We start from the raw sequence: 144,179 nt of genomic DNA on the forward strand, positions 1-144,179 counted from the left end.
TATGACTGTTTCAGACTGTGTGTGGTGTGATCTAGTTTTGCAAGAGCAGTTCAACGTATGAAAGTGAATCTGGCACTTGTGTGCGTGTGTTTTTATTTACACACTCGCTGACCAAACCCAGCATGAGTTTAGACCATGGCTTTTGTTTTAGGCTAGCAGATGTTTTGCTCTCACCTTGCCATACCTCATAAAGGGTGATGGCCCTGGACCCTGGGGCCAGCGTGCCGCTCACACACACAAATACGCTGAGATGCCTGCCCCTGTTGATCGACCACTTGCGCAAAGACTTGTATTCACACTTATTTGGAGACCCCACTTCGAAATGATGTGCAAAAGTGGCCATCTGGGATGTCTTCGTTCACTGATGAGGAGAGAAAGTGTCAAGGGCAGCACAATGTTGAAGTCTGAACGCCACAAAATGGACAGCGACATGGAAAAATAAACACACGGACACTCAAATAAATAAATAAATGGATTAGATTTTATATCGCACTTTTCTATTATTAGATACTCAAAGCGCTCACAGAGAAGTGAGAACCCATCATTCATTCACACCTGGTGGTGGTAAGCTACATTTATAGCCACAGCTGCCCTGGGGTAGACTGACGGAAGCGAGGCCCCTCCGACCACCACCTATCATTCATTCATCATTCATTCACCTTTGTGAGCGGCACCGGGGGAAAGGGTGAAGTGTCCTGCCCAAGGACACAACGGCAGTGATTTAGATGTCAAGAGGCGGGGAGCGAACCTGCAACCCTCAGGTTTCTGTCACGGCCGCTCTACCCACTACGCCATACCGCCCCCCCTCACATGCGCCCGCGCACACACACGTACACACACGGAACCAGAAATAGGAACAGCAGTGATAATATTTTGAAGTTCCAAAATTGCAATGTGACCTTGTTAGACATAACCATGCCCAATGCAAATTGCTATTAAGGAGTTTGGTTGTACAGTAACATCCCACACACATATATATATATATATATATATATATATATATATATATATATATATATATATATATATATATATATATATATATATATATATATATATATATATATATATATATATATATATACATACATACATACATACATACATACATACACACACACACACACACACATATATATATATATATATATATATATATATATATATATATATATATATATATATATATATATATATATATATATACATACATACATACATACATACACACACACACACACACACATATATATATATATATATATATATATATATATATATATATATATATATATATATATATATATATATATATATATATATATATATATATATATATATATATATTAGGGATGCAACTAACGATTAATTTGATAATCGATTAATCTGTTGATTATTACTTCGATTAATCGATTAATAATCAGATAACAGAGACAAACTACATTTCTATCCTATCCAGTATTTTATTGAAAAAAACAGCATACTGGCACCATACTTATTTTGATTACGTTTATTCAATGTCAGGTTGTGACGTTGATTTGACTATTGAAATTTGGTCATTTCCCAACCAGAATTCTACAACTCAAATACTACGTTGAAACAACTGACAAGACGTGGACTATGGTGTGTTTGTTTTCCCGAGATGCAAGTATAGCTGGACTGGACATGGCGTGAAGATAAAGACATGATTTATTTTTAACTCTAAACTATAAAAAAGGAAGCAAACAAAAGGCGCGCACAATGGCGGAGAACAAACTTGACTAATGAAACAAAAGACTAGCACAAAGGGAATTAACTATGAACATGAAACAAAAAACACTTACTGTGGCATGGCATGAAGCATGAACTATAGTAAACAGGAATCTCATGGGTAGCAGAGGTATGATAGTTAATGTCACCAGGACGATCAACAGAAAAAGACAGGCTTAAATAACAGTGACATGGTTAGTGACAGGTGCGCGAGTGCAAAGCGTGAGACAGGTGGGTGACATGACAGGTGGAAACTAATGGGTTGTCATGGAAACAAAAACAACGGAGCGTAAACAGAAACTAAAGAGTCCAAAAACCAAACATAACTAAACAAAACAAAACATGATCCAAAAGACATGACAACAACATGATTTTTAACTCTCTCTCTCTCTCTCTCTCTCTCTCTCTCTCTCTCTCTCTCTCTCTCTCTCTATATATATATATATATATATATATATATATATATATATATATATATATATATATATATATATATATATGTATATATATATATATATATATGTATATATATATATATATATATATATATATATATATATATATATATATATATATATATATATATATGTGTGTGTATATTGGCGATGTGCATTGCAACTGCTTTAGTGATCGCTCTGTGCATTGTGCTCCTATTTTATCATACATGAAACCTTGAATGAAGTACTCTACCACAGTATGCTGCTTTATATGCTGAAATGGGTTTGTTTTTTTACTTTGCAAGGTGCAGTCACTTGTTCAATGCCTGTTGCCGCAAATCTAAACCACAGACGACACATTTATTTTCCTGGGTACAAACTTGTTACTCTCGTTCGCATCAGCATCAGTCAAATTTGCTAAGTATGTATATCTCTGCTAAGGAAATAAGGTGGAAGCTACGGAAGCTGTTTGGAGCAAAAAGTACGCTGAAGGAAGAGGAAAAAAAACATTGATTTTTTTTTTTTTAAATAGTCTGCAATAAAATGAAAAAAAAAAAAGAAAACAATTTATCGCCAAAGCCTAACGAAGTATTGTCTTTCCAGCTGTCTTTGCTGCACGATCCCCTCATTTCTCACAGCCATGTGTATAATTGTGCGAGTTTGCATGCATATTTCAAATGTGCTAAATAAAGACGCAAAATAGTGGCCGCAGGACAGTTTAAGCATTAATAAATCACATTGCACGTGTTGAATAATTACCTTTGCATTTCCTGCTGCTCTCAGTGTAGTACAGGGGTGGGCAACCCAAAATGTTGAAAGAGCCATATTGGACCACAAATACAAAACAAATAATCGGTCTGGAGCCGCAAAAAATTAAAAGACTTATATAAGTGTTATAATGATGGCAACACATGATGTGTCTATATTAGCTGTATTAGCCTAATATCAAAATGACTTTAAAATTTTACGCGCAGCGTAAAACGTTTGGTGGACGAAATGAGACAAATAAGGAGTAGCATAAAACACACCTTTCTGTGGCAGCATCAAAGAAAGTTATACATGTAAACAAACTGTTGCGTCACAGTCCACACAATGGTGAGTTCAAGGGCCGCTGAAATTAGTAGGACAAAAACGGCGCTCTCCAAATACTCTCATCAGTGAAGCATAAACACAAACATATTAAACCAGGGGTGTCCAAACTTTTTCCACTGAGGGCCGCACACGGAAAAATTAAAGCATGTGGGGGTCATTTTGCTATTTTTCATTTTCAAACCATAACAAAATATATGCATTTTTTATTTATTTTACCTTTAGTGGTCCCGGGGACCATAAAGGGTGTCAGTCATTAAAATGTTAAAAATAAGTCAGATTATTATTTTTTTAAAATTATTTAGCACTTACAGTAAATCTCTATATCAACTTCAAGTTGATATAAAGTAATAAAGTAATACAAATACAAAAAAAATGTTTTATGACTTTTCTGTCAAAAACAACTTATTTTTTTCATAATAAAACTGACATATGCAGTATATAGTAATTAGAGCCCTAAAAGATCAATAATGCAGGACACCATTGATTTTAATTATTTCATATTTTTGAGTAATCACAGTGAAAAGATAAATAAAAAATCACTAAATCCAAATCCAAAAGGTGCCCCACTCATAAAGTGATACATTTTTATTAGGTTTTTATTTTACTTTCAACACTTAAGTTACGAGATCAACTTCAGATATATCTGTCGATTTTATGCTGGAACTATTATTTTGTTTGTTTTATGCACTTTTGTCAAAGAAAACTTTGATGTTTTTGTATGGCTACTACACAATATATGCAATATTTACCACATAAAACATTTTAAAGTGAAATATTTGAAGTAATTGGAGCCCTGAAAATAATTCATTATAACATGGATTTTTTGTCATTACTTTATTTTTTTGAGCAATGGCAAAAAAAGAAAAATGAAGAAAGACAAAAGAAAAAAAAACAGCCTGCATGGCAGCTTTTGTGTCAACATTGCAACTTTTTCTCGTTAGATTTCACCTCATTCCACTTTTTTTAATGTTATTTTTTATTTTTACAATAGTATTTCTAGAATGGGTGGCGGGCCAATAAACAATTAGCTGCGGGCCGCAAATGGCCCCTGGGCCGCACTTTGGACACCCCTGTATTAAACAGTGGGCTTTCTAACAATTAGGGAGGTTTGTGTCGTGTTTGTCCTCTTACAGAAACTATACTACAACAGAAAACATATTTTTCACCCCATTTTTTTACCATTTCCATACATTTTTGAAAAAGCTCCATGGAGCCACCAGGGCGCTGCTAAAGAGCCACATGTGGCTGTAGTGCCGCGGGTTGCTGACCCCCGGTTTAGTAGAACAGCTTTGTGTGGGCTATCAAGTTTGCACCTGTTTTAGTACACACCAAACTTTAGTAGTTTAAGCCCTTAGTATTCAGTGGGTTATTTGATTCCAGACGTTTTGTGACAATTTCTGTCAGTGTGCGGGTTTGCGTGAGTCCAATAATTGTTATTTCTTTTCATTTTTTGACTGAAATGAGGCAGTTTCACATTTGGACAGGCTGGTCTATGCCATCGAGATGTCGAGGGGATTCAATTCGGGCACCACTAGCTCAAAAATTGATGGACAGCATGACGGACAGATGAAGAATGTCTCATCTATGAAGTCATTAAGGAGCTTCCAAGTGTGTCAGAGTCATTGAAGGAGCTGAAACTCCTCACAGCCAATCTAGAGGCTGCAGGAGGGGAAATGGAGTCTTGAGCATATACCAATATTCAGTACAGTACATTATTTCTTATTCATCCTACTTTACTGTAATTACCAGCCATGGTGAAATATTTTAATATTTACAGATGTCTTATTAACACTCTGGATGCAGGTTTGACTGAGAGAGAAGAGGGCAGAGATTCTCATTAAACCCCAAGGGAGAAAATCTCTCCTTAATCGCGGAATAATTCCCCCGCTGTGTGGACTTTAGGTGTGTCAATGCCCAAGTGAGCCGCATGGCGGCATAGAGCCTGGCAACGTGTTCCAGAGTGGTTACACAAAGCTTAATGTTTATTTTTAAACTCTCAAGAGACCGACCAGAATAAGATTTGTAACCTCATGTGAATAACATCTTAACTCTGTATTGAAATGATAGCTATGACTGTAAACGTTACATAATGCTTCTTTCAGGTTTATAAAATGTTAACTCTGTGATTTTTTTTTCATATATTTATAATATAGATTACTTTTTATTAGGGGTGTCCCAATCCAATATTTAAATAAAGAAATATCTCTTGATAGAAGCAGTCCTGCAGCTTGTTTATTTGTGCTGAGGTGGACAGCCAGTTAAAGGCCTACTGAAATGAAATGTTCTTATTTAAACGGGGATAGCAGATCCATTCTGTGTCATACTTGATCATTTCGCGATATTGCCATATTTTTGCTGAAAGGATTTAGTAGAGAACATCGATGATAAAGTTCTCAACTTTTGGTCGCTGATAAAAAAAAGCCTTGCCTGTACCGGAAGTAGCGTTATGTCGCAGGTTGAAAGGCTCCTCACATTTCCCAATTGTTTACACCAGCAGCGAGAGCAATTCGGACCGAGAAAGCGACTATTACCCCATTAATTTGAGTGAGGATGAAAGATTTGTGGATGAGGAACATGAGAGTAAAGGACCAGAGTGCAGTGCAGGACTTTCTTTTTTCGCTCTGACCGTAACTTAGGTACAAGGTCTCATTGGATTCCACACTTTCTCCTTTTTCTATTGTGGATCACGGATTTGTATTTTAAACCACCTCGGATACTATATCCTCTTGAAAATGAGAGTCGAGAACGCGAAATGGACATTCACAGTGACTTTTATCTCCACGACAATACATCGGTGAAGCACTTTAGCTACGGAGCTAACGTGATAGCATCGGGCTTAACTGCAGATAGAAACAAAAGAAATAAGCCCCTGACTGGAAGGATAGACAGAAGATCAACAATACTAATAAACCCTGGACCTGTAACTACACGGTTAATGCTTTTTAGCCTGGCGAAGCTTAACAATGCTGTTGCTAACGACGCCATTGAAGCTAACTTAGCTACGGGACCTCACAGAGCTATGCTAAAAACATTAGCTATCTACCTACGCCAGCCCTCATCTGCTCATCAACACCCGTGCTCACCTGCGTTCCAGCGATCGACGGCGCAACGAAGGACTTCGCACGATCATCGATGCGGTCGGCGGCCAGCGTCGGATAGCGCGTCTGCTATCCAAGTCAAAGTCCTCCTGGTTGTGTTGCTGCAGCCAGCCGCTAATACACCGATCCCACCTACAGCTTTCTTCTTTGCAGTCTTCAATGTTCATTAAGCAAAGTGCAAAGGATTCACCAACACAGATGACCAGAATACTGTGGAATTTTGCGATGAAAACAGAGCTGTTTGTATTGGGATACAATGTGTCCCAATACTTCCGCTTCAACCATTGACGTCACGCGCAAACGTCATGATATCTAGACGTTTTCAACCGGAAGTTTCCAGAGAAATGTAAAATTGCACTTTATAAGTTAACTCGGCCGTATTGGCATGTGTTGCAATGTTAAGATTTCATCATTGATATATAAACTATTAGACTGCGTGGTCGGTAGTAGTGGGTTTCAGTAGGCCTTTAACATCTACACTGCAAAAACTGAAATCTAAGTAAGATGACATTTTTTTAAATAAGGGTGATATTTGCTTATTTTCTGTCAGATAAGATAATTCTTCACACTAAGCAGATTTTATGTAAGTGTTCTACGTGTTTTAAGTGTTTTGGTCCTAAATGATCTCAGTAAGATATTACAGCTTGTAGCTGAGATTTTATGACCTATATTGAGTAAAACATGCTTGAAACTAGAATATCAACTGTTGCAAAGCTGTGTCATTAACATCACAAGTATTAAACTACTTTTTTAAAGTAATAATTTCTTACTTCAAGCATGAAAAAAAAAATCATGATGCCGAGCCCGTATCAATATGTCAAGATAATGGCACTAGCATTTACTTAATGTAAGAATAGTTTTCAACATATTGACCAAAAAGGTCTCTTTTTTTTTTCTACCAAGAAAAGTGCACTTGTTATTAGTGAGAATACACTTATTTTAAGGTATTTTTGGGTTCATTGAGGTTAGCTAATTTTACTTGTTTTGGAAAGTCTTGACAAGCCGAATTTTCTTGTTCTATTGGCAGATAATTTTGCTTAGTTCAAATAAAATACCCCTAATTTTTATATATTTTTTCTTGTTTTTGAACACTGACTTTTTACAGTGTAAGGGCTCGATTTTATTAAATGTTTGCACGTACTAAAACCCGCACAAACCCGCTAGCGCACGCAAAGCTGATCTACCAAATCTGTGCGAAGTGGATTGCGTCTGTTAAGTGAGGAGAATAAGGTATGCCATCTATTTTATCTTCATTAATATGCAAAATATATGCTGATCATCAGAACGCCCACAATACTGCGAGGAGAAACTATGATTATACAGCACGTTCAATGTGATTGAGCATCACTCATCACCATTTTGCGAGACAGTATCACAAACGGCTGAAGATCGGCGCTTGCGCTACACAGACGAGACTCCTCTGTCCTACGTGTGTGTCAACATTTTGGTGGACGGGCCGAAATAAAAATATTAAACAAATCATCCTTTCTGCAATTTCATTTTATAATATTATAGCTGCTGGGTGACTTATGGGGCTAAATAAAGTTAATTCAATTGATGCGTTTTGATGTCTGCTGGCGTTATTTTTAATGTCGGTCGTTTTTTTTTAAATTAAGTTAGGAAATATAGTACTGGGGATAGGTTGATTGGCAACACTAAATTGGCCCTAGTGTGTGAATGTTGTCTGTCTATCTGTGTTGGCCCTGCGATGAGGTGGCGACTTGTCCAGGGTGTACCCCGCCTTCCGCCCGAATGCATCTGAGATAGGCTCCAGCACCCCCCTGCGACCCTAATAGGGACAAGCGGTAGAAAATGGATGGATGGATGGATTACTATTATATACCTCCTACATGAAAATACATCTTTCATTATGCATTTTCTTGCGTTTTACTCATTTCAGACGCACACATTTGCTGGTGATGCGATCCACAGTCCCGCGCACTGAATGTGAAAGGGATAGAAATGCGTGAGAAAATGTCAATGTGCATATGTTTTTCTAGATTACGAATCAGAGAAGGTGTTACAGATTATAGACGTGTCCTGCTGGTTCAACCCATCGTTCACAGCATGATAACATCAATGTGAAAAAAATGATTGTCTCCTTGATATAAGCACAGTATGCATGTAAAATCCTCCTTTAAATAAGGCGGTCTGCACCACTTTTCAATTGCACACGTAGTGTTTGTAGAGCACATGCAACATGCCCACTCCTGCTATTTCATTTTTTGCATACGCTGTGTAGACCGTGGTATTTGGGTTTTAGTAAATCAGACCCTAAATCAGTGGTGTCCAAAGTGTGGCCCGGGGGCCATTTGCGGCCCGCAGCTAATGTTTTATCGGCCCGCAGCACATCATTCTAAAAATACTAAAACATTTTTTAAATAAAAGAGCAAATAGGTGAAATGCAATCAGAATAAGTTGCATTGTTGAATCTAATAACACATTTTTTTAAATATAATTTCTCAAAAAATAATAATGACTCAAAATCAGTGTTGGTATGAATTATTGACTGATTTAAGGCCAAAAAGGACATAAATACAACAAAATAAAAAAAACATGAAAAATATGACAATTATTTAAAAAAAATACATACTAATTATATACTAATAATGATTATTATATTGAGTGTCATTATGAATATACTAAACTAATTACATTATATATTATCTGAAACTGATATAGAGATTTAAGTGTTGATTGTTTAAAAAAAAAAAAAAAAAGCATGACCTTTTTGAGTGGGGCACTTTTGGATCCCCAAGATCCACACCAATTTTGCTGTGAATTATTGACCTATTTAGGGATCCAATTACTTCACATCAAATATTCCACTTTGAAAATATTTTTGGGAAAAATATTGTATATTTTGTATTTTTTCCCTAAAAAATAGGATTTTGACAAAAAACTCATAGAATGTGCGTTTAATAAAAAAATAAAATAATGTATGACTTATTTTTAACCTTTCTTAAGACTGGAACCCTTCTGGGTCCCTAGGACCTAACTTGAGGGAGGCAAAAAAAAAGTGTATATTGTATAGGTTTTGAAAATGGAATTATATCAAAATGGCCCCCGCATGCTTTGATTTTTCAGTGTGCGGCCCTCAGTGGAAAAAGTTTGGACACCCCTGCCCTAAATGTATTCAAATAAGCACACAAGGTTTGTCTTTTCTTGTGTTTTATTCAAGTAATTTACAAAAAGGTAAATATAGTAGTCTTTAGGCTACTGAGAGGTAGCAGCTACACAACAGCTAAGCACACAAGCTAGACATACGTAATAAGCATGGCCGTAACTACCATTCAGGACACTGAGGTCATGTCCTCTGTATTTTTTAAAATGACAATAAGAAGATGATATGACTGACTGCAAATGCACTTTGTTAAGGACATTCGTCATCTCTCAATATACAATATGTGGTTCTCAAAGTTTTTTTCCATCAAGTACCACCTCGGACAACACTTGGCTACCCATGTACCACCATAATTACCATCATTAAAATACAGTAGCGTAGCAGGCCTGAATATTCAATAAAAACAAGGCAAAGGTTTTATTTAACTAGTACATTTGGGCGACTGTAACATTACACACAGTTTGAACAGTAACACGGTTTGAATATTTAATTCAGTGAAATCTTTGGCGTACCACATTAGCGCCGCCCTAGTGGCTCCCGGGACCTCTTTCAGAGATGTGTGAAAATGGAAAAAGATTAAGAAAAATAATAATTTTTTGTTTTGATATATTTTCTGTAGGTGAACAAACATGACACAAACCTTCCTAATTGTTAGAAATCCCACTGTTTATGTTGTACATGCTTCACTGATGAGAGTATTTGGCAAGCACCGTTTTGTCCTACTAATTTCAGCGATCCTTGAACTCATCGTAGTTTGTTTACATGTACAACTTTCTCCGATGCTGCCACAGAAAAACGTGTTTTATGCCACTCCTTCTTTGTCTCATTTTGTCCACCGAATGTGTTATACCAGGGGTGGGCAATTAATTTTCACCGGGGGCCGCATAAGCAACCCGAGCACTGCTGGAGGGCCACACGACAATATTTCAATTACATTTTGCTCAATATTATTTTTGATATACCGTAAGATAAATAATAATGATGATAATAATAATAATAATTAATAATAATAATAATAATTTAATTTAACCTAACTTTATACAAAAGCAGATTGCTTTTGATGGTCACTTTATCCTGCATTATCCAACATTTTTCCCCATCAGATTTGGACAACCATCTGTTGTTAAAAATAGTTTTTAATCATATTTATTTGATATTGTTTTTTATATTGGTTTTATATGTAATTGTTTTTTCTTTTTATTCAGTCATTGGTGGAGCTAAGGATAATATTTGAATATTGTTTGTAATATTATTGTGCAGCACTTTGGAAACATTTTGTTGTTTAAATGTGCTATATAAATAAAGTGGATTGGATTGTCACACCTGCCAGCTTGTCCCAACACGCATTTACCTCTGTGAACAAGTCATTACCTGTGGTTGTCTCTTTAATTGACTGCATCAGAGCTCTCATCCAAAGTTAGCGAAAAACAATCCATGTCTCCGGGCATTATCAGCGCAACAAAGTCCAATAAGCACTCCTTAATAAACTCTCCGTCAGAAAACGCCTTACTTTTTCTGGCGCTTTTGTGAGAAATGACGAAACTTGTCCTGACGGCTGCATCTCTGGGGGTGTGAAATATGGCACAAAGTCCTTGTTGGGTTTGCAGTTTTACCATCAACGCATCAGCCTCCCTTGCTCGCGCTTCATCAGACACATTCCGGTATTTTCCCTCGTGTTTCTTCGTGTAGTGGCGATTAAAATGATATTTAAACACAGCAACCTGTGTACCACACATTAAGCACACGGCTTTATCATTAATTTATGTAAAGAAATACTTGGCAGTCCATCTCTTGTTGGAAACACGCCAATCCTCATCAACTTTTCTTTTTTTAGCGTCTCATCACTTGTCTCTATGCACCTTCACTCACAGGTTCCCCCCGGACATACGGCATAAATAACACATTTCAAAATAAAAGCAGCACAGTTGTATTGCGCGCACGACATAGATGTTTTTTAAACTTTATTTTGTAATTTGTAATTGCGCCGTTCAATTCACTCACAATCGCACACGCGCATACGTCCACACGGAAGTAATACAAATAACGCTTTTCAAAACAAAAGCAGCACCGTTGTATTGCACACTCGACATAGATACTTTTTTAAATTTATTTTGTAATTTATGATTGGCCTCACGCGGGCCGGACAGGGATGTGCAAAGGGCCGGATGCGGCCCGCGGGCCGTACAATGCCCAGGTCTGTGTTATACTGTGCATGAATGCACACAGGTGAGCTTTGTTGATTTTATTGATTTGCTGGAGTGCTTATCAGGCATATTTGGTCAATCCATGACTGCAAGTTAATCGATGCTAACATGCTATTTAGGCTAGCTGTATGTACATATTGTATCATTATGCCTCGCTCGTAGGTATATTTGAGCTCATTTAATTTCCTTTACTTATGTCCTCTGTGTATTTAATGTAATATTTGCATCTCTCATGACACATTATCTGTATGTAATATTGGCTGCATTTCTCATCGTTGTTTGTGTGCCATGTTGTTCCAGACCACAGCAAACATTACCCAACTTGCAAAGATTGTAATAAATCCATTAGATGAAGACAGCCTGCCGTTTCCTTTAACTTGGACACACACATCTATACTTTGGCCATTCTGAGCCAGTAATTTCCAGAATGTATCTCATCCTGTGAGAAGCCTCTATTTTACTAATGATTTCCAATGTTGCAAAAATGTGTAGAATAAAAATTAAAATACAACATTTCTGTCAATGAAGATTTGCGTCAGCCTTTGATAGTAGGCTAATATAGCTAATATAGACACTTACATCATGTGTTACCTTCATTATAACACTAATATAAGGCTTTTCTTTTTTTGCGGCTCCAGACAGATTTTTATTTTTATATTTTTGGTCCTATATGGCTCTTTGAATGTTTTGGGTTGCCGACCCCTGCACTAGATGAAACCCACAACCCCCCAGTTTGAGAACCACTATCCTATAGAATACACTCGTGCTTACTATTAACACGAAGGCAAGTTTTTATTACTTTATTTTTGCTAGCAGATTAACATTACAACTGTTTATCAAGATCCACAATGATCCTTGCTATTTGCATGGATTACATTTCTGGAACCACCAGCGAATGGCCAAAAACACAGTGAATTATCGAAATGGCCATAAATATGTCTATTTTTTACACGGCTCACAATAATTAACGCCAAACACTAGTTATGTGCCCATGAGGCGGTGTCAAGATTAACAACTAACCGTATGCCACTCAGGGCAAATTAGAACATAACAGATTCGATTATGAAAATCTTTAGTTAAGAGGGGCACTCTAGTTAATGTTGTAATTTTCCATGCCAACAAAAAAAGCATGCCTGATAGAAAGCACTCGAGAGTAAGGCTTCATTTAAAAAATGTGATAGCTTGATGCTGTTACGACCCCAAAGCAGAGAAAGAGAAAATGCAAAATATAAAAGAGGTTTAATAACAAAAAGTGCACTCAAAAGGAGTGGAGAAAAACTAACAGTACAACACAAACAGGGAAAAGCCACATAAATAAACACAAATCCAAAAGTATGTGCAAAGCAGCTGCAACTCAGGTACTCACAGATTATACAGATAACGAGAGGTTAGCTAAAAGGGAACTCTGCGGAGTAAAGCTATGTAGGAGAAGGGAACAATAGCTGGAGGGATGCATAGCATGACAATCAACTGGCAACTAAAGCGGCTGACAGCAAGAATTAACGAGGCGTAATTGCAAATGCCTGCAGGTGTGTTTGGTCAGTGGTTCCACCCCGGAATGCCATTTCAGGTGCTGTAAAACAAGCCAGACCTGCTGCTCTAATGTTTACTTACCATTACATTGTCTATTGCCATTGTTGGTAGTTTGTCCATTACCATTGTTGGTATTTTGTCCCTACAAAATTATTGTTAGAGTGTAATAAGTGTTGTTACTTGTGGTAATTCCACCATCATATAACATTTGTATTATAATCCTTGAACAAAGTAACAGTGAAGCTCAATGTATTAATCACTGAATGGAGAACTGGGGATGGGATTAAATACATTATCTTCTTCCCACTCCCTTTTTAGGCAAAACTGGGTTGTCATGCTTACATATTGTACATTCCCTTTTTGCATAATAATAATTAATATTATTATATGTTGTCTACCTCGTCCTTTTTCTGTGTCATTGCCTGAAATAAATGAAAAACGCTGTATTTTTTATTAATCCCTCTTGTTCCCCTTCCCTATTTCTCGGGCTTAGTGTGCATCCGGAAAGTATTAACAACGCTTTAACTTTGGTCCACATTTTGTTATATTAGAGCCTTATTCCAAAATAGAATAAATACATTTTTGTTCTCAAAATTTTACAGACTATACTCAATTTGTTTCCAAATGTACAGGTATATAAAACAATATATACATTTTTTTTAATGACACTTACTTAAATAGTCACATATTTCACTCAATACTTTGTTGATGCATCTTGGCAGAAATTACAAAATTAAAGTATTTTTGAATATGCACGCCTATCTCTGTGCAAATTCTCCCATTCTTCTTTGTCCATTCCTCTTTGCAGCACCTCTCAAGCTCCATCAGGTTGGATGGGAAATGTTGATTTGTATCCAGGATGTCTCTGTACATATGCTGCAATCATCTTAGTCTAGTCAGGGAGGTGACCAAAAACCCGAAGGTCACTCTGTCAAGAGTTACAACATAACCATTTCTTAGTAAAAAGTTTGCCAAAATGCATCAAAGGCTGTGAATACTTATGGACATAGATTTTTTTGTTTTTATTTTAAATACATTTGTAAAAAAATAAACCTTTTCACATTGTCATTATGAAGTACTATCTATAGAATTTTGAGGACACAAATTAATTTATTCTGTAACCGAGGGTTTATAAATATCGCCTGTACTGTATAAAACTACTGTAGTGGATTGTCCGAAGCTTAAGCAGGCAACAAAAGTAGTTTAGTACAACACATTTATTTACCCATTATCAGAAGCGCAGGTTGAATTGCGTTGGCCGTGCAGACAGACCACATGTACTCCGGAGCAAACAAGACACACACAAGCCAAAATCTCTCTTTAGTCCCGGTCTTCTGCCATTTTTTATATGTCTCTTGTGCGTCACTGTTTTTTATCTCGTGCGTCATGATTGTTTTTTTTTGGTTTGTCTGTTCCAAAACAACCTCGTATCTCTTAGTCATATTTGGAAAATCTAAACATTCTGTAGACAGGTTGGCATAACTCCATATTCACCTTTGTCCCACAACTGGTCCATTCAATGGCACAACATAGAAGAGAATTGAAAATGAGCAGACATTCTTAATAGACAAGAAATATAGGTCAAAAGGTCAGAAATTCTACGACATACCCTCCTTCCAGGGTCCTAAGACCCTGGACCAAAACAATTTCTGATGTAGACCATTAACTTAAATCTCTACCACAGATAGAGGCAAAAACCTCAATGTTTTTATACGAGGAAAAAATTCCGTCTATGACCCTCCTTCAGAGCGATCGCTGTTACCAGCCTGCAGTAAAACCATCTCACAGAACACAATTAGTGGCCTACCCTTTGATTTAGTAAAGGAATAACAAATACTTTGATCATGAACATAATTAGATGAATGTATATAGACTTATGACTGTAAGACATTTGCAAAAATATTTTTTCCGGCATTTGCAATGAATGTAGTTACCAATATTGTTAATTACCAATTGATTTTGAACACACAACTGAATTTCGTGTGAGTCCATGTTCGATTAGTGCTCGTATAGATGGCTCGGTGGTGCCTCCGGCTGGTGGCCTGCCAACACCTCGTTGGGCTTTTGGCTGCCTTGGTGAAGAAAGAGATCCACTCAAACAGTCTGTCTCTGTCTCTTCTTGGGGTGTGGTTCAGTCCATTGGGCAGACTGTGCAATGACATGTGCGCGCTGGCCGCTTTGGGGAAAACTCAGGTAGAGTTGGAGCTGTGGGGGCTTTGGGGAAGGCTGGGGCAGAGTATGGGGCGTGGGGCTTTGGTCCAGGCCCTCGGCTTGCTTCCAGGCCTCCTCGCTGCTTCGGCACTCCCGACACTTCTTTCCACAGCTGCTGGTGTCCCGACGGACACATTGGCTGGCAACCTTAGTCGTTCTCGCCATCGCTGGCAAGGTGTTGTCTCTCCTCTCGGTTCCTTCCAGTCAGGTATCGGGTGTTGGTCCTGGATTGGCTTTGACCGTGCCCCTCTCATCGAGTGCAAGGGAATCTGGAGTGGCTGCTTTCATCCTCAAATCTGCACAGAGGAACTGGCACACAAATTCTACATTTTGCAAACTTACCATTTTGGTCCATGGTCTTTCCGCCTTCCTAGGAAGCTGCTGGTCCTGGGACTGAGGATGATAGCCTGCTTCCTTAAAATGGGTGCCGTTGTTTGACCTACTCTTTTTGGGGAAACCATGTCGGGATATTAGATAATTCACAAAACATTTAATTACTGAATTGGCACCCTCCTTTGAGGTTGGGGTTGCTTCCGCCAACCACTGCAATTGTCAATCTAAATCATTACGTTCCTTTATCCTTGTACCGGATTTATCATATCGATTAAATAAAACCTCAACACGCTCAAACTTGACCCAATCCAAACTCACCTCCCCCCTCTGTCCCTGAAACAGGGACAGTGTTAGTCGTAGTAATAGTAATAGTAATAGTAGTAGTAGTATTAGTAGTTTCAGAAACATCCAAGAAAAAGAAAAGGCAGCTGATAGTCAAGTGCAGCAAGAACAGAGGCGGAGGACAGGTCATGTTTGAGGTCACTGTTCGCTTTTGCAATAGTACTTTGATATTTTACAACACCTAGTGAATTATTGTGGCCTCAATAATTCACTAAATAGTTGTATTTAATTTAGTCTATCTATGATGGGACAATGCACAGAAACATTAAGTTCAGAAACAGATATGTTCTGTACCAGATTATATCTAAATAGCTACTTTCCATCTGTAGTCCCTGGCTAATTAAAGGGATCCAAAAATCAAGCAATACAATTATGACACTAATTAATCATAATAAATATATACATTCATAATAATCAATAATTAATCAAAAAATAATCATACTGTAGCATGTAATCAAATCTAGGAAAGTCATAAAATGCCCCTTCATGGACACATTCTTAATATACAATACAACCACACCTTATTTACATCATCACACAAAGACAATACATGCTCTTGTTCACATCTGTCATCATTCGTAACAACAACCAAGCTTTTAACAGCCATACCTCACAATTTACAACAAAAATGCTCTCATGGATAAATATAATACTCATTAAATTGATGTGTCTACATAATGCCCCTCTTAGTGACCGTGTGAGCAGCCTTGATTGCTCCAAAGCCACTTTTTAACTTCAAATTTTCTATTCCTTTGGATATAACGGGGAGAAGGCTAATTGGTCTGTACTTGTTGATATCTTGTTTATTTCCTGCTTTATGGATTTAATTATAGTAGCAGTTTCTCCATGTGGTAGGGAAAGTGTTTTCCGTTATTGATTTATTCATCAATTGTTGTTATACGAGCAATAATACAATCCTTATACGTTTTTAGGAAGATAGTGTCCAACCAGTATATATATCTTTAGATCGTGAGTCTGATAATGCAGCGAAGATTTTGTTTAACTTTGTTTCATTTGTTAATTCTAAAATTAGTCCATCCCCAATAAATGACAATTATTTGCACTGATTTAGAGGGACTTTTTATTCAGGGTTTGTACAGACTGGAGGAAATGTTCATTAAAATTATTACTTATGTCCAGACTGTCTGCGATAGTAGCGCCGTTGCTATTTAACAGAGGTGTGGACTCGAGTCACATGACTTGGACTCGAGTCAGACTCGAGTCATGAATTTGATGACTTTAGACTCGACTTGACAAAATGTAAAGAGACTTGCAACTCGACTTAGACTTTAACATCAATGACTTGTGACTTCACTTGGACTTGAGCCTTTTGACTTGACATGACTTGCTACTTACCCCAAAACCTAAAGTTTAAAAAGTTATTTGGGAGCGCTCCGTAGCTTTCATTTTGTACATGTCTGTCTATCAGTCTGTGTGCTGCGTGTCAGCGTGTGTGCTCTCAGTACAACAGCCAATCAAATTAGATCTACATTGTTTTCATCACACAGCATTCAGCCAATCAAATTGCAGGACAACCAATGAACAAGAGTTGTCAAACAACGCGCCAGTGAGAAAGATTTATACCAAAGTTGGTTTCGTTCGGGTATAAAAACTACGACTTGGTCAACAAAAAACTAATTGCCGTATGCAAATCACGCAGTTCGAATATTACAGACGGAGACGCAACAACTTCCAACTTCGTTCGACATTTGAAGTTGCACAAAGAAGGGTAAGTTTTGAATGTACGATAACGTTTATTGGCTAAGTAACATGACTTTTATTTGCTGTGTAGTTAAATCAGTGAGGCTGTAAACTCACTGCTAACGTCATAACCATAGACATCTTATAAGTAGACGCAGCATCGAGCGCTACTGCTTACTGGCGCAGACGAGACGCAGGGCCGCCATCTTGGAGTGGTGATCCGCTCCACTCAGTGCAATTCATTTGGCAGGAGCAATGAACTGTCAGCGCATTTAATTCATTTTACCTCACTGAATACCACTCATTTTCACGCGCTTTTTTGTCATACGTGTAGCTATGATAACGGACACATGTTTTATTATTCATAGTTTGCTTAACAGTAATATAATATTCTTATATGCTATAAGTGACCAGACGTCCGAGATCAAAACTGGGAATATAAGCCCAGAGAAGGGGGAAAAAATCGGTCAGCTATTTTTAAGTTGAAGAAACAATATAATTACGTTATATATACATGCGTATATCCTACATAAACAATGTATGAATACATTAGATATTTATATATCTTATAGACCGTATCTCTGTTGCTGCAGCAGCAGAGAGTTTATTCTGTCTTGACACTTTGTATTGATATTTTGTATTACATTCTTCCCTTAAATGATCATGTTTACAGTGATTGTTATATATGTATTTTTTATGTATGTCGCTTTGGATAAAAGCGTCTGCCAAATATTTAAACATATATAAACACCTGAAAGTCTTTATATCAGCTAAAACCACCAATCTGTTTCACTGGATTCAGAATAAAACCAAATGCTGTCTTACCCAACAATGTTAGTATTTGAATATTGTTACTTGAAGACTTATTCCTGGTTACAATTATACTGTTAAGAAAGTATTGTCTTATATTTTGCCTAAAATGAGAATGCATCATAATCAGTGGCGGCTGGTGAATTTTGTTTTAGGTGGGGCTGAAAGTTTGTAAACCAAACCCCTGTAGGGGCGTCATCCTCCCCCAGAAGATTTATTTGTGATTTTCACATACAAATATTGAAGATCTTTGCTCCTTCTCAACTCTGTGGTAATGTTATTTTCATAAAATACAACCAATAGTACATTAATGTTAAATCTTACTTGTGAAAAGTAATCCCCCGATTCCTATTTTCAACAGTCCGCTCATTTGAGCAGGAAAACGCTGAACACCAGCCCGGCATCTTTGTTTTCTACCTGTCAACTGTCAGTTTAGGCTGCTCGCCGGCTCCTCATCACCACTTCAAGATGCAATGTGCTCGCGTCACAGCAACCAATACTGCGTCTACTTATAAGATGTCTATGGTTATAACATCATTTCAAACACAGCTATATGTTGCGTCCACTGCAGTTTGCTACCTTATTCATACTTTTTGTCAAGTGATTTTTTTAAGCAGGGTTGCATGAGGTACCTACATATAACGTTACGTTAGTCAATGTATTACACACAGTAACATAACGTTAGACGGCGGTCAGCAGCACCGCGTATTTTAGCCACCTACAAAAAGACAAACATAGTCAAATAAAGGTCAGTTAAAATGTATAGTATATTAAGAATATGTGTACATATTGCATAGGGCCCTGACATCTAAAAAGTACAACTCTGTTCATTGTTATGTTCATGTATTTGTTATGTTTTTCATGTGTACGCACACATAAACACACATACAGTATGAGATGAGATCAATGAGATAAGGTAAGAACAGAATAGAAACTGCTGTGGAAGTAGTTACAATGCAATATGCCATGGAAATACAATGTTAACACTTTTGTACAAATAAGTACAGTTGCACTTGTTTTTGCAAATGTGTTTATTCTGTAAAGGAATGAGTTAAATGTTTAAAATTGTTTAAACTATTAAAATGACTGGTTAATAGTGCTATAATGAATTGCAATGTCAGTACTATTTTTGTTCCTGCTATTTCAAATGCACTTGTTTTAATAAATAAATACAGCGGTTTAAAAGCATACACAATCTGTGTAAAAATATTAGTCTGTGGTCAAAAGGACTTGAAAGGACTCGAAACTCAAAATGCAGGACTTGTGACTTGACTTGAGACTTTCCAGTCTTGACTTTGGACTTGACTCGGGACTTGCCTGTCTTGACTCGGGACTTGACTTGAGACTTGAGGGCAAAGACTTGAGACTTACTTGTGACTTGCAAAGCAATGACTTGGTCCCACCTCTGCTATTTAATGTTATAGTGTTGTTTCTTGTTTGCTCTCTTTCTGTAAGTTTGTATCTGGTTTTCCATAACTTTCTAATGTTCCCTTTTGCAGCTTTGATTAATTCTAAGTGAAAGTCAGCCTTAGACTTCCGCATAAACATTGTAACTTTGTTCCTCCAAACTTTTAAAATCATACGATCTGTATTTAGACCTGTTTTAAATGCTCTTTTGAGAGCTGAGTCCCGATGTCTTTATTAGAATCCAAATTGTTTTATTAATCCAAGGTATTTTTATTTTAGCACTCTTCTTTCTGGTTTTGTATTAGTGTATTTACAGATGATCTCTTTGATTTTTGTCATCCAATTGTAATTCTAGTAGGGCTGCTTATCCTTTGTATCATTGTAGAAGCCGTTTATAATATCCTTAAATTTATTTCTACGCGTCTTATTTAACCAGTCCAGATTAACGTCCCCCATGACGTTACTTCTTTCATACTATGCTGTTTGAGGATGTCTAAAAATGAATCAAGAAAAATGTCTTTAGCTGTGGTCGGTCGGTATACTACAATTACCTTGAAATACATTTCTAAGGAAAATTAAATTAAATTACATTTTAACATACTCAAATTGATCTTCTTTTAATGTTTTCCCTTTCATAAATCATAATTCCTCCCCCCTTCGTCACTCGATCTGTCTTTTCTGTAATCTTGTCCCCCGGGACATTAATTAGAACAAAAGGTGTTGTGGGTTTTAACCATGTCTCTGATAGACAAGGTAATCCGGATTAGAGTCTGACAGTAACTGCTGTATCTGTTCAGTCTGTTTCCTGTGGTAGAAAGTTTAATAATGCGGACACGTTTGTTACTGAATACTTTCTACAGACTTCTGTCTCTCTGCGACTTTGTGTATGTTATTAGCAACTATAAATATTTGATATGCTTAAATGTGTTATTTTAGCTCAGCTGTTGTGAGGCTGCTAGCTCCTTGTAGCCTACAGCAGGAATGTCCAAATTGTAGCCAATAGCTATGTTTTTAACAGACAACCAAAATAATTAAAAATGTGGTATTTGCGTATCGGTCCAATCAGCGGCAGCTACGCCCTGTTTTATCATTTGACCTAAATTTTTGGTTTCGTAGGCAGGACAGAGAGCAAAGGAACAATGTGGGTCATTAGTTGTCCATCTTATACCATGCTAATTGTTGTAAGGATAGTTCACATGAGCGGCCATACCTTGAGTCCCACCATATATAAGAGTCAAAAGGCTCTTATTATGAGTCGTCTAATTGGTGATCATACACTTTGGTGGTTTGGGTGGCAGGGCACACGGACGCACCTCAGTCAGCCAGTGCTAGGACAGTTGGAGCAGTCCCCGTCCTCCATTTGTTCCTGGGAGGCGTCCCCAGTAGTTGTCAGCTGATGTCGTGCTGTCAGGCAACATCAGGAAGTTCCTTCTGTGCGGTATTGAATTGTCAGGGCACAGTTCGTAAGCAGGTCATTACAAGGTGTGTGCAGGTTGACCACAAAGGAATGCTTCAAAGATTGTGTTGAACATTGTCCGTTGACACTTATGTCCAGCAGGGGTCTGTTTGTATCCTGCTGTTCGTCCTGCTGTGGGCGTCCTCTGTCACACTTGTATTTTTTGTGAGCATGTTCTGGCTACAACTTTGGAGCTTGTCTTGTTCAGAGAAGTTGACAGTCCCCCGGCTGCTTAACAGCCTCCACCCTAGCTTGACCTAGGACAACCGTGACTACCACCCAAGTCCGTCTGTATGGTTTTATGTTTTGTTGAGGTTTTTTCCCTCCAGAATTTGGAACTCAAATCATGTACACCCATCGTTTTCATATCCTCTCGGTTAGTTCAATTTTGCATATCACGTTTTAAAATCAGTCTTAACTATCCCATTAAATGTTAATCAATAACCCTAATTCAAAGATTATCCGTACTACTTCATGTGTATTTAAGTACCCTTTTAATTCACTTAAAGATTATCTATAAGTTAATTTAAACTATCATTTGTCTATCAGTAGGTTCGAGCAAGCTGTCATGCTTGCACTCTGACCTCCCGCTGTGCGTGATATTCTCCAAAACAAAAGATTGTTTTTATTCACGTTTTTCCTTATCTTTCAGCTAAATCTTTTAATCTTTTAACTTTTAACGTCCGCACTGTTTTTATTTTTGTTGTCTGCATTTTAATTTTGCTTTTATTTTCTTTCATTTCACTTTGTTGTCTGTGAAGCACTTTGAGTCTGCCCTTTGCATGAAAAACGCCACACAAACAAAGCTTCCCCGCCTTGCCTTGCCTGTCTCCGACTGGTTATCCAACCTAGTCACAACAAACACACAAGGCCATGCCCTAAGCGCCAGGCCTAATCACACTTCTCCTCTTTTTAAGACTTTACATATCGGCTCTTATTCTAATTATTAATGTAGGCTGTTATTTGTAATTATTATTCAACACTATTCACAGCAAACAGTTGTAAAGTTATAGTTATTCGCATTATACTCTCAAAATCTATAGCTAACTGAAAGCTGTTGAGATTTGGTTTGCCTCCTTCATCTCAGTGGCCTAGTGGTTAGAGTGTCCGCCCTGAGATCGGTGGGTCGCAAGTTCAAAACCCCGGCCGAGTCATACCAAAGACTACAAAAAATTTGGGAGCCATTACCTCCCTGCTTGGCACTCAGCATCAAGGGTTGGAATTGGGGGCCAAATCACCAAAAATGATTCCCGGGCGCGGCACCGCTGCTGCCCACTGCTCCCCCCACCTCCCAGGGGGTGATCAAGGGGATGGGTCAAATGCAGAGGACAAATTTCACCACACCTAGTGTGTGTGTGCCAATCATTGGTACTTTAACTTTAACTCTAACTTTATTCTGTCATGCCATTATCCTCTTCTAGCTCAACATCCAGAAGTATGGTGTACTGCAATGTCTAAATAAAAATAAATTACTCCAAATTAAAAATGTCAGACTACACTTTAAAGTTACCCGACTTAAACTTACTTTTATTAAATTAATTTCCAAACTAACCACCACCACAGCAGACATCTTCCTCAATCCTATCCCAATTCTCCCATAAATTAGAAAGGTGTTTCACAATAGCGGTTAAGTAGTTGTTTTGAGTAATAGATCTCAATATGGGGAAATTAATAAGACTAAATTTGCCCTAGTGTGTGAATGTTGTCTGTCTATCTATCTGTGTTGGCCCTGTGATGAGGTGACGACCTGTCCAGGTTGCAAAGTCAAATTGTGAAACAAAAATTAAAGTTGAATCAAGTGGAAATTGACAGAGTATATGAACTACATTCTTGAGAATAGTAATTGATCATTAATATGTTGGAAGCCGCATACTGAACATATTAAAGAAAAATATCCAAATCCATTGCCATTCAGTATAAAGTAAAACACATGCCGAATAAGCAATGTCTGCACATGTTATATTATTCTTTTTTTTTTTTCTTTTTTTTTTTCCATATGTAACATTGTTTTGAAGTTTGGGGAAATGTTTATAGAAGAAATATAGACCCAATACTTAAACTTAAAAGGCTCTTTTCAATAATACACAAAGCATTATTATTATGATCATACCAATCCATTTTTATAAGTCATAATGTGTTAAATGTTCAGATAATCTATTTTTAAAACAATGGCAATTATGTTTCGAGTAAAGAACAACAGCCTTCCAGTTTGTATTCTTAGCTTATTTACATTATGAGGAGAAAACTATCATTTACGGGGGATATTGATTTTTGAAATAGGTCAAGTAAAATAAAATAAAAATACAAATGTATTTCAGTTTTAGGAGTTAAATGGTGGACCATCCTCAGTGATGAGCTTAACACATGTAGTTTTTTGTTATGGTTTAAGAGACCCTTGAAAAGTAAAGTTTTTTGAACATTATAAAATATAGTAACAAATACTTTCATCTTTTAACGTTGATGTTCCAGGTAATTTAATGTCCAGTGAATGTATAGGATAGGTCAATATAAGCTTTGGCTTCCGCCTATTGCTTTTTGGGTCATTCTTTTTCTTTTCTTTTCTTTCTGTGTGTAAATGTGTATGATTGTTAATCTGTCTAATCTGTACTGTTAAACTGCTCACACAAATTGGTTGATGGTTGATTATATGACCAAAATAAACCTATTTCATCTATTCATTCATTATCTATCGCACTCATAGTTTTATTCCATTTTGCATGTAATTATTCCTATTGATTTCTTCCCATTTCACTCAAACAACTAAACAAACAAACAATTAAACAAACTTGCAGCTAACCACAATCAACAGCATACCATTTACGAATACCTTCATTTGTCACTTTCTCATCTTTTCTTCACTTTCGTTTTCCTTTACAAACAACATCCTGTATCCATCTCTTCCTTACACTTCACACAATGTTTCTATTTTCTGTTCTCCTAGAAACCATTCACATAACGTAAGGTTATAAACATCCTTTTCCCATATTTTCTCAAACCATCCTCTTCACCCTCAATCTTCCTTCACCTGCTCTCTCTTCCTCTCTCTCTCACTCTCTCTCCTTCTCTCACAATACAAACACAATAATCCAAAATAATCAGTCTTATAAAATTATTTTAGCTTTAGATATGATTTAGGGCAGTGGTTTTCAACCTTTTTTCCCAGTAAAATAAAGAAATAAAATACAGCATAATGTCATCAATTTCTGATTTATTAAATTGTATAACAGTGCACCATATTGCTCATTTGTTGTGGTCTTACTTGACTTATTTGGACAACAAAAAAATATAAGAATAACTAAAACGTTTTAAAAATTAAACAAGTGATTAAATTATAATAAAGATTTCTATACATATAATCAATCATCAACCTTCTTTGGATATTGTAATAGAGATCCATCTGGGCTCGTGAACTTAATTCTAAATATTTATTTTGTTGAAGTATTATTCTTCTATAATTTATAAAGGATTTTGAATTGTCGCTATTTTTAGAATATTTAAAATCTCAGGTACCCCCCCTTTTTGTCTGGGCGGAAAACACCATACCCTCCTTTGAGAACTACTGATTTAGACTATAAAAAATCCTTTGTCCCACACATCATTAGACTGTACAACTCCTCTTTGGGGGGGCTAGGATAACAGGGAATGCAAAACAATAACAGTGCAATAATTGTTTATATCATGGTCGTTAATGCCTAGTTTCTTTTATTTTACTGTTCTATTTTTATTCTCATTGTGATATTTTTCTATTGTGTTTCCATTTATACCCTTATTAGTTACTGTTTACTTTTTACTTCTTCTTCTTGAGGGAACTCTCCTGAAGGAATCAATAACGTGTTATCTGTCTATCTATCTATCTATTGTCAACCCGAGCACAATTCATGACGTCATGCTCATCTTGCAGACAGTTATTTCCATTTAGTTTTATTCTTTACATGTAATTATACATGCACCTTCATTTATCACTTTGAAATTTTGCCCTCCTTTGTTATTAATTTCAATTTTTGTTTTGCTGTTAGCTTTCGTTCTCATTCATTGTCTGTCTTCTGATTGGAATTTGTTTAACGCTTCTCTACGTTTTGTTTTGACTATGGCGCTGAGTGTTGGCGACTCTTATCTGTACTTCTTCAGACTCTATGTTTCACAGTTTGCACAGATGCCCTTAGATGTTTTACAATATAAATGTAACTTTTATTTTATTGTGTGTTTATTCCTAAAAAAAATTAAAATGTCAATGTATAATCAATTTATCTTTATCAAATTTAAATTCAATATTATTAATGTATTTGTTGTATAACTATTAATTCAAAGTTACAATGTGTCCTACTCTATGATGTGCGTGTGTGTGTGTGTGTTTGTCTCAATTTTCACACAGGAACTGGATGGATCAGATAAGCAGCAAGGCTGTTCAATACAGTATATTACACACATAATTAATGACTAATGAATTTAACAATGCTTAAATGTCCCAGTCCAAATGTATGTATTGATATTTAAATGTTTATTTATTCATATACAGTATATTTTATTTTTCCTATTATCAAAAACAACCTGTCAGCCTTCTCTTCAGATTGAGTACAGCTGTCCACTATATATATATATATATATATATATATATATATATATATATATATATATATATATATATATATATATATATATATATATATATACATATATATATATATATATATATATATATATATATATATATATATATATATATATATATATATATATATATATATATATATATATATTTTTTTTTTTTTTTTTTAAACTAGCTCAATGCTAATCTAATCCAATGCTACCCTAGCTCAATGCTATGCTAACAGTGTCACACCTCTTCGGCCCACTTCTCACGTGCAGCTATCTCTCACACGGCCTCGTCACACGCACACATCCCTTATCTTAAAATGTCTTCCAGCAGGGCCTCCTTTTTTTATTTTCTTACTGAGTCGCACGCACACACCTCCTTCCCCAAAAAGCGAGAGCCTTCTTGCAACCTATAGTGTTACACAGTTACAATCACCAGCACAGTTAAAAATAAATGCAACAGTCAACTATTTTTCTCCTCCAGAAGCACAGCTTTATCATATCAGAACCTTAATAATAAGAAACAAAGTTTATCATTCACTCTTAGATGGACAAATAGCCAAGGGGGGGAGGGAATTCTGGACTTCCCTGCTTAGGCTGCTGCCCCCGCGATCCAACCTCCGAGAGCGGAATAAGATAATTAAATGGATAGATCATTCACTCATATGTTTTCTGTACATAAACTTTGTCTACTTTCTCACAAGCACACACATTTTAGACAATTTCCCAACTTTTACAGATAGCGGGGCTGTGAGAAAAAGCGTGAAGGCATCTTCACCAGAGGGGGGAGGTGAGTTTGCGTGAGGGAGGGGGAATACCGAGAGGTATAATGTTTGCCTTTCAGAAGAGGGGAATAGACAATTAGAGGGGAATTAAAACAGATAAGAAAACAGGTGCTACACAAAAGTTATTAAATTACGCATATATCTAAATGTACCAACATAAACTGACTCACTCAATACACACGCATTTCAGCATTCATCATTATACACACACATTTATAAATTACAATACCACCCCATGTCCGAACAAATATAAACAACTAATGCACGCGTGCTTTTGTGGAATCGGCCGTCTCATATCACAAAAACCAGGTTCCATCATTGCTCATACAACGGCGATTAACCCGTTTCATTGGAGCAGCACCTGCGTTATCCTTCCTGACCAACACGGATAACCGGTCTAACGCCCAGTAGGATCACTAGGAATCACCCAACAATCCTACAGTACATCGTGTCTGGTCAGTCCATATAGTTTCACCAAGGCTTTACCATATGGAGCCCTTAACTCTATCCATCTATACTGCAGCAAATTTCCAAATTCGTGACAACTTGGCTCAGTTGATCTCCTTTACCGGAGTCACTGAACGATCACCTTATATCAGGCTTTTTACCCGGCTGCAGTTTCCACATAGACAGATACGTAGGACCTTCATAGACATCATAAATTTGTGTGGGCCAAATGTCACACGAGCTAGCAAACCTTGCCTTAAATTTCGCTGTGTCCAACTCCGGCTAACCTAATGTACTTGCAGAAAAAAGCATCCTCTGCCAACAACGACAGAGTATGAAGAGGTTAAAAGAAATGTTTCGTCTCACATAGTCTATGCTTTCAAAACACTCCAAACCACCAAAATTCTATTAACAATCCCCTTATAGCTAAAAACAAGAAATCACAAGTTTTCAACAAACACACAGACAAATGATCACATATAAAACAACTCAATCCAACCATAATTTACCCCATTCCAAGTTGTTTTTGGAGAACCTGACTAAACCTATCTTTTATCAAAAACAGATTCAGCAATTAGTCTTATCGATCCGGCTCTCTCCAGGCAGAAAATGTTTACACTTTAAAGCAAACTTCTTACCTTGTGATGCGCGCGTGCAACACACTGTCTGCCTGACAGAGAGAGCGGGAGCGGCTGTCGACCTGTAGCTTCTGGGCCATCCTGCTCGTGACGCCAATTTGTGTAGTGGATTGTCCGAAGCTTAAGCAGGCAACAAAAGTAGTTCAGTACAACAAATTTATTTACCCATTATCAGAAGCGCAGGTTGAATTGAGTTGGCCGTGCAGACAGACCACATGTACTCCGGAGCAAACAAGACACACACAAGCCAAAATCTCTCTTTAGTCCCGGTCTTCTGCCATTTTTTATATGTCTCTTGTGCGTCACTGTTTTTTATCTCGTGCGTCATGATTGTTTTGTTTTGGTTTGTCTGTTCCAAAACAACCTCGTATCTCTTAGTCATATTTGGAAAATCTAAACATTCTGTAGACAGGTTGGCATAACTCCATATTCACCTTTGTCCCACAACTGGTCCATTCAATGGCACAAAATAGAAGATAATTTAAAATGAGCAGACATTCTTAATAGACAAGAAATATAGGTCAAAAGGTCAGAAATTCTACGACACTACAAAATAACAAACACGGAGGCTCCAGTTCACACGAGGACCACTGTATTTACCTTCTTTCAAAACCTCCGCTTCACACATCATGACATCACTTCCGCTCTAGGCGCCTTCAAAATAAGAGCTCAAAGCATATACTGTAAAACAGCTTATAACAGGAACTTAACATCATAAAGAGGCATGCCCATAAAAATAGGTTACATACCTCCCCTCCTACAAAAAGAAACGTCCTTGTTTCAACACCATAACAGAATAACTGCAAAAACAACACAGGCAGTCAAAACACAGGAGTTAACCCACACACACAAAAAAATATATATGCATGTTCCCCCTCACACCACTGCACAGTCACGCATGCCACACTATTCCCACGTACACCAGAAAATTCTGATACACCATAGCATCCAGACCTACTATACACATATGAAACATGTGCCATCACAGTAAGAACATATTAAGTGATCTTGACAACCTCCAACCGAAAGCCCAACTTTTGTTTAATTTTCTTTCTATTTCTAAACAGCTAACCAAAAGTGACACAGTCCTTGAAACGAACTGGTTGTCTCACATTCCTCCCAGAAGGAGAAACAGTCTGCCGTGGCTCTCCGATGCCTGAAATCTGAACAGTCCCTGTGTCACCAGAGGTCAGCGGCTCGTCAGCCCCAGCACCCCCCTCTGGCGACCCCTCGTCCAACAATGAGGGAGCCTGACTAGGAGAAGTAGGCATGCCATTTGAAAAACCAGCAGCCATCGGTAGTGTGTACGGTTTCAATCTATCATAATGGACGACCTGCCCCCGTCCATCAAACTCCAAAGGGTTGCCAATATGATAGGTGAGTCCAGGTTCCCCTTGAGAGTCCAACACAGACAGGACCCTGTAGGGCCCCCTCTAGTGGGGAGCAAGTTTCATCCTGTCCTCTGCCGGATTACGTAGCCATACCAGATCCCCTACTGCATACGGCCGGTGACGCACAGCTCCATCATAGTACAGCTTTTGCTTCTCGTGAGCGTTGGCGCCACCTTGCCTGGCACCAGCGAAAGCAGTCTCCAGCCTCTCTGCTAAAGAGGCCACAAAATCAGCATGAGAAAAAGGCAAGTCAGAGCGCACCAAATGAGACGGCACCAACACATCCACTGGAACACGAGCCTCCCGTCCGTGAAGTAGATAGTACGGACTGTAGTTGGTGCAGGCATGCACAGATGTGTTATAGGCGAAAGCCACCTGTTTCAGATAATCATCCCACTCACCACTGCAGGCAAGCAGCGATTTGGCAAGTTGGTCGATCAGAGTGCGGTTAAAGCGTTCAACCATTCTGTCCGATTTGGGATTATAAGGTGTAGTGCGTGTCTTTTTAATTCCCAGGAGCTGACACATTCTTTGAACAATCTCAGCTTCAAACTGCCGCCCCTGATCACTATGAATCACTTCAGGAACACCATGCACCATCACATAGTCATCGAACAAACACTGCTACCGACTGTGCTGTTTGGTTAGAGAGAGCATACAAATTCACAAATTTGGTAAAGTAGTCTTCCACTACTAACACGTATCTATTTCCTTTAGAAGTCACTGGCAGTTCAAGAATGTCCGTTGCCACTCTCTGGAGTGGCCGAGTTACATGGACGCCCCCCATTGGTGCCCGATGCTTAGGCACCGGGGCCTTGCGGATTTGACATGGGATGCACTGTTCACACCACCGCTGAATATCTTTGAACATGAACGGCCAGTAGCAAGTTTCCCTTGCACATTCCCACACTCGTTCCACGGAAAAATGTGCCGATGTAGAGCCCCCATGTAGATGCTGCAACACATCAGAGATAAGTGAGGAGGGCATAACAACCTGACACAGAGCATCTCCGGTGAGGGGAGAGTTCACCGTCCTGCAAAGTAGTCCATTAACAACAGCGAGGCGGGGATATTCAGTCCATAATTTTCGAAGCCACCTAGAGCTACCTCTCATCTGCCCCTTAGATGGCCGAGAGCCACTTCTCTCCATCCAGTCCAACACCCGATTAATATCTGGGTCGGCCCGTTGTAGCCCCCTCATTTCCGTTCCGTCATGTGACAGTGCATGTTTGAATGACAAGTCCTGCGCCCCACTGTTCTTTTCCACACGCCGCTCCCCTGTATGGAGGTCAGAGGTCGGTGGGTTTCCCGTGGGTGTTTATAGCAGTTGAGTGACTGGTTGGGGAACACTGGGCTCTATATCTGAGCCTATAACATTCACTTGTGTGGTTGTCTCACCTGTGTTTACCAGACTAGGCTCAGGGTCTTGAGGACGCCGTGAAAGTGCATCAGCGTTAGTATGCCGTTTGCCGTCCTTGTGCTGCATACTCCAGTTATAAGGGTCCAGTTCCAGTATCCATCTTGCTCGGCGTCCCGTGGGATCCTTGTCAATGGACATGCCACGCAGGCCCAGCAGAGGCTTGTGATCAGTTATGATGGTAAAGGCAGCTGATCCTATGTAATGTCTGAATTGCCGTGTAGCCCACACTATGGCCCACAGCTCTCTGTCAAATGTAGACCAGCGCTTTTCTGGGGAACTGAGTGCTTGGCTAGTGTATGACACCACACGCTCCAGTCCGTCCTGGTCCTGAGCCAACACCGCCCCCACTGCTTCCAAAGAGGCATCTGTGTACACTTTAAAAGGGATGTTAAAATCAGGCATGGTGACAACTGGAGCAGATGAAAGCACCCCCTTCAGGTACTCAAAGGCTGTGTCACACTCACTTGTCCATTTAAAAGGTGTGTCTTTGCAGGTGAGGCGGTGCAGAGGGGCTGCACATTGGGCAACGTTTTTAACAAAGCGTCTGTAGTAAGAGCAAAGGCCCACAAAGGCTCTCACTTCGGTTTGGTTCTGTGGTGTGGGCCAGGTTCTGACTTTGTCTGTGTTTCGAGGGTCGGGCTGTAAGCCGTGGCGAGAAACAACATGTCCCAGGAACACTACATGATCTCGAGCCAGATGACATTTCTTATGATTCAGCCTGAGGCCAGCTGCATGGATCCTGGAGAAAACTTCACGCAAACTGGTGAGATGGGCCTCAAAGGTGGGGCTATATATTAACACGTCGTCAAGGTACACCATACACACTTGCCATGGGAGCCCTCTGAGCACCAGCTCCATCATGCGCTGAAATGTTGCAGGTGAGTTAGTAAGGCCCATCGGCATGGACCGCCACTGTTAGAGGCCCCGGAACAGGAACTTAACATCATAAAGAGGCATGCCCATACAAATAGGTTACAATTCTATTTCGGAATAAGGCTGAGCATTAAAAATGTGGAAAAGGTGAATATTTTCCAGATGCACTGTACCTGGCTGGCCATGCATAACCTGCATATTGACTGAAAAAAGGTAGTGTTTTTTGTCACTCTCACTGCCTCTGGTCTGCAAGTTCACATGTGCCGGTCCTCTCTGAATGCGTATATGAAGAGGTTGATTTAAGTAATATGCCAACTTTTTCAGATGTGATCACGCTCTTGACCTTCCCCGGCATCCTTCTGGGTGCTACTTTACCGTTGTATTGCTCAAGGGTTTATCACTCTGGCCGAGAAATAATATAGAAGCATGTCATTACTTCTTCTCACGTGTTTTGCATTATTTTTCCTTCCTCTTCTCTGTTAGCCGGAGGATTATTTTTTTTTGTACCCAAAAAAGATTAAAGGCCTACTGAAACCCACTACTACCGACCACGCAGTCTGATAGTTTATATATCAATGATGAAATTTTAACATTGCAACACATGCCAATACGGCCGGGTTAACTTATAAAGTGACATTTTAAATTTCCCGCGAAACTTCCAGTTGAAAACGTCTATGTATGATGACGTATGCACGTGACGTCACTCGTTGAAACAGAAGTATTCGGACACCATTGTATCCAATACAAAAAGCTCTGTTTTCATCGCAAAATTCCACAGTATTCTGGACATCTGTGTTGGTGAATCTTTTGCAATTTGTTTAATGAACAATGAAGACTGCAAAGAAGAAAGCTGTAGGTGGGATCGGTGTATTAGTGGTTGGCTGCAGCAACACAACCAGGAGAACTTTGACTTGGATAGCAGACGCGCTAGCCGACGCTAGCCACCGACCGCATCGATGATCGGGTGAAGTCCTTTGTCGCTCCGTCGATCGCTGGAACGCAGGTGAGCACGGGTGTTGATGAGCAGATGAGGGCTGGCTGGCGTAGGTGGATAGCTAATGTTTTTAGCATAGCTCTGTGAGGTCCCGTAGCTAAGTTAGCTTCAATGGCGTCGTTAGCAACAGCATTGTTAAGCTTCGCCAGGCTGGAAAGCATTAACCGTGTAGTTACATGTCCATGGTTTAATAGTATTGTTGATTATCTGTCTATCCTTCCAGTCAGGGGTTTATTTATTTTGTTTTTATCTGGAGTTAAGCCCGATGCTATCACGTTAGCTCCATAGCTAAAGTGCTTCGCCGATGTATTGTCGTGGAGGTAAAAGTCACTGTGAATGTCCATTTTGCGTTCTCGACTCTCATTTTCAAGAGGATATAGTATCCGTGGTGGTTAAAATACAAATCCGTGATCCACAATAGAAAAAGGAGAAAGTGTGGAATCCAATGAGCCCTTGTACCTAAGTTACGGTCAGAGCGAAAAAAAGATACGTCCTGCACTGCACTGTAGTCCTTCACTCTCACGTTCCTCATCCACAAATCTTTCATCCTCGCTCAAATTAATGGGGTAATCGTCGCTTTCTCGGTCTGAATCGCTCTCGCTGCTGGTGTAAACAATGGGGAAATGTGACGAGCCTTTCAACCTGCGACGTCAGGCTACTTCCGGTACAGGCAAGGCTTTTTTTTAATCAGCGACCAAAAGTTGCGAACTTTATCGTCGATGTTCTCTACTAAATCCTTTCAGCAAAAATATGGCAATATCGCAAAATGATCAAGTATGACACATAGAATGGATCTCCCCGTTTAAATAAAAAATAATAATTTCAGTAGGCCTTTAAATCACTGCGACCTTATATCGACTATCGTGCTTTACATTATATCACGATCAAGAACAAGTGTCCTCTTTCTCTGCTAGACTTGGCTTTCAATGCAATACACCGAGCTAAGTTCTTAAGATGGGTCATTGCAATGCTCACAATCTTGCCCGTATCCGACAGGAGGACAAATAGAAGACGACATTTAACACTCCTGTCGGTCTTTTCGAGTGTCTGTTCATGCCATTTGGATTAACTAAGGCTCCCGCAGTTTTTCAAGGTCTTAATAATGACGTGCCTCGTGATATGTTGGGTCGCTTTGTGTTTGTTTATTGGGGAGACATTGTCATTTTTTGTACCACACTGGAGGAGCATACCCAGCAGTTATGCTGTGTATACCTTGTGCTTCAAACGTTGCTTGAAAATAAGCTATTTGTTAAGGCTGAGAAATTTAAGTTCCATGCACCGTCTGTGTCTTTTTTTGGGTTCATAGTACAGCAGGGTCAGCTTAGACCCAATCCAGCGAAGATCCAAGCCATGGTCGACGGGCCTGTTCCTACATTAAGGTCCACCCTGTATTCAAGAATGGTAAGCCCAACACACTTTCCACACTACTTTCCTCTAATTCCCCACTTGGAGACTATTGCTCCACAGTTTCGGATCTTTGTTTGGTTGCAGTGGGATGTCGAGATGTAGGTGAAGTAAGTACTCAAGAATTCTTCTGCACCGGACACTTGCCCTGTGGCCGGCTTGTTCGTCGCTCCTGAAGTTTGTCTTAGTGCTGGCCTGGGCGAACAGCTCTATCAATCAATCAAAGTTTCCTTATATAGTCCTTAATCACAAATGTCTCAAATGGCTTCACAAGCCACAGCGACATCCAATACTCACATCCCACAACAGGGCAAACACTACAAAACCCAATGGGAACAAAGAGAAATCTTGGAAGGGACCGTAGATGTGTTGACCCCCTCTCTGGGTGACCGGTGCAATGGGTACTGAGTGGAGACGGTTAATAATGTGAGAGTTTAGTCCATAGTGGGGCCAGCCGAGGATCCTCTTGCATGTAGACACGTCCGGGCGCAGAGATGTCACCGACTGATGCATAAGGAGTGGTCCACCCCGCATCGCTATGCCAAGCCACAGCCTCCAGCACGACCACCACCACCAGTCTTTCGTCACGCCAAGCCACAGCTTCCAGCACGACCACCACCACCGGTTTTTCGGCCTGCCAAGCCGCAACCCCCAGCTAGGCCACCTCCACCTGCTCCACGCCCTGCTCCAAGGCTACCAACATGCCTAGCAGCTCCACGCCAAGTGCCACCAGTCGCAGCTCCACGCCAAGTGCCACCAGTCGCAGCTCCACGCCAAGTGCCACCAGTCGCAGCTCCACGCCAAGCGCCACCAGTCGCAGCTCCACGCCAAGCGCCGCCAGTCGCAGCTCCACGCCAAACGCCGCCAGTCGCAGCTCCACGCCAAGCGCCGCAAGTCGCAGCTCCACGCCAAGCGCCGCCAGTCGCAGCTCCACGCCAAGCGCCGCCAGTCGCAGCTCCACGACGCCAAGCGCCGCCAGTCGCAGCTCCACTGCGCCATGGGCCGCCAGTCGCAGCTCCACGACGCCAAGAGCCACCAGTCGCAGCTCCACAACGCCAAGTGCCGCCAGTCGCAGCTCCACGACGCCAAGTGCCGCCAGTCGCAGCTCCACGCCAAGCGCCGCCAGTCGCAGCTCCACGCCAAGCGCCGCCAGTTGCAGCTCCACGACGCCAAGCGCCGCCAGTCGCAGCTCCACGATGCCAAGCGCCGCCAGTCGCAGCTCCACGACGCCAAGCGCCGCCAGTCGCAGCTCCACGACGCCAAGGGCCGCCAGTCGCAGCTCCACGACGCCAAATGCCGCCAGTCGCAGCTCCACGCCAAGACCTCTCAAGCCAAGACCAAGACCCCTCAAGCCTAGACCAAGACCAAGTCCAAGACACACCATGCCAAAACCAAGTCCAAGACACACCATGCCAAGACCAAGTCCAAGACACACCATGCCAAGATCAAGTCCAAGACCAACCATGCCAAGACCAAGTCCAAGACCAAGAACAACCATGCCAAGACCAAGTCCAAGACCAAGACCAACCATGCCAAGACCAAGACCAACCATGGCCACGACAAGCTTCGCCACGACAAGCTTTGCCACGCCAAGACGCGCCACGCCAAGCTTTGCCGCCTGCTTCATCTGCTGCTTCTACGCCTGCCATGACGACGACGCCGCGCCTGTCTTCTCGTCGGCCACGGATATGGCCGCTACCTGGTCGTCCGCCACGCCAAGTGCGCCCACTTCATCGTCTGCCACAGATGTGGCCCTTCCCGGGTTGCCCACCTCGCCACATGACTATACCTCTGTGGATTCGGAGCCACTTGGCCTGGCGACCCACCGCCATGTCCCCCTCCCGCCCTCCCATGACTCTTGTTCATTTTTTTGTGTTGGGACATCTGGGATCTGTCTGTAAGGGGGGGGGGCTCTGTCATGTCTGTGTTAATCATGTTTTTGTTTTGCTTGGTTTTTGGACTCTTTTTTTAGTTCCTGGTTTCACTTCCTTGTTTTGTTTGGTTTCCATGGTCACCCATTAGTTTTCACCTGTCATGTCACGCACCTGTTTCACGTTTTCAGTCACGCACCTATTTTCACTGATCATGTCACTATTTAAATCTGTCATTTTCTGTTGGTCTTTCTGGCGACATCACATTCACCTTCTCCGCACATTTATGCTCTGCCCTCTTTATGATCACGCGTCTTCATGTCATGTTCTATGCCAAGTAAGTTTTTGTTTATTGTTCATAGTTTTTGTGCCCACGTGCATGTCTTTTGTTTCATAGTCAAGTTTGTACCTCCGCTGTGAGCGCCTTTTGTTTATTCCTTTTTATTGTCCTTATATCAAATTATGTACTCACCTCCAAGCCACGTCCGGTCCACATCATTTGCACCACGGGAGAACAAATCACGCCATAGACCAAGTCATGACATATACTCTCTAAATTACTCTCAAGATGACAAGCCAGCTTAGAGCAAGTGAATTCCTGCTGTCACAGATTTCTTGGTGGTCCTCCATGAGGACTAACGCCAAGGACTTGGTGGCTGCGTGCTCCATCTGTGCCCACAATAAGTCTTCTCACTGGGCGCTGGCTGGTTCTTAGGCCACATTCTATTCCCTCTTGTTGTTAGTGGACTACCCACTCTGCAATTGAAACACAGTTGTCCTGACCATGGTGGACTCTTTGTCCAAAACGTTTTCACTTTGCTGCATTACTTAATAATACCTGAGATTTATATAGCGCTTTTCTAAGTACCCAAAGTCGCTTTACATGTTAAAAACCCATCATTCATTCACACCTGGTGGTGGTAAGCTGCTTTCGTAGCCACAGCTGCCCTGGGTAGACTGACGGAAGTGTGGCTGCCAATTTGCACCTACGGCCCCTCCGACCACCACCTATCATTCACTCAACATTCATTCACCGGTGTGAGCGACACCGGGGGCAAGGGTGAAGTGTTCTGCCCAAGGACACAACAGCACGGTAAGAGGCGGGGAGCGAACCTGCAACCCTCAGGTTTCTGACACGGGCGCTCTACCCACTATGCCATGCCGCCCCAAACTTAAACTTAAACTCCCATCCTCACTTCCACAGGGGCCCGCAATTCTCAACTGCTGTCTGGAAGGCTTTTTTTGCAATACTTTAGGTGCCTCTGCCAGTCTGATCTCTAGATACCACCCTGTCCAATGGCCAGATGAAGCGAGCTAACCAATAATTTGAGGCCACCATACGCTGCATTTGCCACAAACAGCCTGCATCCTAGTCACTTAATCTACCATGGATTGGATACGCGCACAACTCTCTTGTCAGCTCTGCCACAGGGGTGTTACAGTTCCATTCATCCTACGGCTTCCAACCACCTGCATTTCAGTCATTGGAATCGTCTACCGTGCCGTCTGTTGCTGCCCATATTCGCTGTGCACCCTCGGCCAAGCGCAACACTGGAGCTGCACTTTTGAATGCAATCAACTCTTGGCGAACCACCATTGTCTTCGGGCACTTGATTTCAAGCCAGGACAAAGGCTGTGGTTGTCTTCCAAAGATCGCAGTTGGAGGCATTTGTGTCAGTGAGGGATAGGAGGACACTGGACAAACTGCTCGCCATCATGGACAATCCTGCCCACCCACTCCACCTGACAATTAAGGGACAGCGGAGCTCATACTCCAACAGGCTCCTTCAACTTCCTTCCCGCACTGTGCGATTCAAGAACTCCTTCATTCCACACTCCATCCAGCTGTATAATCACTCGCCATACAGCAATAAATTACATCTGCCTATTACCTGACACCTGACATGTTAGCTACTTCTCTTTGTTTTTAATGTTTATAATGTCTATTTTCTATTTCCTGCTGGATCTACTCTCTATTTTATGCTGCTGCTGTCACATATACTGTATATACTGTAATATTGTACATGGTCATTGGTATATATTGTATATATGTTATAGACATAATATAATATATCTGTATATATATTATTCTGTACACATATGTATATATTTGTATATATGTTAGATTTTTTATCGCTATATTAGTCTATTTATACCTGCATTGTCCTTTCCATCCTTACACTTTCCATCATTGTAAGTGAGCTACTGTTTTAAACAATTTCCCTTGTGGATCATTAAAGTTTGTCTAAGTCTAAGTCTAAGTCTAATCTACCACATCAATGCATGTTTTACATCTTAATTTACATCAATTACATATAGTATTGGTCATTCTTCTTTTGACGAGGACTCTGTGGCACGTTAGTCGCTCCAGTTATATGGCGGAGTCAGAGGATGTGGTCATTAAGCCGTGATTCATTGAAAACAAAAACACAACAATTACTTACATTTCCCTAAGTGATCTGTAGTAGTCAGGCTAATTTGGATTAGTCGCTAACCTAGCTCGGGAAACCTCGGCGTTTGCCTTTTTTCTGCTTCCTTTCGCATTGCTTGCGGCATCTGTTCCTCCGTAGGGGGACAACAGTCGAGCTGTGTGCAGCGCTGTATCCAAGTTCCTGTTGTTGTTGTAAATAATTCACATATCTTTGTTAGGGTTTAAACCAAAGATATTCAACTAATTTGTTTCAGGGGCTACTCATTGGCCTAGTGGTTAGAGTGTCCGCCCTGAGATCGGTAGGTTGTGAGTTCAAACCCTCGCCGAGTCATACCAAAGACTATAAAAATGGGACCCATTACCTCCCTGCTTGGCACTCAGCGTCAAGAGTTGGAATTGGGGGTTAAATCACCAAAAATGATTCCCGAGCGCAGCCACCGCTGCTGCCCACTGCTGCCCACTGCTCCCCTCGCCTCCCAGGGGGTGAACAAGGGGATGGGTCAAATGCAGAGGATACGTGTCACCACACCTAGTGTGTGTGTTTGACAATCATTGGTACTTTAACTTTAACTTAATTTCCAGAAAGCTGCACAATTTGTCTAATCGTGTACAGTATATTCCAGAAAACCTGCATCTTCTACAGAAGACATTTGATTTTGGTCTAATTATTTTGTCAGAATTAGAGGAGTGATTTGTTGTTTTTAAGGACCTTTGGCAAAAATGTGAGTGTCTCACAAGTTTTTTTAACTGAACTCGCAGGCCACCAGTTGAATAGTCGAAATGATGAAAAAGAGAGGTCCTAAAATGAAACCTCGAGGAACACTACTAGTACAACTAAATAACTGGAACTGGAACTGACTGCATCTGAAGTGAACACGCTACAGCAACACCTTAGTTACATAAATCACATTCTGAAAACATATACAACTGCCAAAGAAGGAGAGGCACTAAAGTGGTGCCTTAAGGAACGCCTGAGTTATGTAAATCACAAGTTTGGACCCCAGTGTTCTATATTTGCCAGCAATGTCCATGTAAGGCTGTGTGTGTGTGTCTATATGTTCTCACTGTATGTACAGTAAACACACACATGTTCAACTACACACACACAAATACCCAATTGATACAATGTCCAGGAAAATGTGCACATTTTCTTCCTTCAGAACAGTAAGTTAAGCAGTTAAATTGAGATATTCCAGGCGGTCAGTAGTCAGATTGTATTGGTTATGTTATAAAAGAGGCCCATACTTTTTAAAATGCAAGCTATTTATCTCTCAATTTGGTTTTATCTGGTAGGCTTCACAGGTGCACGCACACACACACACACACACACACACACACACACACACACACACACACACACACACACACACACACACACACACACACACACAGAAATGTGCTTGTGTATATGCACGTGCACAGACCCACCGCATAAACATTGCCGTCCAACACACACACACACAGACACACACAGGCCTAGCGCTTGTCATTACTCGCTCCGTCAAAGTAGATCATAGCGGCATTAATTGAGAGTGCAATCATGCTGGGAGTCCATGGTTCAAAGGAGCTGATAATAAGATGCGATAGGTCCAGCTGATGGAGAAGCCAGGCAGACTCACGCTGCTGTGTGTACTGAATGTCCTTGTGCGGTTTTTCATACACTGAAACGCGACAAAATTATTTAATAAGTGAGTGTGAGCAACTGCATTTGTATTTTGAGCTTAATTATACGGGGCTTTATATGGGCTGTGATTCGTGGTTTTCAGATTCATGCCCCGTTTGTTGTGCTTTTATGGTTATGTTATAGTTTATTACAACTTACATAACGGAACATCATCATCATCATCATCAACACAGGAACAATTCAACGTCAAAGTAGTCAGAGAATTATTCTAATTTAATTCTAACACTTCATTGTTTCTGCAATCATCGACAGTCTGTTCAATTCCCATATATGACATGTTCTTATATTATCATTTTCTAATAGGGAAAGACAACTAATGTGTGATACTGAATAGTTTATTCATTAATGGAAGTCTGCTAGAGTAAATAATGGCATGAAAAAACACTGCCTTTTTAATTTATGCCATTTTGTCACATTCAATTTGAATAGACTAGTAATTGATATACTCCAATAATATTGATCAATTATTCACAAAATAATACATTAAAAAATTTAAAATAAAACTGCCATAAGTATTGCAACAAAAGAGACACACATCGAGAAGTGCAAAAAACAACTTGCTTATATTGTAACGCAGATGCTCACAATTCCGGGGGTTTGTGAATGCGCCTCGCTTGCTGTCACCATCATTGGTGCATATTGAGAAAGTGTTATTGCAAATTTCAAATGGCTCGTTTGGAGGAAGTATAAAGTAAGGCAAGATTGTTTTAGCGAAATCGCCGCCATGCCTTCATGGTTTGATTTCAAATTTCCGGCACCTATGCACAAATACACAAAAACAGATACCATTAGGTAAGAAAAGTTGGTTTTGCATAATAGGTCCCACGGTATAGTAAACACAAGAACAGGTGTTTCATACAACGCATTTAATCATTTTAATTTATAATTTAACATAATTAGAATTTGTTAGTATTTTTGTAAATCAGATGTGGCATTAAATGTGTGGTCTTGAATGTTACATACAATTTTTTGAACAAAAAGTGGCTTGTGCTAAAAAAAACTAAACAAAAACAACTATTGACTCCCATTTTAATGATTTGGGTTTTGCCCTTAAATTCTTCCTGTATCCAAAGACTCACTTCCTGAGTGTGCATCTAACGACCAGGAGTAGGACTCCAACGCAGAAGAAAAATAATAAGAATAAAGACTAAAAGACTAAAAGACCACTCAAAAAGGAGTGAGGAAAAAAAATAACTAAGGATGCACAGAAAAGGTGTGAGAGAACAGAAAATGCATACAAAAGGTGTGGAGAGGAAACAGAAGCCACAGGAAACGAGAAGCTTGAGTGGAGCCAAAGCAGAGGAGATGAACAGGACTGGAAGGGTGAACCATCTGGAATCTATTGGCGCCGAGTGAAAGGACTGGAGAGATGAAGTAGTAAGGAGAAAATGAGTACCAGGTGTGCGCAAGTGGCTCCGCCCTGTAACCCAGATACCAGGTACTGAAACAAAAAGCAGACAGGCGGCAGCAGAGTTGCCAGATCATGACATTGCAAACAATAATTTAAAAAAAATAAAAATATATATTTTTCTTATTATTACAAAAAGAAAAATATTGATCTAATCACTTTTCTATCATTTATAAACTAAACTATGGTAGGTATTAATAGTAACGACACCTGGATCCATCACCCCGACTTTATAATTAGTATTTTTTTCATGCATTAAATTAGTCTACATTTTTTTTTAATAAGCCATTTTTTTTCTGGCAAAAGACCAGTATTGGCCCCCGGAAACGAAGCCTTTACTCACAAACCTTCAATGCTGAAGGAACAGATCTAATATGTGTGCTTAAAGGACACAAAACCAGTGTGTAAACTTTAGATTTCTGCCTGATCGGCGGAGGATCAAACACTTATTTGACTAATTGACTTCGAAATGCACATCCTTTGTGTGTTGATATTCCATCTCTGGTAAAATAAAGCTATGATGAAAATGGACTGATCAGCAGGGGATGAAATAATGACTTCCCTCCTGCGTGTAAATGTGTGCACGAGTGGTTGCCAGTTGTGTATTGTTGGCATTGCTGTGGTCAATCACACAGCAGAATCCAATACAAGTGCAACCTTCTGTTCGCTGAGGCGGGAGCTTTGGATAGCCTCCCTTATTGTTTGACGGAAGTTGGAACAAACAAGAGAGACATCAACACCGGCGGTGAAGGACAAGAAGAGATGAGAGGATTTGAAGGGCAGAAAAAGACCAGAAAGATGATAAAGACAGAGGATATAGAAAGTTAGGAAAATAAAATGGGAAAAACTGGAATTGAGTGGAACACAGAAAACAGGACAACAAAATGTCAAGAAGGAAAATGCAGGAGATATGAAAATGTGGATGAAAATGGAACAACCAACTGCATAGAGGACCTGCACTGTCTCAGACCGGAAGGTGATGCAAAGGTTGGGTTCAACCATCATGTGCATTGCAGAAACTTCACTTCCTGCCATCGACGGCATCTACAGGAAGCTTAAGGAACAGCTTCTTTCCCATAGCTGTCTCCATGCTGAACTCTGTGCCCCCATTTGGGTATCCATCCCTACACCACATTAGTAGGTAAAAAGGACTAATTAAAAAAGTTAAAAGTTAAAGTACCACTGATAGCCACACACACACTACGTGTGGTGAAATTACCCTCTGCATTTGACCCATCCCCTTGTTCCAACCCCTGGGAGGTGAGGGGAGCAGTGAGCAGCAGCGGTGGCCGCACTCGGGAATCATTTTGGTGATTTAACCCCCAATTCCAACCCCTGATGCTGTGTGCCAAGCAGGGAGGTAATGGCTCCCATTTTTATAGTCTTTGGTATGACTCGGCAGGAGTTTTTAATCACGACCTTTCGATCTCAGGGCGGACACTCTAACCACAAGGCCCATTACCACTGGTTCAATGCACTACTGTACATACAATAAATCATAACCATATCTGTATAGTTATTTTTAACCTGTTATAGTCCGTAAATACCCTTATCAACAGCATACTATTCATTCTCATTCATTAGCAATATGTACACAGTATATTCCATGCACATTATATCATGTATATACTGTATGTCAGGTACTCAATTCAATGCTTAAGCACTTAATTGTGAGATGCTAACTGCGTTTCGTTGTTCTGTACTTATGACATGTGCATGGACAACGTTCAATGTAATCATAAACATTCCATAAAATGGTGCCATATCCCATATTTTACATACATGGACAATATGATCACTAATTCTAAACACCTTTATGGATCAAATGTATACAAAAATATACAAATAAATCATATATGTCTGCGATGAGGTGGCGACTTGTCCAGGGTGTACCCCGCCTTCCGCCCGATTGTAGCTGAGATAGGCTCCAGCGCCCCCCGCGACCCCGAAGGGAATAAGCGGTAGAAAATGGATGGATGGATCATATATGTATATATAAACATTTAGACTAGCTGAAAATGTGAATTCAAACTTGTACTACCATACCTGAATTATTTTACACATCCACAGCAGAACAATTACCGCAATTTCCTGGCTCGTGAGGCGCACCTAATTATAAGCCGCACCCACGTAATTTTGGGAAAAATTTAAAATTGTTCAAATATTGGCGGCACAAGCCGCAGGTGTACACACTGAAACAAGAAATATTCAATATTTACACAGGTGAACCAGTGCACAAACACAAATATTTCAAATATTTCCCTTGAACAAAATACTAATCGCAAGCACTTGCCTCAAAAAATGACAAGTAAGTAGGGTTTTTAAATTACCGTATTTTTCAGACTATAAGATGCACTTAAAATCCTATTATTTTCTCAAAAATCGACATTGCGCCTTATAACCTGGTGCGCCTAATGTACGGCATAATTCTGGTTGTGCTTACTGACCTAGAAGTACTTTTATTTGCTAAATGGTGTAATGATAAGTGTGACCAGTAGATGGCAGTCATACATAAGAGATACGTGTAGACTGCAATATGATGGCAGTAAACAACACCAAAACTTTAAATGTTCCATTGAGAATATAGAACATTACACACGGCGCTCAAAAATATGTCAAAATGTTTTTAGTACAACTTCGGTAAGCTTTGAAGCCACACCGCTTGATGGATTGTCGGCGCATTAAACATACAAGTATTATTACGGTGTGTGTATAAGGACCGCAAAATGGCACCTATTAGCAGACATATTTCCTGGCGTTTTGTTTCACAATATTATGCAAAACCAACTTTTCTTACCTTCTGGTACCTGCTGATGCGTATTTGGGATCTGCACAAGTCCTGAAAATGTGCGCACGTCCGCAATCGTAGTCCATGCCGACGCCGTAGTCATAGGCTTCTTCTTTTTCTCGACCTTCTTATGTGGCATTCATCCTTCGCTTTTGCCATTTCTAGTATAAAGTAGCGTACATTTCTTACTTACATCTGTCAGTAGACTAGCTATCAAAGCACTAAAACTGTAGTGGGTTTACATAATTCACCCAAGGAACTTTAGTTATTAGAGAGTTCCGGTCGGACGGTTTTTCACGGAACACATTTCCGGCGTTGTTGCACTAGTGAGCCACAGATGAGGAGATGCTGCTCCGTTATTGATTTAAGTAAAGTCTGAATGTCATTAAAACGGTTAGCTCCATCTTTTGACACTTCTTCCACTCCCGTCCTTGCACGCTACACCGTTACAACAAAGATGACGGGGAGAAGACGCTGCCGAAGGTGAGCCACGTAAATAAGACCGCCTATAAAACGGCGCATCCTAAAGAGACACTCAGTAAGCTACTTGATAATGGTCTGTAAAACATAATCCATGCAACACTTTCACCAAAGAACCATTATTACAAGTTATGTGAACCACAAAGATAGTGTTTTCCATTTAGAAAAAATAATCCTAATATGACCCCTTTAAATGCGCCTTTTGTCTGAAAAAAGACCTGCATAGACCCGCTCATCGACAGTGCGCCTTTTAATCCGGTGCGCCCGATGGTCCGAAAAATACGGTATGTTTCTTTTACTGTATCTATCTTCTGACCAGCAAGCATGTAAACAATTGCAGCGTGACAAAGTTTACAATGTATATTAACGGACATTAAGCAAGTAAGAAATTCAGATTGACATAAACAATGGTATCTTACAATTTTTCTAAATCTCCTTGGACGCATCCTCGCTCATCCATGCGGACTGGACACTGGCTGAGAGTTGGTGGGAGGCCGAGGGTGGAGTCGGCTCTCTTGGTTGCTTTGTTGGGTCTGCTCCTGTCTCTGGCCATGCTCCCCCCAACCTAGCAGACGATGGCGTGGAACACCGCAGTATATGTTTTTTATTTGATTTTTTTTGTTGTTCTTTTACTTTTGTAGTCTGTATGTAGAAATGGCTGGTTGCAACACCTCTGCTCTTACAATGTCTTTAAAGGTCTACTGAAATGAAATATTTTTGTTTAAACGGGGATAGCAGATCCATTCTATGTGTCATACTTGATCATTTCGCGATATTGCCATATTTTTGCTGAAAGGATTTAGTATAGAACAACGACGATAAAGTTCGCAACTTTTGGTCTCTGATAAAAAAAAGCTTTGCCCAAACCGGAAGTAGCGTGACGTAGTCGGTTGTTCGCTTCCTCATATTTTCCTATTGTTTTAAACGCAGCTAGAGCGATTCGGACCGAGAAAGCGACGATTACCCCATTAATTTGAGCGAGGATGAAAGATTCGTGGATGAGGAACGTTAGAGTGAAGGACTAGAATGCAGTGCAAACATATCTTTTTTCGCTCTGACCGTAACTTAGGTACAAGCTGGCTCATTGGATTCCACACTCTCTCCTTTTTCTATTGTGGATCACGGATTTGTATTTTAAACCACCTCGGATACTATATCCTCTTGAAAATGAGAGTCGAGAACGCGAAATGGACATTCACAGTGACTTTTATCTCCACGACAATACATCGGCGAAACACTTTAGCTACGGAGCTAACGTGATAGCATCTGTCTCAAATGCAGATAGAAGCTAAATAAATAAATCCCTGACTGGAAGGATAGACAGACGATCAACAATACTATTAAACCATGTACATGTAACGACACGGTTAATAATTCTCAGCCTGGCAAAGCTTAACAATGCTGTTGCTAACGACGCTGAAGCTAACTTAGCAACTTAGCAACCGGACCTCACAGAGCTATGATAAAACATTAGCGCTCCACCTACGCCAGCCAGCCCTCATCTGCTCATCAACACCCGTGCTCACCTGCGTTCCAGCGATCGACGGTGCGACGAAGGACTTCACCCGATCACAGATGCGGTCGGCGAGACGGAGGAAGTTAAGGTGAGTTTGCCGGCTAACGCGTCTGCTATCCATCTCTGTCTTCCTGGTTGTGTTGCTGTAGTCCGCTGCTAATACACCGATCCCACCTACAACTTTTTTCTTTGCAGTCTCCATTGTTCATTAAACAAATTGCAAAAGATTCACCAACACAGATGTCCAGAATACTGTGGAATTATGAAATGAAAACAGAGCTTTTTTGTATTGGATTCAATGGGTCCGAATACTTTCGTATCAACCGTTAACGTCACGCGCATACGTCATCATACATAGACGTTTTCAACCGGAAGTTTAGCGGGAAATTTAAAATTGCACTTTATAAGTTAACCCGTGGCTTGTGTTGCAATGTTAAGATTTCATCATTGATATATAAACTATCAGACTGCGTGGTCGGTAGTAGTGGCTTTCAGTAGGCCTTTAATGTCCTTTGTGTTCTTTGATGTTTGATTTTTCCCTCTTACACACGTTTGTGTGCTATGGCTATAAGGTTTTTTTTTTCCCTTGGCCTCAGTCTGGACACCCTCTTCAGGGGCCCAGGCTTAGACTGAATTTTTTTTTTTTCTCAAATGCTGCTTTCCTTCGACTTTAAACAATTTTCTAGTCCAGTTAGGTGGCAAAATTAAATGGCTCGTAACTGCGGCTCTGTTCTCATTGTTCACATAAAAGAGCCATTCAGAAGAGTCTCAGCTAGTTCACAAACGTCACATCTGAAGCATCTCCTCCCATAAATGATGAACCATACAAAGGTTTTCGGTTTCTCTGGATGTCTCTCTTATTTCATTTATGGTACATTCAACAAAGAAAGCAGGTAGTCATTTGTACATTATAATATTTTCCTAATCATCAATGATTGCACAGCAAAGAGAAGTTGCATTCAGCAAAATTTCCAAGAACAGAAATCTAATTTAAACCAAGGATTCATTTTGGTTCTGCATTTCTCTGATTTATCAGTAGGACTTTTGTGTTGTGGGCTGTGGAGCTATATATATATATATATATATATATATATATATATATATATATATATATATATATATATATATATATATATATATATATATATACACACTACCGTTCAAAAGTTTGGGGTCACCCAAACAATTTTGTGGAATAGCCTTCATTTCTAAGAACAAGAATAGACTGTCGAGTTTCAGATGAAAGTTCTCTTTTTCTGGCCATTTTGAGCGTTTAATTGACCCCACAAATGTGATGCTCCAGAAACTCAATCTGCTCAATGGAAGGTCAGTTGTGTAGCTTCTGTAACGAGCTAAACTGTTTTCAGATGTGTGAACATGATTGCACAAGGGTTTTCTAATCATCAATTAGCCTTCTGAGCCAATGAGCAAACACATTGTACCATTAGAACACTGGAGTGATAGTTGCTGGAAATGGGCCTCTATACACCTATGTAGATATTGCACCAAAAACCAGACATTTGCAGCTAGAATAGTCATTTACCACATTAGCAATGTATAGAGTGTATTTCTTTAAAGTTAAGACTGGTTTAAAGTTATCTTCATTGAAAAGTACAGTGCTTTTCCTTCAAAAATAAGGACATTTCAATGTGACCCCAAACTTTTGAACGGTAGTGTATATATATATATACATCCACATTTATTCCAACACATTCGACATCTGCTTAGAAATTGTTCGTGCGTGTTTGACAAAACTGTTTTAAACAAGAAAGAGTGAGACGTGGAAAATAGAAGCGATTATTGCTTTCAGCATGAAACACTTAGTGAAGCACACTTGATGATGCATTAACCACTCAGTATTTCCTTTTCACATTTTGCATACTTGTTTAACAAGAGCAGTAAAAGTACACTCAGTGAAACACTATAAAATACTACCTCAACTAATGCTCAATTTTACTGTTAATTTAACAATATCTTTTTAATGTAGGTGTGTAACATGGTGTGGTGTGTAGGTGTATATATTGGGTTTTTACATGATTTTCAAACAGGGGTGCTCTGCAGGGTTGGTATAATTCCAAGCATAGGCGCCGATCTACATTTCTGCTAGTGGGTGCTCGGTGTGTGTGTGTATTAGTGTTGTCCCGATACCAATCTTTTGGTAACGGGACAAAACATATTACCAGGTACCAAAAGTAGTTTGGTACTTTTCGGTACTTTTCTAAATAAAGGGGATCACAAAAAAGGTCATTATTGGCTTTATTTTAACAAAAAAAAATCTTACGGTACATTAAACATATGTTTCTTATTGCAATTATGTCCTTAATTAAAATAGTGAACATACAGGATAACTTGTCTTTTAATAGTAAGTAAACAAACAAAGGCTCTTAATTTAGCTGCTGACGTATGCATTAACATATTGTGTCATTTTCCATTCTATTATTTTGTCAACATTATTAAGGACAAGGGGTAGAACATCAATCATTAATCTACTTGTTCATTTACTGTTAATATCTGCTTACTTTCTCTTCTAACATGTTCTATCTACACTTCTGTTAAAATGTAATAATCACTTATTCTTTTGTTGTTTGATACTTTACATTAGTTTTGGATGATACCACACATTTGGGTATCAATCCGATACCAAGTAGTTACAGGATCATGCATTGGTCATATTCAAAGTCCTCATGTGTCCAGGGACATATTTCCTGAGTTTATAAACATAATATACATAAAAAAAAAACGATAGAAGATTTTGTGATGTTAAAAAATATTGATGTAATCATAGTAGTATCGACTAGATACACTATTGTACGTGGTATCATTACAGTGTAGATCCACTAATGGCATTTGTTTATATTGTAGCGTCCCGGAAGAGTTGGTGCTGCAGGGAATTCTGGGAATTGGTTCTGTCGTGTTTATGTTGTGTTGCGGTGCAAATTTTCTTCCAAAATGTGTTTGTCGTTGTTGTTTAGTATGGTTTCACTATATGGCACATGTTTATGACAGTGTTGGCGTTGTTCATACGGCCATCCTTAGTGTGACATATATGGCTGTTGAGTTAGTATGCCTTTCTTTCGCTCGTGAGTAATGTATTCAAAGTCATGATGATTGTGTCATTAGTTCATTGGTTAGGCTTTGTTAATTATAGACATTATGATCTGTGACTTATCTATTATGTAAAGTGGACCATTCTCGCTATAAAATAACGACAAGATTGATTTTTCAAAAATTACTTTAAAGGGTGAAAGTTGCTATCAATTGTTGGCGCTCGGCATTATCCGTAGGTGCTCAGGCCCCGAAGCACCCACGGGATCGGCCCCTATGATTCCAAGAGCCCCTGACTGGCAGGTGTTGTTCGCAGGGCCGTCAAAGTGGAGGGGTAAGTGTCGATATTATAGCAAGCACAAGGTGACCCCGGGCTTTTGTAAAGTTTGAATATATTTTTACTGTCATTCAAATATGTAAAAATGACGTCATAAATGTTACTATAAAATAACTACACTTACAAAACTTCCAAGATAAGGTGGCTTGAATCAAAAATCTTTAACAAATTAAAAATACAAAATGGTTTGTTCCGCCTGGATAGTAGCGCACCTAAGATGGAACACATCACAGACGTCATAAAGTCGTCAAAGCTCACATTTAAACATTCACACACAGCACCCACATTTCTGAACACGGATAAAGTGGTAGAAAAAAGGTAGTAATATAATAAATCTATTTATGGCAGCAGAGGAGAAAAGTTATGTTTAAGTCTCACTTTTGTATCTCATTGCACATAACTGTGGTGCATTCAAAGACCCTTGGTTAAAGTTAGAAACAGAGGTGTCATAAGACAGGGGGAGACTTAACCTGCAGGAGATGCACTAACAATAATGATGTATTATTATGATTCATGACTGGTTATAAGATTATTTAAAATCATATTTTTGCCACTTTATATTGATTTGGTGGCACTTTCAAATTAGTCAAAGGGGTTTCTAGATATGTTTTAGATTTTATATGTGTTTTAAAAAGCTGGTTTTAACCAAAACTATGCAATAATATATTTTTTTATTTCTTGTAAAATATCAAGTGTGTGTGTATGGTACGGCGACTTTTGGTTTAGGGTGGGATTGGGATTAGGGTTGGCTGTGAAACAAAACAAACGTTTTTTAGAATACAGTATTTTTTTTCAAACCGTACAGATCCGTACAAAAACCCAGACAATCTGCTGAGCAACCTTAAATGGCAAAAAAAAAAAAATCTATATTTTTTACTACTTTATTTACATCAAATACATCAATTCACAATCGTAACAATTTAAAAGTCTACTATAGATTTAAGTTAAGTAACTCGTTTAAAAAAAATCAACATTTAAAAAAAGACAGTACTCAGTGGCACCGGCGTGTGTCAGAAGAGTGAAAGAAGTTGAAATTGTGGCGATAATACTCCCTGATTGTTTAAATGCACTCCTTGCTAGAAAAGAACTGACATAGTCTTCACGCATGCGTGGACCGTTTAGGTCTTCTGGTACTGATCGGGTAGTGATTTCTTCTGTTGTGTCCACCTAGTTTAGTGGCTTGCTCTTACTGTGTGTAACATGTTAAGCCTTGTTCCCCGGTCCTCCAGTGATAATACTACATGTAAAAAATAAAAAAAAATGTTTATTTGCCGAAATGGAGGATTATTGATTAACCGTATGTGTATGGAGACACACATGCTTCTTCCGTTTGGAGGACTGAGCATCAAAAATAGAAATTGATGGACCGTTCTCATCGATATCCACCCCTAATTGCTGCAGTATGTTCAGTATATATTGAACGAGTAAGTGAAATTGTTGGGTTTTTTTCCAAACACTGCTTTTAAAACATAATGTATCCTTATGTCGCATGTGTTTATTTAGCACTTTACTATACCTGAAAGGGCACCCGCTTTAACATTCACACACTGATGGCCGGAAGCTGCGTTACAAGTTGCTAACCACGACACATCAGGAGTAGTGTTGTCCCGATGTTTTGGTACCGGTACCAACATTATTTCGATACTTTTCGATATTTTTCTAAATAAAGGGGACCACAAAACATTGCATTATTGGCATTCATTTAACCAAAAAAACTTACAGAACATTAAACAAATGTTTGTTATTGCAAGTTTGTCCTTAAATAAAATAGTGAGCATACAAGACAACTTGTCTTTTAGTAGTAAGTAAGCCAACAAAGGCTCCTAATTTAGTCTGCTGACATATGCAGTAACATATTGTGTCATTTTCCATTCTATTATTTTATCCAAATTATTAAGGACAAGTGGTATAAAATTAATTATTAATCTACTTCTTTATTTACTGTTAATATCTGCTTATTTTCTCTTTTAACATGTTCTATGTACACTTCTGTTAAAATGTAATAATCATTTATTATTCTGTTGTTTGAATGCTTTACAGTAGTTTTGAATGATACCACAAATTTGGGTATCGATCCGATACCAAGTAGTTACAGGATCATACATTAGTCTTATTCAAAGTCCTCATGTGTCCAGGGACATATTTCCTAAATTCATAAACATAATATCAATTTAAAAAAAACTGAAAAAAATATTAATGTAATCATAGTAGTATCGACTAGATACGCACCTGTACTTGGTATCATTGTTTACATTTTGACGCCGGTGAGCTACGGTGTGTAGTGAAGCATGTTTAGCTATTCCTCGTCCTGCAGGGATGATACTTGTAAGAAACATACTTTATTTGTCGCCATGGAGACAAGGATTAGTGATTTAGAAGTAGCTACAACACTGCCGACTGGGGCTGGACTTTAGCCGCTATCTAGCTAGCCATGTCTTAAAGCACCTCTTCCTAAAGGCGTTTCAGTGTTATAACTTCACCTTTAACGTTAGGTTTTAGGCCAAAATGCGTCCATTTTCCCTTTTCTGTCTACACACTGTGACTGCTTGTAAGTACTCTGTGATTGTGCGCTGCCGAACATGCTCGTCTGCTCGTAAACCAGCAATGACACGACGTGACGACGACAGGGACGCAGGGGTGTGGCGGACTGGTACTTTTCAGAAGCGGTATAGTACCGAATATGATTTTTTTAGTATCGCTGTACTATACTAATACCGGTATACCGTACAACCCTAATCAGGAGCAAGGTGAAATGTCTTGCCCAAGGTCACAGCGGCTGTGACTCGGATGGTGGAAGCTGCATACGAACCACTCTACCGTCTGAGCCATTCCGTGATTATGTACTAGTGCAGGGGTGGCCAACCAGTCAGAGACTAAGAGCCACTTTTTTTTTACTGTGTTACTGCAAAGAGCCACATCCTACACATGGGCACACATGAACATCACCCTATCCCTTCCTCTCACACACACACACACACACACACACACACACACACACACACACACACACACACACACACACACACACACACACACACACACACACACACACACACACACACACACACACACACACACACACACACACACACACACACAGACCTCTGCTCAGCCAGATTTATTGTAAATGCCACACACCAACATGACTCCTCCAGTACTAAGACCACAGGCCAGTTATTTTCAACAATTAACATTGTATGCACTGTCTCACACACCCAAACTCTCAGTTCAACCAAGTCCACAAACAAAAATATAATATTTTTTCTGTTACTATGCATGTTGCTTAGTGGGATTTATGGCATTCCTTGTGACGCTGAAGATTGGAAGCCTTGAAATGCGCTAATGACGCCTGACATATAAGGCAGAATGGCTTGCCATTACGTTCAACAAAAAAATATAAACTCTCCCACTCTGTTAAAAATGTCCTGTTAATATTTTCGTTTTGCTGTTCTTTGTTTCCCTGCCATTTTGAGAGCGAACTTGTCACAAATTGTTTACTACTGTGATCTCACGCACATACACGTTTGACGTCACTCAAACCGGCTTCGGCTTCTTCTTCTTATGTTAGACTGACCATACGTCCTCTTTTCCCCGGACATGTCCTCTTTTGCGGGGCTGTCCGGGCGGGGTTTCTTAAATGCCTCAAATGTCCGGCATTTTGAGTTTGGGTTGCGTGTATTTTCATTGTACGCTTCCATGGTCGGACCAGGATGAGGTAGGGATTGCAGATGGTTGGAATGGGAGCAGCTTTGAGCAACACAGACCGCCGAAAAAGAACAAACAGTCTACAAAGAAAAAGGTAACTTTGTTCATATCATCAAAATGATTAATCACGATGACAGCGTGCAGCCGTTTGTCTTTCTCTGAAACAACGGAAAAGTGTGTAATGGAATATTTGACCAACAATAGTAAGGGAATCAGAACTAAAAGTATGGTACACAGACGGTAGAGTGTTTGTTATTCACCGTTGCTATAGCAACATACATTGGTAAAGGCTGGCTGAGTATCAATAATTGTCTCTGATTAAACACTATTTTCTGCAATCATTAAAGGCCTACTGAAATGAAATGTTCTTATATAAACGGGGATAGCAGGTCCATTCTATGTGTCATACTTGATAATTTTGCGATATTGCCATATTTTTGCTGAAAGGATTTAGTAGAGAACATGGACGATAAAGTTCGCAACTTTTGGTCGCTGATAAAAAAACCTTGCCTGTACCGGAAGTAGCGTGACGTCACAGGTTGTGGAGCTCCTCACATCTGCACATTGTTTACAATCATGGCCACCAGCAGCAAGAGCGATTCGGACCAAGAAAGCGACGATTACCCCATTAATTTGAGCGAGGATGAAAGATTTGTAGATGAGGAAAGTGAGAGTGAAGGATTAGAGGGCAGTGGAAGCGATTCAGATAGGGAAGATGCTGTGAGAGGCGGGTGGGACCTGATATTCAGCTGGGAATGACTAAAACAGTAAATAAACACAAGACATATATATACTCTATTAGCCACAATATTATATTTAATATGCCACAAATTAATCCGCATAACAAACACTTCCCCCCTCCCGTCCATATAACCCACCAATACAAATCAAACACCCGCACAACACACTCAATCCCACAGCCCAAAGTACCGTTCACCTCCGTAAAGTTCATACAGCACATATATTTCCCCAAAGTTACGTACGTGACATGCACATAGCGGCACGCACGGACGGGCAAGCGATCAAATGTTTGGAAGCCAAAGCTGCATACTCACGGTAGCGCGTCTGCTATCCAACTCAAAGTCCTCCTAGTTGTGTTGCTGCAGCCAGCCGCTAATACACCGATCCCACCTACAGCTTTCTTCTTTGCCGTCTTCATTGTTCATCAAACAAATTGCAAAAGATTCACCAACACAGATGTCCAGAATACTGTGGAATTTTGCGATGAAAACAGACGACTTAATAGCTGGCCACAATGCTGTCCCAATATGTCCGCACAATCCGTGACGTCACGCACAAACGTCATCATACCGAGACGTTTCCAGCAGAATATTTCGCGGGAAATTTAAAATTGCACTTTACTAATCTAACTCGGCCGTATTGGCATGTGTTGCAATGTTAAGATTTCATCATTGATATATTAACTATTAGACTGCGTGGTCGGTAGTAGTGGGTTTCAGTAGGCCTTTAAGAAACACCAAGGTGCTTGTTCCAGCACGCAGCCATGTGCTTTGTGAGCTAAGGGGTCCATGAAGTTACGTAACAACAAAAATGTCCACAGCAGCTTTAGTGTCAGATGCATGTGGTTGTCAGCCCAGAGGAGAGGCAGATAGCAGTTCTGTTGTTGACCCTCAGCCTCGTTAAGTTGCTCCTATTAATGTTCTACATCTCAGGTGTGTTTTTCTGCTCTTCTCCATTTTTCACTTTGCGCTTGTTTTGGTTTCATTAAACGACAATCTTGGGATCGCTTGATTGTGAGAATTATTCAACACTTTCCATGTTATTGGTGATTCAGATTAAATTATTTATTATTGTTATTATTATGATCATCTCAAATGTGAAGCGGCAAAAGTTAAAATAAAATGTTATGAAAATATTAGAGATGTCCGATAATGGCTTTTTTGCCGATATCCGATATTCCGATATTGTCCAACTCTTAATTACCGATTCCGATATCAACCGATGCCGATATATACAGTCGTGGAATTAACACATTATTATGCCTAATTTTGTTGTGATGCCCTGCTGGATGCATTAAACAATGTAACAAGGTTTTCCAAAATAAATCAACTCAAGTTATGGAAAAAAATGCCAACATGGCACTGCCATATTTAGAGCCCGCACGGCCCATGTAATTATTATTGAAATCACAAAGTGCTTTTTTTTTTTTTAACCTGCCTCAAAACAATATCAGTGCAATACTTTTCATAACATGGTTACTACTGTCTAGTTTCTCTTGTTATATTCTTATTTTACTGTTATATTTTTATTCTCATTGTTGCTTTTTTTTGTATTGTTATTGTAATATTTTTCTATTCTGTTTCCATTTATACCCCCATTATTTACTTTTTACTTTTTAAATTCGATCTCAATTCTGTACACTGCTGCTGGAATTTTAGTTTTCCTGAAGGAACTCTCCTGAAGGAATCAATAAAGTACTATCTATCTATCTATCCAAACAGCAGCTTTGAATTTGGGACATGCTCTCCCTGAGAGAGACTATGAGGAGGTTGAGGTGGGCGGGGTTGGGGTGGGTGGGAGTAGGGGGTGGCGGGGGATGTATATTGTAGCGTCCCGGAAGAGTTAGTGCTGCAAGGGGTTCTGGATATTTGTTCTGTTGTGTTTATGTTGTGTTACAGTGCGGATGTTCTCCCGAAATGTGTTTGTCATTCTTGTTTGGTGTGGGTTCACAGTGTGGCGCATATTTGTAACAGTGTTAAACTTGTTTATACATCCACCCTCAGTGTGACCTGTATGGCTGTTGAACAAGTATGCCTTGCATTAATTCGTGATGAGAACAGCCGGTAGATATTATGTGACTCGGACGGCACGCACGCTAAGGAAATGCCTTTAAGGTTTATTGGCGCTATGTACTTCTCCCTACGTCCGTGTACACAGCGGCGTTTGAAAACGTCATACATTTTACTTTTAGAAACCGATACCGATAATTATGAAACCGATACCGATAATTTCCGACATTACATTTTAAAGCATTTATCGGCCGATATTTTCGGACATCCCTTAATCACAACATCTTCTTTCGTTTCTTTTTAATCTATATTATGTTTATAAACTCAGGAAATATGTCCTTGTACACATGAGGAATTTGAATATGACCAATGTATAATCCTGTAACGACTTGGTATCGGATTGATCCCCAAATTTGTGGTATCATCCAGAACTAATGTTTAGTTTAGTTTATTAAGGATCCCCATTAGTCTACACCACAGTGGAGACTATTCTTCCTGGGGTCCAGGCAAAAAACATCACACAATCACAAAACAAACGATTACAATGCAGTACAACATGATCAAATAATAAAATGTTGTAATACAAAAATAGCAACAACGTAACAATGTAAAGCATCAAACAACAGGAGAATAAGTGATTATTACATTTTAACAGACGTGTACATAGAACATGTTAGAAGAGAAAGTAAGCAGATACTAACAGTAAATGAACAAGTAGATTGATAATTCATTTTCTACCTCTTGTCCTTAATAATTTTGACAAAATAATAGAATAATAAATTACACAATATGTTACTGCATACGTCAGCAGACTAATTAGGAACCTTTGTTTGTTTACTTACTACTAAAAGACACATTGTCTTGTATGTTCTCTGTTTTATTTAAGGACTAAATTGCAATAGGTAACATATGTTTAATGTACCCTAAGATTTGTTTTTAAAATAAAGCCAATAATGCCATTTTTTTTGTGGTCCCCTTTATTTAGAAAAATATCGAAAAGTACCGAAAAGTATCGAAATAATTTTAGTACCGGTACCAAAACATTATGTGATATAAACTCATTAAATACAAAGTGAAATACAGTATGTGAATGTTTCTGCTTGCCCCAACCCAAACATCCTAATCTGCAATTCGGCTCACCCTCTGCACCCGCCCTCAAGGCCATTAAAGGAGAGACTCCTCCATGATATCGGTGCAATGAGCCGCTCTGACATTGCTTCCCCCTTCCCTTATGGACACCTGGAGATTGTTGACTTTGTTTGGATTAATATCACGGCCGTCTCCATAGCAACCTGCTGTGTTTTCGTGACTATACTCTGCGAAATGACGCACAAAGTCCATGTAATGCCAGACAAAGCGACGGACAAAGGTTTACGGACACATACTTCCACAGACAATATACAAACAGGCATACACACACCCAGCCCCGTCATACGCCTTCGCCTTCATATGTCGTGATGTGTGCTCATATGTGCTTATGTGTGCTGAGGTTTGTTCCCAGTCCCACACTGTGCCCTGAACGGGAGCAGAGTTTGGGGGGTGGCTTTTTTTCTCCCTTCTCCCTCCTCGTGTTTTCGTTTTCCAATCTTTTACAGCACCTGTCCTGTACCACATTTCATATTATAGTTTTGTTTCCTGGACGGGTTGACTGTAATCAAATCACATTGTACTAAGTGCATTCACAAATAAATAATCATCTGTCTTCTCCGGTGATAGCCGTGGAAAAATGCCTGTAAATGCTGATCACTAAAAACAATTACCGGGCTGACAGAGGCGGTTAAAGTCAAAAGTAAATGTAAAGTAAGTAAATGCAGCACATCGAGCAAGAAGCAGAAGGTGACAAACTGTGACGCTAACCAGCTTGAAACAACACAAAAAACATGTGCTTATTAAAAGCCTACTGAAATGAAATGTTCTTATTTAAACGGGGATAGCAGATCCATTCTATGTGTCATACTTGATCATTTCGCGATATTGCCATATTTTTGCTGAAAGGATTTAGTAGAGAACATCGACGATAAAGTTTGCAACTTTTGGCCGCTGAGATTAAAAGCCTTGCCTGTACCGGAAGTAGCAAGACGTCACAGGTTGAAGGGCTCCTCACATTTGCACATTGTTTACACCAGCAGCGAGAGCGATTCGGACTGAGAAAGTGACGATTACCCCATTAATTTGAGCCAAGATGAAAGATTTGTGGATGAGGAAAGTGAGAGTGAAGGACTAGAGTGCAGTGCAGGACGTATCTTTTTTCGCTCTGACCATAACTTAGGTACAAGGGCTATTTGGATTCCACACTCTCTCCTTTTTCTTTCGTGGATCACGGATTTGTATTTCAAACCACCTCGGATACTATATCCTCTTGAAATTGAGAGTCGAGAACGTGAAATGGACATTCACAGTGACTTTTATCTCCACGACAATACATCGGCGAAGCACTTTAGCTACGGAGCTAACGTAATAGCATCGTACTTAACTGCAGATAGAAACAGAAGAAATAAGCCCCTGACTGGAAGGATAGACAGAAGATCAACAATACTACCAAACCCCGGACCTGTAACCACACGGTTAATGCTGTGCCGCCTAGCGAAGCCTAGCACTGCTGTTGCTAACGACGCCATTGAAGCTAACTTAGCTACGGGACCTCGACAGAGCTATGCTAAAAACATTAGCTCTCCACCTACGCCAGCCCTCATCTGCTCATCAACACCCGTACTCAGGGTAGCGCGTCTGCTATCCAACTCAAAGTCCTCCTGGTTGTGTTGCTGCAGCCTGCCGCTAATACACCGATCCCACCTGCAGCTTTCTTCTTTGTTAACCCGGCCGTATTGGCATATGTTGCAATGTTAAGATTTCATCATTGATATATAAACTATCAGACTGCGTGGTCGGTAGTAGTGGGTTTCAGTAGGCCTTTAAACTAAAGTATCAATGGAAGAGTGTTACATCAGAGATTTAGCAGTTATTACCAGGAAACTTACAAGTACATTGATGAAAGTTAGAAAGAGTCCAACTAACCAGGCAACAGATCACCTAGCGTTACAAGTGATGCATATATACACTATATTGACAAAAGTATTTGGCCACCCATCCAAATGATCAAAATCAGGTGTCAGTAATCCCTTGGCCCGGCCACAGGTGTATACAATCAAGCACTTAGGCATGGAGACTGTTTTTACAATCGTTTGTGAAAGAATGGGCCGCTCTCAGTGATTTCCAGCGTGGGACTGTTATTAAGTTAAAATACCAATGATTGTCACACACACACTAGGTGTGGCGAAATTATTCTCTGCATTTGACCCATCACCCCTGATCACCCCCTGGGAGGTGAGGGGAGCAGTGTGCAGCAGCGGTGGCCGCGCTCGGGAATAATTTTTGGTGATTCAACCCCCAATTCCAACCCTTGATGCTGAGTGCCAAGCAGGGAGGTAATGGGTCCCATTTTTATAGAGCGTAGAACTGTTATAAGATGCCACCTGTGCAACAAACCCAGTCGTAAAATTCCCTCGCTCCTAAATATTCCAAAGTCAACTGTTGGCTTTATTATAAGAAAATGGAAGAGTTTGGGAACAACAGCAACTCAGCCAGGAAATGGTACGCCACGCAAACTGACAGAGGGCTTAGCCGATGCTGAAGCGCATAGTGCAAAGAGGTTGCCGACTTTCTGCACAGTCAGTTGCTACAGAGCTTTAAACTTCATGTACCTTGTAATTAGCCCACGTGCAGTTCGCAGAGAGCTTCATGGAATGGGTTTCCATGGCCGAGCAGCTGCATCTAAGCCATACATCACCAAGTCCAATGCAAAGTGTCGAATGCAGTGGTGTAAAGCATGTCACCACTGGACTCTAGAGCAGTGGAGACACCTTCTCTGGACTGATGAATCACGCTTTTCCATCTGGCAATCTGATGGACGAGTCTGGGTTTGGAGGTTGCCAGGAGAACGCTACATTTCGGACTGCTTTGTGCCGAGTGTGAAATTTGGTGGAGGAGGAATTATGGTGTGGGGTTGTTTTTCAGGAGTTGGGCGTGTCCCCTTAGTTCCAGTGAAAGGAACACATTCCACAACCTTGTGGACAGCCTTCCCAGAAGAGTCGAAGCTGTAATAGCTGCAAAAGGTGGACATACATCATATTGAACCCTATGGGTTAGGAATGGGATGGCACTTCAAGTTCATATTTGAGTCAAGGCAGGTGGCCAAATACTTTTGGCAATATAGTGCATATGTAACATTGATACTAAGGGTAGTATCATATTGGGCTGCACGAATAATTTACATCAAGTTGACGTCGAGGTGTTAATTAGTGCGATAACTTAACCGCAAGAAGTTGAATGTTTTTTTCTTTCAGCACCTGACCGCGCTTAATCAACATTATAAATAACTGAACGCAGTGAGCCCCTTTTTTCAGTCATCTACAGTTTTTGTCTCTGAGAAAGGTACATTTCGGGCTGCATTGTGCCGAGTGTGAAATTCTGGTGGAGGAGGAATTATGGTGTGGGGTTGTTTTTCAGGAGTTGAGCTTGGCCCCTTAGTTCCAGTGAAAGGAACTTTGAGTGCTCCAGGATACTAAAAACATTTTGGACAATTCCATGCTCCCAACCTTGTGGGAACAGTTTGAAGGGGCCCCTTCCTCTTCCAACATGACTGTGCACCAATGCATAAAGCAAAGTCCATAAAGACATGGATGACAGAGTCTGGTGTGGATGAACTTGACTGGCCTGCACAGAGTCCTGACCTGAACCCGATAGAACACCTTTGGGATGAATTAGAACGGAGACTGAGAGCCAGGCCTTCTCGACCAACATCAGTGTGTGACCTCACCGATGCGCTTTTGGAAGAATGGTTGAAATTTCCTATAAACACACTCTGCAACCTTGTGGACAGTCTTTCCAGAAGGGTTGAAGCTGTAATAGCTGCAAAAGGTGGACCGACATCATATTGAACCCTATGGGTTAGGAATGGGATGGCACTTCAAGTTCATATGTGAGTCATAGCAGTAGGCAAAATACTTTTGGCAATATAGTGTGTATATATATATATATATATATATATATATATATATATATATATATATATATATATATATATATATATATATATATATATATATATATATATATATATATATATCAGTGGCGTGCGGTGAGGTTAATGTCTGGTGAGGCACGACTGCATCATCACAGTCAAATTTAAAAACATATGAACCTGCAGTGCAGGTGTACCTAATGTTGTGTCCCTGCGGTCGTTCGCGGCTCCTGCAGCGCGAGCATTGTTGTTTTTGCACTTTTTGGCTTCTTGTTAAGTGACTTTTTTTGGGTGGATTCGGTCTTGCACGTGGAGGGTTTGGGTGTGGGCTTTGGTTGGTGTGGCCGCGGTGCTCCCGTCGGGCAGTGTATTCTGCGGCGGAGGTGCTTGGCACCATGAGGCGGGGTTATGATACGAGCCTCACACAGTGTGTCTCCGCAGCAGATTTATGATCGCTCAGCACTAAAAATACGTTACACACATACAGTTGTTGACAAAATACACTGTACATTATATACCTCAGCTACTAAACTATGGAAATGTATAATATAATTCATATAGCAATACGGTCTCACTGCACAGCAGACCAGCAGTTAGCCGAGTCGCAATCCATGGTGAGGCACAACGCAGTGACGTGCCTCAACTGGCTGCTGATCACCGCACCGTCTCTTCTCAGTATTTGAACGGCAAATGTGAAAATAAAAATACAAATAATCTAAAACTGGTGAAGTTAAATGGAAAATAACTTTAGTATAGTCACTGGATACACATAACAATTTAATTATTTTTTTTTTCTTTTTTTTTTTTTTTCTTTCCATGATGGCAGGTGAGGTCCCGCCTCCCCTGCCTCTAGTGACGGCACACCACTGATATATATATATATATATATATATATATATATATATATATATATATATATATATATATATATATATATATATATATATATATATATATATATATATATATATATATACACTACCGTTCAAAAGTTTGGGGTCACCCAAACAGTTTTGTGGAATAGCCTTCATTTCTAAGAACAAGAATAGACTGTCGAGTTTCAGATGAAAGTTCTCTTTTTCTGGCCATTTTGAGCGTTTAATGACCCCACAAATGTGATGCTCCAGAAACTCAATCTGCTCAAAGGAAGGTCAGTTTTGTAGCTTCTGTAACGAGCTAAACTGTTTTCAGATGTGTGAACATGATTGCACAAGGGTTTTCTAATCATCAATTAGCCTTCTGAGCCAATGAGCAAACACATTGTACCATTAGAACACTGGAGTCATAGTTGCTGGAAATGGGCCTCTATACACCTACGTAGATATTGCACCAAAAAACCAGACATTTGCAGCTAATATAGTCATTTACCACATTAGCAAAAATAAGGACATTTCAGTGTGACCCCAAACTTTTGAACGGTAGTGTATATATATGTGTGTATATATATATATATATATATATATATATATATATATATATATATATATATATATATATATATATATATATGTATGTGTGGGAAAAAATCACAAGACTATCAAACAGGCCTGTTTCATGAAACCCTGTTTCATGAAACCCTCATGAAACAGGCCTGTAGAGATTAAATAGTCTTGTGATTTTTTCCCACACATACATATTACGCTCTACCACGGTATCGAGCACTATTTTTTTTGGATAATCCAATTAAGACATACATATATATATATATATATATATATATATATGTATATGTGAGATGTATATATATATGTATATGTGAGATGTCACTGTATGTATGTGTAAATGACATCACATGGACAAAGATAAGACCTTCTGGAGGAAAGTTCTGGTTTGTGTACATCTGCCCGTGTTTTTGTTAAAGTGTTTGTGTACGTGTGTACGTGGGACAATCCCGTTCTACCGTCGCAAAAGTCAGGCTCGTCACAATGTGATTAATGTTAAATCAGCATTGTTCCTCTTCTCCCTTACACAGCTGGAAGTGCACCCCAGAAGAATAAAATAAAGAAATATGACTAACAATAGCATAGAAATTAAAACATAACGCTTTGGGTGTATAGTCTCTTTGCGACCATAGTTTGTGGATAAAAAAAACTTGTCACTGAAATTATCAATAAACTTGTTTTATGTGTATTTTACAATATCTCAAATTCAAACCACACTTTAATGTAATGTCTTTGTTGATTGGTAAATTTTAACTTGAAATAAAAGTTGTCAGTCTTCAGCCTTCAGTAATGATACTTTGTTTACTGCAGAATGTTTGTGATGACAAGAAAAAAAAAAAAAACATTTTTACAGGTATAAAAGTTGTTTCTTGGCACAAAACATACAGAAAAAAAAGGAAAACCAAGGTACAGAATGTAGCGTGGTTTACCCATGCCGTTACACCTTGTAAACGCAATTACAGTATTTTTATGAAGAAATTGACAGTTGTCACCTGTTAGCATATATTACCTCAATCAAACATGCCGGAAATTTCTGTTACAAAATACTGTGGTAGTAAATAGTAGGCATGCAACGGTACTCGCTATAATGCACGGGACAATCCGACTTTAATTAAAAATAAAAAAAAATGTGTTATTAATCGAGATTGGATGATATGAAAAAATGTATAATACAATTACAAGTTTATTCAATGTTACTAAAAAAAATAAGCCTCAAACCGTCGGGACTTTTGCCGCAACATTCTGAAAAATATACTACAAATTCAGGCATTTTAGTAAGCATCGATCACAAAAAAAGCCAGTGATATCCAGGAGGAACATTATAGCAATGCACGCCACTAGAGATGTCCGATAATGGCTTTTTTGCCGATATCCGATATTTCAATATTGTCCAACTCTTAATTATCGATTCTGATATCAACCGATATCGATATTTACAGTCGTGGAATTATCACATTATTATGCCTAATTTTGTTGTGATGCCCAGCTGGATGCATTAAACAATGTAACAAGGTTTTCCAAAATAAATCAACTCAAGTTATGGAAAAAAATGCCAACATAGCACTGCCATATTTATTATTGAAGTCACGAAGTGCATTATTTTTTGTAACATGCCTCAAAACAGCAGCTTGGAATTTGGGACATGCTCTCCCTGATATAATCCTGATACCCACTACAACTATGGGAAGTACTATACTTTGACTTTCACAAAGTGAAAGCACTTTCACAAAGTGCTGAGAGAGCATGAGGAGGTTGAGGTGGGCGGGGTTGGGAGGAGCGGGTTTTGGGGGGTAGCGGGGGGTGTATATTGTTACGTCCCGGAAGAGTTAGTGCTGCAAGGGGTTCTGGGTATTTGTTCTGTTGTGTTTATGTTAATTTAACATTTTACTTTTACGGTGCGGACGTTCTCCCGAAATGTGTTTGTCATTCTTGTTTGGTGTGGGTTCACAGTGTGGCGCATATTTGTAACAGTGTTAAAGTTGTTCATACGGACACTCTCAGTGTGACCTGTATGGCTGTTGACCAAGTATGCATTGCATTAACTTGTGTGTGTGAAAAGCCGTAGATATTATGTGACTGGGCCGGCACACAAAGGCAGTGCCTTTAAGGCACGCCCCTAATATTGTTGTCTGGGTGGAAATCGGGAGAAATTCGGGAGAATGGTTGCCCCGGGAGATTTTCGGGAGGGGCACTGAAATTCGGGAGTCTCCCGGGGAAATCGGGAGGGTTGGCAAGTATGACTGGGAGACGCAACTGCTCTGCACTTCTCCATACGTCCGTGTAACACTCCGTACAGCGGCGTTTTAAAAAGTCATACATTTTACATTTTGAAACCGGTACCGATAATTTCCGATCTTACATTTTAAAGCATTTATCGGTCCGATATTATCGGACATCTCTACACACCACCCTTTCAGGTAACCACCGGCGGTTAAGTTAAAGGATCATTACGCACAAAATAAGTAATTTATGTCTTTCCATGATTAATATGATATTTTTTTGTGATTTAACGTATGAGTTAATGCATTAAATTTCACATTCCTAATTTTAACACAGACATTTCCGTGGGGCCTTAAAGGCCTACTGAAATGAAATTGTTTTATTCAAACGGGGATAGCAGATCCATTCTATGTGTCATACTTGATCATTTCGCGATATTGCCATATTTTTGCTGAAAGGATTTAGTAGAGAACATCGACGATAAAGTTGCAACTTTTGGTCGCTGATAAAAAAAGCCTTGCCTGTACCGGAAGTAGCGTGACATCACCAGAGAAAGGACTCCTCAAAATGTCCCATTGTTTTCAATGCAGCTAGAGCGATTCGGACTGAGAAAGCGACGATTACCCCATTAATTTGAGCAAGGATGAACGATTCGTGGATAAGAAACGTTGGAGTGAAGGACTAGAATGCAGTGCAAGACATATCTTTTTTCGCTCTGACCGTAACTTAGGTACAAGCTGGCTCATTGGATTCCACACTCTCTCTTCTTTCTATTGTGGATCACGGATTTGTATTTTAAACCACCTCGGATACTATATCCTCTTGAAAATGAGAGGACGAAGGACTTCACCCGATCATCCATGCGGTTGGCGGCTAGCGTCGGCTAGCGCGTCTGCTATCCAAGTAATTCCTCCTGGTTGTGTTGCTACAGCCAGCCGCTAATACACCGATCCCACCTACAACTTTCTTCTTTGCAGTCTTCATTGTTCATTAAACAAATTGCAAAATATTCACCAACACAGATGTCAAGAATACTGTGGAATTTTGAAATGAAAACAGAGCTTTTTTGTATTGTATTCAATGGGGTACCAATACTTCCGTATCAACCGTTGACGTCACGCGCATACGTCATCATATGTAGACGTTTTCAACCGGAAATGTGGCGGGAAATTTAAAATTGCACTTTATAAGTTAACCCGGCCGTATTGGCATGTGTTGCAATGTTACGATTTTATCATTGATATATAAACTATCAGACTGCGTGGTCGGTAGTAGTAGGTTTCAGTAGGCCTTTAAGCACACTGCGTGAATCCAAAGCATTTGCACTGTGCAACATTCATGCAACATCCACAGCTTCATTTCAGAGCACAAGAAAAAAAACACCCGATCATCATAGGTTACGGCTCCTATTCCAATAATTGGGAACAGAACGAGCTGTCATGTGCAGCACAGAAAGTATATTCTCTTACTTGCTACTGTGTCAAAAGCAGTTGATTATTGAATTTTGGCTAAACCTTAAAAAGGATGTTCATCTTTTACTTGAATTGCGTTCAAAATTTATCATAAATAAATCCCAGAAGTTGTTGAGAATATTAGCAAGTGGCCAACAACATGCAGCAGGTGACGGAACACTTAGACGTGCGACGTGCAGCACATCAGCACAATCTCCTGACAGCTAATCTAATGAAGTAGCTGTTCTCATCACTGGCCGCCAAGTGGCAACACTTTGTCAAAGCTCTTTAGCATCTCATCCTGATGAACAAGGCACCCTTTTGTGACTGCGAGAGAGACGGCAGGCTGTTAATCACTTGCAATGTAAAGACTCTCTGACTCCTGTCGCCGCACAGTGGGTGACAAGTGTGATACGTGCATCAGCATTTGAACTCTAACTAGAATTGTACCTTATATCTATATTTCTATAACAGACCTTTTTTTTAAAATTATTTTTAAACTTTAAATTAGGGATGTCCCGATCAACATTTTTGGACTCAGATCAGATCCGATTTTCGAATCCTGATCTGATACTTTGACAATAGATTAGATTAGTGACACTGTTTTACTAAATTAAATACAATAACACATTTTTATAATGCTTATCTTATTAAATGTAGACTTTGCTAGTATTGTTGTAAATCATATGATTAAATTGGTGGTATTCAATGCTAAATATATATATTTCAATTTACAAAATAAAGTATCTAGTGCACAATAACTTAACAAAAACTACGATTGCCTGCAATTTCAATAATTTGGGTTTTGCCCTCAAAACCTGTATCCAGATACTTACTCTTTGACTTTGTGAACAATTACAAACACAATGTGGTCCTGGTGGCTTCATCTGGCCAGGATCTTCAGCTCTCACTGGATCGGTTCGCAGCTGAGTGTGAAGCGACTGGGATGAGAATCAGCACCTCCAAGTCTGAGTCCATGGTTGTCGCCCGGAAAAGGGTGGAGTGCCATCTCCGGGTTGGGGAATAGATCTTGCCCCATTTGGAGGAGTTCAAGTACCTCGGAGTACCACGGAGTTCACGAGTGGGGGAAGAGTGGATCTTGATATCGACAGGCGTCTTCAGTAATGCGGACGCTGTATCAATCCGTTGTGGTGAAGAAGGAGCTGAGCCGGAAGGCAAAGCTCTCAATTTACCGGTCGATCTACGTTCCCATTCTCTCCTATGGTCATGAGCTTTGGGTTATGACCAAAAGGACAAGATCACGGGTACAAGCAGCTGAAAAGGGTTTCCTCCGTTGGGTGGCGAGGCTCTCCCTTAGAGATTGGGTGAGAAGCTCAAAGTAAAGCCGCCCAAAGAGGAGCTCAAAGTAAAGCAGCTGCTCCTCCACATCGAGAGGAGCCAGATGAGTTGGTTGGGGCATCTGGTCAAGATGCCACCCGGACGCCGCCTTAGGGAGGCGTTTAGGGCACGTCCGACCGGTAGGAGGCTACGGGGAAGACCCAGGATACGTTGGGAAGACTATGTCTCCCAGCTGGCCTGGGAAAGCCTTGGGATCGCTTGGGAGGAGCTGGACGAAGTGGCTGGGAAGAGGGAAGTCTGGGCTTCTCTGCTTAGGCTGCTGACCCCACGACCCGACCTTGGATAAGCAGAGGAAAATGGATGGATGGATGGATGGATGGATACAAACACCACCAAAAAAAAGTATAATAATAAGATCAAGACAAATAAGAATATCAATCTTATCATTTTGGTATCATTAATATACTCATACTACACTAGATATCGATTGTATTGACATCTCTGTCAATCCCCCCAAATATTACACTGAAGCTCTAGCGATTACCCTTTAATGTCATATTGCTCGGTGTGTGTGTGTGTGTTTAGCATAGTAATCATTTATTTTCCTCTATTCCTCCAGTGACTTGGAAGAAACGTTGTTTACTTTCCACCATGGTGGTGAGGGTTAGTATCTTAGAAGTAGATGGACGGGGTGTTCATTGCAGCTGGCTCTCAAATTGTGCAACCTTAGCAACAATAACAATTCCTATTGTTACCCGACAGAGAAGTAGTACAAAGGAAAAATCAAAGAAGTCTGCTCTCCAAGGTATGTTATTTTTACAGTCCCTCTCCACTCGCCACAAAGATTGCGGCTTCACTATAATGCACTTTTTTAAACCATATGTTTAGTTTAAATTAAGTCTTACTTATGTCTCATATGTATTACAGTTCTGGTGATTGAAAAGAAGACTTAAATTTCCGTTAAGGGTGAATAATGCTAACAATAAAAATGGCAGCCAATCTTGGCGCTATCTTCACTGCTCCAATCTAGTTGACCAACTTTTGGCAGAACACATTTTTTATGCACTTCATCTTCAGCTTCAGACTCATCAATACCATATCTCCACATTGATGAGCCTTTGATGTGAGCGATATAAAAAAAACATTGGGACCAAGTACCAGGACTCCAAAGAAGAAGTGAACACATTCTGAAACGCTTGTCACACTATAGTTTCTAAGGAAGTCCTGCACACTTTTCCCCCTATTACTTAAGAATTGATTGTGTATGTTAACTAGCCATGCAATGGTACATGCCCTGGTTTCTTTTCTTCAACAACATCAATTGAAGTTTATTTATATAGCCCTTAATCACAAATGCCCCAAAGGGCTGTACAAACAACAACATCCTCGGCTCTGAGCCCACATCAGGGCAAAAACAAATTCACCCAATGGGACAACGGGAAACCTTGGAAGGGACTGCAGATGTGTGCGGAGTGGATACGGTTAAAATATTGTGAGAGTCCAGTCCATAAGGAGGCCAGCAGGGGATCCTCCATCCCAGGTCCCTGCTTGGAACAGCTACCGCATTCTCCTTGGAAATTGATCCATGGCCACCTAATAACCTCTTCGCGCGGAAGACGGGAGCAGAGCAGAAAAGAGAGACGGCAGATCAACTGGTCTAAAAAATGGGTCTATTTAAAGGCTATAATATATAAATTAGTTTTAAGATGCAACTTTAATTTGCTTCTACTGAGGTAGCATCTCTAACTGTTACCGGTAGGGCATTCCAGAGTACTGGAGTCGGAATAGAAAACACTTTATTGCCAGCAGACTTTTTATGGGCTCTGGGAATTACTAATAAGCCGGAGTTCTTAGAACGCATATTTCTGGCCAGGACATATGGTACAATACAGTCAGCAAGATAGGATGGAGCGAGACCGTTTAGTATTTTATACATAAGTAGTAAAACCTTAAAGTTGCATCTTAAGTACACAGGAAGACAGTGCAGGTGAACTAGTCTAAAGTCGAGCAGCCGCATTTTATACCCACTGTAATGTTTTAATGCTAGACATAGGGAGACCCGAAAATAATTTGTTACAGTAATCGAGATGAGACATAACGAACGCATGAATAATAATCCCAGCGTCATTTGTGGACAGAATGGGACACATTTTAGCGATATTATGGAGGTGAAAGAAGGCTGTTCGAGTAACACTCTAAATGTGTGACTCAAATGAGAGAGTTGGGTCGAAGATAATACCGAGATTCTTTACCGAGTCGCTTTGTATAATTGTTTATTTGTCAAATATGGTATTATTATTAGTGCCGGTGTCTAGCAGAACCTATGATCAACATTTCCGTTTTCTTAGAGATAAGATGCAAAATGTTTCTGGGCATCCTTTGTTTGATTTCATTAAGACACGTCTCCAGGTGACTACAATCTGGCGTGTTGGTCAGCTTTAAGGGCATGTAGAGTTGGGTGTCTTTAGCATAAAAGTGAAAGCCAACACCATATTTGCATATGATGTCACCAAGAGGCAACATATAGATGTTGAAGAGTGCAGGGCCAAGAACCGAACCCTGTGGGACTCTGCACGTTACCTTAACATACTCCAAGGTCATGTTGTTATGGGAGACGCACTGTATCCTGTCAGTAAAATGGGATTAAATTAAGAAAAAGCTAAATTTGACATACCAATATGTGTTTTGATACGTTCTAATAGAATGTTATGATCGACGGTATCATCAAGTAGCAGCAACACAGATGACGCATCAGCTTCCATAGTTAGCAATAAATCATTAGTCACTTTTTCTGAGGGCTGTCTCAGTAGAGTGATTTGCCCTGAAACCAGACTGAAAGGGTTCACAGATATTTTTAGACTTTAAGTGTTCATTTAGCTGCTGTGCAATAATTTTTTCGAGGATTTTCGAGATAGAGGGAAGGTGGGAGGTTCGGTCTTTGGAGCAGATAATGAAAAAACGCTGTTTGAATGCTAGGGGAACAGTGTCAGAGGAAAGTGATAAGTTAATAACATTTAGCACTGATGGTCCTAATATTACAAACAGCTCCTTGATATTTTACCCAGGAAGTGGGTCAAGTAAACATGTTTGATTTGTGCTATCTTTGAGTCGCAGGAGTTCTTCTAATGTTAGCTCCTCAAAATGAAAGACATTGTTTTGGAGGGTATTATCCGTTGCACATACTGTACATTATAGTTACAATGTAAAGCTTACACTGTAAAGCTGAATGTTGAAAAACGTAAATGAAGCGCTGCTTCACTGAGCTGTCAGCTTAAAAGGAGACATATCTACCACTTATAAATATATTCCAACAAATATATCTACACTTCAAAATTGTTGCACAATGGTTTCTCTATCAAGAACCACTTAAACACTTTGCTGTCAACCAACCACATAAGTTGCGTGTCAAAATAAATAGTAAGATACTTTGACACTCAGCAGATCAGTCAAATGCACTTTAATTTGCCTGAGAATGAAACTTTTATTTTGGTGTGCAATAGACACAACTTAACTCACCATGACCTCCACACACATTATCATCTAGTTCCATCTTCTCACTGAAGGTTGGAGGTCATGGTTCGCCAGCACTGGTTTTTGAGCTGTTACTTTACAGTCCTGATTGCATTTATTGTTCCATCTGTGCCTTGGTCTTCCTTGTTTCCCTTTCCCCTCTATTTTCCTCTCCAGGAGTTTAGTTGGAAACAAATTATGTGTAATGCTGTATATTTTTCCTGCATTGTTGATGGCATGCAATTGGATTTGCAGATCGTTTTCATTTTCAGTAAGCAGTGCAGTTTCAACTGCATATATCAGGTTGTTGACACTTTTGGCCGTCCTTACAAATGCCTCTCAGAATTTCAATGTTTTTAAATATTTGTTTGGTGGAGATATTACACAGGGATGGGGAGAGAAAGCATCTTTGTTGCACATGTAACAGAGACCAGCCAGGCTGGGTCCTGTGTATGTTGGTAAACCTCACTGTCTGACAACCTCAAGATCAGTACTGGCTAGTGGGTTCATAACTCAGGGTTTTTGCTTGGTAAATAGCACGCTCGTCTATCCTGAGAACGACCCAGGTTCGAATCCCATCAGAAAAGCCATCTTCATATCTAATGTATGTGTTTTGTGTCCAGTATTAATGTATGAAACAGATGTGTATGTCTTTTTCCAAATCAATTTATCGTTCCATAATGGTTCTGTGGTACACTCAAAATTAGACCACCATTTCAGTTTTGAGAATTTATGTTAAGAACTGATGGTCATGTATTTATATTGTGTAATATTTTATTTTTCAAACATTATTACGCCCTGATATTGTTCTGAGGACCGGGGGTAATTATTGCAATGTTTGGTGTGAAACAAAATCTTAATACCGGGAAAAGGGAGGGCGGGACAAAAGTGATAGCGCCCACACCCGGACTCCATGGTTGAGAAGCACATTCGCCTAGTCGCCAGACAGATGTTGGAAGAAGATAGTATAGCGTCGGTGCCTCATTCATGTGTTAATATTTACTTACTTTTCAGGTGGGTACACCGTGAAAATCACAGAAAAATTCATGAAATAAAATGTTTTATGGCAAGTTTGATGAGCTTTTTGTTGGATTGTAGATGTGAAATGTTGAGTTAATAACTTTGTGTGACAAATCCTTTGTTTGTGAATGTCGCGGCAAACGGCCATGTAGTAAAATGTCAGCTGCCGTTCGCCCAATACATTATTGCAAAAACATGCATAGAGAGAATGATAAGTTTTGGCACTGAATACCTGACAATATGTGTATGGAACTGTTATTTATGTGATTGGAAGTTTGACAAAGTTACTTGAGTAAAGTTTAAAGTATAATATACGTGCTAATTTGATGTTTGAGTAGGGATGAGGATCAAAAACCGGTCAGAACCGATTCCCAGTGTACCAATTCCGTGGAATTGCTTGCCAGTTTGTCTAGCGGTTCTCATAACAGTTCTTCCGGGTGGGGATGACATGACTACGCAACGTACTTAGCAATGTCAATAACATGGTGTTGCCTGGGCGGAAAAAGTGCTCCAAAGTTTGCTGACATGTTACTGAAAAAAGACTGCAACAGCGCTACTTGGAAAAATTCCAAGTTTTCTATTTTATCAAGAGGACATGAGTATTACGCTGAAACATTTGAACATACAGCATGCAATGACTGTTGCGTTTTTGAGCCGCACCGACCTCATCCCAGGCAGCAGCAGTCATCTGATGTAAATACAACAGGTACTAATACCGCCAGTAATGTTAGCGCTATTGCATGTTAAATTGAAACATAAACTGTAAGCAATAAACATCTGCATTATATCAAAAGAAGGTTTGAAATATATCATGCAAATACAAACAAACGGTATGTTGCAAATTATATTTTCCTAAGTAGATGAAAAAGGTTCTTGAAAGTTTCAAAAAAGTTACGTAATGTTAGGATTCTTGAAAGTTTCAAAAATGTTACGTAATGTTAGGATTTTTAATATGACTAGTTGTTAAAGATCCCTAAATATTCAGCACAACAATTAAATGGGGTTGGAAATGTCCTCTTGGGCGGGGTGGAATTTGGCAACAATCACGTGGTGCCACCAGTACGACACATTTTCAGTTGTGTTCCCGAGGTCATTGCGTGTTTTGGCCATTTCTCACAAGACACCCTTTGCCGAGGTTGGCCCACTACAGGCTGATCAGACCTGGGTGTGTGTCGCGTGGTGGCACCATGTGATTATTTGGCAGCCCAAGCTGCATCCCTGCGCTTCAGCCACAGCCAGTGACTGCTCTGTTCTGCTGCGGTGGCAAGTTATTTTATTGCTTTCCATTGGGCTTGTCCTCTGATCCCTACTTCCTTCAGGAGCCTTGTGGTGGAACTGGTTCCAAAGCCTCTACAGCCCACCTCCACTGGACACACCTTCACGTTCCAGCCCTGTGCCTCTGCTTCAGCTGCTAAGTTAGCATATCGCAGCCTCTTCCGTTCGAATTCTTCATCAGCGTCCTCCCATGGGACCGTTAGCTCAACGATGAAGACATGGACCAGAGGACCAGGTCTGGGCGCAGGTTGGTCGCTGCAATTTCGGTTGGGAAGATAAGCCTCTGGCTGAGGTCTACTTGCATTTCCCAATCTCGGGCTGCGTTCAGTGGGCCTAAGTCTGGAGGTGTTGACTTGGTCTGCTGTTTCTCTCCTTCCCGGATGACAGTTGTTTTGCGTGGGAAGGTAGCCTGAGCATTTAGAGGCATGGCATTGGTGACTACTCTCTTATTCTCAAGTTCAGCAGCCAAGCACTTCAGTACCTGGTTGTGGTGCCAGGTGTATCTCCCTTGAGTCAGACTGGTCTTGCAACCCACCAAGATGTGTTTGAGGGTTGCTGGGGCTGTACACTGGAGACAGGCTGGGTCCTCTCCATACCAGAGATGTAGGTTGGTTGTAGAGGGCAGGACATCATATGTGACTCTAATGATGAAACTTAAGTCTATTAGACTCCATGCTCCATATTTCGTTCCACATGATTTTTCTCCTCTCCACGCCCTGCCACTTCATCCAGCTGCCCCGCTGGGCTTGGGAGACTGCCTTGGCACACCTGGCTGCTTCCTCCTGGTGCTTCCACCATTATTTTCCGCCGTTCGGATGCAGTTGCCTTTTGCCACGTGGGTGTTGTTTCTTCCAAACCAAGGACCCCTCTGCCATACTGGACATGCCCCACCATATCCTGGTGTCTGAGGGCAGTCTTTGCCACGGCAACTGCTGCAGATGGATTCCATTTCCTCCCTGCCGCTAGGGTTGGAGCAGAACCTCTGACGAATGGGTCCCGGGATTCTCTGAGAGTCATTTCCAGCCTTTATTTGGCACATCTGTACTCCTCCACCACGCTTGAGATCGGTAGGAAGAGGGCTCCGTTGCCATACAGGCCTACGCTGCTAAGACATCTCGGCAGTCCAAGCCATTTCCTCACTTGTGCATTCACCAGCCTCTCCAGTCAATTGGCATGGGATAGAGCGACCTCATAGATGGAAATTGGCCACGTGAGACGGGGCAGCAGCCCAAACTGAAAGCACCACAGCTTCAGCTTCCCAGGGAGAGCGGTGTTATTGATCTGCTTGAGGCCGCTGATTGTATCCTGCCTGAGTTGGTCCACCTGCTTTGAGTCTTTGAGTTCTGCGCTATACCAGCAGCCAAGGCTTTTGATAGGCTTTTCCAGAACAGTTGGTATTGGCTCATTGTTGATGTGGAACCTCTCATTGGTGAGCTGGCCCTTGATGATGGAGATACTGTGGGATTTGCTTGATTTAACCTCCATTCGTGCCCATTTGATGTTTCCTGGAGTTTATACAGCATTGGTGCATGCGTTTGTTGTTGTTATTGTCGTCATGTCGTCCATGTGGGGGGTCTCGTTCCGCTCAGATGGTTGGATTGGTGGCATGTCATCTGTAATGCTGGCTGGCACATGCCTCCGGCTGTCGGAGTAGGTCTTCCTCAGGTGCTTCTCTAGTTCCCTTATGGGTCCTTTGAGGATCCCAGTTTTCTCCTTGACGAAGAGGTCTTTGACAAACTTGTAGGGATCTCTGTAGAAGGCAGTCCTCGTTCGCTCTTTCTTCTTACCATGCTTTCTCAGGCACTCTGCTCTTCGCAGTGTTGCAAGACACTGCTTGATATCGCCCTGTGGTGCTTCAAGTCATTTCCTTTCCACTTCTGTAGCCTTTTTCCACTGTTTTCTCAGGCCCCTTCTTTCTTTCACAAGTCTTTCAATCTCTTGTTGTCTCCTGGACTTGAGAGGGGCTGACGGTTCCGTCTGTGTCCTAAGGTTCTTACTTTTCACCCCAAATAACTCAGCTCCATAGCTGTATGGATGTACATTCTTGTGTAATTTCCACATGTGTTATTTTGTTAAATTATACAGAATTGTTTTTATTTATTTATTTTCAAAGGGTTTTTTTTTGTGCTATGTGCCTCTTAACACCTAACTGTTGGCCTTGTGATGTCAAGTTAGCTCTAAACTAAACAAAATAGATGCTAATCCACCTGTAATTGTTGTTTTTTCAAATAAGAATTGCTAATAGAACCGATAAAGAACCGAATCATTAAGCAGAATCGAGAGTGGAATCGGAACCGGAATTTTTTAAATCAATTCCCATCCCTATGTTTGAGTATGCAGACAAATTATTGACCGTAGTTCAGGTCTGTTACAGTAAATTCCCTAGATACTGTGTTTAATGTCTTAAATGAGATACACTGTCTTTGAATGACCATTATTGTTGTGTTTAAAGCCAAATGATTTTTATGGTGGCATCACACCTATATGACACAGTATTAAATTGCAAAACAGCCAAAAACAGGCATTTCCACTTCAAACAAAATGAATTTAGATAAACAGAGTGTGTATTTATAATTTATCTACTCACACTCACATTTAAATACACAATTTTGTTTTCATACTATTTTTGTTTTATTTGAAAGCAAACCATTTTATATGGAGGCAGACATCCATCCATCCATCCATCCATCCATCTTCTTCCGCTTATCCGAGGTTGGGTCGCGGGGGCAGCAGCCTAAGCAGGGAAGCCCAGACTTTTCTCTACCCAACCACTTCGTCCAGCTCCTCCCGGGGGTTCCCGAGGCGTTCCCAGGCCAGCCGGGAGACATAGTCTTCCCAACGTGTCCTGGGTCTTCCCCGTGGCCTCCTACCGGTCGGATGTGCCCTAAACACCTCCCTAGGGAGGCGTTCGGGTGGCATCCTGACCAGATGCCCGAACCACCTCATCTGGCTCTTCTCAATGTGGAGGAGCAGCGGCTTTACTTTGAGCTCCCCCCGGATGGCAGAGCTTCTCACCCTATCTCTAAGGGAGAGCCCCGCCACCCGGCGGAGGAAACTCATTTCGGCCGCTTGTACCCGTGATATTGTCCTTTCGGTCATAACCCAAAGCTCATGACCATAGGTGAGGATGGGAACGTAGATCAACCGGTAAATTGAGAGCTTTGCCTTCCGGCTCAGCTCCTTCTTCACCACAACGGATCGATACAGCGTCCGCATTACTGAAGACGCCGCACCGATCCGCCTGTCGATCTCACGATCCACTCTTCCCTCACTCGTGAACAAGACTCCGAGTTACTTGAACTCCTCCACTTGGGGCAGGGCCTCCTCCGCAACCCGGAGGTGGCACTCCGCCCTTTTCCGGGCGAGAACCATGGATTCGGACTTGGAGGTGCTGATTTTCATCCCAGTCGCTTCACACTCAGCTGAGAACCGATCCAGCGAGAGCTGAAGATCCTGGCCTGATGAAGCCATCAGGACCACATCATCTGCAAAAAGCAGAGACCTAATCCTGCAGCCACCAAACCAGATCCCCTCAACGCCTTGACTGCGCCTAGAAATTCTGTCCATAAAAGTTATGAACAGAATCGGTGACAAAGGGCAGCCTTGGCGGAGTCCAACCCTCACTGGAAACGTGTCCGACTTACTGCCGGCAATGCAGACCAAACTCTGGCACTGATCATACAGGGAGCGGACCGCCACAATCAGACAGTCCGATACCCCATACTCTCTGAGCACTCCCCACAGGACTTCCCGAGGGACACGGTCGAATGCCTTCTCCAAGTCCACAAAACACATGTAGACTGGTTGGGCAAACTCCCATGCACTCTCAAGGACCCTGCCGAGAGTATAGAGCTGGTCCACAGTTCCACGACCAGGACGAAAACCACACTGTTCCTCTTGAATCCGAGGTTCGACTATCCGGCGTAGCCTCCTCTCCAGCACACCTGAATAGACCTTACCGGGAAGGCTGAGGAGTGTGATCCCACGATAGTTAGAACACACCCTCCGGTGCCCCTTCTTAAAGAGAGGAACCACCACTCCGGTCTGCCAATCCAGAGATACCGCCCCCGATGTCCACGCGATGCTGCAGAGTCTTGTCAACCAAGACAGCCCCACAGCATCCAGAGCCTTAAGGAACTCCGGGCGGATCTCATCCACCCCCGGTGCCTTGCCACCGAGGAGCTTTTTAACTACCTCAGCAACCTCAGCCCCAGAAATAGGAGAGCCCACCACAGATTCCCCAGGCACTGCTTCCTCATAGGAAGACGTGTTGGTGGGATTGAGGAGGTCTTCGAAGTATTCCCTCCACCGATCCACAACATCCGCAGTCGAGGTCAGCAGAACACCATCCTCACCATACACGGTGTTGATAGTGCACTGCTTCCCCTTCCTGAGGCGGCGGATGGTGGTCCAGAATCGCTTCGAAGCCGTCCGGAAGTCGTTTTCCATGGCTTCCCCGAACTCCTCCCATGTCCGAGTTTTTGCCTCCGCAACCGCCGAAGCCGCACACCGCTTGGCCTGTCGGTACCTGTCCGCTGCCTCAGGAGTCCTATGAGACAAAAGAACCCGATAGGACTCCTTCTTCAGCTTGACGGCATCCCTCACCGCCGGTGTCCACCAACGGGTTCTAGGATTACCGCCAAGACAGGCACCAACTACCTTGCGGCCACAGCTCCAATCAGCCGCCTCGACAATAGAGGCGCAGAACATGGTCCATTCGGACTCAATGTCCAGCACCTCCCTCGTGACATGTTCAAAGTTCTTCCGGAGGTGGGAATTGAAACTCTCTCTGACAGGAGACTCTGCCAGACGTTCCCAGCAAACCCTTACAATGCGTTTGGGCCTGCCAGGTCTGTCCGGCATCCTCCCCCACCATCGCAGCCAACTCTCCACCAAGTGATGATCGGTAGAAAGCTCCGCCCCTCTCTTCACCCGAGTGTCCAAAACATGAGGCCGCAAATCCGACGACACAACTACAAAGTCGATCATGGAACTGCGGCCTAGGGTGTCCTGGTGCCAGGTGCACATATGGACACCCTTATGTTTAAACATGGTGTTCGTTATGGACAATCTGTGACGGGCACAAAAGTCCAATAACAAAACACCGCTCGGGTTCAAATCCGGGCAGCCATTCTTCCCAATCACGCCTCTCCAGGTTTCACTGTCGCTGAAGTCCCCCAGTAGAACGAGGGAATCACCCGGGGGAGCACTCTCAAGTACTCCCTCGAGTGAATCCAAAAAGGGTGGGTACTCTGAGCTGCGGTTTGGCGCGTAAGCGCAAACCACAGTCAGGACCCGTTCCCCCACCCGAAGGCGGAGGGAAGCTACCCTCTCGTCCACCGGGTTGAACTCCAACATGCAGGCTCTGAGCCGGGGGGCAACAAGAATTTCCACCCCAGCCCGTCGCCTCTCACTGCCGGCAACGCCAGAGTAGAAGAGAGTCCAGCCCCTCTCGAGAGAACTGGTTCCAGAGCCCTTGCTGTGCGTCGAAGTGAGTCCGACTATGTCTAGTCGGAACTTCTCCACCTCGCGCACTAGCTCAGGCTCCTTCCCCCCCAGCGAGGTGACGTTCCACGTCCCAAGAGCTAGCTTCTGTAGCCGAGGATCGGACCGCCAAGTGCCCTGCCTTCGGCTGCCGCCCAGCTCACATCGCACCCGACCTCTATGACCCCTGCTATGGGTGGTGAGCCCATTGGAGGGGGAACCCACGTTGCCTCTTCGGGCTGTGCCCGGCCGGGCCCCATGGGGACAGGCCCGGCCACCAGGCGCTCCCCATCGTTCCCCACCTCCGGGCCTGGCTCCAGAGGGGGGCCCCGGTGACCCGCGTCCGGGCGAGGGAAATCTGGGTCCGTAGTTTTTATTTTTCATTGAGGTCTTCGAGCTGCTCTTTGTCTGATCCCTCACCCCGGAAAACATAGCTCCTAGGATCATTGGGACACGCAAACTCTTCTACCACGGTAAGGTGGCAGCTCAGAGAGGAGGGAGGCAGACATGTGAACCATAGAAATGTTATCTATTTTCATAATTGTGAAATAAAGAGACGGATGTCTGAAGAAGAACGCATAGCCTTGGTGCCTTGTTCCTGTATTAATATTTATCTGCTTTTCAGTGTAAGAGGAACACCCGCCCACCAACAAACATTCTCTTTGTTACGTCCGTCCTGGCTACTTGGACGGTTCCAATATTTAGGATACCTTCTCTTGTTCCTTTTCTGGTCATAAATCCACTTTGTGTAATTTATATTTCTTTCTCTGTTGTTGTTTTAGTCTGTTCATTATCATATGCAACAGCAGTTTCAATATGTGGTTTATCAGACTTAATGTTCTATATTAATTTAAGTTGGTTGTCCTTGGTTTCTTTGAAAGTCTGTCAAAGAGGGATTCATTCATGTTCTCTGGTGTATAACCTGTGTTGTATAGTAAGTTTTCTAGATTTAAAATACAATCCATCCAAATTGCTTTGAGATTTCAGTATTTCTGCTGAAATCAAGTCAGTTCCTTTTGCCTTTCCATTTTTCATGTTCTTGACTGCTCATTCAAGATATTTCTCATTGTTTTGATTTTTTTATTTGAGGTGGCAATCCTCTATGATCATTATTGTTCCTGGATGTATATTCAAAATGTTTCTACAATGTCTCCATCTTTAAGGAATATTCTGCCATTTTTATTTTCTATTTTAATTTACCTGTCGTAGCTCTGACTTTCTTGTGCAATGATTTCCTACAAGTTTCTGTATCAATTTTCTCAATCTCCTCACATTTCTCGTCCCACCATTTTTCTTTTGCTTCTTTACAAGACTGTTTGATTTCATTGCTTAGTTGGTGGTAATTTTATGAATCTGCATTTTGCAAGTTATTCTTCTTCAGTTTGATTGTGGGTTTCAAGAGCTAATGAGTTGTATATGTTATCTACAAAACCCATAACCAGTGGAGTTGGCACGTTGTGTAAATCGTAAATAAAAACAGAATACAATGATTTGCAAATCCTTTTCAACCTATATTCAATTGAATAGACTGCAAAGACAAGATACTTAACGTTCAAAATGGAAACTTTATTTTTTGCAAATATTAGCTCATTTGGAATTTGATGCCTGCAACATGTTTCAAAAAAGCTGGCACAAGTGGCAAAGAAGACTGAGAAAGTTGAGGAATGCTCATCAAACACTTATTTGGAACATCCCACAGGTGAACAGGCTATTTGGGAACAGGTGGGTGCCATGATTGGGTATAAAAGCAGCTTCCATGAAATGCTCAGTCATTCACAAACAAGGATGGGGCGAGCTTCACCACTTTGTGAACAAATGCGTGAGCAAATTGTTTAAGAACAACATTTCTCAACCAGCTATTGCAAGAAATTTAGGGATTTCACCATCTACGGTCCGTAATATCATCAAAAGGTTCAGAGAATCTGGAGAAATCACTGCACGTAAGCAGCAAGGCTGAAAACCAACATAGATTGCCAGTGACCTTCGATCCCTCAGGCTGTACTGCATCAAAAAGGGAAATCAGTGTGTAAAGGATATCACCACATGGGCTCAGGAGCACTTCAGAAAACCACTGTCAGTAACTATTAAAAAGCCATTTGTCAACATCACCCAGAAACGCTGCCGTCTTTGCTGGGCCCGAGCTCATCTAAGATGGACTGATGCAAAGTGGAAAAGTGTTCTGTGGTCTGACGAGTCCTAATTTCAAATTGTTTTTGGAAACTGTGGACGTCGTGTCCTCCGGACCAAAGAGGAAAAGAACCATCCGGATTGTTATAGAAACAAAGTTGAAAAGCCAGCATCTGTGATGGTATGGGGGTGTATTAGTGCCCAAGACATGGGTAACTTACACATCTGTGAAGGCTCCATTAATGCTGAAAGGTACATACAGCTTTTGGAGCAACTTATGTTGCCATCCAAGCAACGTTATCGTGGACGCCCCTGCTTATTTCAGCAAGACAATGCCAAGCCACGTGTTCCAACAGCGTGGCTTCATAGTAAAAGAGTGCGGGTACTAGACTGGCCTGCCTGTAGTCCAGACCTGTCTCCCATTGAAAATGTGTGGCACATTATGAAGCCTAAAATACCACAATGGAAACCCTGGACTGTTGAACAACTTAAGCTGTATATCAAGCAAGAATGGGAAATAATTCCTCCTGAAAAGCTTCAAAAATTGGTCTCCTCAGTTCCCAAACGTTTACTAAGTGTTGTTAAAAGGAAAGGCCATGTAACACAGTGGTAAAAATGACCTTCAGACAACTTTTTTGCAATGTGTTGCTGCCATTAAATTCTATATGATTATTTGCAAAAAAAAAAAAAAAGTTTCTCAGTTCGAACATTAAGTATCTTGTCTTTGCAGTGCATATTTATTGAATATAAATCACTATATTCTGTTTTTATTTACGAATTACACAACATGCCTACTTCACTGGTTTTGGGTTTTGTACTTTAACAGTGTATCTTTGTTTAAAGTCTTCATTCAGCAGCATGTCGGTATTGTATGTTTATTATTTCTAGCTTTACTGATCTTCTTTAATTTAATTTAAATTTGACAATTTACTGGGTTGCGGTTTGATACAAGTTGCCCCAGGATACAATCAAACATCCTTGATAATATGTCTGATTTCTGTTTTGACCATAATGTAGTCTATCTGATTTCTGTAGATGTCACCAGGACTACTCCATCAATCGGTGTTTCTCCTCTTTAGTTAGTGTCTCATATGCTAAACTTTACTGTGGTGTTTCTGTAAGCATTTCCAGTCTTCACATTGAACTTTGAACTATGATAATTTAATCTGAATCTGCGTATTGTAGACATTTGGTTATGTCTTAGATGTGTTTGATTTATTATCAATATGGTCAGTAGTTGGCCTGCATAATGTTGAAATACATATACTTTGCCTTCCTTCTGATCATTAGAATTATATCTGATAGGGGCCAGAATCCATTTACTGATTTTGCCAATTGTCTTTTTATCATAATTCCAGTTCCATTTACATATTAATAGCCTCCTGAGTAGTACAGCATATACTCATTAAATTGGTGAGTTCCGTTCTCTGTCCTTCTTGATTCACTTATTTCCAGTATGTCTTGCCATTTCCTTGACCAGATTTTCCACTTTTCCTGGGTAATACAGTGTATCAGAAAAGTATTCACTGCGCTTCACTTTTTCCACGTATGTTACAGCCTTATTCTAAAATGGAATACATGCATATTTGTCCTCAAAATTCTACAGACAATACCCCATAATGACAATGTGAGAACATTTTCTTAGACATGTTTACAAATGTATTACACATATAATACTAAGAAGTCACATGTACATAAGTATTCAGCTTATATATATATATATATATATATATATATATATATATATATATATATATATATATATATATAGCCTCCGCTCAATACTTTGTTGATGCACCTTTGGCTGCAATTACAGACTTAAGTCTTTTTGAGTACGATGCCATAAGCTTGGCACCTATCTTTGGACAGTTTCACCCATTCCTCTTTGTAGCACCTCTCAAGCTCCATTAGGTTGGATGAGAAGCTTTGGTGCACAGCCATTTTCAGATCTCTCCAGAGATATTCAATCGGATTCAAGTCTTGGCTCGGCATTTGCAGAGTTGTCCTGAAGCCATTCCTTTGATAGCTTGGCTGTGTGCTTAGGGTTGTTTTCCTGCTTAAAGATGAACCGTTGCCCCTGTTGTAGTTCAAGAGCGCTCTGGAGCAGGTTTTCATCCAGGATGTCTCTGTACATCGCTGCATTTAGCTTTCCCTCTAACCTGACTAGTCTCCCAGTACCTGCTGCTCATAACCATCCCTACGGCATGATGCTGCCACCACCATGCTTCCCTGTAATGGTACTCGTTTACAATCCTTATGAGAGAGACAAGAAGACAAAAGGCAGTTTTTTTCATTCTAACATGTAACAAAATCGGCTTGTTCTTGGTGGCTAGCATTGCAACTAATGATAGCAATCAATTCTACCTCTAAATCACTTTAAAAATGCATTCAAAAACCGTCAACAACACACAATTTATGTCCTGTAACCTGTATAATAACCAAGCTGTAGCAACATTGCTATTGTAAGAGCGAAGACTGAGGAACTGTTTATCCATCGGCTTGCTACGATATTAGCCGTAAAAGCTAACTACGGAAATAGATAAGCTAGCCTCTGCGTCAGCACGAAACGCGTTTGAGTTAGTAATGCACAACACGATGTAATAAGACAAAAATAAAACATGAACAATCATATTAAAGTATCTGCGAAGTATTAGCCCACATTTCATGTTTTCTTTGTACACAGCTAGCCAGACACCATATGCTGTCTGTCCTGATACACACATGACGTGGCGAGTGTATCATGATCAACATTTATAGTGTGAATCACTCGATGGACAGTTGTGTGTCTGGTCCAGCTGGCTGGGCACATTTTTTCTGATTTATTTGGGTAAGTAAACCATTTATGTCGAACAAGCTTGCCTCCAAGTTCCCCATTTATAGAGTCCTCACTTTCACCTCACTCTCTCGACTTCCGTCTGTTCCAACGTCTCACCCAGTCTTCGTGCTCGCTACTATAACCTGCAGTTAAAGGTCTACTGAAAACCACTACTACCGACCACGCAGTCTGATAGTTTATATGCCAATGATGAAATCTTAACATTGCAACACATGCCAATACGGCCGGGTTAACTTATAAAGTGCAATTTTAAATTTCCCGGGGAACTTCCGGTTGAAAACGTCTATGTATGATGACGTTTGCGCGTGACGTCAATGGTTGAAACGGAAGTATTCGGACACATTGTATCACAATACAAACAGCTCTGTTTTCATCGCAAAATTCCACAGTATTCTGGACATCTGTGTTGGTGAATCTTTTGCAATTTGTTTAATGAACAATGGAGACTGCAAAGAAGAAAGCTGTAGGTGGGATCGGTGTATTAGCGGCTGGCTGCAGCAACACAACCAGGAGGACTTTGAGTCGGATAGCAGACGCGCTATCTGACGCCAGCTGCCGACCGCATCAATGATCGGGTGAAGTCCTTTGTCGCGCCGTCGATCGCTGGAATGCAGGTGAGCCCGGGTGTTGATGAGCAGATGAGGGCTGGCGTAGGTGGAGCGCTAATGTTTTTATCATAGTTCTGACGAGGTCCCGTAGCTAAGTTCGCTTCAATGGTGTCGTTAGCAACAGTATTGCTAGGCTTCGACAGGCGGCACAGCATCCAGTGTTTGGTTCGGTGTCTCCTGATAGTAGTATTGTTGATCTTCTGTCTATCCTTCCAGTCAGGGGCTTATTTCTTTTTTTTTCTATATGCATTTAAGCACGATGCTATCACGTTAGCTCCGTAGCTAAAGTGCTTCACCGATGTATTGTCGTGGAGATAAAAGTCACTGTGAATGTCCATTTCGCGTTCTCGACTCTCATTTTCAAGAGGATAAAGTATTCGAGGTGGTTTAAAATACAAATCCGTGATCCACAATAAAAAAAGGAGATAGTGTGGAATCCAATGAGCCCTTTTACCTAAGTTACGGTCAGAGCGAAAAAAGATACGTCATGCACTGCACTCTAGTCCTTCACTCTCACGTTCCTCATCCACGAATCATTCATCCTCGCTCAAATTAATGGGGTAATCGTCGCTTTCTCGGTCCGAATCGCTCTCGCAACTGATGTAAACAATGGGGAAATGTGAGGAGCCTTTCAACCTGCGATGTCACGCTACTTCCGGTACAGGCAAGACTTTTTTTTATCAGCGAACAAAAGTTGCGAACTTTATTGTCGATGTTCTCTACTAAATCCTTTCAGCAAAAATATGGCAATATCGCGAAATGATCAAGTATGACACATAGACTGGATCTGCTATCCCCGTTTAAATAAAAAATAATAATTTCAGTAGGCCTTTAATCCTCCATATATTCAGTTTTAAAAATTATGAGGTTGTGAATCCTCAGTCGTCCAAAAATAGTCTTCTGCATTGTCTGTTATCAAATCTGCAATGATCAGAACACACGCGCCTTTGTTTCCGAATGTAGGAACACATATTTGTTGCCGGAAGTTGGAGGTGCGGTGCTATGGAAACGGAAATCAATGTGCTAAGGAAATCAGTCCCCAAATTGATCAAAATAGGGTAAATATTGGACATATTACATATTGTTATGAACATGTCTTTTACTACATTATATATAGACTTGCAGTGTGTATATAAAACGTTGATGGAGGGTTTTGTAGTTATTTTAGAGGGCTTTGAAGGCTACAATGGTGACTCTCATTAGCCGCATCTTCAAAGCGTTTTATATCACCTTTAAAATCCTTAAAAAATTTAAAAAAGACGTGTGTTTTTGTCTCTCATAATGATTGTGAACGATAGACAAATCCCCCCCCCCAAAAAAATTGCAGTTCCCCTTTAAGTTTGTCATGTTTTCTATTATTTTATCAGTTTGAAGAAAACTTTGTTGTTATATTTCAATGTTTTTGCTGCAGTTTTTTTTACACTTGGTGTTGCGAACACCTGTTGATAACATTACAAGCTAATTCCACTTGGTGATTTTTGGCATTTGTGGCCCTGAGTGGGGCTCAAAAGGCTTTAGACTACTGGTGTCAAACACAAGGCCGGGGCCCGCCACATCAATTTGTGTGGCCCCCGAAAGGGTGAAAACAATATGTGTTAATAAAGTACCTTATTTGTTCTTAATAAATGTATTAAAAAAATAAATTACTGCGTGCAATTACATATATTTACGCTTTAATCATCTCTAATAATAAAACAAAACATTTCAAAACAATGTTTTTGTTCAAATAAAGATGAATACATCGAGATGAGCCAGATGAGGGGGTTCGGGGATCTGGTCAGGATACCACCCGAACGCCTCCCTAGGGAGGTGTTTCGGGCACGTTCGACCGGTAGGAGGCCACGGGGATGACCCAAGACACGTTGGGAAGACTATCTCTCCCGGCTGGCCTGGGAACGCCTCGGGATCCCCAGGGAGGAGCTCGACGAAGTGGCTGGGGAGAGGGAAGTCTGGGCTTCCCTGCTTAGGCTGCTGCCCCCGCGACCCGACCTCGGATAAGCGTAAGATGGATGGATGAATAAAGATAAATACTTAAATATCTGCTTGACTTATGATTTCAATCCGACAAATTGTTCATGCAAAAATTTTACAGTACCATTTTTTACAGTAAAATCCACTTTCAATATAGAGTAATAATACATTATAAAAACACAACAACCGTATATTTTACAGCATAAAAAAACTAGCATGAATGTTTTCATTAAAAAAATTGTGGTAACGTATTTCCATTCCATTTAATTTCATTACATTTATTTATTTTTTTAATATGCTGTCAACAAAAACAAAAAACGGCAAATTTTACGATAAAATTGTGGCGACTGAGCTGACAGTTTTTAACAGTACAATCTAAAGATTTTGTTTTGTACAAAAAAAGACGTAATAATCACATACATAGACACTTATACACATGTTTTATATATACACAGTTATATTCATACTGTATATTACTCACTGTTAAAAGCGGCCCTCTGATGGCAAACATGACTGCAATGTGGTCCTCAATGAAAACGATGTTTGACACGCCTGCTTTAGACACAACATGTTATCTTTACACATATTCTCAGCCTCATCCCTACGAATACACTTTTTTTTTATCCGCATGTTCTTATGTTGCCTGTGGGAGTTTTCAGTCTTGTAAGATTGATGCTGGCACCATTGTGTGGTGGAATATACATTGTATTGTGGCTATGACTGAGCCACCTCAGGTTGTTGTCATGGCACCACTGAGCCAAAATGTGGTGTTCGCCAATGCAGTGTTTTTGTGCACTGAAAAAAAAAGCAATGAACGAAATAATAGAAATGTCTGGGGGACATGGTTTATCACACTTTTAAATAACAGTGCCGACATGTGATGAATTGCTCCGAAAAGCTCAGCCCTCGGGCCGGTAAAATTAGCTGCATTTTGTGATTGCTACATTGTTGGAGACTCATCATTACACTAGCACAACAGCAAGGTGTCAGTCCGATGGGTTCTGTAATTTTTCAAAATAACCATCATAGTGCTGTTTGCTAATCCTCTATTTGCACGTCCAATACAGCCTGGAAAGTTACTTGGGTATCGGAAGTTATGCATTTGCAATTTAAGGTTATACGATAACTGTACCCCCTTGGCATCCCAGGAGGTTGGTCCCCACATTTCTGCTTTTTCCCGTTTTGGGTTTGAGTTTTTCCCTGCCCAAACATGGGTTCCGGATTAGGGGATGTCAAAACAAAAATTGAGCTGTTTGGCCACAATACCCAGCAATATGTTTGGAGGAGAAAATGTGAGGCCTTTAATCCCAGGAACACCATCCCTACCGTCAAGCATGGTGGTGGAAAGATTATGCTCTGGTCCTGTTTTGCTGCCAATGGAACTGGTGCTTTACAGAGAGTAAATGGGGCAATGAAAAAGGAGGATTACCTCCAAATTCTTCAGGACTACCAAAAATCATCAGCTCGGAGGTTGGGTCTTGGGCGCAGTTGGGTGTTCCAACAGGACAATGACCCCAAACACACATCAAAAGTGGTCAAATAATGGCTAAATCAGGCTAGAATCAAGGTTTTAAATGGTAAATGGTTGTACTTGTATAGCGCTTTTCTACCCCTTTTTAAGGAGCCCAAAGCGCTTTGACAGTATTTCCACATTCACCCATTCACACACACATTCACACACTGATGGCGGGAGCTGCCATGCAAGGCGCTAACCAGGACCCATCAGGAGCAAGGGTGAAGTGTCTTGCCCAAGGACACAACGGACGTGACTAGGATGGTAGAAGGTGGGGATTGAACCAGTAACCCTCAGATTGCCGGCACGGCCACTCTCCCAACTTCGCCACGCCGTCCCAGAATAACCTAGAATGACCTTCCCAAAGTCCTGACTTAAACGTGTGGACAATGCTGAAGAAACAAGTCCATGTCAGAAAACCAACACATTTAGCTGAACTGCACCAATTTTGTCAAGAGGAGTGGTCAAACATTCAACCAGAAGCTTGCCAGAAGCTTGTAGATGGCTACCAAAAGCGCCTTATTGCAGTGAAACTTGCCAAGGGACATGTAACCAAATATTAACATTGCTGTATGTATACTTTTGACACAGCAGATTTGGTCACATTATCAGTAGTCCCATAATAAATTCATAAAATAACCAAACTTCATTAATTTTTTTTGTGACCAAAAAGTATGTGCTCCAATCACTCTATCACAAAAAAATAAGAGTTGTAGAAATTATTGGAAACTCAAGACATCCATCCATTTTCTACTGCTTGTCCCTTTTTGGGGTCGCGGGGGGTGCTGGAGCCGGGGTACACCCTGGACAAGTCGCCACCTCATCGCAGGGCCAACACAGATAGACAGACAGCCATGACATTATGTTTTTTACAAATGTATGTAAACTTTTGACCACGACTGTAAATAATCTGATCCATACTCGAACCCCTAAATCGTTATCGAATCGTGAGGTACTCGATGATTCCCAACACTAATAAGGAGTGTTTCATAACCTTGTTGGATAATACAAAGTGTTGTGGTTGAACATGCGAGGAGCATCATTTCAAGATGTTGTACGACAAGACGTTCAGACAGACCTCAGAAAGAGCCAAACTGTGAGATGGTTCTGACACAAATTATCAAGAAACAAAAACAGATGACCCATCCATTTTCTACTGCTTGTCCCTTATGGGATCGAGGGGGGTGGTTGTTTAATAGGTTCCAACTTTGCCACAATAAAAAAAACAGATGGTGATCATACATAGCATATCTTGCTGAAACAAGAAATAATATGAATATGCACTATATTGTAACAAGTAGTAATATTTGTCTTTACATGCAGGGCTGTAACTGGGATTTGACAAATACCGAGGTCAAAAATTAGTTGTCCTGGAGGAACTTTCAAAGGCTGAAATCATGTGTATCCCAGCACCATGTGAATTATATTACCTTGAGCAACACAATGAATTTCCAGATTAACAAAAGCTTTAATTGAGCTATAACTATCTATCACTCATGTAACATATTTGATAATCAGCATGATTTTGTAATAGTCCACTTTTTTATTGATATCCTGAAGTTTAGCAAAGTAAACAATTTTAACATTGTTAAAACAAATTTAAAAAACATGCCAAATGTTCAACTAAGACATTTATTGTGTTTCAAGCCATTTTAGTGGCCTTTTTTGTCTGCTCTTGCTTGTTCTTACTCTGTGTGTAACATGTTTAGCCTTGTCCTTCAGTGACAAGAATACGTGTAAGACATGCTGTTTATTTGCCATATTAGAGGTGAGGATTAAATAACTTAAAAAGCAACAACCAGCACCACACTAAAATGAACTTGAACTGATGAACTTGATCAAATAGAAGGAGGCAACATCACACAGCAGAAAACACACAACATGTAAACACGTGTACCCATACACACTTTTACCACGAGGAAATAATGAACAACAAATTGAAGTGAATTGATTGAAGTGACAAGCTTGTAATCCTGCAATGCCTCGTTTGAGGACAAGGAGACGACAGCCATCGAAACACATTCAATCGCTTCATTAACTAGCACTAACAAGATCTAGTGAGGGATTCAACAGAGCTGCCGTAACTGTTGCAAACTTCTGCTGCTAAGCTAAGAAACACAGCTGAACTAATGTTGCTTTGTCTGGGTGCTGACATCCCGTGTCACTTAGCAACAGGCACTGCCTTTTAAAGGCACATACACGCTCTTGTCTCATGAAACGTCCCAACTGCATAAGCCAGACATGTGAAGTTTTTTAGGTAATGCCATAATTACGTATTTTTCGGAGTATAAGTCGCACCTGCCGAAAATGCATAATAAAGAAGGAAAAATACATATATAAGTCGCACTGGAGTATAAGTCTCATTTTTTGGGGAAATGTATTTGATAAAACCCAACACCAAGAATAGACATTTGAAAGGCAATTTAAAATAAATAAAGAATAGTGAACAACAGGCTGAATAAGTGTACGTTATATGACGTATAAATAACCAACTGAGAACGTGCCTGGTATGTTAACTTAACATATTATGGTAAGAGTCATTCAAATAACTATAACATATAGAACATGCTATACGTTTACCAAACAATCTGTCACTCCTAATCACTAAATCCGATGAAATCTTATACGTCTAGTCTCTTACGTGAATGAGCTAAATAATATTATTTGATATTTTACGGTAACGTGTTAATAATTTCACACTTAAGTAGCTCCTGAGTATAAGTCGCACCCCCGGCCAAACTATGAAAAAAACTGCGACTTATAGTCCGAAAAATACGGTAATTATCTATATTTATTAAAGAGTTATTCCGTTCGTAAATCAATTACTTCAAAGTGACTATAATTAATTACTTTCTAAAATAAATTTTTCAAACACTGACCATAGCCTACCATGTTTACCTTTTGTAAATGACTTGACTAGCGTACAAAAAAAGTATTTTTAGATGTTAACTGGCTGTCCATTTTTGCACAAGCAAGCACGTCGTGCTTGTATCGGACATTTTACATGTAAGCCAAATATCATTTGATACTTGTTTTTTATTTTTTTTATATCAGACTGATGTCCAGTGAATAATGGTTCAGAGTCATCAAACCAGAATATACAGTAATAAGTGCAATATAATGAATGCAATGATGTATACAAAAAGAATGTTGTCTTTCCCAAAAATGTATCCCGAGAAAAAATGTGTATTAAGGGTCACATATGATTAATAGCTTAACATATTCAAACATCAGATGCATGTATTTAAGGTGATTTCAGATGAATTACAGCTGAAATATTCACAGCATGCGATTCATTATCGGACTTTGCATGGAGGAGCGCAGCAGGATTGCTTACATGTGGGTTTTAGGTTTAACTTTGTATATCTGGATTAGCTTTGACATTAGTGAACGTTAAATGCTTTAAATCTGGATTAAATTTTTTCCACATTTAACTCATACATTATTATCAAATGTGTGGCTTTGCTCCGATAGAAATGGCATTAAAAGCTTAATATAAAAAATAAAAAAAGCAGACAAGCCTAATAACCATTGCAAGACTTAGAAGAGTGATTTAGCCAGAATATTCATATTAATGTGGAATGGATCCGGTGGTTAAATTGTCATCTTCCAACCTAGAGGTTGCTGGTTTGATCCTGGGTACCATGTCAAAGTACCTTGAACAAGACACTGACCACCCCGGTTAATCCTGATGTTGTGTCATCAGTATGCAAATGAGTTAATCATGTCACCGAATTTGGTACTTTTATTGGTATCGACCGAATTCCATCTGTACTATCGGGTATCGATTCACGTAACATTAACGGTATCATGTTTTCATACCTTTGTTGCGCACGTCTGGTTGCAAACTCAGGGAAACAATCACTCAAGCAGCACTGAGTGCGAACTCAGTGGGACTGCCTTAAGTAATGTTACAATTTTCCATGCCAACAATTTCACCCTGACAGGCTTCAATTTAAGAAAAGTAGAATCGGGATAAATAGAGTTAGTAGTCTTACTAAGGATGTTCGTAGTCCAATTTGACTTGTTAGATTTTGCACAAAGTATGTACAAAGCAAACTATAACTTGCTACCCAAGAATGTACACCAATTCTACTCAACAAAAGAGGAAAAATATAACCTTGGAGGAAAATCTAATTTAAAACATTTTTACGCTCTTAACACTTAAAACCTTTAGCATATCAGTACGTGGAATTAAATTATGGAATGGATTAACCAAAGAAATCAAACAAAGCACCAATATCATTTTTTTCATTTTTTTTTTTTTCATTTATTTATTTATTTATTTCAGGCAATGACAAAGACGTACAAGTTGAAAACACATAATAATATAATTTAATATAGTGCATTATTGTCCAGTTTTGCCTGAAAGGGAGTGGGAAGAAGATAATTTATTTAATCCCACCCCCAGTTCTCCATTCAGTGATTATTCACATGAGTTTCACTCTCACTTTGTTCAAGGATTATAATACAGATGTTGTATCATAGTGGCATTACCACAGGTAACAATAATTATTACACTGTAACAATCATTTGTATCAACAATGTAGGAATAATGAATATACCAAAAATGGTAATAGACATCATAACAATAATGGTAATAGACAACATAGCAATAATGGTAAGGAAACATTGAGCACATGTTACACTTTGAGACAGAGTACAGCAGCAGGTCAAATTAAAGACCCTCATGTCTATATTTGAACCAGACCCCATGTTTGTATAATAGTTTAAATCGATTAATAGTTTGGCATTGCTTGTGTTGTAAGTCCAGTTTGTTTCATAGTTTTACTCCGCATACAGACACACAAAAACGTTTACGAGTGGTTTTGAGCTCTCGGCAATAAGAAATATCCAAAGCCTCTCAAGTTATGAGCTTGCACTCGTCTTATAAAAAAACATTGTAGATTAGGTGGCAATAATTTGTTAAAAGCTTTATATAAGATTATTAATGTATTATATTTAACAAGGTCATCAAATTTGAGCAACTTTGATTGCATAAACAGATTGTGAGTATGTTCGAAATAACCAACGTTGTGAATGATCCGCACTGCTCTTTTCTGTAATATGATCAGAGGATGAATTGTGTTTTGGTAAGTATTCCCCCATACTTCAACACAGTATGTAAGGTTTGGCAGTACCAAGGTGCAGTATAGAGTACGGAGTGCATTTTCATTGAGGTATAGTTTTGCTTTGTTTATAATTGAGAGGCTTTTGGAGATTTTTGTTTTAATGTGTCTGACATGAGGTTTCCATGATAGTTTACTATCAATTATTACTCCCAAAAATGTATTCTCATTTACGATTTCAATTTGGGTACCATCAATACTTATTTTCTGTTCAGACGTTATGTTGCGATTTCCAAACATTACTATCTTAGTTTTATTTATATTCAAAGATAATTTATTTGTGTCCATCCATTTTTTTACTATGTTTAGTTCTGTGTTTACTGTATTTATGAGCTCATTATAGTCATCACTACTGTAGAATAAATTTGTGTCGTCTGCAAAAAGTATACATTTCAGTATTTTGGATGTATTAAACATATCATTAATATATACATTAAACAGTTTTGGCCCCAACACGGACCCTTGGGGGACACCACAAGCAATGCTAAGAGTATCAGATAAAAATTTACCCATTTTAACAAACTGTACCCTCCCTGTTAAATAACTTTTTAACCAGTCACCAGCCAGCCCCCTAATTCCATATCTTCCCATTTTATCTAGTAGAATTGAATGATTAATGGTATCAAATGCTTTCTTTAGGTCAATAAGAATACCAACTGCATATCTGTTATGCTCCAGTGCATTAGTAATTTCCTCAATAGCTTCAGTTATTGCCATTGAAGTTGTTCTTTTGGACCTAAAGCCATACTGACCGTCATTGATTATATGATGCTTCTCAAGAAAAGATTCAAGTCGAGAGTTAAATTGTTTCCCTAAGATTTTTGAGAACTGAGGCAAAAGAGAGATTGGTCTGTAATTGGTGAAACCGTGTTTGCTGTCACTTTTGAAGAGCGGAGTTACTTTAGCGATTTTCATTTGACTTGGAAAGCAGCCAGTCTGGAATGATAAATTACATATATAAGTTAATGGTTTTACAATATTCAGGATAACCTTTTGAACCAATATCATGTTGATATCATGGCAGTCAGTGGAGCACTTACTTTTACACTTCCGCACAATGTTTGTCACTTCCTGCTCATTTGTAGCTGAGAGGAAGAATGACGAAGAATTCTGTTCAATAGTTGATTTTGTAACTCCATTGTCTGGGATACAACAGCCAATTTAGGACCAACATTTACAAAAAAACTATTGAACTTGTTTACTACATTACTCATATTATAATCTTCACCGTTTTCATCAATAAAGTAATCAGGATATGTCAACTTTGAATATCCTTGTTTTATTAGACTATTCAAAACATCCCAAGTTCCTTTTATATTATTTTTGTTTTCATATAGTTTTTTTTGATAATATAACCGTTTGCTTGTTCTTATAATATCAGTTAATTTATTTTTGTACTTCTTGTATCGTTGTTCGACTTCTTTTGTTTTTATTTTGATGAAAAGTTTGTAGAGATTGTTTTTCTTTTTACAGGCATTAATTATTCCTTTTGTGATCCAAGGGCTATTTTTATTTTTTCCTTTTATAAAATATTATTTTACGGGGCAATGTTTATTATGCAGGGAAGTAAAGATGTCTAAAAAATTACAATAAGCACTGTCCACATTAGGTTCTCTGTATACTGAAGTCCAATCCTGAACTGCTAAACTATTGTTTAGGGCACAGATTGTTTCCTCAGTTGTTATTCGTTTAGAGATTTTTGCCATAGTGTCTTTGGTTTTCTTGAGATGACAGTCATATAAAGTAAAAACAGGTAAATGGTCAGTGATATCACATATAAATAGGCCACTGGTGACTTGATTTCCCATAATGTTTGTAAACATGTTGTCAATGATTGTGGCACTATGTGTTGTTATTCTGCTTGGTTTGGTTATGGTTGGATATAGAGACAAGCTGTACATAGTGTCAATTAAGTCATCAACATGTTTTTGCTTGGTTGAGTTTAACAAATCAATGTTAAAATCACCACAGATAAATATGTTTTTTTGGTTCACAAAGGAAAATAGTTTACCCATCCACTCATTGAAAGTTTCTATGCTTCAACCAGGTGCATAGCACAGCTCATGAAGATATTTGTCTTTTTGTCATTTAGGATTTCCACTGTTAAACATTCAAATAATCCATCGACTGCTATGGTCATGTTTGTTAAAACTTTAAATGTAACAGATTTATGAATGTACAATGCGACCCCTCCTCCTATTTTATTTATTCTGTTTACACTACCGTTCAAAAGTTTGGGGTCACCCAAACAATTTTGTGGCATAGCCTTCATTTCTAAGAACAAGAATAGACTGTCGAGTTTCAGATGAAAGTTCTCTTTTTCTGGCCATTTTGAGCGTTTAATTGACCCCACAAATGTGATGCTCCAGAAACTCAATCTGCTCAAAGGAAGGTCAGTTTTGTAGCTTCTGAAACGAGCTAAACTGTTTTCAGATGTGTGAACATGATTGCACAAGGGTTATCTAATCATCAATTAGCCTTCTGAGCCAATGAGCAAACACATTGTACCATTAGAACACTGGAGTGATAGTTGCTGGAAATGGGCCTCTATACACCTATGTAGATATTGCACCAAAAAACCAGACATTTGCAGCTAGAATAGTCATTTACCACATTAGCAATGTATAGAGTGTATTTCTTTAAAGTTAAGACTAGTTTAAAGTTATCTTCATTGAAAAGTACAGTGCTTTTCCTTAAAAAATAAGGACATTTCAATGTGACCCCAAACTTTTGAACGGTAGTGTATGTATGTTAATTCATAGTCATTCAGACTAAAATCAATACCTTTATCACTGTTGAACCAGGTTTCAGTGATTGCAACAATGGTAAATGGATGACTAAATTCTTTCAAGTAATCCTTGATAGCCTCAAAGTTAGTGTACATGCTTCGACTATTGAAATGTATTATAGATAGACTATCTTCTAATTGTACACTGTTTTTATATTGTTCGCAGGTACAATAATTACAGTTTTTAACAATCGCAGAGAAAAAATTATTATCAGGGTCTATGTCCATATCAGTCTCTGTTGTGGTGTGCTCTTGATACTCACACATGTCCAGTTCTTTTTGTTGATGTTGGAGGATGTTCTGTAACATGTCCATATTAATACTTGGTGTGGTCTGTGTTCTTGGCAGAGGTGGGACCAAGTCATTGCTTTGCAAGTCACAAGTAAGTCTCAAGTCTTTGCCCTCAAGTCTCGAGTCAAGTCCCGAGTCAAGACAGGCAAGTCCCGAGTCAAGTCCAAAGTCAAGACTGGAAAGTCTCAAGTCAAGTCACAAGTCCTGCATTTTGAGTTTCGAGTCCTTTCAAGTCCTTTTGACCACAGACTAATATTTTTACACAGATTTTGTATGCTTTTAAACCGCTGTATTTATTTATTAAAACAAGTGCATTTGAAATAGTAGGAAAGAAAATAGTACTGACATTGCAATTCATAATAGCACTATTAACCAGTCAATTTAATAGTTTAAATAATTTTAAACATTTAACTCATTCCTTTACAGAATAAACACATTTGCAAAAACAAGTGCAACTGTACTTATTTGTACAAAAGTGTTAACATTGTATTTCCATGGCATATTGCATTGTAACTAGTTCCACAGCAGTTTCTATTCTGTTCTTACCTTATCTCATTGATCTCATCTCATACTGTATGTGTGTTGATGTGTGCGTACACATGAAAAACATAACAAATACATGAACATAACAATGAACAGAGTTGTACTTTTTAGATGTCAGGGCCCTATGCAATATGTACACATATTCTTAATATAGTATATATTTTAACTGACCTTTATTTGACTATGTTTGTCTTTTTGTAGGTGGCCAAAATTTGCGGTGCTGCTGACCGCCGTCTAACGTTATGTTACTGTGTGTGATACATTGACTAACATAATGTTAAGTCTAGGTACCTCATGCAACCCTGCTTAAAAAATCACTTGACAAAAAGTATGAATAAGGTAGCAAACTGCAGTGGACGCAACATATTGCTGTGTTTGAAATGACGTTATAACCATAAACATCTTATAAGTAGACGCAATATTGGTTGCTGTGACGCGAGCAATTTGCATTTTGAAGTGGTGATGAGGAGCCGGCGAGCAGCCTAAACTGACAGTTGACAGGTAGAAAACAAAGATGCCGGGCTGGTGTTCAGCGTTTTCCTGCTCAAATGAGCGGACTGTTGAAAATAGGAATCGGGGGATTACTTTTCACAAGTAAGATTTAACATTAATGTACTATTGGTTGTATTTTATGAAAATAACATTACCACAGAGTTGAGAAGGAGCAAAGATCTTCAATATTTGTATGTGAAAATCACAAATAAATCTTCTGGGGGAGGATGACGCCCCTACAGGGGTTTGGTTTACAAACTTTCTGCTGCAGCAACAGAGATACGGTCTATAAGATATATAGATATCTAATGTATTCATACATTGTTTATGTAGCATGTATATATAACGTAATCATATTGTTTCTTCAATTTAAAAATAGCTGACCGTTTTTCCCCCCTTCTCTGGGATTATATTCCCAGTTTTAATCTCGGACGTCTGGTCACGTATAGCGTATAAGAATATTCTATTACTGTTATGCAAACTATGAATAATAAAACATGTGTCCGTTATCATAGCTACACGTATGACAAAAAAGCGCGTGAAAATGAGTGATATTCAGTGAGGTAAAATGAATTAAATGCGTTGACAGTTCATTGCTCCTGCCAAATGAATTGCACTGAGTGGAGCGGATCACCACTCCAAGATGGCGGCCCCGCGTCTCGTCTGCGCCAGTAGGCAGTAGCGCTCGATGCTGTGTACCCTTATAAGAGGTCTATGGTTATGACGTTAGCAGTGAGTTTACAGCCTCACTGATTTAACTACACAGCAAATAAAAGTCATGTTACTTAGCCAATAAACGTTATCTTACATTCAAAACTTACCCTTCTTTGTGCAACTTCAAATGTCGAACGAAGTTGGAAGTTGTTGCGTCTCCGTCTGTAATATTCGAACTGCGTAATTTGCATACGGCATTTCGTTGACCAAGTCGTAGTTTTTATACCCGAACGAAACCAACTTTGGTATAAATCTTTCTCACTGGCGCGTTGTTTGACAACTCTTGTTCATTGGTTGTCCTGCAATTTGATTGGCTGAATGCTGTGTGATGAAAACAATGTAGATCTAATTTGATTGGCTGTTGTACTGAGAGCACACACGCTGACACGCAGCACACACGCTCATAGACAGACACGTACAAAATGAAAGCTACGGAGCGCTCCCAAATAACTTTTTAAGCTTTAGGTTTTGGGGAAAGTAGCAAGTCATGTCAAGTCAAAAGGCTGAAGTCCAAGTGAAGTCACAAGTCATTGATGTTAAAGTCTAAGTCGAGTTGCAAGTCTCTTTACATTTTGTCAAGTCGAGTCTAAAGTCATCAAATTCATGACTCGAGTCTGACTCGAGTCCAAGTCATGTGACTCGAGTCCACACCTCTGGTTCTTGGTGTGGGTAGCATTGAGATGATGTAAAAGTCACAAGCTACATTGATACCAAGTACTGCATCAATGTTAATACTTATCAAGATCTTCTATTTTCCTTATCACCAAGATTTTTGCTTCCTCCGGCGTCCCATTTAGTATGATGAAGATCTTACAGTTCGTTACCCAGGTTTGTTGAATCTTGCTTTGCCTTTTAAGTTGTCGTGCGACCCTTGCGATGTCAGCATTTTTCTTGGTCAAGTGTTCATTGATGAAAACATCTGTTCCTTTGAGTTTGCGTCCTTGCCTTAATAGTGCGATCTTCTTCTTTCTGTTTGCGAATCTCATGATGACAGCGGGTGGTCTCTGGTTCCTCATGGGCAGTGGGTGACAAGCCTCGATGTGCTCCAGGTCCATCTCTATCCCCCTGCTTTGGAGATAGGAGGCCACCTGCTGCTCCACCGACTGTGCCTCCTGCACGCTGGGCTACCCGCTGTCCGCGGCCACCGCACGTGCGTAATTGCGTGGCTTGATCTTGATCCCGGTGATGACCACATCATTCATGCGGGATTATTGCTCCAGCTCGTCCACTCGCTGCTCCAGGTCCACAATGCGCCGGTCTTTTTCCACGTTCTGGAAGCGTAATTGTTTCACCTCCTCCAGCAGGCTCAAAAGCTGCTCCTGGTGCTCCCTCACTGCAGTCACATCACCGCACAGGGAAAGGAGTGTGAGCCTCATCTCCTCGAACTCCTCCGATGTGGGGCTTTTCCTCGGTGCAGGCATCACGGTCTATCTGCCGACGCATCCAGCAACAGAAGGAAAAATCCACCTCCGTATCTCAGGCCGGTAATGCTAGCCGGCTCCGGTGTGCTAGCTCGCAGCACCGATCGACACAAAGCTACGAAGTGTCACGGCACAGTGACACAGCGAAGCCAAAAAAGCACAAAAGTACAAAAAAGTACAAAAAGTTGTACTAGCTTTGCACAAGGCGATTGTCAAACTCAACAGCCCCACTTCGAAAACAGCCAAACGCGCGCGAACTCCAAACCGGAAGTGACGTCAAACGTTGAATTCAAAGTTTTCCTACGATATGATTCAGTTGAAGTGTTATGGCGCACGCGCAGTCTGCGTCTCCCTCATCTGCGGGAGCACTTGGAGGATCCGCTGACAGCGCGCTCGGACACGCCCATGCTCGCGCTGAGAGCACCACACCCACGCAGCTACAAGCCTGCTGACGATTGGCAATCGACACACCTGCAACTGATGAGGGCGAGCCGCTTAAAGGACCAGTGGACCCAGGGATCCTTGCGGGAACTTAGTTCTCATTTGGTGACCCGTAAGCGAAGCTTGATGCTCTCTTGCTGTTGTTGTTTTCCCTCTGTTATTCTGACGTCCTTGTTGCTCTCCCGCAGTGCCTTTCCGAGTCTTCCCTCTCTGAGATCTCCCTTTGTTCCCCGGTGTTTTTGGACTACCTTCCCCGTTTCCCGACTCCTCGCTTGCCCCTGGACTCAGACGTCTCTCTCTCGCCCCTGAACACCTGCCTGCCCCATGGACTGCCTCCTTCGCTCTCATCCAACATCACGGTAATATACAACAGCTAACTACACATATAGTCTTACACCATACACACCTTGGATCTAGTTCACACTCCATTTCCTTAGTTTATTAAATTAGTATTGTTTGTTATTATTATATATATTGAATATTTATATATAAATAATAAATAACTGTACATACTTCCCCCTGGTGTCTGTTTGCCGTCACCTCCCCTTAGTCCAAACATAACATTAAGAGACTCTTCAAACTACAGGTGTTCACAAAGTGCACAGAACAAGAATTATGATGAACATCTTGAACCCTTTTTTTTTTTTTTATTGAGACAAAGATTATTTATGTATTTAAAATCTGTTTGCTTACTATGGTATATTATTTATGTATTATTTATTTGTTCACTGTTCTGTTACAGAGAACAATGAAATGGGATAACATTGCTATGGAATGAAAAGGGGTAGGCGTAAGTAACCTCTGCTTCTTCCTACTCCTTTTCGGACGTGCTGTAATGAAACCACTGAAAATGTGTGATGCATTACATTGTATTGTATGCATGTTCGAAATAAACTGAAACTGAAACTGAACTGAACTAAATTGGCCCTAGTGTGTGAATGTGAGTGTGAATGTTGTCTATCTGTGTTGGCCCTGCGATGAGGTGGCGACTTGCCCAGGGTGTGCTCCGCCTTTTGCCCGAATGCAGCTTGGATAGGCTCCAGCCACCCCTGTGACCCCGAAAGGGACAAGCGGTAGAAAATGGATGAATGGATGGATAAATGTGTATACTGTATGTAGTACTATACATTGGTCACTAGATGTCACTAGACAAGAAGAGTATACGATATCATCACTGCCAAATTTTAATCAAATACAATATTTTAAGTTTTACCAATTTTATTTTGTTACACACAGTCAAACTGGTTTTAAATGCTCAGATAACTCTGCTCCCCAATTGCTCTGCAAGGCAATTACAAGACTGCAAAGTGGTACCAGATCTACCACCCAAACAATGTCAAAAGGCAACTGTTGTGTTCCATTCCGTAGAACATCTTTTGCCCAGACTGCCTTTTTAATAAAAGGACCACAACTATGGAACTCTTTACCTGACACTTTGAAAAGTATACCTGCACTTGTTACTTTCAAAAAACAAACAAAATTATGGCTAGTTGAGCAACGATCGTGTTCCCATGTTTAGTTTTTACAAATTTTTACAAATTGGTTTTTATCTAGTCTGCACTTTGTCTGTGTTTTTATTATTATTGGCTTTTATCTAGTTTGCACTTTGTCAGTATTATTACTATTATCATTATTATCGACTCATCTTTGCCTTATTCTATTTTTTATTTTCCTATTTTAATGATGTTGGATCTGTGTTGTTGTTGTTGTTGGGGACAAGTGTTGTAAATTAGCTTTGGCTACAAACACTATGACACATTGGATAACTTTTTCAGATGTCTATGTTTTTGTACCTGTCCCTATTTCAAATAATAATATAATATACAATAATATAATAATAATAATAATAATGTTACAAGGATGTAGAAACAAACGCTACGAGAGTAGAAAAAAGAATAACGAGTAAGTCGAACGAAATGTGACTTTTTCAAAGTTAATAAAAGAAGCACATAAAAAAACACACATCTCAAATGCCACTTTTTCCACCTCAAAGAACAATTTTAAAACACTCCAACACAGTAGAGATTATTAGAGATTTTCCTGACAATAAATCGCTACTTTTTTCCGACACTTTGAACCCTGCAGCCTATTAAATAGGGCGCCTAATTTATGGATTTTTCCTTGCTAACGGCCCAAATGTTTTGTGTTCAACAAATAATTTTCATATAATGCCAACAGAGACACTGAAATGGTGTGTTCTAGATTGTGCTATGCTGCCATCTTTTGGATGAGTTTGCTCACTACAGGTGCTGCGGGTTGACAATGTACTGACTGTTTTGTGTCGGAAGTATATTCATCCATAGCCTTCTGCTCGAAAGGATTCTTCATTCATCACTTCTAGCAACGTTTGTAAGTTCTACAACATAACTAAAACAATTCATAATTACTAAACCATCTCATGTGTGACGTGTGTAGGTTTGTAAATTAACCAAAACGTCACTGTGAAGTTAGTGAGTCTGTTTAGCTGATTCGAGAGCTAGCTTCCGCAGCAAGTAGGTCCATGACAAAGACTTCTCTTTTGTTTGATCAGCAGTTTTACTGCCGTGTTACAGGCACCGTTTGGAAACAGTTAAGGTGTGTAATTGAATACTTACAAAATATTTTGTGTACCGGTATATGACTGCGGCTTAGGTCAGCTGTGGTTAATATATGTAAACATATTTAATTATTCTTAAATTTGGTGGGTGCGGCTTGGATACCAGTGTGTTCTATAGCCCGGAAATGACAGTAGATTGTTTAGTGAGGTCCTCTGATCGGCCCCTTTGGTTCTGGTGAAGCACAGAGAAGATGATCAAACTTGACTATCTAAAGTAAGTCCTGCAACCTGCAGCGTTCTCATCGTGTTTTGTTTGGAGTTGTTTCATTTTTCTGCCTGTTGTAGTTGATCTGCTTCCCTTCATACACCATCATGAGCGCTTCAAAGTAGTGATGTGCGATACGATACCACTTTTCTTTCCAATCCGATATCGAGAAAAATGCAACTTTTTTTATCGGCAATTTCAATCCGATGGTTAGTGTAGGAGGACAAACACGACGCAAACCTTCCTAATTGTTAGAAAGCCCACTGTTAAATATGTTTGTGTTTATGCTTCACTGATGAGAGTATTTGGCGAGCGCCATTTTGTCCTACTAATTTCAGCGGCCCTTGATCTCACCGTTGTGTGGACTGTGACGCAACAGTTTGTTTACATGTATAACTTTCTCCGACGCTGCCACATAAATATGTGTTTTATGCCACTCCTTCTTTGTCTCATTTTGTCCACCAAACGTTGTATGCTGTGCGTGAATGCATAAAGGTGATCTTTGTTGACGTTATCGACTTGGCTGAGTGCTAATCAGGCATATTTGGTCACTGCATGACAGCAAACTAATCGAGACTAACATTTCTGCCAACGAAGATATGCGTCAGCCTGCGACACATAGTCATTTTGATAGTAGGCTAATATAGCTAATTAGCCACTTACATAACTTGTCTTCATTAAAGCACTTATATACGACTTAAATTTTTTTGCGGCTCCAGACCGACTACTTTTTTGTATCTGCGGTCCAATATGGCTCTTTCAACATTTTGGGTTGCCGACCCCTGGCCTAGGTAAATAAGTATGGCACAATTATGCTGTGCTCAGTCATTCAGTCAGTCATTTGTTTATTTAAAAAATGACTGGCAGTTCAAATGAGTCACTCAGTGTTATAAAATATAAAGAGTATGTTTATTTGTATTGTATGCCATTGGGAGACACTACATACACAGTAGTATATAAGTACGATAGAGCATTTAGTGCAAAATACCTATGATTTTTTTATTGTTTGAGGATGATTCCCCATAAGCAGCAACGCCTGAAAGTCATTACTTTTAAAATGTTAACAGACACATTAGGTGTGTTTGTACAAAGTATCACATCGGTATCGTCAATACCATCCTGAATTTTACTCGATATTCGATCTACATTAAAATCATGTCCCTAAGCTTCTGTCTCCAATACCGCCAGTGCCTACCTGAATCATCCATACTACGAACTGAATAATCTGATTGATTGCTGGGGCCCTTGCAACTGACGCTCCGGTGTAACATTTACCCACGCCCCCTTCCCACCCGAAATTGCATTTTCAAGTTACAAATGTTGTTCTGACATCAATACAGAAGCTGTTATGCGTAATGTGATATTACAATAAAGTTCCTTAAATCACAAAACCATGTTGGTGGGCGATTACGAGCGGGAAACTCCTCCCTATTCAGATCAGGAGAAGCAGCATGGAATCCGTTGCCATGGCAACCTGGGCCAAATGGAGACGTTAACAGAAAACCCCTAATCTTTATTGAGGGGGACAAAGGACAGTTTGTCTGTCAAACAGGATGGGCATGTTTCCCTTCTTGGCTGTTTTGAGATTGTACATCTTTGTTTAAATCAATGACAGTAAAAAATAAATCCAACACGGTGAATCTGAAATTGACAGACACATGTTGAGTTTTTACTAAAGAAAAACAAATACGCTGAGGAAAAAAAAAGTTTCTTACCTTCACACTGCACCAATGCAAGTTATTTGTAAATATTTGGAACACCGGAAAATAAACCCGGCAGTCATTTTCCATAATATAAATTAGAGATGTCCGATAATGGCTTTTTTGCCGATATTCCGATATTGTCCAACTCTTAATTACCGATTCCGATATCAACCGATACCGATATATGCAGTCGTGGAATTAAGACATTATTATGCCTAATTTAGTTGTGATGCCCCGCTGGATGCATTAAACAATGTAACAAGGTTTTCCAAAATAAATCAACTCAAGTTATGGAAAAAAATGCCAACATGGCACTGCAAGTCATAAAGTGCATTATTTTGTTTAACTTGCCTCAAAACAGCAGCTTGGAATTTGGGACATGCTCTTCCTGAGAGAGCATGAGGAGGTTGAGGTGGACGGGGTTGGGGGGTGGTGGGTAGCGGGGGGTGTATATTGTAGCGCCCTGGAAGAGTTAGTGCTGCAAGGGGTTCTGGATATTTGTTCTGTTGTGTTTATGTTGTGTTACGGTGCGGATGTTCTCCCGAAATGTGTTTGTCATTCTTGTTTGGTGTGGGTTCACAGTGTGGCGCATATTTGTAACAGTGTTAAAGTTTTTTATATGGTCACCCTCAGTGTGACCTGTATGGCTGTTGACCAAGTATGGTTGCATTCACTTGTGTGTGTGAAAATCCGTAGATATTATGTGATTGGGCCGGCACGCAAAGGCAGTGCCTTTAAGGTTTATTGACGTTCTGTACTTCTCCCTACGTCCGTGTACCACTCCGTACAGCGGCGTTTTAAAAAGTCATACATTTTACTTTTTGAAACCCATACCGATAATTTACGATATCATATTTTAAAGCATTTATCGGCCGATAATATCGATAATATTGGCATTTAATCCAGGGGTGTCATAGGTATGGCCCGCGATATGAGTTTGCTAAGTATAAAAATGGGCTGAAATTTTTTAATGAAATAAACTGCTGTTTCTAAATGTGTCCACCGGATGTCGCCAGAGCAATTCTTTGTGTTCCCTACCACAGTTTCCCCAACCTTTTTTCCACCAGGGACCGGTTTAATGTAGGCATTATTTTCACATACCGGCTTTCTACGTGTGGCAGATAAAAACAGCCAAAAAATGGGCATGGAAAATTACCCTTTGGCTACAATCTGGCACATTAATGTGCAATGTCCCATATACTATATAACAAAGGAGTTGTAATATACATCTATTAACAAGCTTAATGGTGTTTTTAGTGGGACAGGCGAAACTTAAGTCGGAAATGCGGTACTTTATAAATTAATTCTTGTTTCTGTGCGGCCCGGGAAAAAATGTGTCACGGACCGGTACCGGACACTACCTACTTACGCTGCTTATTAGCGATAGTATACAAATTGATAATCTGCATTTCGTGTTGCATTTTTGACTGGGTACACATTTTTTGGGCGCACATAAATATTCTGAAATAATATGTATCCTCTTATAATTTCACATGTGATAAATGAAATGAGTTTTGTTGTAGACAATGCAACATACGTACAGAAAAAAACACATCATGTTATTTCATCAGTTAAGGAAAATTAGTAAATTACATTACGTTACATTTCATCTTCTGATAGAATACAAATTAACACCAATGGGAGCACTTTTAAACTTTATTTTAAAGTTTTTCACCTATTTCCACCTATTTGACTAACGAACAATATCACATAATTTATTCCGAAAGTATAAATAACAACTAATGAAGATGGAATACAATTAACTGCAACAAGTAAGTGTAAAACAACATTTAGATTTCTACATTTTTAGAATGTGATTGGTCTAATATTAAACAAAAAAACAATCTGAAGTTATCTTTATTTTTAAGTTATCATGCCATGATTTTACCAGTCCGGCCCGCTTGGGAATAGATGTTCCTCCATGTGGCCCCTGAGCTAAAATGAGTTTGACACCCCTGATTTAATCGGTAGATACAGTGGAATGGGGAATCATATAGCCCCATTCAACCCGGTTTACCTGACACAAGAAACGTGAGGAATTGGAGGTGGGGGGTGCACAACCCGCTTTATCTGCCATGTTATGTAGTGTTGAATATCTTAAAATGGTTTTGTGTCATAACGTGGACTAAGGGTTGTTTGTTTTCCTGAGATGCAATAAAAGTTGGAGCGGACATGGCTTGAAGGTAAGGACATATTTATTTTTTACTATAACAGAAAGAACAAACTAAAGGCGCGCACAAGGCGGAGGTACAAACTTGACTATGAAACAAAAACTTGCACGTGGGCAAAAAACTAAGGACATGAACAACAGTCGCTAACTGTGGCATGAATAGAAAAAACTTACTTGACAAGGCATGACGTGCGCAGAGGTGAACAGAGTGACAGGAGTGTGTGAGTCCAAACGTGGAACAGGTGAAACTAATGGGTAACCATGGAAACAAAACAAACTCAAACAAGGAAGTGAAACCAGGAACTAAGGAAGTCCAAAACTAACAGCATAACTAAACAAAACATGATCCGGACCACGGATTATAACAGTTTTGTGTCAATTCCAACTTTGACCACAGTGTTCGTTGCTATGTAGAGTGGTGATGATCAACCCCCCACCTTGAATTCCTTCCCGACTGAAAGAAACTGTATTTTGAACACCTCCTTTTCATCACCAGACTTAATAATTCACCCTCTCTTGGTGTGACGACTACTACAGAAATGGAGCCAATATCCCCGCATTGACAGTGTGGATAAAGACATGTCAAAGTATTTCATCACTAAATTGCATGTTTTTGTCACCCTGGTCCATGATTACTTTCAAACTGATATGGTTAACATTATGAACAAAAACTACATACAAAAGAATCATCATTTCCAGACTTCCCTTCTCTTTTATCTCATCTTTCATAGACACCATGGCCTGTGTTTCCTCATGCTCTTTTAGCATTTCCTCAATCCTCTTGAGGAAAACATCAGTAGAAGAGGACACCAAATAGAATACTAGTGACTTACCATTTTTTTCTCTCATTTTTGAGCGTCAGGTCTGCTCCTCTTTCTCTGTTTTTCTCCCAGGTTCTGACTCAGTCGTTCTCTTCTCCTGGGTGCTCCTGATTTTCGGGGTCACATTTGGCTTAAGTTTTTTAATGTTTTCTATCCAAGTTCTTCTTCTTTGAAGTTAAAATCAATAAACGGATTGCTGCAAATTACATTTCTCTCTCCTGGTCCATCCCATTTTGTGTGAGTCAATTTGAGTGGACAGCTCCATTATTTTCTCTTATCCCCATCATTTGGAATCAGAAATAATCAGAATCAGAAATACCTTATTAATCCCCGAGGGGTAATTAAGACATGTTTGCAGACAGACCCCATCTTTAGTTGTATTGCTACAACCTGCAACAATGCATCTGGCAGACATATTTGATCATTCCTTCAAATTCTTCATAAATATTTCATGATTCGGGATGAAGGTGCTACCAAAACACATACTACCAATATGAAATTGCCTCCAGTCTTCTGTAGGTGACTTAAGCAGGCATTTTGGAGCTAAAAGTGGGTGTTCCAAAATGTGCTGAAACTCGTTAAAAACAAGCCTAAAATTGCTACAGTGTATATTTTGGGATGGATTGTACCTGTAGACATATTTTTATGTCCAAAACTATGAATTATGGCAATGTTGTTAATATTGGAAGGGCTCGTTAAAGCACTCATTAATAGAATAATGATAAACAATTTTTATGCTTTTTACTTAAAATACCGGCCAAAAATGTGCAATGATGTATTGAATCAATAAATGCATGAATGTTTGCATGTATTAACGGGCAGCTTTGTTTTGATTTAAACAAAGAAAACTTGTGCTGATTAGTGTTGTCCCGATACCAATATTTTGGTACTGGTACCAAAATTGTTTCGATAATTTTCGGTACTTTTCTGAATACGTATAAGAAACCACAAAAAATTGCATTATAGGCTTTATTTTAATAAAAAATCTTACGGTACATCAAACATATGTTTCTTATTGCAAGTTGGTCCTTAAATAAAATAGTGAACCTACTAGTAAGTAAACACACAAAGGCTCTTAATTAGTCTGCTGACATATGCAGTGACATATTGTGTCATTTATCATTCTCTTATTTTGTCAAAATTATTAAGGACAAGTGGTAGAAACTGAATTATTAATCTACTTGTTTATTTACTGGTAATATCTGCTTACTTTCTCTTCTAACATGTTCTATCTACACTTCTGTTAAAATGTAATAATCACTTATTCTTCTGTTGTTTGATACTTTACATTAGTTTTGGATGATACCACAACTTTGGGTATCAATCCGATACCAAGTAGTTACAGGATCATACATTGGTCATATTCAAAGTCCTCATGTGTCCAGGGACATATTTCCTGAGTTTATAAACATAATATAATTTTTTTTTAAATGAAAGAAGATGTTGTGATGCCGATACTTTTCAGAGGTGGTGTAGTACCAACAATGATTCATTAGTATCGCGGTACTATACTAATACCGGTATACCGTACAACCTGCTCCTGAGGGAACTCTCCTGAAGGAATCAATAAAGTACTATCTATCTATCTATCTATCTATCTATCTATCTATCTATCTATCTATCTATCTATCTATCTATCTATCTATCTATCTATCTATCTATCTATCTATCTATCTATCTATCTATCTATCTATCTATCTATCTATCTATCTATCTATCTGTCTATCTAACCCAAGTGCTGATAACATTTGTGCTTCACTTTATTTTGATGGTATATAATGTGCTAAGATTTTACAGAATTTGTGGTGACAGTAATTAGAGGGTCAGAGCCATATACAGGTATATACATTTTTTATTAAGATATTTTTTTTTAAAGAAACATGCCTGATAAATGGTAAAGGTGGATCATTGTGATATATGGTATTCTAGGGTGTTAAAAAAACCAACAGTGTACATTGAACCGAACCGAAAGCCATATCACTAAACCGTAATTGTACTGTGTCCTAAATTGGATCAGTATTTAATGCAACGCGGTGTGAAAGTGTAAATACAAAGAATACAAAGACATTCAGTTACCAATCAAATGATATGAATTTTAACATATATATATTACCACAAACATTACACATGCATCAGCACTGGCTCATATTGGACCATCAAGTTTCATACTTCAAATTAAAAGTACTTAAATTGTCACAATAATTACAAATAAAGGATTAAACACTCCTATACAAAATAAAATGTATTTATATTGCCACTTAAGGGTTGGAAACGAGAGAATAGCTTGGATAAAGAATTAACAATACTGCTTGTCACTACACGATATGCACTGGTAGACACGGTCGGTCTACGCATCATACGTCATGTTCGGTGATGTTTGGATGTTTAATTTATATACAGTCGTGGTCAAAAGTTTACATACACTTGTAAAGAACATAATATCATGGCTGTCTTGAGTTTCCAATCATTTCTACAACTCTTAATATTTTTGTGATAGAGTGAATGGAGCACTTACTTGTTTGTCACAAAAAACATTCATGAAGTTTGGTTCTTTTATGAATTTATTATGGGTCTACTCAAAATGTGACCAAATCTGCTGGGTCAAAAGTTTCCATACAGCAATGTTAATATTTGATTACGTGTCCCTTGGCAAGTTTCACTGCAATATGGCGCTTTTGGTAGCCATCCACAAGCTTCTGGCAAGCTTCTGGTTGAATTTTTGACCACTCCTCTTGACAAAATTGGTGCAGTTCAGCTAAATTTTTGGTTTTCTGACTTGGACTTGTTTCTTCAGCATTGTCCACACAAAGTCAGGACTTTAGGAAGGCCATTCTAAAACCTTAATCCTAGCCTGATTTAGCCATTCATTTACCACTTTTGAAGTGTGTTTGGGGTCATTGTCCTGTTGGAACACCCAACTGCACCCAAGACCCAACCTCCGAGCTGATGATTTTAGGTGGTCCTGAAGAATTTTGAGGTAATCCTCCTTTTTCATTGTCCCATTTACTCTCTGTAAAGCACCAGTTCCTTTGGTAGGTCCAGAGCATAATAGTACCACCACCATGCTTGATGGTAGGTTTGGTGTTCCTGGGATGAAAGGCCTCACCTTTTCTCCTCCAAACATATTGCTGGGTATTGTGGCCAAACAGCTCAATTTTTGTTTCATCTGACATCACATGGACATAGATAGTAGTAATTCTGTAATATGAAAATAGAGGAGTAAAAGGGAACACAAATACAAACATGAACAAAGGGTAGATCTTACAAAATCAGGGTGTATTATCGCCACATTTCCAACCACTTTTACTCTTCTATCATTGCAATCAATGACAAACGGGGCGCCATTGACTCCCATCGCGTAACCATTTTTTTTTTAATGTTTTTTTTTTTTTTTTAACAAGGCACTTACTGTAATTTAAATCTATATCTAACAAAAATAGACTTTTAAATAATCAGTATTGTGAATTGATGCATTTAAAAAAAAAGATTGATTTCTTTGCCATTTAAAGGCCTACTGAAATGAATTGTTTTAATTTAAACGGGAATAGCAGATCCATTCTGTGTCATACTTGATCATTTCGCGATATTGCCATATTTTTGTTGAAAGGATTTAGTAGAGAAAATCGACGATAAAGTTCGCAACTTTTGCTCGCTGATAAAAAAAAAGCCTTGCCTGTACCGGAAGTAGCGTGACGTCACAGGAGCTAGTATTCCTCACAATTCCCCATTGTTTACAATGGAGCGAGAGAGATTCGGACCAAGAAAGTGACGATTACCCCATTAATTTGAGCGAGGATGAAAGATTCGTAGATGAGGAACGTTACAGTGAAGGACTTGAGAGGCAGTGATGGACGTATCTTTTTTCGCTCTGACCGTAACTTAGGTACAAGCTGGCTCATTGGATTCCACACTCTCTCCTTTTTCTATTGTAGATCACAGATGTGTATTTTAAACCTCCTCAGATACTATATCCTCTTGAAAATGAGAGTCGAGAATGCGAAATGGACATTCACAGTGACTGAACATGTAAATACACGATTAATAATATTCAGCTTTGCGAAGCTAAAAAAAATAGAAGCTAACCTAGCAACGTAGCCAACGTGATAGCATAGCAGTCTCAAATGAAGATAGAAACTAAATAAAAAAAAACCCTGACTGGATGGATGGACAGAAGATCAAAAATACTATTAAACCATGAACATGTAAATACACGATTAATAATATTCAGCTTTGCCAAGCTAAAAAAATAGAAGCTAACCTAGCAACGTAGCCAACGTGATAGCATCAGTCTCAAATGCAGATAGAAACTAAATTTTAAAAAAACCCTGTCTGGATGGATAGACAGAAGATCAAAAATATTATTAAACCATGAACATGTAAATACACGATTAATAATATTCAGCTTTTCGTAGCTAAAAAAAATAGAAGCTAACCTAGCCACGTAGCCAACGTGATAGCATAGCAGTCTCAAATGCAGATAGAAACTAAATAAAAAACCCTGACTGGATGGATAGACAGAAGATCAAAAATACTATTAAACCATGAACATGTAAATGCACGATTAATAATATTCAGCTTTGCGAAGCTAAAAAAATAGAAGCTAACCTAGCAACGTAGCCAACGTGATAGCATCAGTCTCAAATGCAGATAGAAACTAAATTAAAAAAAAACATGACTGGATGGATAGACAGAAGATCAAAAATATTATTAAACCATGAACATGTAAATACACGATTAATAATATTCAGCTTTTCGTAGCTAAAACAATAGAAGCTAACCTAGCTACGTAGACATCGTGATAGCATAGCAGTCTCAAATGAAGATAGAAACTAAATTAAAAAAAACCCTGACTGGATGGATAGACAGAAGATCAAAAATACTATTAAACCATGAACATGTAAATACACGATTAATAATATTCAGCCTTGCCAAGCTAAAAAAAAACAGAAGCTAACCTAGCAACGTAGCCAACGTGATAGCATCAGTCTCAAATACAGATAGAAACTAAATTTTAAAAAAACCCTGACTGGATGGATAGACAGAAGATCAAAAATATTATTAAACCATGAACATGTAAATACACGATTAATAATATTCAGCTTTTCGTAGCTAAAAAAAATAGAAGCTAACCTAGCCACGTAGCCATCGTGATAGCATAGCAGTCTCAAATGAAGATAGAAACTAAATTAAAAAAAACCCTGACTGGATGGATAGACAGAAGATCAAAAATACTATTAAACCATGAACATGTAAATACACGATTAATAATATTCAGCTTTGCCAAGCTAAAAAAAATAGAAGCTAACCTAGCAACGTAGCCAACGTGATAGCATCAGTCTCAAATGCAGATAGAAACTAAATTTTAAAAAAACCCTGACTGGATGGATAGACAGAAGATCAAAAATATTATTAAACCATGAACATGTAAATACACGATTAATAATATTCAGCTTTTCGTAGCTAAAAAAATAGAAGCTAACCTAGCTACGTAGCCAACGTGATAGCATAGCAGTCTCAAATGCAGATACAAACTAAATAAAAAACCCTGACTGGATGGATAGACAGAAGATCAAAAATACTATTAAACCATGTACATGTAACTACACGGTTAAAAATTCTCAGCCTGGTAAGGCTTAAAAATGCTGTTGCTAACGACGCTAAGGCTAATTTAGCAACTTAGCAACCGGACCTCACAGAACTATGATAAAACATTAGCGCTCCACCTACGCCAGCCAGCTCTCATCTTCCCATCAACAGCCGTGCTCACCTGCATTCCAGCGATCAACGGCGCGACGAAGGACTTTATCCGTGGGTTTGGCGGCAAGCATCGGCTAGGCGTAGTAAGTAGTCCTTGTTGTGTTGCTGTAAGTATTGTACTTAGCCGCTAAGACACCGATCGATCCCACCTACAACGTTCTTCTTTGCAGCCTCCATTGTTCATTAAACAAATTGCAAAAGATTCACCAACACAGATGTCCAGAATACTGTGGAATTTTGTCGAAGAAAACAAGAGGCTTTTCTATCGGGTCCGATGGGATCCAACCACTTCCGTTGCTTTTGTGACGTCACGCGCATAAATCATATCCAAAGTCGTTTTTCAACCGGAAGTGTGGCGGGAATTTTAAAATTGCACTTTATAAGTTATAGTTGATATATAAACTATCAGACTGCGTGGTTGGTAGTAGTGGGTTTCAGTAGGCCTTTAAGGCTGCTGATCACATCATTCAGGTTTCTATACGGATATGTATGGTATCAAAATAAGGAATGTTTTTTTTTGTATGTAATCTTTCATATTACATTGGTTTTTCAAATTATAATTACAAAAACTAAAACCATGGTACATCACAACTGACGTAAAACAATTTGACTGAAGTGACGTAGCTTCACACATGCAGGGACCGATCGTGTAGTAACACTGCACTGCAAAAAGTCAGTGTTCAAAAACAAGAAAAAAAAATACAAAAATTAGGGTATTTTATTTGAACTAAGCAAAATTATCTGCCAATAGAACAAGAACATTTGGCTTGTCAAGACTTTCCAAAACAAGTAAAATTAGCTAACCCCAATGAACTCCAAAATACCTTAAATAAGTATATTCTCACTAATAACAACTGTACTACTCTATGAGCACATATTTTCTATTGTTTCATTGAACATAAAACAGCAAAGTCCATTTGGCTGTCATCTGTTTTAATATGAGACACAATTGTGTCAAAGTCGTGATTTTTTTTTTTACAGGCTTGAAATAAGAAATTATTACTTTAAAAAAGTAGTTTTATACTTGTGAATGTTGATGACACAGCTTTGCAACAGTTGATATTATAGTTTCAAGCATGTTTTACTCAATATAGGTCATAAAATCTCAGCAACAAGCTGTACTATCTTGCTGAGATAATTTAGGACCGAAAACCCTTAAAACAAGTAAAAGACTCTAACATAAAATCTGCTTAGTGAGAATAATTATCTTATCAAAAAGAAAATAAGCAAATATCACCCTTATTTGAGATATTTAATCTTACTTAGATTTCAGTTTTTGAAGTGTGCTTAAACAAGCCGTTGACACATAGCAATGAATGAACTTCCTGATACCTACTATTGCTACTTATTGGCCGGATACTTGAAAATGTGAAAACTATGACCCTTGGTGGCCTGAAAGAACAGAAAAAGACAACACAGTAAGAAGATCTGAACCGAGGATTTTGTAAAATGTTGGGTCCTTATCGTTCCCATATTGTTAACAGGTTATATTAAATAGAAAACATATAGCAACATTTCAACATACCATATGATACAAGCTTTGTCATAATCAGCAAGCGACATACGGGGGAAGACTAAAGGGAAATAGTTCTTTCGTTGCTATGGCGATATGGAGCCATTTAGTTTTTAGGCAATTTGGCCGTAAGTGCTCTATGGTTAAGTGGTGTGTTTTCGAGTGGTGCGTGTGAGCAGGGAGAGCTAGTTTCCAAGGCGCATGTATGCTAGGTACTAATTCACCATAAGCCCCAGAGACTGTGCTATTCTGCATGAAAAGATCAGTGTTGCGTATTCACATCCGTCCCTCAGGGGTCCTTAGAAAGCATGTTTCGAAGAAGCCAGCAATTTCACACTGCTGTTAATGAGCTATGATTATGACTTTATTAAAACTAACAGACTTCTGTGTGTGTATAGACACGTGGACAGGGAAGTGTAAGTGTGGGCTGCTCGGACATAGACGTCAAGTCATGCGATTGCTGCCAATCTTTGGGAAAAGACTGAGAATGCAGCATGCATTAACTGTTTCGTATCCTATTTGGGGAATTGATATGTGCTGCCAACCTCGAAAGTGATATGAAAGACTTGACAGCATTATAAATCAGTACAACGGTGAGCCAGTGACAGCCTCTACGTGTACTCCAGCAGCTGAAAGCATGTTGACAACTCTTTATTCGCTTTATATTCCCTATAATTTTCTAGCTGTACTAGAATCCATCCATCCCATCCATTTTCTGCCGCTTAATAATATTATAGAAAATAGACACTTAACTAAAACATGTGTTTTTGACTTCAAACTGTGATTAAGCGCACACACATATGCAGCTGACTTGTCAAACCTTGAGGCAGTGGTTCTTAACCTGGGTTCGATCGAACCCTAGGGGTTCGGTGAGTCGGCCTCAGGGGTTCGGCGGAGCCTCCGCCACGGAGGTAAAGAGACATCCGATTTATCGTGTAAATAAAAACTTTTCCCTATCAGCGTATAATGGATACCCCCAAATAATGTTCCCTCTAATTTTCTATCTGATTTGCAGGTTTTTTGATTGATTGATTGAAACTTTTACTAGCAGATTGCAAAGGAAGAGAATACACAGTACAATACATATTCCGTACAATTGACCACTAATGGTAACACTCGAATAAGTTTTTCAACTTGTTTAAGTCGGGTTCCACGTTAATCAATTCATAGTAATGTGTGTAGGGTGTGTAATTTTTTGTGAGTTCATGCACTGTGTTGGTTTTGTTCTTTGAACAAGGTGATGTTCATGCACGGTTCATTTTGTGCACCAGTAAAACAACATACGACTTTTTCTTGAATTTAAAAAAATATATATCTATATATTTCACTAAAGAAGGGTTCGGTGAATGCGCATATGAAACTGGTGGGGTTCGGTACCTCCAACAAGGTTAAGAACCACTGCCTTAAGGCCTGTTGTTTTAGTGGCATTGATGTGTATTTTGGAGACATTGATGTGTGCAGCTCCTGGTTTTTCAGCAATTGAACATGCAAAAAATAGCACAAAATAAAGCCCCATTTAAAGATGTTTTAGTGTTTGAAGAATTGAAAAATGATCAACAGAGTTGACAAAAATACATACCTAATCCATCCAAAGGAATCACTATGTCTGTTTCAGTCACTATGTTATTTAGTCAGACAGTAATTACAACTTGTGTTGCCATCCACAGGAACAACAAAGGGTTCAGCCTACTCTATACAGTATTTACAACCTTACTAGTGTTCACTTCACAGCCACAAACAGTTCATCTAGTTATTTACATTATTTACGCTTTGGTTCATTCACACATTACATTCAAAATGATTCAACTATTCAATGTCAAAATGTAAACAGTAGAAATAATGAACAAAATGTCAGCTAATGTGTTGTTCTAAAACACCAATGAAAATGAAATGTAGCATTTAGACAGGCTATACTGTAGCAAAAGTCATCACATGTCTGCCACAATCATGTCTGTTCTTAAAGGGGTATTCCACGTCTTCCATGTCGAGAGCAGTTTTGGTTTGGGCGTAAATGGTAAACAACTAAAATGTTGGGCATTGTTTTATCCAAATGTTGCTAAGTAGACACATTGTGGGTTTCCTGGACGTCGTCTCCATCGCTAAAAGAAAAATCTAAGGAAGAGAATCCCTCTGCCATCTTCCACTAGTTTTTTTTATATATATAAATCGTCCGCTTGAATATTCCCTCTTCTCTTCTCCGACTCTCTCGTCGTCATTTTGGATGTGTGTGTCTGTTGTGATTTTCCTTCCTGGTTCGATGACCCGCCCTAGCTTGCCTCTGATTGGCCGTGTCCGTAATGTTTTGCCCTAATCTTAACCAATCATGACTCATTTTAGTAAACAAACCAACGAATCATAAATGTTCTTATACGTAAACCAACCAATCATCATTGATGTTTCCCGTAGAGTTAGTCTCCTGCCCGTGGAGTTGTTTCGCTACGTAGATTCGATTTTTAAGTTAATCATTTTTAATGGAACACCGTAGTTTTTACCTGCTGGATTATCAAAAACTGCACTCATTACGGGAAAACCGTAGTTGTTGGCAGGTATGGCAAAGAGACGGATCAACATTTTAACACACATTGTAGGTCGGAAAAAATGAAGAAAAACGGAAAATATTTGTTTATATTTTTACAGAGCTAAAAAAGACAAATTTCCGACTATAGACGGAAAAATCAATCATACCCCAGTCATCCAAAAGAACCACTATGTCTGTTTCAGTCACTGTTATTTCGTTGCTACAGTAATTACAACGTATGTTCACATCCACAGGAACCACATGGGTTAGCCTACTCTATACAGTATTTACAACCTTACAAGTGTTCTTGTACGTAAACCAACCAATCATCATTGATGTTTCCCGTTGAGTTATTTCCTATCCGTGGAGTTGCTTCGCTACGTAGATTATATTTTTTAATTAATCATTTTTAATCGAAAACCGTACTCATAACGGGAAAACCATAGTTGTTGGCAGGTATGGCAACAACTACGTCCTGGGCATGACGTTAAATAAATAATAATGATAAATGGGTTATACTTGTATAGCGCTTTTCTACGTTAAAGTGCATCTGGCGGTGGAGGCTCCTCTATGGGGTCTTGGGGCACTAGGAGGTTAATAATAATAATACCTGGGATTTATATAGCGCTTTTCTAAGTACCCAAAGTCGTTTTACATGTAGAACCCATCATTCATTCACACCTGGTGGTGGTAAGCTACTTTCATAGCCACAGCTGCCCTGGGGTAGACTGACGGAAGCATGGCTGCAATTTGCGGCGACGGCCCCTCCGACCACCACCCATCATTCATCATTCAATTCACTGGTGTGAGTGGCACCGGGGGCAAGGGTGAAGTGTCCCGCCCAAAGACACAACGGCAGCGATTTTTTTGGATTGTAAGAGGCGGGGAGCGAACCTGCGACCCTCAGGTTTCTGGCATGGTTGCTCTACCCACTACGCCATGCCGCCCCTTAGGTTAACCCCTTTACTACTGTTACCCCAGGTGGCCCTTGGCAAAGGCCTAGTACCTGACTGCCCCCTAGCCAGAGATACGGTGAAGACCTCAACGGCGGAGCAGGCGGAAGACGGTAGATTTAAGAACTACCACAACGGCTGCGATGGCGGAGGAAGGCTGCAGCAGAAAAGGGTCCCCAGTCGTCTTGGACTCCATGCCACTGGACCTTGACCCGATTCTGTCAAGGATCGTGTGGTGACTGTCTGTGCACCAGTCTCACCACGTTAAACTATGTCACGCACAGGCATCCTCCATAAAGGGATACACCCCTACCAGGAGGATCGTCATACTCGTTCAAGTGACCGCCGATGATGATGGCAAAGAGATGCATCGAGATTTTAACACACATTGTAGGTTGGAAAAAACAAAGAAAAACGGAAAATATTTTGTTATATTTTTACAGGGCTAAAAACGACGGATTTCCGACTATCGACGGAACAATCACATGCCTGTGTGTGTGTTTTGGTACTTCTAATCCCTTGTACAGAATACTGTTTCCCAATTTAACCTCAAATTCAAGTTTTCTTCAATAGTTAAAGAATGTTACACAGGTTAAAATCTTGAAAAGGAAGAACTTGATATTTAGATTTTTATCATACTAAATGTAATTAGCTACACATATTTTTGCCAAAATTCTCATCATCTATGGATGGAACAACTCAAGCGTCTCCCGCTTCATCACCTCTTTTTCCTTGGACTGGCCCCCACCCTTGTGAACAAACAGTTTTTGACTCATTGGACTTATCAGCTCTTTTGCTATAAAAAGGGTAAATAATTCTTCTTTTGGGCTATCTTTTACAGAAGCGTGCTTGTTGAGGCGCACGCCTGTGGTGCTTACGTACGCCATCAACAATGCTTTTGATGGGGTGAACACTGAAAAATGTTCCTGTGACCTGTTTTAATAGATGCTTGTGAAATATTTCAGAAGTCCTGACCTTCCACTATTCAACTAAAGAATATGGGTAGAGTCTTAAAACCACCATTTATAAGCTTTAGTGTCGCCCCCCTTCTTTTTTGTCTCAGGCACTCATTGAAGGCAGACACGTTTCCTTCCCCTCTTCCCTTATCTCTCCTGTTCGCTTCTTTGTTTTGTATTCTCTTAAAGGCCTACTGAAATGATTTTTTTTTATTGAAACGGGGATAGCAGATCCATTCTACGTGTCATACTTGATCATTTCGCGATATTGCCATATTTTTGCTGAAAGGATTTAGTAGGGAACATTGACGATAAAGTTCGCAACTTTTGGTCGCTGATAAAAAAGCCTTGCCTGTACCGGAAGTAGCGTGACGTCTCAGGTTGAAGAACTCCTCACATCTGCACATTGTTTACACCAGCAGCGAGAGCGAATCGGACCGAGAAAGTGACGATTACCCCATTAATTTGAGCGAGGATGAAAGATTTGTGGATGAGTAAGAGTGAAAGACTAGAGTGCAGTGCAGGACGTATCTTTTTTCGCTCTGACCGTAACTTATGTAAAAGGGCTCATTGGATTCCACACTTTCTCCTTTTTCTATTGTGGATCACGGATTTGTATTTTAAACCACCTCGGATACTATATCCTCTTGAAAATGAGAGTCGAAAACGCGAAATGGACATTCACAGTGACTTTTATCTCCACGACAATACATCGGTGAAGCACTTTAGCTACGGAGCTAACGTGATAGCATCGTGCTTAAATGTAGATAGAAACAAAAGAAATAAGCCCCTGACTGGAAGGATAGACAGAAGATCAACAATACTACTATCAGGAGACACCGAACCAAACACTGGACCTGTAACTACACGGTTAATGCTGTGCCTAGCAATTATGTTGCTTACGACGCCATTGAAGCTAACTTAGCCACGGGACCTCGTCAGAGCTATGATAAAAACATTAACGCTCCACCTACGCCAGCCCTCATCTGCTCATCAACACCCGTGCTCACCTGCGTTCCAGCGATCGACGGCGCGACGAAGGACTTCACCCGATCATCGATGCGGTCGGTGGCTAGCGTCGGATAGCGCGTCTGCTATCCAAGTCAAAGTCCTCCTGGTTGTGTTGCTGCAGCGAGCCGCTAATACACCGATCCCACCTACAGCTTTCTTCTTTGCAGTCTCCATTGTTCATTAAACAAATTGCAAAAGATTCACCAACACAGATGTCCAGAATACTGTGGAATTTTGCAATGAAAACAGAGCTGTTTGTATTGTGATACAATGTGTCCGAATAATTCCGTTTCAACCATTGACGTCACGCGCAAACGTCATCATACATAGACGTTTTCAACCGGAAGTTCCCCGGGAAATTTAAAATTGCACTTTATAAGTTAACCCGGCCGTATTGGCATGTGTTGCAATGTTAAGATTTCATCATTGATATATAAACTATCAGACTGCGTGGTCGGTAGTAGTGGGTTTCAGTAGGCCTTTAACCCTCTTGCAGCCTCTTTTTGCACTGCACTTCAAAATCCAAATAATGGAATTGATCATCTTGCCTCTCAACAAAATTGACAAGATCTCGGGTTCTGGGGAACTTGCCTGTCATGGTTGCTGCGAGACACACGACAGACCCCATGGGTGTAGCGGAGTGCCGCGTGCCTGGCGATCCGTCCAGTCGAGGACGTTGACGATGTATTATGATAACAGAACATCAGCCGATTGGAGTAAGCGTTGCCCTGATGTATGGAAATATTGGAAGATGCTGGCAGTCGTTCAAAGTACCCCACAGCTGCCACAAATGATTGGATGATATGGGCAGAGCTGTGGGCAATTAGACTTTTTTGATTTTGGACTATATCACAAGAGACCGTCTGCTCTGAATGGCAATTTGAGCGAAAAGTTTAAGTTTGTTTTGCCCGCTCAAACACAAACATTCTAATCTGGATCATTTTCCCTGGAAAACAAAGCAGCGCCCCTAGTGGCTGGGAGCTTCGGCCGGATGCCCGCCACCATCGCCCCTTGTTGCAAGTCTCAAGTTTTATGTCGTACTGTGTATATGTGCTTTGCTTGAGTTTTTTTTCCTGGTCTCTAACTAAACCCCCGCCCCCTAGGAGTTTAATTTGAGACTTGCTTCTTTTCTCTTCCTCTTCCACCCATGTTTACCATTTTTCCTACCTTTTTTACAGGGCAGTGTTCCCGTTCTTTCCACCCTGTAACTGTAAGTCTGTTCTTGGAGGGGTTTGTACTGAACTTGTAATTTAAATGTACATTGCAATGACAATAAAGTTCCATCCGTTCCATCCATCCATCCATCACAGCTGCAATTACTCACAACCACTGGGGCACAGTGTCTTACTGGCATCCACACATTGATGCTGCTCCTCTGTGCCAGATAAAACATGGCAATACTACAAGCGTGTACTGTTATTGCTGAGGAAACTTGGCTGCCATTGTATCTAATGCCATTTGCATGTTGGAACTCTCTCAAAATAAACTCTTCATTTCTTTTGTCCAATTGTAAATGTGATAAAACGCATATTAAAGTACTCCAAATATCAATTGGCTTATTCTGGCAACTTTATTTCATTTTTGTACAAGGTTCCTATGCTAAAGAGGACTCATTAAAAACTGATAGTAACAGGAGTGAGTTTTAGCATAGAATTAGCAAATACATTAAATATAGCCACTTGGCATTCACTGTACACGAAAGACTGTACAGTGATTTAACAAAACAATTTAAAATGTATAACTAATCTTTAAATAATAAATAACTAATAATGAAATAATTCGGATAATAGGACTATACAGATATTTTTCAGCATGCAGTTGTCAGTACATGCCATGCACATTAATTGATAAGAGACAGTGTAATGCGTTACGTAAGACACTGCGGTTGGGGAAATGCGGGCATGCGCGGCACATAAACTAATTCAGGGAGTGTGCGTTAAAGCGGCCTCAAAAGGATCGCCATTCCTCTCAATCTTTTGCCTCTCTGACTTATTCACAGTAGTTGACTTTGGTTCATGATGAGTTAAGGGGGAGGAGTATATTTATAGCTAGAATTCACTGAAATTAAAGCATTTCTTATATTTATATATATACAGTGGGGCAAAAAGTATTTAGTCAGCCACCCATTGACAATCAATGGGTGGCTGACTAAATACTTTTTTACCCCACTGTATATAGTACAGTAAACAGTAATGAAAACACAGTTGTTCAACTAACTGTACTGTACTTGCTGCTTACTTTAAAAAAAAATAACACTTACTGTATCTTTCACTATTTGAGTAGCTTTTGTTCTGCCATTTGAGTACTGGCAAGCGATCTCTGAATCCGGGAACATATCCTTCACGGATTTGTTGAAAACATCCGCAAATGACAACGGGATGTTGCTTGCAAGGTGGCCCATACTACTGCGTTGCCGCCGCCTTGTGCTTCTCTGACCGTTCATGAGTGACTATATCCATTCGGCCACCGTATTATGGGTTATAGATAAACCTATGGATAACGGAGACATATATAATAGTCTCCCTTTCAGGTGAGAGGACGCTAAAGGCAGTGCCTTTAAGGCACGCCCCCAATATTGTTTGTCCGGGTGGAAATTTTGGATATTACAACTTGCCGTAGTTTTGAAGCAATGCATGATGGGAATCCGGATGTTGTGTGTCAGTGTATTAACGTGCCGGCTGGAATAAACACACGCTGAGAAATAGCTCCTTACCCTCCTACTTTATGGGTTACAGATAAACCTATGGATAACGGAGACATATATAATAGTCTCCTTTTCAGGTGAGAGACGACGCTAAAGGCAGTGCCTTTAAGGCACGCCCCCAATATAGTTGTCCGGCTGGAAATCGGGAGATTTTTGGGAGAATGGTTGTCTCGGGAGATTTTCGGGAGAGGCACTGAAATTCAGGAGTCTCCCGTAAAATTCGGGAGGGTTGGCAAGTATGATGAGGGTTCAAGTAGTAGTGAAGATAATATGGAAGTAAATCAGGATAGTGGTAGAATGAAAGACAGGAGAGAGACCTGTAGGTTAGAAGAAGAGAGCTGTACATTGTAAAGAAGCAGAAAGATCTGCTGCTCTTCCACTTGGTTTGAGATAAAATACAATACAATACAATTTTTCATTTCTAATTTGTGTGGGGAGAGCCCCATATGTTTTTCTTTTTTATGCACTTGTAACTCGTAAGTAAAAAGCAAAAGTCAGCTAACAATTGAGTCACTGGGAGTTGCTCTATTCTGCCAATAAAAATAATAATAATAATAATACTAATATTAGATTTTATTTGGGGCAGCACGGTTGGACAGGGATTAGTGCATTTGCCTCACAATACGAAGGTCCTGGGTTTGATCCCGAGGCTCGGGGTCTTTCTGTGTGGAGTTTGCATGTTCTCCCGGTGAATGCGTGGGTTCCTTACGGGTAATCCGGCTTCCTCCCACCTCCAAAGACATGCACCTGGGGATAGGTTGATTGGTAACACTAAATTGGCCCTAGTGTGTGAATGTGAGTGTGAATGTTGTCTGTCTATCTGTGTTGGCCCTGTGATGAAGTGGCGACTTGTCTAGGGTGTATCCCGCCTACCGCCTAAATGCAGCTCAGATAGGCTCCAGGGACAAGCGGTAGAAATGGATGGATGGATTTTATTTGTATTGCACTTAACATTAGAATTAGAAATATCTTGTGCTACAAGGAAAAACATCATAAAAGCATTAAAACAAGACCGTAAAAAACAATATTATTATTAGCTATATGCTTTTTTTAAAAAGGTAAGTTTTTAGCCCTTTTTGGTGAGGAAGGGTGTTCCACAGACGGGGAGCGGCAGCTTCAAAAGCTCTGTCCTCCATGGTCTTGAGCCGTGTCCTGGGCGCGAGCAGACAGTGCTGTTGGCCTGACCGGGTTCTAGCTGAGGTGTGTGGTGTGAGGTAAGTGGGGACATCACCATGCAGACAGTGGTGGGTGTGCAGGAGGACCTTTTACTCAATGCGGGCGATGACGGGGAGCCAATGAAGGGTGCGGATAATGTGGGTGATGTGCTCATACTTCCACACCCTCATCAACATGTTCTGAACATACTGGAGCTTTTGGAGGCTCCTGCCAGGGATCCCGGTGAGGAGTGTGTTACAGTGATCCAACCTGGAGGAGACAAAGGTATGGACACGCTTCTCTTCAGCTGGAAGGGAGAGGAAGGGGCGGAGTTTGGAGTTGTCACGGATGTGAAAGAAGGTTTTGCAGATGTGGGTGACATGGTTGTCGAAGGTGAGGTTGGGTGACCCCAAGCTTTGTAACGGCGGGAGGGAGGGGAAAGTTGTGGCCAAGAAAAGAAACTGACGTTATGTGGGAAGAAAGTAATTGTTGCGTAATACCGGTTTGGATGGCTTCTGTTTTTGAGCCGTTCAGCGATAAAGCGCTCTAAGACCCTGTTTACACTGCACACCAACTCTGATTTTTTTGCCCTCAAGTGACACAGATCTGATTATTTTGCCAGTCTAAACGCTCCAAAGTGCTTCAAATCTGATCTTTTGGCATCAGATTCTGGCCACATCAGGAGGTAGTCCTGATTCCGATTGGAATCTGATATTTTCAAATGTGAAGCCTGCTCAGTGGCCTTGTGGTTAGTGTCCGCTCTGAGATCGGTAAGTCGTGAGTTCAAAGACTATAAAAATGGGACCCATTACCTCCCTGCTTGGCACTAAGCATCAAGGGGGTTTGGGGGTTAAATCACCAAAATAATTCCCGAGCGCGGCCACCGCTGCTGCTCACTGCTCCCCTTACCTCCCAGGGGGTGGAACAAGGGGATGGGTCAAATACAGAGGGTAATTTCACCACACCTAGTGTGTGTGTGACTATCAGTGGTACTTTAAAAACCTCTAAAGGCTTAGTTGGCCACATGCGTGGACAGCACCTTGTAGCTCTTATTTCCAAAATTGTGTACACTACTGAATTGGGCTTTCTTGTCTTTTGGCCCTCATGTGGACACTTATACTGCCATCTAGTGGTGTCAGAAGAATATAACATACAATGGAATTTGGGGGAAAAAAGTGTAAAAATAAGAATTAGCATGTCACTAAACATGAAGTACACGTTTGTTGCTTATGGACTAATAAGTACATCATATAAAAAGATGATTCTTTGTTTTTATTCTAATTAGGGTCCAATAAGCCCAAATAGCAAAGAGAAATAAAAAAAAAGCATGTAAACAAACAGCTTGGGCCTTAAGAGGTTTTAATAAACTTTAACTTTAACTAAACGCAATGCGACCTGTATGTGACCTGAATGTGATTTTTTTCGTCAGCTTTGGGCTAGCTACGTCAGTCGCCAGCGGAAATTGATATTTCATCACATTATCCGGTTTCGATTTTTTGTTTAAGACGACCGAATTATCGGTGCATTACTTGTCGTGAATAGTGCGCACATACTAAGCTCTATGTGATTTTTACTTCCACGTAGTGGGGGTTTGTTCATATTTCTTCCCCTATTGTTTCTACAGGTCACACACATTCACTGCCTCGGCTGCCAATCAACAGGTTCCTGTTCCCAGCTGCTCCTCATTTCACCTGTTAATCAGCCAGTCAATCCCGGTCCACCATTCATCCTCCCATCCTGCTTAAAACCACCTGCTCACCACTGGATCAGGTTGATTCTTTTTTCTGCCATGCTGTGGGTAGCCTTGATAGACTTTACTTGATTTAGCCATTGTCAGATGTACTTTGTCTTTGTACCCATTTTTGTTAAGCTCTTTGCTTAACTTGTGTCACCTGTTTTTTTTTTTTGTCTTTATTTTTGTTTTACCTTTGTAAGTATCTGTATAGTGTGCAGCCTACCTTAGGAAAGGTGTTTGAGGTGTCAAACTAATTTTATCTCGGGGCGGTATAGCTCTGTTGGTAGAGTGGCAACTTTAGGGTTCCAGGTTTGATCCTTGGTTTAAATGTAATTTAGGTATTGGGTTTAACTATGTACAAGCGTTTTGAGCCACTAGAGAAAAGCGCTAAATAAATATAATTCACTTTACTATATATAAATATCATCATCGGCGGTCACTCGAACGAGTATGACGATCCTCCTGGTAGGGGTGTATCCCTTTATGGAGGATGCCTTTGCGTGACTTTGTTTAACGTGTGGAGACTGGTGCACAGACAGTCACCACACGGGACAGAATCGGGTCAGGGTCCAGTGGCGTCCAAGACGACTGGGGACCCTTTTCTGCTACAGCCTTCTTCCGCCATCGCAGCCATTGTGGTAGTTCTTAAATCTACCGTCTTCCCCCTGCTACGCCGTTGAGGTCTTCACCGTATCCCTGGCTAGGTGGCAGTCAGGTACTAGGCCTTTGCCAAGGGCCACCTGGGGTAACAGTAGTAAAGGGGTTAACCTCCTAGTGCCCCAAGACTCCATAGAGGAGCCTCCACTGCCGGATGCACTTTAACATTATGCCCAGGACATATATAAATATAATTCACATCTCAGGGGCCGCATGGAGGAAAATCTATGTCCATGTGGTTATTATGCCATGATTAAAATCATGGCATAATAACTTAAATATACAACTACGACAACTTCAGATTGTTTTCTTTGTTTTACTTCGACCCAAAATAGAACAAGCATATTCTGAAAATGTACACATCACAAATAATCCTCTTGACAAAACACTTCAGGTTTGTTTAAAATTCTGAGGAAAAAAATTGGTGCAGTTTCAAAAACACCATGAAGAACACAATGAACTTAGACTTAATCTCAGTGTATCTACCGAGCAATTAAACTTTAAAGGCCTACTGAAATGCGATTTTCTTATTTAAACGGGGATAGCAGGTCCATTCTATGTGTCATACTTGATCATTTCGCAACATTGTCATATTTTTGCTGAAAGGATTTAGTAGAAAACATTGACGATAAAGTTCGCAACTTTTGGTCGCTGATAAAAAAAGCCTTGCCTGTACCGGAAGTAGCGTGACGTCACAGGTTGTGGAGCTCCTCACATCTGCACATTGTTTACAATCATGGCCACCAGCAGCGAGAGCGATTCGGACCGAGAAAGCGACGATTTCCCCACTAATTTGAGCGAGGATGAAAGATTTGTGGATGAGGAAAGTGAAAGTGAAGGACTAGAGTGCAGTGGAAGCGATTCAGATAGGGAAGATGCTGTGAGAGGCGGGTGGGACCTGATATTCAGCTGGGAATGACTAAAACAGTAAATAAACACAAGACATATATATACTCTATTAGCCACAACACAACCAGGCTTATATTTAATATGCCACAAATTAATCCAGCATAACAAACACCTCCCCCCTCCCGTCCATATATCCCACCAATACAAATCAAACACCCGCACAACACACTCAATCCCACAGCCAAAAGTACCGTTCACCTCCGCAAAGTTCATACAGCACATATATTTCCCCAAAGTTACGTACGTGACATGCACATAGCGGCACGCATGTACGGGCAAGCGATCAAATGTTTGGAAGCCGCAGCTGCGTACTCACGGCAGCGCGTATCCAACTCAAAGTCCTCCTGGTAAGAGTCTCTGTTGTCCCAGTTCTCCACAAGCATGTGTATCCAACTCAAAGTCCTCCTGGTAAGAGTCTCTGTTCTCCCAGTTCTCCACAGGCCAATGGTAAAGCTTGACTGTCATATTTCGGGAATGTAAACAATGAAACATCGGCTATGTGTTTGTGTTGCTGCAGCCGGTCGCTAATACACCGCTTCCCACCTACAGCTTTCTTCTTTGCTGTCTTCATTGTTCATTAAACAAATTGCAAAAGATTCACCAACACAGATGTCCAAAATACTGTGGAATTTTGCGATGAAAACAGACGACTTAATAGCTGGCCACAATGCTGTCCCAAAATGTCCGCTACAATATGTGACGTCACACGCAAACGTCATCATACTGAGACGTTTTCAGCAGGATATTTCGAGGGAAATTTAAAATTGCACTTTACTAATCTAACCCGGCTGTATTGGCATGTGTTGCAATGTTAAGATTTCATCATTGATATATAAACTATCAGACTGCGTGGTCGGTAGTAGTGGGGTTCAGTAGGCCTTTAAGTCACAGTCCATCTAGGCTTGAACAACAACAAAAAGCATAAATAAAAACTACTATCATCTACCTCATTTGCCATTTCCACATATTAATCCTGTGCTAACCCAACAAACCATACAATCTGATGTAGTAATTCAAGAGGGTTGAGTTACTCCCTGCTTTCTAGGCATCACTGTGTATCGATAGAATAATAAAAGCTCTGCAATGTGTGAACAATTTCAACAAATTACAAATAACAACTTAAAAGACTGACCATATTGCAGTAAATCTCACATTGTTCACTTTCTTTAAATTAAACTTTTTTTTAAAATTAGTTTTACATTGGGTCGAGGGGGAGGAGTCGCAGCCCCGCTTTATTGTGTACCTCTTGCTTGGTATACTTGCTCGTCCCCGGTATAAATTATTTGCTTGCCTAACAGAATTACTATTGCGACATCCAGTGGACACTTTTAGAACAGCAGTTTCTTTAATTTAAAGATGCAGCTCAATATTACACTTAGCAAACTCATCTCACGGGCCGGATTGAACCTGTTAGAGCCGCATGTTTGATATCCCTGGGTTAGACTGAGGCCTCTATACACTACACACATAGGACTTGTTTGTGTATAGAGACACCAGGCTTAGTGGTGGCTGTCACCCTTGTAGGCTATGGACTCCCTCTTTGGCTAGAGTAGGTAGGTAAGTAGGTGTTTGGGTTATGCAAATGAAATAACTTTAGTTAGTAAGCTTGCCTTTCTGTGTCGGAAGTGTCTTTTGGTATGTTTTGTTCATTCCTTTGACAGCACCTTTATTCCCGAGCTAGGTTAGTGTTGTAACCCCCCCTATGGTTACCTTTCAATAACACTAGTTTTGTTTTAAATTCTTGACTTTGTTGTCTTTAATATACACCTCATTTAGTTTATACACTTTTATGTCGCGTTTTCCTACAATCCCTAGACTCAGAGCCATCTGGGAACGTAACAGTATTACATAAAATATATTGTGCCGTTAGGGGTGCATGTCTGATGCAAGGGCTGTTTAACACCTTTCTTACGTCACGACTCTGGAGACGATGAGCGTTGTCAGCAGGTTTATTTACATTCAAAAGGGTGAAACTAAAAAGACAAACAATACAGTCAATATATACATATGTTATGCAAATGTATTCATATATATGCTGTAATGCTACCTTACAAGGCATGAGAAGGTAAACAAAAGTGAATTTGTACTACGGCGCCATCATAGATGACATCCCAAATTATCGCTAATGAGCATGACAAAGATCTCATTATACATCACAAATCGTATATTTAGCTAGAAATATTTTAGACAAAAACCAAGTTTCAAAGTTCAACTTATGATACATACCGGCGATGCAACCTTAAACAAAAGATATATGCAGTATTTCTTCGAAAATAACCACCATAAAGTACGTGCTGGCACCATAGATTTCTCTGCTTGGCTTATGCAACTTCCGGTTAAAAAATTTTGATTCAAAGTACACACTTCTCAAAGATGTAGTAACTGCCCTGACCACATGATGGCAAACAATACACAAGTAATAATGTTAATGAACTAACAAGCAATAAGCACAACACACTTCAACAATAAGAGTTTACAACTTTTAGTTGTAACAGAACATATATATTTATATTCCAAAAAAATAACGACTGTTGAAAGACCGGAATTGACGCTAAAATATGAGTTGAAAAATAAAGCTCCCGTCGATCCACGCTGATGTCCGTGTCTCCTCTACTTAGCAGCCATAAAAAGATGACAAACCTCCCAAATATATTTACACTATATTCATCCATTCATACATTGTATTACTTTAATTTACTTTCATGTAAAAAACACACATTTAGCCTGGGAACGCCTCGGGATCCCCTTGGAGGTGCTGGAAAAAGTGGCTGGGGAGAGGGAAGTGTAGGCTTCCCTGCTTAGGCTGCTGCCCCCGCGGCATGACCACTGATAAGCGAAATAAGATGGATTTTTTTTCTTTATCCTTCACCAGAGTTAATAATTGTTGTAGGATATTTGTGTTCAGTGCTAACAAAAATGTATCCTCACCATAACGTACCGGTCCGTGACGCATTTGCTACCAGGCCTGAGAGAAACAATATATAATTTATAAACTGTGTTTTCTCCGAATTAACTTTTGCCTGTCCTACTAAACCAGGGGTCGGCAACCCAAAACGTTGAAAGAGCCATATTGGACCAAAAATACAAAAAACTAATCTGTCTGGAGCCGCGAAAAATCTTATAATGAAGGCAACACATGACGTATATGTCTATATTAGCTATAATAGCCTACTATCAAAATGACTATGTGTCGTAGGCTGAAGCCAATCTTTGTTGACAGAATTGTTGACATTTACTATTTATTCTACACATTTTTACAACAATAGAAAACATTAGTAAATCAGAGGGTACTCAGAAGGTGAGATAACTCCTGGAAATTAGAATGGCCACAGGTATAGATGTGTGTGTCCAAGTAAAAGGAAACTGCAGGCTGTCTTCTTTTAATAGATTTGTTACAGTCTTTGGCAAGCTAGGTAATGTTTGCTGTGGTCTGGAACAACATGGCACACAAACAACTATCAGAAATGCAGCCAATATTACATACAGATAATGTGTCATGGGACATGCAAAACTAAATTATATACAAAGAGGATAAAAATAAAGGATATTAAATGAGCTCAAATGAGGCATAATGATGCAATTGTACATACAGCTAGTCTAAATAGCATGTTAGCATTAATTAGCTTGCAGTCATGCACTGACCAAATATGCCCGATTGGCACTCCAACAAGTCAATAACATCAACAAAGTTCACCTTTGTGCATTCGCGCACAGCATGGAACTTTTGGTGGACAAAATGAGACAAATTAGAAGTGGAAGATTTTACATGTAAACAAACTGTTGTGTCACAGTCCACACTATGGTGAGTTCAAGAACCACCGAAATTAGTAGGACAAATCGATGTTCACCAAATACTCTCAACAGTGAAGCATACACACAAACATATTAAACAGTGGACTTTCTAACAATTGGGAAGGTTTGTGTCATGTTTGTCCTCAAACAAAAAACATACTAAAACAATTTTTTTTTTTTTTTTTTCCCCCATCTTTTTCCATTCTCAATCCTTTTTTAAAAATGCTCCAGGGAGCCACAAGGGCCGCATGCGGCTCGAGAGCCGCGGGTTGCTGACCACCGCACTAAACACACCAATAAGTTTGTATATAGATGTACAATAAAACTCCTCATGGGACGTTGCCATTTATTATAACTTTGTGACATGATACAATGCACATTAATGAACATAGAAAATATAATATGTGGCCAAAGGCTGCTTTCCATCTGCATCTCATTGCAAACAAACAAGCCCAGGGCTCCCACTAATTCAGCAGTATAGTGAGTTGTATTTTTCATGCACTTATTTTTGCTGCATTCATCTGGCACAAGTGGAAATAATGCCTACATTAAACTGGTCTGTGGTGCAAAAAAGGTTGGGCACCACTGATGCATATTGTTTATGTTCAGACCTCCTATAGACATTTTTTCGGTGTGTCAATTGAGCAGACTTGGTGACAATACACAATGTCGTCTTACTCCTTGTTTAAAATTAAATATGTATGTCCTTCCCTAATCAGTTCTTATGACTGCTGTTAGTTCCCGATACATCTTTGTAATTATTTGTAGATCTTTTCCACACATGCCAATTTCTGATAAACATTCTGTCGTTTTGGAATGATTGCCTTTTATAAGCATATTACACATTTTGATTGGATTTGAACCAATAATAGTACCAGGGTGAAAGACACTCATCACTTCACTCCTCTGTCACTAATATGAATTAATCTGTTTGGTTTCAATAACATTAGTTTCATCCTCACAAATAGAATACTTTTTTTTTTTCCAGAAAATCATTTACATACTGCTGTGGTTCACAAATTGATTAAAAAAACAGCGAGACACAATTATTTATCTGTATTATTTATTCAGATGCAGTCATTTACAGCTGGTTGCTTATGATTAGATATCTGTTTTTGAAATGAGATTTCATTGAGTATGAAATAATTATATAAATGTAGCAGATAGCTATGAGTACAAATTGTGCTCTCTTGAGGGGTTTGGATTTTTCGCGGAAGTGCATGCTGTTAATTCATTTTGAAGGTCGAGCGTCATCGTTCACGTAATATTTCCGAACGATTCAGTGGAAAATAACATTGCACCAGCTGTGACACGACGGAGAAATACAGTGAGTCATTAGATAAAAGGTCCATTCGTCGTTATAAGGAGCAAACAGCCGTAATTGGATGGAAGGATCCGTAGAAGATGGACGAGTCTGAGAGGAGCAGAGACCACCACATCTTCCTCCATGTCTCATACAGAAAATTACAAAAACTATTCATTGTTCAACCCAGCCCATTTTACACTTTGAAACACTTTCAAAATTATAAGTGTCAAGATAGCTTTGTTTGGCTTTGTTTGTGGACGGGTTTTTGATGTTTGTTTATCTCTATAAACCCGGTGGACATCCATATATTGGGTAACCAATATAAAGTCATCTCAGCACACTGTGACTGTAAAGTAGGATTGAGAGAATGATGAACTCATGTCGCCTCACTTTTGTTTTATGTGGAGGCTTAGTACTATTGTATCAATATAATGACCGTCAAAGTTCTTCAACCAAGCACACCAAGTTAATGCAAAGTATTGCTGATATTTTTTATTTTAAATTATTTTTGACTTACTAAATGTTTCAGCTTCTCTTTTGTAAAGTAAATATGTACAGCAGATATTGACATCTACATTAACAATATGATTTGCCAGAGTAGCTGGACAGGACAAAAAAAATACAAATACATATCCGGACAGTATAACAAACTGCTATACTGGGCGGTATAGCTCGGTTGGTAGAGTGGCGGTGCCAGCAACTTGAGGGTTTCAGGTTCGATCCCCGCTTCCCCTGCTAGTCACTGCCGTTGTGTCCTTGGGCAAGACACTTTACCCACCTGCTCCCAGTGCCACCCACACTGGTTTAAATTTAACTTAGATATTGGGTTTCACTATGTAAAGCGCTTTGAGTCACTAGAGAAAAAGCGCTATATAAATATAACTAACTTCACACACAACAAAAATATAGGTAGTATTGTTTTTTGCATTATTTCATAATTTTTTTAAAGTTATTATCTATTACATGTTCTTTCATTACACAATATTTTCAGTGGTATTAATTATTTCACTATTTAATAAGCTACGAATGATTAAACTTTATTTATTCGTTATAACATGTGATCATGTTAAACACAGGAAGTGAACAAAAGTGGTAGAAATAAAAAAAACATCTGGTTCTTCCTTCTCCTTTTCGGTCATGTTTAATTGTACAAATGTACCATTTTCCAATTCCTTAAAGCAGGGATATCTAAAGTGCAGCCCGGGTCCATTTGCGACCTGCAGGTTATTTTTTAATGGCCCCACGGCCCATTTTAAAATACGATTAAAAAAATTTAAAACATAAAAAGTGGTATGAAAGACCAAACAGGTGAAATGTAACAAGAACATGTTGCAATGTTTACTCTAATAACACAAAGCTGCCATGCAGGCTGTTTCTTTCTTTAAAAAATAATAATGAATCAAAATCAATGTTATTATGAATTATTGACCTATCCAAGGCTCCAATTACGTCACATTAAATATTGCACTTTGAGATATTTTTTTGGGAAAATGTTGCATATTTTGTGTTTGCCATATTAAAAATTGAGCTTTTTTTTTTTTTTTTTAAAGAAGGGCCTAAAACGAACAAAAAACATAACAACAATACAACATAACATTGATGGATAGATCTGAAGTTGATCTCGAGATTATTGTGTTAAAAACAGTAAAAAAAATGTATAATTTATTTTTTAACACTTTAATGAGTATGACCCTTTTGGTTCCCCAATAATTTTTGTGTGATTTGTTTTTAAGTGTCATTGCTCAAAAAATATTAATGAATTAAAATCAATGGTGTTATGAGTTATTGACCTTTGTAAGACTCCAATTATTATATAATCTGAAATATTCCTCTTAAAAATGTTATTGGGTGAAAATATTGCATATTTTGTGTTTTTTTCGATAAAAAAATAGGGTTTTCTTTGACAAAAAGAGCATACGACTTAATTCTTTAAAAACGTTATATTGACAGATAGACCTAATGTTGATCTAGAGATAATAATACTGAATAATGACACATTTTAAATATTTTTTGGACCAAAACCCTTTGGGGTCCCCGGGATCAAGCCTGAGTGGAGGCCTTAATGTATATTTTTTATTCATATATTGTATTGGTTTTTAAAATAAAAAAATATCAAAATGGCCCCCGCTTGGTTTGATTTTTCAGTGTGCGGCCCTCAGTGGAAAAAGTTTGGACACCCCTGTCTTAAAGGAATCACAATATGATTTTTAGTAACTCTTTATTGAATGGTGGCACTTCGGTCAACATTTTGCAAAATGTTGCTTTAAAAACATCTTCAAGCTGCTTTCTGGCAGTCTCTTGAAAGTTAGCTGTTTTTTAATCTGCTTTCCATGATCTCCGTTAGCCATTCTTGTAACGTTTGTGTTTTTAGACAAACTGATCTGCTGCTATTCTGCTCTGTCACCATTCCCAGGTGGCCACTGTTAATTTCTGGAGAGGTCCAAGTCTGGATGATGTGCTATCTGACCCTGGTTTTGACCTGGGGTGGTTCACTCTTCAATGCACAGCTGTGGTAGCTGACCTGGCTGAGCCCAGAAGAAGATCCAGATTCTTAAAAACACTATAGAGTTGTCATAGAGATGATCTTTGACTAGATTTTTTGCAGAAAGCCCTTAAAAACAGCAGAGTGCCCCTGTAACTCTGACAAAATAAACAGACCAGAATAAAATATCTACTGTAGAGGACATTAGTTCTTCGGAATATACAAACCCCTTTTCCTCATGAGTTGGGAAATTGTGTTAGATGTAAGTATAAACGGAATACAATGATTTGCAAATCATTTTCAACCCCGATTCAGTTGAATATGCTACAAAGACAACATATTTGATGTTCAAACTGATAAAATTTTTTTTTTTTGCAAATAATCATTAACTTTAGAATTTGATGCCAGCAACACGTGACAAAGAAGTTGGGAAAGGTGGCAATAAATACTGATAAAGTTGAGGAATGCTCATCAAAAACTTATTTGGAACATCCCACAGGTGAACGGGCAAATTGGGAACAGGTGGGTGCCATGATTGGGTATAAAAGTAGATTCCATGAAATGCTCAGTCATTCACAAACAAGGATGGGGCGAGGGTCACCACTTTGTCAACAAATGCGTGAGCAAATTGTTGAACAGTTTAAGAAAAACCTTTCTCAACCAGCTATTGCAAGGAATTTAGGGATTTCACCATCTACGGTCCGTAATATCATCAAAGGGTTCAGAGAATCTGGAGAAATCACTGCACGTAAGCAGCTAAGTCTGTGACCTTATATCCCTCAGGCTGTACTGCATCAACAAGCGACATCAGTGTGTAAAGGATATCACCACATGGGCTCAGGAATACTTCAGAAACCCACTGTCAGTAACTACAGTTGGTTGCTAAATCTGTAAGTGCAAGTTAAAACTCTCCTATGCAAGGCGAAAACCGTTTATCAACAACACCCAGAAACGCCGTCGGCTTCGCTGGGCCTGAGCTCATCTAAGATGGACTGATACAAAGTGGAAAAGTGTTCTGTGGTCTGACGAGTACACATGTCAATTTTTTTTTGGAAACTGTGGACGTCGTGTCCTCCGGACCAAAGAGGAAAAGAACCATCCGGATTGTTATAGGCGCAAAGTTGAAAAGCCAGCATCTGTGATGGCATGGGGGTGTATTAGTGCCCAAGACATGGGTAACTTACACATCTGTAAAGGCGCCATTAATGCTGAAAGGTACATACAGGTTTTGGCGCAACATATGTTGCCATCCAAGCAACGTTACCATGGACGCCCCTGCTTATTTCAGCAAGACAATGCCAAGCCACGTGTTACATCAACGTGGCTTCATAGTAAAAGAGTGCGGGTACTAGACTGGCCTGCCTGTAGTCCAGACCTGTCTCCCATTGAAAATGTGTGGCGCATTATGAAGCCTAAAATACCACAACGGAGACCCCCGGACTGTTGAACAACTTAAGCTGTACATCAAGCAAGAATGGGAAAGAATTCCACCTGAGAAGCTTAAAAAATGTGTCTCCTCAGTTCCCAAACGTTTACTGAGTGTTATTAAAAGGAAAGGCCATGTAACACAGTGGTGAACATGCCCTTTCCCAACTACTTTGGCACATGTTGCAGCCATGAAATTCTAAGTTAATTATTATTTGCAAAAAAAAAAAAAGTTTATGAGTTTGAACATCAAATATTTTGTCTTTGTAGTGCATTCAATTGAATATGGGTTGAAAAGGATTTGCAAATCATTGTATTCCGTTTATATTTACATCCAACACAATTTCACAACTCACATGGAAACGGGGTTTGTACAAATTAATACTAACGATGGTATTTGCTGATGTCGTTCAGTTGTTGTTGTCTCTTCGGCCTATCCCCCTCTTGTCCGTGCAATTTCCCTGTGGAAGTCGCTTCCTAGCAGTTCCACTGTTACACACGTCACAGGAGCCAGGCGTGCAGTTTTTAACAGAGTTTTAATGTTCATCAAATTAATCAAATGTTTTTCAGCAGGGCGTGACTATTCAGTCACTCCAAATCCTGCTCCTCTACTGTTCCCGGCCGCCACTGTTAAAGACAACAGGTGATTAGATAACTCATACCACCTGGGAGACCTAATCACCTGTTCTGCTGTGTCTCGCCGTCGACACTGCCACACCCCCGTCTGATGGTGCTCTGTCCTCAGCACCATGGACAGAGGCAGTGACCTCCGCTCCTGCAGGCAGCGCTGGCCCCACCTCCCTCCACATTCACCCTCTGTCTTTTTTTTTTTTTTTGTATTCCCTCCTGCTCATTAAATATGTCCATAAAGCCAAATTCATATAAGGCAACACAATACATATCCCACATTTCTATTTTGTAAAGCAATTCCGTACAGCCGATATTGGCATCGACAGCAACACTATGATTTGTCTAAGTTGCTGGACTAGACATGTTAAAAATAAATAAATAAACAATACAGTGAAAGGAAAATAATGACCCCACGGTCCTTAGTTTTCTGGAAATATGTCCCCCAAAACAATTGAGTTTAATATATTAGGCTTATTGTACAGTATATACGGTATTTGTCCTGCGAGTAGATTAGCAGTACATACAGTGGGGAAGAGGTTCATATGGTTCATTCCTGTGTGGATCTCGCATTAGAGCAGTCTTTATCAAATAGTGGGGAGGGCGCGGTGCGATGCCAAGGTGTGTGACATCGAGGAACATGCTCATTTTGTCGTACCAGAATATGATGTAGCGTATGCAGCTGGTGCCTATGGAATGGAGGTCAGCCAAATCAAAGGGACTGGTGAACACCTCAAAGAACTCAAGGGCCAACATAATAATGGATGGGGAACAACCGGAGGAAGTGTCCAGATTTAAATACCTGGGAGAAACACTGGCCAAAGATGCCACATGCGATGCAGAAATCCGCATTCGGATCGCCACAGCAGCAATGACCAAACTAGGGTGTACGGTATACCGGTATTGGTATAGTACCGCGATACTATTTAATAATTTTGGGTACGATACGCTTCTGAAGCGTACCGGTCCCTCACCCCAAACCCCTCCCCCCCCCCGTCCACCCGTCGTCGTCACGTCATGTTATTGGTGGTTTACGAGCAGACGAGCATGTTCGGCAGCGCACAATCACAGAGTACTTACAAACAGACACCGTGTGTAGACAGAAAAGGGAGAACGGACGCATTTTGGCTTAAAAACTAACGATAAAGGTGAAGTTATAACACTGAAACGCCCTCAGGAAGAGGTGCTTTAAAACAATCCGCAGTGTTTTAGCCACATCTAAATGACTAATCCTCGCCTCCACGGTGACAAAAAAAGTTTCTTACAAGTATCATCCCTGCAGGACGAGGAATAGCTAAACATGTTTCACTACACACCGTAGCTCACCGGCGTCACTGCTAATGACGCCTTTCCTGAATGTAATCAAACGCCATTGGTGGATCTACACCTGACATCCACTGTAATGATACCAAATTCAGGAACGTATCTAATCGATACTACTATGATTTTATCGATATTTTTTTGCCTCACTAAATGTTATTTCCTATTTTTTAACATTTATATTATGTTTATAAACTCAGGAAATATGTCTCATGACACATGAGGACTTTGAATATGACCAATGTATGATCTTGTAACCAGGGGCGTCACTAGCTTTTAAGGACAGGGGGGGCTTAGCCCCCAGGAGATGCAAAGGATGCGAGCGAACGTAGCGCACAACACAAATCTTCACAAACGGCTAACAAAGACTTAGAAATTATTAATTGTTATTATTATTATTTCAGTGGGTTTATTTTTAATCTGTGTTCAGTACAACAACAAACATGGGTTTGCACAGTGACATTTTGTTTACAGCATCAACAAGAAACAATTACTTGCATGATCCTTCAAGATACACTGAAACACAATGATAGTCATGGCATTAGCCTCTATGTTATTAATTCACAACATAGAGGCTAATGCCACCACTTTCGCTCAGAATACAATAATTGTTTGTTCCCAAATATTTTAAAGTTGCACAGATTACATTTTGGGCACATATGTGACTAAAATGGTTGTAAATTCAAGCCCTGGAAATATTACTTAATTACTTGAATTAAAGTAATATCTGGATCGGGATCATTTGGCTTATATATAATATATATATATATATATATATATATATATATATATATATATATATATATATATATATATATATATATATATATATATATATATATATACATATATATATATATATATATATATATATATATATATATATATATATATATATTATATATATATATATATATATATATATCCATCCATCCATCCATCCATCCATCCATCCATTTTCTACCGCTTATTCCCTTCGGGGTCGCGGGGTGAGCTGGAGCCTATCTCAGCTACAATCGGGCGGAAGGCGGGGTACACCCTGGACGAGTCGCCACCTCATCGCAGGGCCAACACAGATAGACAGACAACATTCACACTCACATTCACACACTAGGGCCAATTTAGTGTTGCCAATCAACCTATCCCCAGGTGCTTGTTTTTGGAAGTGGGAGGAAGCCGGAGTACCCGGAGGGAACCCACGCAGTCACGGGGAGAACATGCAAACTCCACACAGAAAGATCCCGAGCCCGGAATTTAACCCAGGACTACTAAGGACCTTCGTATTGTGAGGCAGACGCACTAACCCCTCTGCCACCGTGCTGCCATATATATATATATATATATATATATATATATATATATATATATATATATATATATATATATATATATATATATATATATATATTATGGCAAGCCATTAAGGAAATTAAATATATATGGAAGTCTGAGTAGAAATGAGAAACGTTTATATATACTGTAAATAAGAAAGACTTATTCTGCTGATCTGACCAAGAGCCAAAGCTGTCAAAGAGCTGAGGGACCATCTTCAAAGTGCAATGCTGAAACAAATAATGCAAACAATAAAATGTAACTTCCAGGGTGTGAGATTAACGTAGTCCCGTCGTCCCGCGGACGGTAAAAAAAATGTACGGGACGAAAGGAAATGCTCCCCGGGACGATGGCTTTTAACCATTTTTTTTATTTTTATGTATTTATTCATTTTACATTGTATATTAAATGTCTTGGTTTTTCCTCCCTCTGAAAATCCTATGAAATGTTTAACAAGCCATCCTATAATAATACAACAGCTATTAATGTAACAATACAATAAAACAAATATATTTAATGATGTTTTTTTCATTATTTTAACAATAGGCTAATGTATATTACTTTATATAGATTCTAAAACAAAAAAACTAAATTATTTACGATTGCAGACACAAGGTTTCGTGCAGCTTCACTCATTGTATAGGAAGACGGAAGTTCATGCAGGAGAAAAATTACTACAAAGAGCATTCCTCCAATGGGGAATTCAAATTGCTAGTCTCTCCCAGATTCTTTTTATGGCAATACGCTGATGTTTATATTCAATCTCCAGGCAATAGTTGGTATTTTGTAGTTTATTCTCAAAGCTTAGAGGACAAACCTGAGACCAACCCAGCACCCAAGCGTTCCCTAGCCCGGTCCAGATCGGTCTAGCTCGGTCTCCCCTGAAACCCCCGGAAGTCCCGTGATCTTCCCTCTGTCCCCCGCCTGCTGTTTCCCCAGTCTAGCTGTGCTCCTTATCTTAGGAATGTAATGGCAGTCTCAACAAAGAGAATAAACAGCGCTCTGACTCTAACCAAGGACACTCAAATCCAAGCACTTTGTACCACACGAGACATTAGCTGATGTAAATATGACTATAGGAGTTTTTAGAAAGAAGTAACACTTAAATATGGATATGCTTCCAACAAGTCCCCCTTTAAGATCTTCTAGTAAGATCTTTATTACTTGTACAAAACTTATAAAGCACGCCCCACATTAAAGTAGGTGCTGTTTTTTTTCTTTAAGCAAGCTAGCAATAAAACAACAGCTTATTTACATGGGAGATAGATGGAAGGAGTCCACGTCAATGTCGTCATGGTCAGGGAAGTAAACCAACAATTCTCGAAAGTCTTAAAGTTACCACTTTGCTAGACCCCCTTTAGTGACACTTAGCCCAAGGGGCGATAAAGCAACCGCATGAGGCTATGATGGCCAAAAAAGCTCCGAATGGAGACCAAGACAGACTTAATTAGGTCAGTCCACCTGCCTAATGTGCTTAGAAGCCAATCTTTGAAGGGGTCAGAGAGAGAGCTCCCTAGACAGGGCCTGGAGGCCCTCTGAACTAAACCATCGGGGGTAGTGTTGTTAGGAATGAAGGTACAGCATTGGTCACCAAACATTGCAACACTCCTTCTTCCTTGGCTAGGATGCGGTCAAGGGCTATGCGGATCTGAACGGCCCTGAGGGAGGTCGGGGCAAGTTGTTCAGCAAGTCCCTCAACGGCGTCACGAGTCAGGTTGGTTAGTCTCAACGGCGGCGGGGACTTAGAGAGGCCGCTGAAACAGGAGTTCCAAGGGGTGTTAATTTGGTGAGTGGGGTCACCAGTCTAACCATAGCACAAAGCCCAACGGCTGACGTCGGGATTCTAATGTACAATCTGTGCTTCCCACAACACCAGAATAAGTCAGCTCGTGCCTAAGGGCCTATCCTAGAGCCATCTATCAGTGTGGTGCACCAGTAACGGTTGATGTCACCCAATTTGTTGGGGGACGGAGAGGGTCCTGTAATTTGAAAACGCGTGTAATTCAGCTTTTGGGCCACAAAGGGAAGAAGTCGGGTGGCATTGTCAACAGAAGGGTACACATGTCAGTCAACTTAAAAGGGGCGGGGTAAGTGTGGGAAAAGGGACGTCCAGCGGAAGAAGCAACAAAGTCACCCAGGTTTTGGCATCCACCTGAGCCACAGGTTGTCTGCACCCGCTCCTAAGGTCAAAGGTCAAAGTTACCAGGCCTTCTGTGGTGATGTCATTAGCACGCACGGATGTGAGCCTTTGAAACACCACCGAGGTGGGGTGGTACTTTAGGTGCTACAGAGGGTGTAGAGGTAGTTAACGCGCTCTCAAGGACATTAATTTTAATAATTCCTTTAGCGTCTGTATCAGTCAGGTCAAGCCCCAAAACAACATAAAAGGGACGATGGGCACAACTTACCAGAGTATGTTGTCTGCATCCGACACCAATGGTTCAGGGTTGAGTCGTAACAAATATAGAGGTTATTACCACGGTAATAGCTATTGTGTCCCCCGTAATTAATCACACTGCACAGGTCAAAAATAAGTCTTGCTATCCCCTTTGACCCAGTCTATTTAAAGTCCGCTGTATGTTCTTAGACACTTGTCAGTCACTGTCGTCAGGAAGGATGAACTGAGACACAAAGACAGTAGAACACGCCCAAACACCAGTCCGTCAGGTAACACTACCAAGTGTAACATCCTGCCTTTCGTCTATCAATATACATTAATTTAGGTAACAAAACGGGGATAAACATCAAACTTTTCACTTAATGTAACGACACAGATAGTTATGCTGCAAACAAGCAAGAAAAACTAAGAAACATTTAGCATACTGGATTGGTCTCACACAAGGATATACAATATAGAAGTTCAAAAGAGTAATGTAGGTAGAACATCTCTCTCGTCTCCTGGGCTGAGGGGCAGATGTTGTGGCGATGTCAGCAATGACATTCCCTGGTGATCTGTCAGGTTCTTCAGCTGTAGTGCAGAGGGAGAGGTGGTACCAGGTGTCCCCTCCACCAGCCAGTCGAAGGGCGTGGGACGTCCGTTCCACGACCTTGAAGGGACCAGTCCACCTGGGCTCCGTCCACTTGCGTTTGATGACCTTGATCTTGACCCTCTCAGCGGGCGGAAGGGAATCTGTACAGAAGAACTGGCACACAAATTCTGCAATTTTTTGTGTAAAATACCATTTTGGTTTTACGCTGAGTCCTCCTTCCATGAGGGGGGGGGGGGGGGGGCTGCTGGTCCTGTGAATGGCTGACCTGTATGCAGCTCATAGGGTGAAAAACTCAAAGGGCGGTAAAACAGTTTTATTCACGGACCTTCGAATGATCATTAACGCTAATTGCAACATGTCAATCCAATTAAATTTGGTCTGTGCACAGATTTTAGCCAATTAGTTTTTTATGTTCTGGTCCATCCTTTCAACCTTGCTTTGGGACTCAGGATGGTACCCCAAACCTGTGTTCTAGTCCGAAAGCCTTTTCGACCAAGGCTAAGTGAGTATTTTTTTAAATGGTTGCCGTTGTCTGACCTAAATTGGGGAAACCATGTCGGGGTACTAGGTCATTCACAAGTCATTTAATTACTGATATTGCATCCTCTTTTGAGGTTGTTGTTGCTTCCGGCCAACCACTGTGATTGTCAACACAAGTCAGTACGTACCTTTTCCCTTGTACCGTATTGATCATATCAGTGAAATCAAAGACTATACATGGTTCACCCTCACCTCCTCCATATTCTAAATTTGATATACTAAAGTACTATCGATGTGTAAAATCATTATTTTCAAATTAAAATTAGTTATAACTTCTTACCCACGGGAAAAATGTTAAAACTATGGAATGTGTCAGAGTCGGATGATTGTCGATTTTGTTCCAAGGAGTCTGTATCCACCCTCACTCACCCCCTTCTGTTTCTGAAAAAAAGGACTGTGTTAGTTATACTATCACTTTCAGAAACATCTATGAAAAAGGTCAGCTAATAGTCAAGTAGCGGAGGACAGGTCATGTTTGAGGTCAATGAAAGTCTCTTTAGCCTCTATGGTCCACTGGGGGGTGGTGTTAGGGTAGGGGACCCCTTAGCGATATCACAAATAACTCAAACTCAACTAAACCCTATCTTTTATGTAATTTATTCAATATGGTGAAAGTAACAAAATATGCTTATATTTATATTGTCACCAATAGTAGAAAAATACTACCCTTATGGCGGATGCTTTAGCAATAGTATTTTGAATTTTTACCACACCTGGTAGCCCCAATAATTCATTAAGTCAAGCTCATGTTGTAGAAAGTTGAATGATGCGGACACGTTTGTTACTGAATACTTTCTATCAGACTTTTGCCATGGCAACTTTGTGTATGTAATGAGCAACTATAATTATTTGATATGCTTAAATGTGTAATGTGTCGTTTTAGCGCAGCTGTTGTGTAGCAGCTAGCTCCTCGTAGCCTACAGGTGTCTAAAGTGCAGCCCATAGTTATGTGTTTAACATAACCATGGGCTAAACCTAAACAATTGAAAATGTGGTATTTGGGTGTCGGTGTAATGTTTGGCAGCTACGCCGTGTCTTATCATTGGACCTAAGTTCTTTGGTTTTGTAGGCGAGACAGAGAGCAAGGGAACAATGTGGGACACTATTGTGTCCATCTTATACCATGCTAGCTGTTGCAAAGATAGGTCAACATGAGCAGCCACACCTTGAGTTCCAACATATATAAATAATCATAACATATGGCAAGTCGGGTGGCAGAACACACGGAAGTATCTCAGTCAGTCAGGGTTTTCACCGTTAGAGCAGTTGGATGTCAGCCATTCCTGTTGTTTCAGGCTGTGGTATGAGCTCATGGAGTACTCTTGGTAGTGGTGTCGCAGCTGGGTGGTT

At 40.0% G+C, this 144,179-nt stretch overlaps 1 long non-coding RNA gene across 1 annotated transcript; it reads right to left on the reverse strand.

Annotated features, from left to right (window-relative positions):
- Window positions 1-13,019: 13,019 nt before the first annotated feature.
- LOC133633549 (uncharacterized) lies at window positions 13,020-96,095 on the reverse strand. Its single transcript, XR_009821780.1, has 3 exons — window positions 96,014-96,095; window positions 41,425-41,469; window positions 13,020-15,892 (listed from the first exon to the last, which is right to left on the reverse strand). It is a non-coding gene; the product is annotated as an uncharacterized LOC133633549 (long non-coding RNA).
- Window positions 96,096-144,179: the final 48,084 nt, after the last annotated feature.

This window comes from Entelurus aequoreus, linkage group LG18 (assembly GCF_033978785.1).
Source record: "Entelurus aequoreus isolate RoL-2023_Sb linkage group LG18, RoL_Eaeq_v1.1, whole genome shotgun sequence".
Taxonomy (NCBI): Eukaryota; Metazoa; Chordata; class Actinopteri; order Syngnathiformes; family Syngnathidae; genus Entelurus; species Entelurus aequoreus.